The 144179-nt window shown below is 46.9% G+C and overlaps 2 pseudogenes; both read right to left on the reverse strand.

Moving 5' to 3' along the window:
* Nucleotides 1–10742: 10742 nt before the first annotated feature.
* Nucleotides 10743–83564, reverse strand: LOC140904800 (up-regulator of cell proliferation pseudogene; annotated as a pseudogene).
* Nucleotides 83565–89087: 5523 nt separating this feature from the next.
* LOC140904799 (up-regulator of cell proliferation pseudogene) lies at nucleotides 89088–97472 on the reverse strand (annotated as a pseudogene).
* Between the last annotated feature and the right edge of the window lie 46707 nt (nucleotides 97473–144179).

Below are 144179 nucleotides of genomic sequence, written 5' to 3' on the forward strand. Positions count from 1 at the left end.
AGGCGATTCCACAGGCTACTGCCCACTACCTCCAACTGTAACACAAACTTTAACTGTGACATCAGCAACATTAACATGAGCTTTCTAGAAACGTGAAGATACATGATCTATTCTTTTTGTGTGGGGGAAGTATGAATTCAGAGTTAAGGTTTTGTGTTGCAGTTCAAGCTAAAGGCATTTTTTTGTGTGTACTGTATTTCTTTATAGGGTTGCCTCTCGGTCCAAGTGCTTAGCAGTATTTGGGGCCTCTCCAGGTTGTTTCCATTAAGAGGAGAAATTGATTATAAATGTCCCATATTTCTTGGTACAATCTTGTTTACTTAAGAAGAAGGTGCACACAGTTCTGTTTCCCTGAACACAGTAGAAATGCAAACTTGCTTATAGCCAGTCCTGCGCCCTAACAAAGGGCTTTTTCTTGGCTTCCTCCACAGCCACATTACCAAGGCTTCTCTGGGTTTCTGCTGGCTTCCTTATTCCTTTCGATAGTTATCTGCAACATAAATCCATTCCCCAGCCCCTGCATTTTTGCAATCAGTCCTAGGGTTCTCCTCAGCCTGCTTGTCTCACCTACTACTCAGGCCTTGCCATGCTGGTCCATGCCTTGGGTGGTGGGTTCTGTTGTTTTTGCTCCCACTAAACCATGGGGTATTTAATTGCTCCCATATTTAGCCTAACTGAAAGGGTGCGTTGTCCACACCTGAACTTCAAAGGTGGCTATCAATGGACGGGATATATTTGACCTCCTTGTAGGAGGTGGAAAGAAGAAGAAACTGCAGTCGTAGGTGGGGAGGGAGAAAGAGCACAGATCCTAGCTCAGCTGCAAAGGCCTCCTTTGCCTTTCACAAAGATCATCAGTGCTGGGATCCCCAGTGATTGAACTAAGGATCTCTTGTACCATGGGCCAATCATCAGGGAGAGAACTCCTGACTAAGGATGCATGACATTAATGGGGGGGGGGACATTTACAGAGGTTATAGCTGCCCCCACCATTCCTTCTCTCCCATGTTCCTCCCAGATATTCCTGCTCCCCCAGTCCTTCCATAGCATAGGCCAGAAGGGCCTCTCCTTGCCCCCCAGTAACCTCCCTTTGCAGCTGGGGAAGTGTCCCATCAGCACTGGCCCCTCAGAGCAGGACATCCTTTCCCGCAAGCCGCAGGAGAAGCTCTCGGAGAGCAGAACTGGCACCTGAGCTCTGGAAACCGCTTCAGGGACAAGTTTCCTCTCTCTCAATTTGACAAGGGGCAGGAAGAAGAGGCATAAATCCCTGGAGCTGTGTCGAGAGCTGGAGGAAAGGACTGTGTGTCCATGGCTGAAGGTGGGAGGGGAATGGATGGAGATGTGGTTCTCTGCTCTCTCACACGGAACGTGTCAGCCAGCACAGCTGAGCCATCGTGGGGTTCTGTTAATTTTCTGCTGTTAGATGCCTGCCCTAAATTACTGTCTCCCATCTGAATGAAGGCAAAGCAAGAGGGGCACTGTGCCCTCACCCTTGTCTGGACTTAGGGGATGTCTTCACCACCAAGCGTGGCAACGCTTTAATGTGGCTGTGTAGTCGCAGCACCAGCGCTGGGAAAGAGCTCTCCCAGTACTGTAAAAAAACCCACCCTGACCAGGGGAGTAGCTGCCAGTGCTGGGAGCATTTCCCCACCCCCGTGTCCCACCCAGCTACCAAGTGGCGGGAACTTTTACCAGCAGCGGAGGGTGGGGAACCCTGGTGGGCCAGCTTATATTCCATCTTAGTTCTGTTGAAGACTTGCCACTTTTAGGTCTGTAATCGAGTGACCAGAGAGATTGAAGTGTTCTCCAACCAGTTTTTGAATGTTATAATTCTTAACATCTGATTTGTGTCCATTTATTCTTTTACCTAGAGACTGTCCAGTTTGGCCAATGTACATGGCAGAGGGGCATTGCTGGCACATATCACATTGGTAGATGTGCAGATAAACGAGCCTCTGATAGTGTGGCTGATGTGATTAGGCCCTATGATGGTGTCCCCTGAATAGATATGTGGACACAGTTGGCAACGGGCTTTGTTGCAAGGATAGGTTCCTGGGTTAGTGGTTCTGTGGTGTGGTGTGTGGTTGCTGGTGAGTATTTGCCTCAGGTTGGGGGGCTGTCTGTAGGCAAGGACTGGCCTGTCTCCCAAGATTTGTGAGAGTGATAGGTCGTCCCTCAGGATAGGTTGTAGATCCTTTCTGATGCGTTGGAGAGGTTTTAGTTGGGGGCTGAAGATGATGGCTAGTGGCGTTCTGTTATTTCCTCATTGGGCCTGTCCTGTAGTAGGTGAATTCTGGGTACTCTTCTGTCTCTGTCAATTTGTTTCTTCGCTTCAGCAGGTGGGTATTGTAGTTGTAAGAATGCTTGATAGAGATCTTGTAGGTGTTTGTCCCTGTCTGAGGGGTTGGAGCAAATGCAGTTGTATCGTAGAGCTTGGCTATAGACAATGGATCGTGTGGTATGGTCTGGGTGAAAGCTGGAGGCATGTAGGTAGGAGCGGTCAGTAGGTTTCCGGTATAGGGTGGTGTTTATGTGACCATCGCTTATTAGCACCGTAGTGTCCAGGAAGTGGATCTCTTGTGTGGACTGGTCCAGGCTGAGGTTGATGGTGGGATGGAAATTGTTGAAATCATGGTGGAATTCCTCAAGGGCTACTTTCCCATGGGTCCAGATGATGAAGATGTCATCAATATAGCGCAAGTAGAGTAGGGGCAATAGGGGACGAGAGCTGAGGAAGCATTGTTCTAAGTCAGCCATAAAAATGTTTGCATACTGAGGGGCCATGCGGGTACCCATAGCAGTGCCGCTGATCTGAAGGTATACATTGTCCCCAAATGTGAAATAGTTATGGGTGAGGACAAAGTCACAAAGTTCAGCCACCAGGTTGGCCGTGACATTATTGGGGATAATGTTCCTGACAGCTTGTAGTCCATCTTTGTGTGGAATGTTGGTGTTGAGGGCTTCTACATCCATAGTGGCCAGGATGGTGTTATCAGGAAGATCACCGATGGATTGTAGTTTCCTCAGGAAGTCAGTGGTGTCTCGAAGATAGCTGGGAGTGCTGGTAGCGTAGGGCCTGAGGAGGGAGTCTACATAGCCAGACAATCCTGCTGTCAGGGTGCCAATGACTCAGATGATGGGGCATCCAGGATTTCCAGGTTTATGGATCTTGGGTAGCAAATAGAATAGCCCTGGTCGGAGTTCCAGGGGTGTGTCTATGCGGATTTGTTCTTGTGCTTATTCAGGGAGTTTCTTGAGCAAATGGTGTAGTTTCTTTTGGTAACTCTCAGTGGGATCAGAGGGTAATGGCTCGTAGAAAGTGGTGTTGGAGAGCTGCCGGGCAGCCTCTTGTTCATATGCTGACCTATTCATGATGACAACAGCACCTCCTTTGTCAGCCTTTTTGACTATGCTGTCAGAGTTGTTTCTGAGGCTGTGGATGGCATTGTGTTCTGCACAGCTGAGGTTATGGGGCAAGTGATGCTGCTTTTCAACAATTTCAGCCCATGCACGTCAGCGGAAGCACTCTATGTAGAAGTCCAGTCTCTTGTTTCGACCTTCAGGAGGAGTCCACCTAGAATCCTTCTTTTTGTAGTGTTGGTAGGAAGGTCTCTGTGGATTAGTATGTTGTTCAGAGGTGTGTTGGAAATATTCCTTGAGTCGGAGACGTTGAAAATAGGATTCTAGGTCACCGCAGAACTGTATGATGTTCGTGGGGGTGGAGGGGCAGAAGGAGAGGCCCCGAGATAGGACAGAGTCTTCTGCTGGGCTAAGAGTATAATTGGATAGATTAACAATATTGCTGGGTGGGTTAAGGGAACCATTGCTGTGGCCCCTTGTGGCATGTAGTAGTTTAGATAGTTTAGTGTCCTTTTTCTTTTGTAGAGAAGCAAAGTGTGTGTTGTAAATGGCTTGTCTAGTTTTTGTAAATTCCAGCCACGAGGAAGTTTGTGTGGAGGGTTGTTTTTTTATGCGAGTATCCAGTTCTGAGAGCTCATTCTTAATCTTTCCCTGTTTGCTGTAGAGGATGTTGATCAGGTGCTTCCGCAGTTTCTTTGAGAGCGTGTGGCACAAGCTGTCCGCATAGTCTGTGTGGTATGTAGATTGTAATGGATTTTTTACCTTCAGTCCTTTTGGTATGATGTCCATCTGTCTGCATTTGGAAAGGAAGATGATGCCTGTCTGTATCTGTATGAGTTTTTTCATGAATTTCCGATCTTCCAGTTTTGGACAGTTAAGATAGCGACCCTCATGTCTGTGATTGCGTGACCAGAGAGATGGAAGTGTTCTCCGACTGGTTTATGAATGTTATAATTCTTGACATCTGATTTGTGTCCATTTATTCTTTTACGTAGAGACTGTCCGGTTTGGCCAATGTACATGGCAGAGGGGCATTGCTGGCACATGATGGCATATATCACATTGGTGGATGTGCAGGTGAACGAGCCTCTGATAGTGTGGCTGATGTGATTAGGCCCTTTGATGGTGTTCCCTGAATAGATATGTGGTAGATTGCGTGACCAGAGATCAGATATCACCATCGGCCCTTTACATGCTCCTCCTCCCACTGTCCTGTCCCTGCTTTGCCCCTTCACCCCCACAAGTCCTGCTGCTCCTCCATATCACCACCACCACCCCCCCGCACACACACACACAGCAGGACATATCCCACTCCCAGCGCTGTGCGGAGAACCAGCTCCTGTTTGGAGCCCTGCACTTATTAACAGTCTGGCCGGCAGACTCCTTCCTTCCCCCACTGCCTCTGGCTGGGCCAGCACCCTGGGAAAGCCCAAGACCCTCCGGCCCGGGACACTGGCCAGGAGGAGCCGAGCCCTGCGTGTGTCAAAGCCCTGTGCAATCCATGCATGGGGAAGCCGCTAAGCTCTGGACTGGGGTGGGAAACAATTTCCAGCCTGTTCCCAACCTGACCCTGCAGGCTTCACAGCAGCCCCCGGACAGGGGTTTAGTGCCCTCTTTGCCCTGCGGTCCAGCCCCCAAGGAGCGTGGGGCTGCTCTGTCCCCTAGGCACCCTCCCCTGCTGAGCTACCTCTCTGGCCGGGTTCTCTGAAGCCTCTGCAATCAGGTTACCTGGGCCCTGGTGCACAGTGCATTCTTAAGGCTTAACCCCTTCCTTCCCACGCTGTAGCCGGGGGGGACAGAAGGCATCTAGGTTATGTTGGTGGCCAGCAGAAGCATGGAGTCTTAGCTGCTTTATGATACTGTGTGGGCAGGAAGGGACAAGCTGCTTCCAGCCACGGTGGGGGTGGGGGGAACAAGATGAGAATAGCTCTGCAAAGACGAGGGCCAGGTCATCATTTCCTCTCTACTCCTCCCCTGTGGCTGGAAGCAGCTCCTATCCCTTCCCTCCTGCACAGTGCCAATAGGCTGCTGGTGGCCACATGCCACATTTTGGTATAAGCCCTGGCAGAAATGGGGGGAGGCATGTGACCCTGCGTGCCCCCATCCATGTGTTGCCTTGGTAAGATGTGGCACCAGGTACCAGGAGAGGCAGGTCTGACCCGGGGGCCCAGCAAGGCATGGAGGGCAAAGAGCACCAGGCAGGGAAAGGGTCGAGTCCGTCAGTCACACACACATACACCCGTGTGAGAGAGGTGTATGGGCGTGTGTGTGCGTCACCTCACCCTGCAGGCGTGGGAAGGTGTGTGTGGGGGGGTGTCACACACCCCTAAATGTGAACCCTAAAGCCTTAAAGATAAGAAGATAAATAAAAAGAATCCAACTAGGCAGTATTTCTTTTTAATGGAGGCTCAGTCAACTTGATGCTAATTTGAATGTTTGTACTGCATAGTTCTGACTGATTGCCAGTGAACTCACGAGTAATTTTACGAGGTGTTCATATCCAGCATAGGGAAATATGGTCACCCTAATTATAAAACACACCACCATGTTGGGCTCTCTGCCCTATTTTCTGACAGTCTGCCCTGAGATTGGCACTCACAGTTGTGAGCCACTCCAGACAGCATGAAATTAGGAGAACCTGGTATAGGGGGAAGGGGGCACATAGCACCCCTAGCATGGAGGGAAGTTGGGAATGGGGGGCAGACAGAGCTCCTGGCCTGAGAGTGAAGGGAGGCCCTGGTTTAGAGGGAGGGAGTAATAGGGGGCACACAGAGCTCCTGGTGGGGGGAAGATTAGGGAACTCCGGTATGGAGGGAGTGAAGAAGAATGCGTGGGGGGGTAGGGGAATGGGAGCACATTCAGAACCCCTGCTATTGGGGGAGGAATGGGGGGAGTGAGGAATGGGGTACACAAAGCCCCTGGTATGGGGGGAATGGGAGTCACACAGAGCTGCTGTCATTGGAGGGGGAAACGGGGGGTAGTATGGGAGGAGGAGGGACTTTGGGGGGCACAGAGAGCCCCTGAAATAGAGGGGCATGGGAGCGTGGCATGCAGGAAGCTTGTGCGAGGGATGTGAGGGAATGGAGGGATGTGAGGATCCTCTGGGGTGTGAAATAAGTTCACCCGACAGTAGCAACTTAGTGTGTGACCCCCTTCGACACATACACTAAACCCAGAACATAAAGTTTGCAACATCAGCCTTATCCACAGGCCTGTGTCAGGGTACTGATATGGCAGGATGTAAGAGGCTGCACAGGGTGACTGTTGAAAAAAATGAGAAAACTGAATGAGATGATGGGGCTGGCTGCCTAGACAGGGAAAGGTACTTGGACAGAGCAGTGCTGGGGAAGGTCAGGGGGAGCTAGGGTAGCTCTGGCCTGACCAACTCCCAGGCTGAGGGCCTGATACAGGGCCTGGAGGAGGTATTAGGGCTGCAGAGGGGCAGCCAGGGGAGGAAGAGGCAGCAGATCCACCCCCTTACTGATGATGAGTGGCCAGTTCAGACTGCAGTTTGCCCCTGAGGGAAGGGGGCTAGGTGAAGAACGGCAGTGGGTCACTGAGGCGAGTGGTGGGATTAGGGGTAGCCAGTTCCCTGGAGGGGCAGCACCCAGAGAGTGGGGCACCGCCAGAGGGCGGTACCCCAGGAAAGTGCACCATGGTCTGGGAGGGATGCAGGGCCTAATGTGGTGGAGCTTGGAAAAGGGCAGGTAATTGTGGGCAAGACACCACCTGCAGAGGATGCTCCTGAGTGGCGAGAGCTAATGCCCTAGCCTGGCCAGCCTCGTATCTACCTCACAGTCTGTGTGAGAATCTAAAGAGATCCCCTCCCCCAACGAAGCGTCTGTGTTATGCAGTGGACGCTTATGGTAAGTCAGACATTTCAATAAGTATTCTGGGGAGAGCCGCTGGCCGGTGTCCCTCTGGGTTGACAGAAAATTGGCAGAAGAGAAGAAGTCACATCCCTAAAGAGCGCACATCATCCCCCTCTCCTGTGACCCTTGGCACCATCACAGGCTCTATTTGTATCCAGTCGTGAACCAAGAAGAAACTGAAAGGGTTTGAGCTCAGGTTCAGACTGTCCTTCATCAGAGAGCATGACTCGCAGGGCAAGAGCAGCTGCTTCGGGACACCGATATCTTTCTGCTCTCCTCCAGCTCCCAGGGACGTGCTCCCAGCCAGGAAGCTGGTATGGCAGGGCCAGGTCACTACTGAGCTGTGACTGAGAAAGGCCAAGAAACAAAACAGATCATAGCTAGAGACATAAAGGGTGACAAGAAAACATTCTACAACTACGTTAGAAGCAAGAGGAAGATCAAGGACAGGGTAGGCCCATTACTCAATGAAGAGGAAAAAAACAATAACAGAAAATGTGGAAATGGCAGCGGTGCTTAATGACTTCTTTGTTTCAGTGTTCAAGAAGAGGGTTAGTGGTAATTGGACATCTAGTATACTGAATGCCAGTGAAAGTGAGGTGGGATCCGAGGATAAAATAGGAAAAGAACAAGTAAAAAATTATTTAGACCAATTAGATGTCTTCAGGTCACCAGGGCCTGATGAAATGCATCCTAGAATACTCAAGAAGCTGACTGAGGAGATATCTGAGCCATAAGTGATTATCTTTGAAAAGTCATGGAAAACGGGAGAGATTTCAGAAGACTTGAAAAGGGCATCTATAAAAAGGGAAATAAGGACAACCTGGGGAAATACAGACCAGTCAGCTTAACTTCTGTACCTGGAAAGATAATGGAGCAAATAATTAAGCTCTAAATTTGCAAACATCTGGAAGATAATAAGGTGATAAGTAATAGTCAGCATGGATTTGTCAAGAACAAATCCTGTCAAACCAACCTGATAGCTTTCTTTGACAGGGTAACGAGCCTTGTGGATGGGGAGAAGCTGTAGATGTGGTATATGTTGACGGTAGTAAGGCTTTTGATGCAGTCTCACCTGACCTTCCCATAAACAAACTAGGGAAAGACAACTTAGATGGAGCTACTATAAGATGCGTGCAAAACTGGTGGAAAACCATTTCCAGAGAGTAGCTATCAATGGCTAACTTCCTGTCAGGGTGGTTAAGCACTGAAATAAATTGCCTGTGGGGTTCCGGAATCTCCATCAGTGGAGATTTTTTAGAGTAGGTTAAACAAACACCTGTCTGGGATGATCTAGATAATGCTTAGTCATGCCATGAGTGCAGGGGACTGGATTAGATCAGTGGTTCTCAGCCGGGGGTCAGTGAGCCCTTTCAGGGGGGCCGCAGAGCCCCACGGCTGAAACCTGGAGCCCCAGTGCTGAAGCCTGGGGGCCCCCCTTCCTCCTAAGCCAGGAGCAGTGCAGGTCTGAAGCCAGTGGGCCCCCTGCCCTAGTTAGGAGCAGCGCGGGGCTGAAGCCTGTGGTGCCCTCCCCATGCCCCCCAAGCCGTGAGTGTCGCAGCCAGAAGCTAGGTGAGGCTGAAGCTGGCAGGGTCCCCACATCCCCTCCAAGCCAGGAGCAACGCGGCGCTCGAGCCAGCAAACCTCCCCTCCCCCACAAGCCAGGAGCAGCAGGGAGGCTGAAGCCGGGAGTCCCAGTGCCTTGCCCCTGAAGCTGGGCATTGCACTGGAAGCCCCCCTGCATGCATACAGCCCATAGCTACCCCCTGCCCATACACAGCCCTTAGCTATTCCCTTCCTGCACCGTGAGCTACTCCCCTCATTTCACACAGCCCCTAAATAACCTCCTGCCCGCACCTGAGCGGTTTTCAAACTTTTTGAACTGAGTCCCCCCTTTCAGTTATATTTTTGGTTGCATCCCCCCAGAGCCCAGACTAGCTGGGTGACCTCCTGAGTGAGACAGGGGGTGGAGATGGCACATCCTTCCTGCACCCTGCTGTGTGGAGCTGGAATGAGCCCTGCCAGGCCTTCCTCCCCCCAACCCCCCCAAAAATAGAAGTAAAACTATGCCTATGCCCAAGTGTGTCCCCCTGGCCTGGAGCCCATGTTTCCCCGCTGCTGGGCGCTGTTGTTTTTATAGGATGTTGAATGGGGCCTCAGCAAGAAAAAGGTTGAGAACCCCTGGATTTGATGATCTCTCAAGGTCCCTTCCAGTCCTATGATTCTATGTGGAAAGGAAAAATTTCTGGAGGCCGATCAGAGTGCAGTAATGCAACACCTCGTTCACACTGACGCTGGGGCGTTTCAGCCGAGACGCACCAAGCGTTATGCTTCTGGTGGAGGTGGATTAGCAGGGGCACTCCCGCTACAAAGTCCAGGTGCTCTACGTGCCTTGCCAGTGTGGATGCATCGTGAGTTAGGGTGCCTGGGGCTGTTTTAATGCACTCTAACTCACAAGTGTAGCCAAGTCCTTAGTGATTTTCAGCTATTAGGCTGGGCAGAAATGCTGTCCTGCCACAAGTAATTGTCAGCTCTTTTGAGCACTTAAAATAACAAAAGGCCCTATCTTCTGAACAGTGGGGAGAAACAGGTTAAACCTGACCAGGGACCCTTAGGGAGAGTTCACTCCTCCTGGCAGAGATACCTCTCCTCACCCCTCTTACCTTCACAGGAGTCAGGCATTCGAGCACCTGGCTTAATGAGTCCTTTCAGCTGTGGGTGACCCCTCATTTGAGACAGGTTAAGCACAGTTCTGCTCCCCTTTACTCATACAATAAATACAACAACACTGACAACAGCATTTCACTACCCCTTCATTCAGTACTAAAGTGATTTGTAACCCAACACAAGTCAATATTGATCACTTTGAGCAACACCTCTATATCTGATGGATATCTAGGCAGAGTAGGTGAGTTCATGTAAATACAATTTCCTCCTAAAGTCTCTCCCGCTAACAGCTAGCTGTCATGGGAGAACTCATTCGGACCCTGTTTACATAGTTACGTTAGGAAGAAGCTTCTCCTCTAAAAACGTTTCTATACAATTTCCATTAGATGGTTTCTTGCACCTCCCACTGAGACATTTTGTAATGGCCACTGTCAGAGACAGGATGGATCACTGGTTTGATCCAGTACAGCAGGGAGATGAGATACCGAGCTAGATGGCCTTTAGGTCTGATCCAATACAGCAAGGATGTGGGATACTAGGCTATATGGGTGATTGGTCTGATCCAGTACTGCAGAGAGGTGGGGATACCAGGCTAGATGGGCTGTTATTCTGGTTCAGCAAGGACACAGGGATACACGGACTATCAGTTTGCTTTGGTATGGCTGTTCCTGTGCAGCAGCCTTGCACTAACTGGAAGATGTGACCTGCAATTGATTTTTTGTTTTTAGTTTTCAATTTAAAAAATGGTACAGGCTGTCAGATTTGTTCATATTCCGTTTTTTTTTTTAATTAAGGGTTTTGTTTTGTTGAAGTGTATCCTATTTAAAGAGACTCTTGGCATGTCTATTATTTCATGTAAAATGCTTCCTTTAGGCTCTTCAGCGCCTGCTCTTTCATTATATTTTTCCAGTCTCCTGGAAGTTCTGCTGCTTTAGCACCATACGCTCTAGCTAACTGGTCATTGAATGATTTGAAAACAAATTTCCGGAAATCAGAAGCATCAATGCTGGGATCAGGCTGAATGCGCCAGTCTGGGTAGTAATGGCGGTAATCTTTGTAGGGATGAAATTTCCCATCTGCGGCTGCAGTTCGGAATTCACGATTGGAAACCACATCAGAGGAGCATATGGAATGCTCAAGCTTTTGTGAATCACAATCCCTGAAGTTCCCTAACCCTTTGGGTCGATGGACAGATACAAAATGCTCTTTATGGTCAGTGCCTCCTGCTTCACAGGGGGCTTCACAGAACGGACACTGCTTCCCACAGCCAAACACTCGCTTGAAGATCTCATCCTGGGGTTTCACTGGCAGGCTGGAGAGTTTGGTCTCAAGTTCCAAATGATTAAACTGGGTTAAGATTTGTTGTTCCAGCTCCAGAAGGAAGATTTCAATGTTACCAGAAAGCTGCTCAATTTTTGCTGTGGTTTTAAACTGTACTCCAACTAAGCTATTGCTGGAAATGGCCAGGTCCTGCTGCAGCTCTTTGCAAAAGCTGTCTAAAAAGGCAGAAACTGTGTTATTGTTTTTATTTATGGAGTTTTTCAGAACTCCCTTGATTTTATTTATTATTCCGGATAGAATCCCTTTCTCCAAATCTCTCAAACTTGCCTTCCCTCCATAGTGGTCTATCAGACATCTCTGTATCCAGGATTTGACAAACTCTTCATAGTTACTTATGTATTTCACATAGTTGCCAAAGTTCATCTCTTCCAGCAGCTTCTTTAGCAAAAAGAACTGAAAGAAGCTTCGGCTGGCGTATTCAAGGGCCTGTTCACTGCTGAGAATATTGTCAACTATTTCTAGTCCGAGCCTTTTGTTGACATAACCCACCAGGGCAGGTTTGAGACACTGATCACAGAAATTCCTCACCCTTGTTTGGCTCTCTTTCTTTTCCAAATAGAGATCAGTAAATATGGAGAAATAATGAGGTTTCAGCTTCTCCAGACGTTGCTGAGGATCGTTTTCTTTGATAAAATCTTCATGCATCTTCTGAAATGCCCAAGCTGCTTCCCCCAAACGTGACGCTTCAGGTCAACTTCAAACAAAGGAGAAGTGTGAAGTTTCTCAATCTCCTCCTCTTTTAACCTCTCATTAACCATATGCAGCAGTTCTCCACAATAGGTTTCATCATAGTCTGTTTTGGATTTAACTTTTTCTTCAATGTATTTCTTGCATTCAGTCATTAAAGATAGAGCAAGCTCTTCAGTTTTACAGTAACATTCCTGTGAGAAGTATTCTACAACTGCTCTGGTCCATTTTAGGTTTAAGTATTCCTTCTTCATTGTGAAAGACTTCATTCTATAATCCAGCAGGCTTTTTGCATGTTGCAGTATCTGTCTGACAGCACCCGCTCTGTGCTTCAGATCCTTTCTCAGCTGGAGATCCATATCTTGAACAACTTGACATTTCTGTAAAGTACAGAGCGTTAACTCTGACAAGGTTTCTCGTCACATCGTTTCAAATTCTTTCTTCAGTTTCTCATGGTCGAGTTTATCTTCTCTGTTTCGGCATTCAGCCAAGAGTCTGGCAACTTCCCCTTCAATTTTCTGCTTGTACCCAGACTGGATATTGTCTATCTTGCGCTGTCCTCTTCGTATTCGAATTGCTTCCTCACAGTTACTGGTTGAATAATTTTCAAGTTCTCTTTTGAGGCTATTCGTGCTCCTTTTGAAATCTTCTCTGTACTTTTCTATCAGGTTCAAATTTGGAGCTTCACCTTTCAAATACTGTTCTAAGTTATTCAAGAGCTTCTGTTCTCCCTGCTGTAGTTTCCCTTGTGCTTCCATTTTTAAGCTGTGAAAGAGATCACCCTCTAGTGTCTCTGGCAGCTGATTCTAGATAAAAGTTTCTTTTTCAGATATCCAGAGATACATCTCCTTGCGGAAACCCCATTGCCATTCAGAATACTTCACAGACAGCAGGTTATAGGCTTCAGCTACAAGGCTGTTTCTAAAGCTAAAGATGAAGTTCTCATGTTTCACTGACTTCCACAAGCTCTTCAACCATACAATAAAATCAGGAATATCCTTTCCAGCTCTTTTCCATGAACGGTTCTCTATGAATTCAAACAGGTATTTCTTTAGCTTTCACACCCTCTCACTGTATCCAGTGTTTACGGGAGCCATGGGAGGGACTTCATGCCACAAGCCAGGTATGTACCAATTGTGTTTTTCTGGGTCATACTCCATAATATCAGAAAATGTCATTTCCCTGCTTTGCTTTTCCATCCTTGCTGCAGCTTTGGTCATTTCATTCAGCTGCTCCAGGAGGTGTTTCCTGTCCCTCATATTTTGAACATGAGCAGACACATCACTGACGTTCTGGTGCACAAACTGGCAGTTTGGCTGTTTTCCTATTTCCTCCATTCTGAGAAATGCCTGGACCACAATTTGCAGAACATCCTTCATTTCTGTGGCATTCTCCATGGCCATGTTAACGATGGTGACGTCACTCAGTCCAATCACCAGGGTGGCCAGCTCATTGTCATGTTGATAACTGTCTTCCAGTGCTGTTAGTTCAGGGGCCTTCAGACCTTCAGTGTCTATCACCAGGATGAAATCACAGCCAAGCGGCTCCTGAACAGCTTCTGTAACTTTAATGAGCGTCATGAAGGCTCCTCGCGCACTTCGACCGCTACTCACTGCAAACTGCAGGCCGAACATGGTGTTGAGAGGATGGATTTCCCAGTGCTCTGCACTCTCAGCACTGTTATAACCACCATTCTGGATCTATCCCCTAGCCTGATATGGAGATGAGTTAGAACCTCTACTACCAAGTTCATGGGGATATTGGAGGCATCTCCATCGGTCAGCTAAACAGGAAACCCTTCCAGCATCAGGTCAGCTGCTATGCATGGGAGACGGGTGAAATGTCTTTGGCTTTCTTCCATTTTCCCTTCTTTAACCATTGAGCATTCAGCTTCATAGAACTGCCCCAACTCACGCATGAAATACTCCACCCCCAAGGAACTATCAGATATTAATTCATCTAATTCCTCCAGCTGTTTTTGGTCCACTCCTGGAGTTTCACATTTCTCTTTATAGTCCGCCCGCATTTTAGAAAGATTCGCCTCGCAATATTATCCAGGATAAATTTCATCCATTTCAGAAAGTAATGTTTCTCCACTGGCTTCAGCTGTACTATTCCCTTGATGAACTTAGTCAAACCATTAGTACGGTCACACTGATTCTGCTGTCTGCGTATCTCTAACCATTTCTGTTTCAGCGCAGATTTATAGTCTTCAATGGCCATGACCCCTTGCCTTTTCATTCGGCACATCTCTTCTTCCACTTTAGCCAAGTTTTTCCATAGGTCTCCTTGCAGGCTCAACATTTCCCTTTTGTATTTTGCCCCATCTCTTATTTCTGCAGTGATTTCTTCAGTATATTTGCTCACACATTGACATGCCTGACAGTCCTCATTCACCAGGATTCCTAGGTCAGGTGCCGTCACAGCCATGGCTTCCAAACTCACTGTCTTCAGAGATGAATTCACTATGGTTCCTATGGTGGACTGCACCTTTTTCACAAATCCTGCATTATTCATGGTACGATCTTTCACCAGTAGCTGTGATTTGCTCAGCTTCAACACTGAGGACAGCTTATTAAGGAATCCCAGAGTTTCTTTGGGTTTCTTATTCTTGTAGTTGAGGATGAAGTAATATTTAGAGCTGGATTCTTTCCAAGATGATATCAGTGCCTATTCTCTCTCACCGATGCTCTCGGTAACTATGAACACTGCGGAGGAGACCTCTGTTCAAAAGCTAAACTGTAGCCAGTGGGACTCAATGTCTCCACGCAGATTTGTAACTGCAATGGGTTCTGGGAAAAGATCAGAATTTTCCATCCCCCCAGGGAAATACCAGGCAATCTCAACCAGCCCATCTGCGATTTTCCGAAGGAAGTTCCCAGACTCCATGTCCCGCACTGATAAAGAAATCGTGGTGCTGCTGGGAGGGGCTGAGAACCTCATTGAGGAGGTGGGACTTGGAGAAGCTGCAGCTCCCCATCCACACAAAAGAAATGGTTGGCATTGACGTGAGCATCAAGCTCTCCTCTCTGAACCCTCTGTTCTCTGCCAGGGAGTGCGGCCTCCACTTCCGCACAATGTCCCTCATGGCCCACAGTATTAGGGTGCACTTGGGGGTGTCAAGGGTGAGTAGCAGCAGAGGAAAGGCAAACTGGCACATGGACATTTTGGACAGGATCTCCTGCTTTAGGAAGCTGTCTGAGCAAAGCAGAACAGCACAGAGAACATCAAGAGGTTGCAGAGAAATTTTCATCTCAGTGTCACTAAAACAGAAAGTGCCATCAATATGCAGCTTCTCCTCATAATCACCCATTTCTTCTGCAGGAGCCTTGTGCCCAATGCTTGTATTTCTGGCCGTCCCATTCAGAGCCATGACCTTCCTCAGGAAATGCCAAGGTAAATCATCTAATGCCTCTGGAATCTTGTTCTTGATGCTTTCTGGGCAAATCTCCAGGACATCCCTCAGCCTGATCTTGATGCTTCTGTGCTTCTCCAGGTTTAATCTGGACAGAACATCTTGAAATGCTTTACTTCTTTCTGCAGAAGGAAGTTAAAACAAACCAAAATTTCAGAGTAGAAAATGGTGACTTTATATACAGTTTACTCATTCCATAGACAGCCTGATGTTTGTAATTTAAAGAAAAGCAGTACCCAGTAAGTAACAGATGACTTATACATCCTGGGTTCAATTCTTCTCTTACTTATATTGATATAACAAAAATGAAGCCAATGGGATTACTTCTATACAAATAAAACATAGTTCTGGCCCACTTTGAACTCCGCTAATGTGAGGTTGGTTTGCATTTTTTGATCCCAATCCTTATCCTCAGTGCAGTGCAGAGTCCACTTTAAAATGGCTTAAGTGGCCAACTGAGAATTTCCTAGAAAATCTTCCAGTATAAACAGCTCTATGACATCGCAGCTCACAGCTACTGGAGGAGGGGGCATAGACTCAGGACCCTGTCTCTGTGGTGATCCCAGAAGCTGGAATGATCCCTTGGCTGCTCTAAGCTGCTGCTCAGGATCAGACTGGTGCCTGGCAGTCTGAGGATCAGGTGGCTGTGATGGTAGCCTTCACCCCTCACCCTGAGCTGTGCTGGGCATCAATGGCTCATCCGGAGGATCTGACCCTTTATTTCCCTTTCAGCAGTCAGTGCAGATTACACCTTCTGGGTTACGCCTTCATTTTTGATTTTCTTCATATCTTCCTCCATCTCTTTGCTGGGACATGTCTTTTACAGGTGTAGCTAACAGCACTGTGGCTTTGCTTACCTCCCAGCGACCAAATCAGTCCCTTCACTCACGCTACTTCCTCTCTCCTTTTGGGGAGCTGTGAGGACTGTCATTACTTACAAAGCAAATTTACCCACATTGCAACCTGGGGAGCTAATGCTAAGACACCTCCAGGCCAGTCCTGGTACGGTAATGTCTCCGGTGCAGTGTTAGGGTATTTGGACCTGATAAACGATTAACCCATTTATTATGTGTTATAGAGACATTATTAAGGTCACAAGAGCAAACTATTCCACTGCACAGGAAAGATAGGAAGAATGGCAAGAGACCACCCTGGCTTAACCAGGAGATCTTCCATGATCTAAAAATAAAAAAAAGAGTCCTACAAAAAGTGGAAACTAGGTCAGATGACAAAGGACGAATACAAACAAACAACACAAGTATGTAGGGGCAAAATTAGAAAGGCCAAGGCACAAAAGGAAATCAAACAAGCTAGGGACATAAAGGGTAACAAGAAAACATTCTACAAATACATTAGAAGCAAGAGGAAGACCAAGGACAGAGTAGGCCCATTACTCAAAGAAGACAAAAAACCAATAACAGAAAATGTGGAAATGGCAGACGTGCTTAATGACTTCTTTGTTTCGGTTTTCACCAAGAAGGTTGGTGGCGATTGGACACCTAACATAGTGAACACCAGTGAAAATGGGGTAGGTTCAAAACAGGAAAGAGCAAGGTGAAAATTACTTAGACAAGTGAGATGTCTTCAAGTCACTAGAGCCCAATGAAGTGCATCCTAGAATACACAAGGAGCTGACTGAGGAGATATCTGAGCCATTAGCTATTATCTTTGAAAAGTCATGGAAGACGGGTGATATTCCAGAAGACTGGAAAAGGGCACATATAGTGCCTATCTATAAAAAGGGAAATAAGGACAACCCAGGGAATTACAGACCAGTCAGCTTAACTTCTGGACCCGGAAAGATAATGGAGCAAATAATGAAGGAATCAATTTGCAAACATCTAGAAGATAATAAGGCAATATGTAATAGTCAGCATGGATTTGTCAAGAACAAATCATATCAAACTGACTCGATAGTTTTCTTTGACAGGGTGACGGCCGTGTGGATGGGGGGAAGCGGTAGATGTGGTATATCGAGACTTTAGTAAGGCATCTGATATAGTCTCAAATGACCTTCTCATTAAAAAACTAGGGAAATACAACCTAGATGGAGCTATTATAAGGTTGGTGCATAACTGGTTGGATAACCATTCCCAGAGTAGTTATCAATGGCTCACAGTCATGCTGGAAGGGCACAACGAGTCGGCTTCTGCAAGGATCAGTTCTGGGTCTAGTTCTGTTCAATATAGTCATCAATGATTTAGATAATGGCATAGAGAGTACACTTATAAAATTTGCAGACGATACCAAGGTGGGAGGAGTTGCAAGTGCTTTGGAGGATAGGATTATAATTGAAAAAGAGCTGGACAAACTGGAGAAATGGTCTGAGGTAACTAGGACGAAATTCAATAAGAACAAATGCAAAGTATTCCACTTAGGAAGGAACAATCAGTTGTACATGTACAAAATGGAAAATGACTGCCTGGGAAGGATTACTGCAAAAAAGGGATCAAGAGGTCAGAGTGGACCACAAGCTAAATATGAGTTAACAGTGTAAGACTGTTGCAAAAAAAACCAAACATCATTCTGGGATGTATTAGCAGGAGTGTTGTAAGCAAGACATGCAAAGTAATTCTTCTGCTCCAGTCCACGTTGATTATGCCTCAGCTGGAGTATTGTGTCCAGTTCTGGGTGCCACATTTCAGTAAAGATGTGGACAAACTGGAAAAAGTCCAGAGAAGAGCAACAAAAATGATTCAAGATCTAGAAAGCATGACCTATGAGGGAAGATTGAAAAAATTGGGTTTGTTTAGTCTGGAAAAGAGAAGACTGAGAAGGGACATGATAACAGTTTTCAAGTACCTAAAAGGTTGTTTTAAGGAGGAGGAAGAAAAATTATTTTCCTATCCTCTGATGATTGGACAAGAAGCAATTGGCTTAAATTGCAGCAAGGGAAGTTTTGAGAGGAAATTTTTCCTAATGTCCGAACTGTCAGGGTGGTTAAGCACTGGAATAAATTGGCTAGGGAGGTTGTGGAATCTCCGTCATTGGAGATTTTTAAGAGCAGGTTAGACAAACACCTGTCAGGGGTGGTCTATATGGTGCTTGGTCCTGCCTTGAGGGCAGGGGACTGGACTTGATGACCTCTCAATGTCACTTCCAGGCCTATGATTGTATAATGAAGCACCAGCTCTGCTTTAGTTTAGGTTGAGAAGCCCTTTCTACTTAAATGTTATTTCTTCTTAGTGCTGTAAGATCTGTATGCTTACTTGGACTGTCTTGAAATTTGTTGTCTCATGGGGGAACAGGATAGGGTTAGTGACCCAAATTTTGGGGTCATTTGAGCAAGGAGTTCCCTAGGCACAGCTCGTCAAAAACACAGCATTTTGCAAAATCAGCAGTCTTATAATGGAGGGGATTGTGCACCACACAGCTCAAGATCCCCTACTTGATCTCAGTCACTCAGCATTTATTTCAGCCAGTGTGTGGCACTGACTGCCCGTTTGAGGAAGCAAAACTGAAAACATCTATTAAAGGAAACCTTTGTCTTTCTAGAACACTGCATGCAAACACTCATGAGCCAAAGAGATTGAAACGTGCATGGGCTGTGAGCCTAGGCAAGAGTCTTTCCAGACAGTCCACTCTCACAGTAGCTGGATGGCTCAAGTACATTTGAGCCCTACTCTACTCCACAGTATTAACAACCTTCCTCAGAATACCATCCTTGCCACCATGGATGTCACTTTCCTATACACCAATATCCCTCACAATGACAGGATAGCTGCCTGCCCCAAATATTTAAAAGACAATGGACAACCATCAATTATCCATCCCAAACACATAGCCAAACTCATCCAGTTCATCCTCGCCTGTCATAGATTTACCTTCAGCAATAAACATTTTGTCCAAAGCATGAGAACAGCCAGGGGTACTAGGATGGCTCCCCAATATGCTAACCTCTTCATGGGTCATCCTGAAGAAGAATTTCTGGAGAAGTGCATCATGAAACCAGTGATATACCTGAGAAATTTTCATCCTATGGGAAGACAGCTTAAACTCCCTCAGACTTCCACCACAACTTCAACAACCACCACCCATCCATTAAACTCTCTCTGGAGCTTTCCCACACTAGCATCAACTTCTGGACACCACAATCAGCTTCAGCAATGGAACCCTACAGACAACCATATGCAAGAAACCCATGGATCACCACACCTACCTTCATAGATCTAGTAACCACCCCAACCATACCAAGAAATATGTTATTGACAGCCAGGCACTCAGATACCACAGAATGTGCTCTGAGGAGAAAGTAAGTGATATATACCTTAATGAAGGGATAGCCTATTTTTGTCAAGGTCCAAATTTCTTGGTCAAGGTACAGTCAAGGTCCAGAATCCAAGAAAAAAATGTTTAAAACCCCATAATGATAATAAAGAAATAAAAACATTGTGGGGTCCATTCAAAAGCATCTCGCATTCCGGATTTGGCCCACGGTCCACCTATTGACTATTCCTGGCTTAACACACTTGTTGTCGATATTGTGAAGGCCAAAACTATAACCGTGGTCAAAAAAGACCTAGGTAAATTGATGGAAGATAGGTCCATCAATGACTATTAGCCAGGATGGGCAGGGATGGTGTCCCTAGCCTCTCTTTGCCAGAAGTTGGGAATGGGTGACAGGGGATGGATCACTTGATGATTACCTTTTTTATTCATTCCTTCTGAAGCACCTGGCATTGGCCTCTGTCAGAAGACAGAACACTGAGCTAGATGGACTTTGGTCTGACCCAGTATGGCTGTTCTTATGTTCACTTAAAACCACCTTCACCAAACAAGGACACTTCATCAGAGAAGTAGATTGCATCATGCAACAGGCCACCCAAATACCCCAGGAGAATCTGCTTCAATACAGAAATAAACCCCCTTCTGACTGCATACCCCTATTTGTCACCTACCACCCCACACTGGAACCCATACAGTAAAGCTAGTGTAACCACCAATGGGTGTAAACAACTACACCCCATACTTGATGGGTACCCCATCATGAAAGAAATATTTCAAGAACCATCTCTTCTGGTCTTCGAACAATCTCTTGAAACTCATTGTTGCCCTGGTTTGAGGGATGTGTATACCCCATTATGTGATCAAACTAATTGCAACCATATTATGTGCATTCTGCCAATAGAAATTAATGAAATAGAACACCACATAGTTAAGGGTTAATTTGGAGACAGGCTTTTAGAAGCGAGGTCATATCTAGCTGATAGTTTTTTGCTAATCAGAATGGGAGGAGGGGACAGACAAGTAAACAACTGAGACTGAAAACCTTGGTGGTTGGAAAACTTTGAATCTAGGCACCTCTGATATGAAAAGTTGACTGAAAGTTAGAAAAGAGATGATCCAGTTGGGGTCATTATGACCTATGTGTTTTGTAGAAGTTAGTTATAAAAGATTAGCTAATAGAGTATATTGTGGAGCAGTCCTCTGAAGCCATCTTGAGACACTTTTTTCTGACACCCTTTCTCCCTGGTGGGTGAGCAGCTGGCCACTGCAAACCTGCTGTTAATTACACAATACCATTCCAGATCTTAGGAAAAAGATCTGGGATGTTCTAAACCTATTGCTTATGTCTCTGTATGCTTAAATCTAATAAACTGCAGTGTTAGATAAGAGCATACTTACTTGCATTTAATCCTTGATCAGACAGAAGTGCTGTGTTCCTATTGATTGATTCCTGACACTGCATGGAGTGAAATAGTTAAGTTGCCCCTGCTGTGGGTTCTCAAAACCCCAGGTAACCCTCGTCATCAAGAGCAAGCTCCCCACAGACCAGGACACACCCACTCAAAGCAGCACCAGACTCTGCCAGAACTATAGATGCAAAACTTGCAGACATATCTCCATTACTATAATGATCAACATTCCACACAAAACACCTTTCAAGATCCCAGGATCTTATACATGCCTATCACATGTAGCACACTTCATCCAGTGCACTAAATGCCTGAATAATGATTATATGGATGAAACAGATAAGCATTATAAACTCAAATGAATATACACAGGAAAATGATAAAAGACAAAAACACCCTATCACCTGTGGGTGAACACTTTTCATAAAGTAATCACTCTATATCTGACCTATCAGACCCAATCCTCAAAGGCAACTTGCACAGCATTTTCAAAAGAAGAACCAGGGAGCTTACATTCATTAGTCTGCTGGACACCAAATCATGGATTATGGACATCATGGATTGAACAGAGACACTAGATTTATGGTTTATTAAAACAATCTGTAATCCACTAACCCCTTCTTTTTTTCCTATGTTTGCAGAGGTGCTAATGGCCCATTCTACTTTGAATGGTCCCTTACAATATTTGCTAACTACTTATGCTAAATAATCTGTTCCATCTTGCATTTTGCTCTGACATTGGGAGTAATGTTCCCAGACCTGAAGAAGAGCTCTTTGTGGCTCAAAAGCTTGTCACTCTCACCAACAGAAGTTGGTCTAAGAAAAGATATTACCTCACCCACATTGGCTTTCCAATATCCTGGGATCTACCCAGCTACATCTACACTGCAGACAACCCTATGCTTGTCAGAAATCTGAGAATCATCTCTAGGAATATTGACAGGTTTCAGAGTAGCAGCCGTGTTAGTCTGTATTCGCAAAAAGAAAAGGAGTCCTTCTGGCACCTTAGAGACTAACCAATTTATTTGAGAATAAGCTTTCGTGAGCTACAGCTCACTTCATTGGATGCATTCAGTGGAAAATACAGTGAGGAGATTTATGTACACACAGAACATGAAAAAAATGGGTGTTATCATACACACTCACTTAAGATGAGCTATTACCAGCAGGAGAGTGGGGGCGGAGGGTGTGGGGAAGAAAACCATTCTTGATAACTTCTGGAAATGGCCCGCCTTGCTTATCACTACAAAAGGTTTTCTCCCGTGCCCCCCCCGGTGGTAATTATTATTTTCTGCGAGTATCTGCTGCTGTTCTTGTGACACAGTGCCCTCTGGTGGGCAAAAGGTGGAATGCAGCAACATTTTGGCAGAAGCTTTTTTTTTCTACACAAAAAAATTAAAGATATGCATGGCTCATTAATTATGCATGCCTACAGTAGTACAGAATTCCTCCAGGAGTAACGTTTGGTGAAAACCTGATTTCACAACAGCTGTTCCTTTGTAGAAGATTTTCTTCTTTGATGAAACACAAATGCCTCGTGATTAAAAAAATCCCATTCCCCATGCACCAAGTGAACACTCCAAGGGTTGAAATGCAGGACTATTCAAGTTCAAAATCTTGGTCTTTATCTTCAAGGTGCTCAATGGCCTTGGCCTAGTGTATCTAAAAAATCAACTAACGCTACAGGACAAAGACTGTGGTCAACATTTACTCTTGTCTGCCACAATGAAATGGAATTCTTTACAAGGTAAAGCTCGTCTAGGTAGGAGACAGAGTTTCCTTGAAAAGGTGACCAATAATTTAAATCTGATTGAATATCAGATGAGGAGTGAGCAGAGGGATTCAAAGAGGAAAGTGATGGGTTCAAATCAACAGGTAGAGAACATGCTTTTAGCAGCTCAACCTCAATACATTATTTCTTTAAAAAAATGCTTATGGATACACTGGACACAGAAATATTTTGGATTGCTTTTTCCCAAAATTGGCATTTCTGAATTGTTTGGGATATATACTCAATGTGTGTCCACCTCAGATACCCATCCTACCTGACCTTCAATGAAATTGAGGAGTTCAACATTAAAAATTAAACGTTGTTTTAAAACTAAGTATTTTAAATACTTGTGGCACCTTAGAGACTAACAAATTTATTTATATGCTCAAATACATTTGTTCGTCTCTAAGGTGACACAAGTCCTCCTTTTCTTTTTGCGAATACAGACTAACACGGCTGCTACTCTGAAACCTATTTTACATACATTATTCTTCCTCTATAATGTGGTCATGGCCTTTCCAGTGTGCAGTAAATCAGTTACTGAAATTGCGAACTGATGGTAGTTGGCTTATTTAGGCACATTATGGTACCTTTCCTCAGTCCTCAAGTCCATGCAGTTCCATCCCCCCTCTTGAGTCACATGAGCTTGGGGAGGAGAGAAACTATGGAGACAACCCAGAAACTCAGCTGAGGGGGACTGGGGCATGCAGCTCTAACGAGGACCTGCAGATTCTGATGGTGTCATCAATCACACGTTCATAGAATCATAGAATCATAGAATATCAGGGTTGGAAGGGACCTCAGGAGGTCATCTAGTCCAACCCCCTGCTCAAAGCAGGACCAATCCCCAATTAAATCATCCCAGCCAGGGCTTTGTCAAGCCTGACCGTGAAAACTTCTAAGGAAGGAGATTCTACCACCTCCAAAGGGAACGCATTCCAGTGTTTCACCACCCTCCGAGTGAAAAAGTTTTTCCTAATATCCAACCTAAACCTCCCCCACTGCAACTTGAGACCATTACTCCTTCTCCTGTCCTCTTCTACCACTGAGAATAGTCTAGAACCATCCTCTCTGGAACCACCTCTCAGGTAGTTGAAAGCACCTATCAAATCCCCCCTCATTCTTCTCTTCTGCAGACTAAACAATCCCAGTTCCCTCAGCCTCTCCTCATAGGTCATGTGTTCCAGACTCCTAATCATTTTTGTTGCCCTTCGCTGGACTCTCTCCAATTTATCCACATCCTTCTTGTAGTGTGGGGCCCAAAACTGGACACAGTACTTCAGATGAGGCCTCACCAATGTCAAATAGAGGGGGACGATCACGTCCCTCGATCTGCTCGCTATGCCCCTACTTATACATCCCAAAATGCCACTGGCCTTCTTGGCAACAAGGGCACACTGCTGACTCATATCCAGCTTCTCGTCCACTGTCACCCCTAGGTCCTTTTCCGCAGAACTGCTGCCTAGCCATTCGGTCCCTAGTCTGTAGCTGTGCATTGGGTTTTTCCGTCCTAAGTGCAGGACCCTGCACTTATCCTTATTAAACCTCATCAGATTTCTTTTGGCCCAATCCTCCAATTTGTCTAGGTCCCTCTGTATCCTATCCCTGCCCTCCAGCGTATCAACCACTCCACCCAGTTTAGTATCATCCGCAAATTTGATGAGACTGCAATCCACACCATCCTCCAGATCATTTATGAAGATATTGAACAAAACCGGCCCCAGGACTGACCCCTGGGGCATTCCACTTGACACCGGCTGCCAACTAGACATGGAGCCATTGATCACTACCCGTTGAGCCCGACAATCTAGCCAACTTTCTACCCACCTTATAGTGCATTCATCCAGCCCATACTTCTTTAACTTGCTGACAAGAATACTGTGGGAGACCATGTCAAAACCTTTGCTAAAGTCAAGAAACAACACATCCACTGCTTTCCCTTCATCCACAGAACCAGTAATCTCATCATAGAAGGCGATTAGATTAGTCAGGCATGACCTTCCCTTGGTGAATCCATGCTGACTGTTCCTGATCACTTTCCTCTCATGCAAGTGCTTCAAGATTGAATCTTTGAGGACCTGCTCCATGATTTTTCCGGGGACTGAGGTGAAAACCCGTTGTGGGTTTTTTATATATTTTCACTCTAGACATTAGTAGTATACAGCTCAATAGGATTCATCAATATATATATTTTTACAGGTTTCCACACCCTCTTTTGTCCTCCAGTTTCATATGTTGACACATACACATTTGGCACTGTTGACCATTTTTGAAGGAAAAAAAAGTATTTTTTCCTTTTCACAAGGCATATTTATTAGAGATGACTTGAAGAAGTCTTCTTCTGAAAGCAGTGAAATTGAGAAAGCCTTTACAAAATACATACACCACAGGAAGCTGAGTATTTTGTACATTGTGCAAAATGTGTTTTGCCAGGGGAAAAAAGACAAATGATTATTTTAAAAACAAAGTATATGGTTCTCTTTAAAACCATGGAGATAAACTGCAAGTTACAACCCAGGCATGGCAAACGTACCCTGGGAAAACACAATTCTTTTGGGAGGCTTTTGAGGATGCTATCAAAAAGCCCAGAAGTTTCTGCTGGTGGATTTAAATGTTTTAGCACCCGAAGCCTACAGGTTAAGAACAAGCATTTCTCCCCCAGACTGGCCCTATGTATACACCTTGAAAAAAACAGAAAAGTAGTAATTTTTTTAACAATCCTTAGCCATTTTAAAAAAAAAGAGCATCCCCCTGATAAGCATGTCTAGCCATGTACACAGAAACCTAGCTCTTTTGAAACTCCTCATCAAAGCCAGACCGCATCAAAGGAAGGTTATTCTGTGCTCAGCCTCTGACAACCTGGTAGTGGCCAGCTCTGAAATAGCACTCAACTCTGTAAAAGGAAAAGTCCCCCAGAAACCCTAACAAGTAAGCATGCTAAAAAGAAAATGGGGGATTAGTAAAACACTGAGCGATTACAAAAACCTGTTCCTCAAAAGAATAAAAGATGATTGTAAAACAGATCAGGGGTTTTATCAAACATTTGTTGAGTTTTGCTGTCAGGCATTTTAAATAAAATGGTTGAAAAATTGTACCTCGTTCCTAGCCATCAGCTAGAACAAACACGCCTCTAGTGATGAAACATGCCTCTAGTGATGAAGAAAATATCAGAACCACACCTCCTCACCAATTGGATTCAGAGATGAAAGACGTTCTTGAAAGATCCAGTTTATCAGACTCTGAAAAGGCTAAACTTTACGAGAGGGTCCTACAAAGGTATCTGGTATTGGCCAAGAAGGGTGAAGAGAAAAGACTAAAAGAAGTCTCTTTCTCCCAGAGTAAGAGGAGCAGGGGGCTGGGCCCATGGCAAAAAGGCGGAGGGTCATGGCCCCTTGGCCTCCCCATCTTCCAGCATCCCTGTCACCATGTGGTCATTTTCTGGCAGGGGCATGCCTATGGACAGAACTCTAAGGCTTTCAAGCCATGTGTAGGGCAGCTTGTGTTTGGAACAAAGGAAGCACAGGCTGCATGACAAAAGACTATAAAAGGCAGCTGCATCTTCTCCATTTTGTCTTCAGTCCTGCTTCTTATCTCTGGATGAACTTTGCTACAAAATGAAGCTCTGAACAAAGGACTGAATGACCCATCCTAGCTGGGGTTGTGTTCCAGAGGGACATTCAAGCCAGCAAACTCACAAGTACTGATAGGAGCCTGATATATGGACTTTCAAATCTTTGTATATATGTAACTGCTTTACCATTTAACATCTATCTTCTTGTTCTTTCTTTTTTCTTTATAATAAACCTGGCTGGCAGAGTGGTATTTTGGGTAGTATCCAAACCTATACTGGCCTGGTGACATGGCTGACCCTTTGGGGTCAGAAGAACATTTTGTATATGTGAGCAGAGTTTTTAGATAACTTCTCACTGTACTGGACGTAGGTGTTGATTGGGAGCCAGAGACTGGAATGCAATTAAGGGGCTGTGTGATTTCATTTTTGCTTCTTGATAACCAGTGTGGGGGATTGGAAGCACAGTTTGTGACTGGTTGGGGAGTTTAACTTCAGTGTTACCCACCAGTCTGGGGAGTATCTGCTCTCCCCTTTGCAGCCTGCCCTGACATTGGCATTTCCAGTGAGGGCTTCCCCTCGCACTGCTGGTCACACCCCGTTTGGACTGTATCAGTTAGTCACCATGCCTTTTGGTTTCTGTGCGGCCGCAGCCACATTTCAGTGACTTACGGACAGGCTGCTGCAATCTCACCACCTATATGCAGCAGCCTACATAGACAATATAGTTGTAGACAGCCTCATGTGGGAAGAACATCTCCAACACCTCACAACCATCTTGCAAGCTATAGGGGAAGCCGGGCACACCATCAACCTAGTCAAGTGCCATCTTGGGCAGCGAGAGGTAACATAGTTGGGGTACAGTGTGGGCCAAGGTACCCTACACCCCCAGTTGGATAAAGTACAAGCCTTAGGGGACTGCCCGGCCCCTATGACAAAAAGGCCGGTAAGCCAAGTCTTGGGCCTAGCAGGATACTATTGCTACTTTCTGCCAAACCTTGCAACGCTCATGTCACCCTTACCCGACCTAAAAAAGAGCTTCCAGCTTCACAAGATACAGTAGTCAGCAGAGTGTGAGAGAGCTTTCCTGGAACTGAAGGATCGACTAACTAGGGATCCCATCCTATTCCACCCAGACTTTTACAGAGCCTTCATATTACAGACTGACGTGTCAGAAATGGGATTGGGAGCAGTGTTTTCTCAAGAAGCTGAGGGAGAGGAGCGTCCAGTTCTTTATTTGAGCAGGAAGTTGTTTCTCTGAGAGCAGAAGTATTCAACGATAGAAAAGGAGGTGTTGGTGGTGAAGTAGGCAATCAATGCACTTAGGTATCATCTACTGGGGAACCCCTTCCATTTGGTCACTGACCACATGCAACTTCGATTGCTTAACATTATGAAGGACATCAATGCCTGGGTCATGAGGTGGTAACTTTCACTGCAGCCCTACGATTTTCAAGTTGGCCACCGACCCGGTAAGGCCCATGCAAATGGCAGACTTCTTTTCCCGAGTGGGCAGTAAAAACCCAGAAGAGAGACCACAACCAGATTCCCTCTTAAAGAGAGGTGTGCATGACGGGGCGCAGTGGTTGCCCTTGTAAGAACCATGACAAGTGCTATGTAAGTGAACTTAGACAGTATGCCATGTTACCAACTCTTATTGTGAATTTAGAGTTACATGGTGTCTTTGTAAAGTCCAATAGGATCTCCTTATTCCTGGCTTTAAAATCCTGAAATTTCCCATAGTAGAAATAATCGCTGTCTCCCATTATTTGAAATGAGATTGATGCCAAACTGCCCTGGGATGAGACGACTATCATTCACTACAGGCTTTGCATGTGAAAGTAAGGCTGCCCCAAATAGAGATGGCTGCCATCTCCCACAGTTTTCCATTATACTGAAGCCAGGGTGCCCTCAGAGACAATGGCCACTTTCTGGACTCTGTGGTTAATGGCTGGACAAGTAACTCTGAGGAACTGGGAGGAACGTGGGAAGCAGGAGACATCCTCATGAGGAGAAGAGGCTATTCAGAGAGGTGGGGGGGAGGACTGAGGAGATCTCAGGGAAATAGGGGGTGAAAGAGGGAAAATGTGAGGGGTAAGATATTATAAGGGCAGGGGAGAGGGTGGGAAAATGTGGGGGCAAGCGAATGCAAGGTGGCACTGGGGACAGAAGCCTCTGGGGGGCAATGGGAGGAGTGTGGAGTGGAGGAGGGGACTTAGTGGGGCAGGGAGGGGAAGGGGATAGGATAGGGGTAAAGGAGAGAGATGAAGAGGCACAAAATGGCAGCTCCACCCTTGCAGGGGTTAGGAGTAGATAAGGGGAGTCATCTTCAAGCAGATGGGGGGGAAGTCTGCAGTTTGCATATTTGTTTAGTGTTGAATTTGACCCTAAGGCACTCCACAGACTAAAGCAGGAGGCAGCTTTCCCCTAAAGGCTCACAAACCAGACAAGAAATTTACAAACCGTGAAGTATAGTATAATTATCGTTTTACTCTTGTGATATTTAGGCCAATCTCATGTGTATTTGGTTTTTGAAGGTCCTAATGGATCATTTTTGTAAACTTAAGTGAAGCATGTTGGGTGAAATTCTGGCTCCACTGAAGTCAGTGACAAATTCCTGTTGGAGGAGAGAGGTTCTTCAACAGCCACCCAATAGGAGAAGTGGGGGGAAACAACCTAACTAGTTTGAAGATGGAGCTTGAAAAGTTTATGAATGAAATGATGGCATGGGGTTGCCTATGACAGCAGGGACTGAATTCGATGACCGAGGAGATTCCTTCAAGTCCTATGTTCTATTGACTTCAAAGGCACCAGAATTTCACCCACTGAATTTAGGTACAGTGCAAAAATTATGAGAGGAAATACCGTTAAGTCCTTCTGTCTCCTCCAGCTCCAGGACCGGCTCAATGTACCCTTCTTGCTCCAGCTTTAAGACATCTTTCTGCCTTGACTTTGGAGCTCTCTGTGTCGCTGAATCTTGCTCCTGATTTAAACCATCTGATTGTGAAATTAAAGAAAATAAATTATCGGTACTTCATCAATAATTGACTTTCTCACTAGACACAAACACATGTATTTTCTTCCCCGTTTGTGTGAATACAAACAAACTGAAAATGTGGAAGGATCACTGCTAATTTCCTTGTAATAATCTGAGAAGTGCAATGTATAAGATGGAGTCCTCAGCTATTTGTAGGGAATTTTACTATGAAATCCTGGGCCATATCTGAAATAGATGAAGATGCAAAAATGCAACCTTTACTTCTGCAAAAATATATTAAGTGTTGGGTTTGTTTGTGGGGGTTTTATTATTGTTTTGGTTTCACTCAAATAATTTTAAAAGCAGCTGAAGGTTGCAGGTGAAAATTTCTTAGGAGGCTTTTCTATTCCTCACTGAGGCCCAATACCCAGGTTAATTTAGAAAAAAGAGGTGTTAAATAATAACAGTTATAACCAAAAGAAAAAAAATGTTTTTGTCATACGGTAGAATGAAATGTCTTCTAAATTCAGAGGTGCTTTCCTATTTATAGGACTACTGAATGTCACACAGGTTACACATTGCTATTTTACTGGGACGTTCTGCAAGCTTCATACACTTTTGATTTTGTGCAACTGTACAAGTACATAGTGAAATCAGGATAGACCGTTTTGTTTGTTTTTTGCTTGAGTTTATTTTATTTCTTTTTTCCCTGGGGAAAAAAAAAGCACTGGGTGATATTTTCATTCCTGCTCTGGACCCTTTATGCTGGGTAAAAGGACCAGAGGAATGGTTCCAGCGGAGGGAGAATCCCCTCTATACAGGAAGTGATGCTTTGCCACTGTTAAAAAAAAATTACAACTGTTTCTTTGAGAAGGTCTAACAGCTCCATACTTTAGAACAGGGATTTGACATTTGGAGCAAGGGGGCCTTTTGCTGTCTCTCAGAAAATTCTTCCAGAACTACCCAATTTATACGCCTCTGAAAATAACTCTTGGCACATGCTCAGTAGAGGCTTGTTAGAAGCTGGCAGCCAAAATCTAAGATTCCATCCTCACTGAGCATGATCCATCCCCACACAGCTCCAAGTTAACCTTAGTGAATGCCCTCCATCCCTGAAATTCTCTGTGCCAACCTCACTGAGCATGATCTGCCTGCAAAGAACTCACAGAGTATGCTCTCGCCCAGGGCTTGAGGCTGACAAAAAACTTTCCCTGCAATTGCTCCTTGCAGTTGCTGGTGGCCACCGTGGCATCGGGCATTGAACTGCTAGCAGGGTGAGTGTCTGCTGTGGTCTCAAAGCTCCCCCTGCTGGCACCCTGGCAGTGAGGATGAAAGCCTGATTCCACTGTAGATGGGGTGAGAAGCAGAACAGGGACTGGGGCAGCTGGAGGATATTAATGGAATGTGGCAGAACGCAGTGTAATGGGAATCAGAGGCAGAATGGTGTAGGCGCCCCAGGTATCCGTCCCTTTTCTACCACCCCACCCAAAAAAACCTCATCCTCTTATACCCACAAGCTGCCTGTGATGGCCCCGATTTCCATGAGTTGCTTCAGGCTCCCAGCATTGCCGATAGTGCACCCGTCACAGTTCCTGGGAGTGAGGAGTAGAGCTCCAAACCAAGTGGGAAGAGTCCCGCTTACCTATAGATCCTTTGCTTTTTCTACAGAATGGGGAACATGGAAAGCATCCTTTTTTCTTCTTCCTTTTCCATTTTTCTTTGGGCTCTAGTGTCTCCTTAGCTAATAAAGAAGAACAGATTAAAAGAGTATTCAGTGGTTACCCTTGTAATAGGCATGATAAGTGAGATGTAAGTGAACTTGGCCAGTATACCATGTTGCCAACTCACATTGTGAATTTAGAGTTACATGGTCTCTTTTAAAAGTCCAATAGGATCTCCTTATTCCTGGCTTAAAAATCCTGAAATTTCCCATATTAGAAATGATTGCTGTCTCCCATTACTTTAAATGAGATTGACACCAAAATGTCCTCAGATGAGACGATTATCATTTACCACAGGCTTTGTGCTGGGTAAAATGTCCAGAGGTGTGTTTCCAGCTGGGATAGAATCCCCTCTACACAAGAACTGATGATAGCCGCAGGACCAAGGGTGCGGTCTGAATCCCTAGGGTAGGAGGCATACCCGGGGTGGAGCTGCAGGCAATCAAAACGTATCAGGGATGGACCCACAAAACGTAGCTCTGCAGAGATAGTGGGAAGTCCTGCTGCTCACAGGCAGTCAGGGACAGGCTGCTTTACTTAGAAAGCCCCTGCCTTGGAAGATGTTTTGGCCCCAGAGTAGCCCACAATCAGGAGTTTGTAAAGGTGGTTTAAAGCCATCTTGTCCTCCTCTTCATGGACTGCAAATAAAGGGCAGCACGGAATCTAAACCCATATGATCAATGTTACTATTTAATATTATTAATCATGTTTATTACATCAGTAAGAAGGGCCTAAGGCAGGGGTAATCAATAGGCAGACCGCAGGCCAAATCCAGACTGCCAGATGCTTTTGAATGGAACCCCAAATCTTTTTATTTTCTTCTTATAATTTTTTTTATTATTATTTCCTCTGGAGTCTGGACCGTGACAAAAAAAAATAATTGACTATCCCTGGCCTAACGTCTAACCGGAAGAAGCCCCATTGTGCTAGCAGACAGTCCCTGCCCTGAAGAGCTTGTAATTTAACTAGTCCGGACATGCCAGCAGAGTGAACAATGTAATGGCAGCAAACATGTTAGTTCCAAGATACATTTTTGAGGGGGTATTTAGGAGGGGACCAATTCAATGTAAAGAAAAGGGCACAGGGTATGGGAGAGGCAGGTAGGAGGCAGGCGTGATACTGTGGTGAACAGACTGGGAGGGAGGGTTGGAACAAACAGCCAATTAAGGGACTGCTGCACTAAGGTGAGGGGATAAAATTGGACCCCATCAAGGCTACCCCTCCCTCCAGTACCTGGACACAGAATGTGCCCTGGAAGTTAAGGTTAATATGAGAAGTTAAGGTTAATATGAGAATCTTAACTTGAGCATTTCTTGACTTTATTAAAAATTGTAACCTTAATATTACATTAATGTAATCTGTGTGTACACATAGTGATGATAATTGTGAGACAAGTTATAGAGGGAGCTAGTAACAAACCCTATATTTAGATTGCCTCACTATAAAAGATTCTCATGATTCCCTCTCCCCGACACACACAATATCTAAGACCTCCATTGTTGGAAGCAGAACAGAAAGATAGTCCCTGCCCCAAACAGCTGACAATCTAAATATAAGACAAGATAGTGCAGTAAGTACTTTAGCTTTCAGCCAAAAACTTTTTCTTTCTAATATGGACACATTTCTTTCTCAAACCTATATACAATTACTGATAGCTCAGAATTATACTGGATGAAGATCATGACAGGCAATGATAGACTTACCCCATTCGTACCTTTTACAAAAGACCAGGTCTAAACTTTTGACTGAAATGTTCCAACTGGAAAGTTTGGTTTGGATAAAATCAAACTTTTTTTTTTTTTTGAAACTCAAAAGCCACTCCTGGAAAACACTATTGAGTAAGGCAACAATTACAAGGGTACTATGAAAGGAGGTTTATTAATTGATGATAGTCCTTTAACTATATCTTAAAAATACCTTTTAATATTTTATTTATATGCTAGTTTATATCATATTTGGGGAGGTGTCAAGGTTCCTTCCCCACTCTGAACTCTAGGGTACAGATGTGGGGACCTGCATGAAAACCTCCTAAGCTTACTTTTACCAGCTTAGGTTAAAACTTCCCCAAGGTACAAAATTATTTTACCCTTGGATTTCCACTGCCACCACCAAACTTTATCTGGGTTTCTGAAAAAATGGAGTTTGGACACGTCTTTCGCCCCGAAATCCTCCCAACCCTTGCACACCACTTCCTGGGGAAGGTTTGGTAAAAATCCTCACCAATGTGCATAGGTGACCACAGACCCAAAGCCTTGGATCTTAGAACAATGAAAAAACATTCAGTTTCCTTACAAGAAGACTTTTCATAGAAGTAAAGGAATCACCTCTGTAAACTCAGGATGGTAGAAATCTTGCAGGGTAATTAGATTCAAAACATAGAGAATCCCTCTAGGCAAAACCTTAAGATACAAAAAAGACACACAGACAGGAATAGTCATTCTATTCAGCACAGCTCTTTTCTCAGCCATTTCAAGAAATCATAATTAACACATACCTAGCTAGATTACTTACTAAAAGTTCTAAGACTCCTTTCCTGTTCTGTCCCCGGCAAAAGCAGCATACAGACAGACACAGACCCTTTGTTTTTCTCCCTCCTCCCAGCTTTTGAAAGTATCTTGTCTCTTCATTGGTCATTTTGGTCAGGTGCCAGCGAGGTTACCTTTAGCTTCTTCACCCTTTACAGGTGAGAGGATTATTCCTCTGGCCAGGAGAGATTTTAAAGAGGTTTACCCTTCCCTTTATATTTGTGACAACTATTAATCGAAAGAAAGAAAGAAATTAGTAGTCCTTACATATCCTGCTTTCTTTGTATGTGTCCGTCTTCCTTAGATCATAAGGTCTTTGTATTGTTAAGGAAAAGTTAGCACATGTGACTCCATTTTGGTTTGGGGCCCACCATTGTCTAAAAGCAAGCACATCATGCACCAGGAGGAGTGTTCCTTAGACACTGCATCCCTGTGAAAATCCTCCTCCTTGTCTCCAGCCTGTCTTGACTCCCAGTATCTGGTTTTTGTCAGTCTCTAACTCCCTATCTCCTGGCCTGTGATGTGAGGCCTCCCATCCTGATAAAAAAAGTTCCTGATGCATGGCTTTTGGACCATGCTGTGTAATTAACATACTGGTTTAGCAGGAGGAATGCACCAAGCAGGGATAGGTGGTAGATAAGAAAAGGGTTTGTTTATTGGCTAAGGTTTCTGATGCACGAGGGCAATATGCTTTGCTAAAAAGTATATAACCTTTGTATAATCTGTATTTGGGGTCCCCTCCTGGCTAGCAGGGGGGCACCACGCTCGAGCGTAATAAACTTGGTGTTTCGTGGGAACTCTGCAGTTGTGGACTTTGTTTATGTGCCTCAGCCTAGATTCGAACTGTGCGTGACCTATCAGGTATAATTCGTAACAGCATTTGTGTGCGTGTCCTACAAGGTGTAATTCGCAGCATTTGTGTGCGTGTCCTACCAGGTGTAATTCGCAGCATTTGTGTGCATGTCCTACCAGGTATAATTCGCAGCAGTTGTGTGCGTGTCCTATCAGGTATAATTCGTAACAGTTTTAAGGAGTGTCCTTACTCTTTCTGTTTTGTAAAGCACACACGATTGGTACTGAACAGATAAATAATGGATACATCACCAAAAAACAAACAAAAAACAAAACAAAACCCACCTTTGTCATAAAGGTTTGTCTCCTCAGTAAAGTAAGCCATAAAAATTAGGACCAAGGCTACGAAGTCAAGTACTCTCAAGTTAGGAAATACCAGAATGAGTATTGCCCATGAAACATTAACTCTGCAATAAATGAGGCAGGGATCCTGCAGACAACAGACTCCTTCAATACAGAGCCACAGAGCAAAGAATTCTGTGCACTGAATAAGGCAGGGGTCGCGAGGGAAAAAAATAACATGGGATCATGTAATTAACGTCTGCATCATCGGGCAAAGGCACAAGAGGACTGAATTAAGGGTGCCACGGCAACACTTATTTGGACATTTGCTAACCTGAGAATGCTAAACTTCTTAACCTTTTAATCCTTTTTAAAACCTTGACTTTGTATTTCCTAATTATTTGATGGTTTAATTTATTGATGAAAGCTAAGCTAAGAAGCATTAAATGAAGGGTTTTTGGTTTCTTAATTTCCTTCGTTTTTGAATAGAAAGAACATCTATTATATATGTGCTGTTTAAACAATGAAGCTCTTACTCATCTGTTGTTTTCAGTATATATTTTATTGCCATTCTTATCTTTGTGAAGGTCCCTTTTCACCACTCAGTGCTGTGTTGATCAGAGTATAGAAAGTAATTAAATTAAACTGTATTAACATAAAATTCATTTTATGCAACTTCAGTATCAGTGAAAGTTCTAAGCTCTAATCCTCAATTTATAAGAAGCAGATAAACAATATCCAAGTAAAAGAGCAGGAATTTTGCATCTTATTTTCACTGAGCCTTTACTAAGGAAAGTAGCAAACAATTGCTCTTTGAAAAGAAACACTGTACTGTACCACAGTACAAACCCAAATGAGCCCAGCAGGAGACTGTCCTGCTTATCCAAATCTGGTCCTGTTTCATTATAAACTTCCTATCTGTGATGATGTTCTGGTAAGAAGGGGGCAATCAGTTGTCAAAGGTAGCTGTTGCCATGGCAGCCAGGGGCTAGTCATTCTCCCCAGGTGTGACAAGGAGCTGGAGGCAGGGAGCGCTGAGTGGTGGATTATCTCTGATGTCACAATGCTACTGCTCAGGCAGCACCAGTGGGCAGCAAATGTGCACTGTGGGGGGGGGGGGGGGGGGAATAGGCTTTCCCAGTGCTCTCGTTTCCCCAGATTTCCTAAAGAAACCTACAACATAACACCGAATGCACATTAGTGATTGTTCCACACACATGCTAATTAGTAGCTGAAATTTGATTCAAATTCCCGATGGCATGTTTAGAAACCAGTGTTCCAAAACAAGGAGAGACCTTGTAAAACAGAAAATTTGGATGCTCTGGTGTATTTGTGGTTGTGTTAAAATTGAATACTGCGATTTTAAATTTTGGGCACGGTTCCTGGACCTACTTGCATGCTAAGCAGCTCAGTGGGGGTGTAGCAGCAGTCAGTCAGCAGGTACCCAGTGAATTGTGCCTCTCTCCGTTATAGGCAGAAGCTTACATTCTCTCCTTCTGATTTTGGGGTTCTTATGTGTTTTTGTTCTGGTCTTAAGAAACAAATTAGCGAGACATTGCAAACTTCCAGCAAGAATCATTTATGTTTTTCTCTAACTTCTCTGCTTGTGTGCCAGAAAACCTAAAAGAAACCTAAAACCTAATCTCATAAAAACTGAAATAAAATTCTGCAGCCAAAAGTCCTAACTTCCCCCATACTAATTTCCCCCTACTCTTACTGACATCTTCTGGTCAACTGTTTGAAATGGGCCACCCTCATTGCCACGACAAAAGTGATTTTTCCTCCTCTGGTATCCTACTCTTAATTGAATTGTCTCGTTGGAACATGTCCATCTCCATGATATTTCGTTTGCTGGGAGTCCCAATGAAAATGGGATAGTGGGGGAGTTCAGAGGTTGTTGTAGGGGTGTTACAGCATTGCCACGCTCACTTCTGTGCTGCCTTCAGACCTGGGCTCTGAGGGCAGCAGCCAAGAAACTTTCTGAAGTGAGAGGAGGTTCTAAGATGTGCGGAGGGGTCCCTGCTGCTGAGAGCACCTCAGCTGGGGGCTCCTACCTACTAGTCCCCTGGCAAATTAACGCAAGGACCAATTTGGGGGCATCCAGAAAAATGGACCCCTGAGCCCCAGAAGGAACTGCAAGGGAAGCCCTGAGCCCCAGCTGCGGATGCCGGGAAGACACCCAGAGTGCCGAGAGCAGTGGGGAGGGGCATGAAAGTCCTGAGCTCAGCACCCCAGCCTTGGCTGCAGCCACGGGGGTCAGAAGCCCCTAGCCCAGACACCCAGAGATGTGGCTGGAGCAGAAGTTGCCAAGGCCAAACCCCTGAGCCCAACGCTGGGCTGATGCAGTGCACTCACTTCTGCATGCCTCTGGTGCATCTGATATCCCCAGCCCAGCAGACAAACAGCTAGGAGGCCCCTACTGGGTTCTCCTGGCTGGAGGGATCCCAGCAGGACAGGGAGATCGGATTTCATGGGGCAGGGCTAATTCGATCTTGCCAAGAAAGGCACAACAAGAACCAACAGCTGTCAGTTGAAGCCAGAGAAATTCAGATGAGAAGTAAGGCACACATTTTTGACAGTGAGGGAGACTAACCACTGGAACAAACAGAAAAGGAGGACTTGTGGCACCTTAGAGACTAACACATTTATTTGAGCATAAGCATTCGTGAACTACAGCTCACTTCATCAGATGCATGCAGTGGAAAATACAGTGGGGAGATTTCATATACACAGAGAACATGAAACAATGGGTGTTAGCATACACACTGTAATGAGAGTGATCAGGTAAGGTGAGCTATTACCAGCAGGAGAGAGGGAAAAAAACAAAAAATAAAAAATCTTTTGTTGTGATAATCAAGGTGGGCCATTTCCAGCAGTTGACAAGACCGTCTGAGGAACAGCGGGTGCTGGCGGGGGGATAAACATGGGGAAATAGTTTTATTTTCTGTAATGACCCATCCACTCCCAGGCTATATTCAAGCCTAAATTAATTGTATCCAGTTTGCAAATTAATTCCAATTCAGCAGTCTCTCACTGGAGTCTGTTTTTGAAGTTTTTTTTTGTTGAAGACTTGCCACTTTTAGGTCTGTAATCGAGTGACCAAAGAGATTGAAGTGTTCTCCAACCCAGTTTTTGAATGTTATAATTCTTGACATCTGATTTGTGTCCATTTATTCTTTTACATAGAGACTGTCCAGTTTGGCCAATGTACATGGCAGAGGGGCATTGCTGGCACATGATGGCATATATCACGTTGGTAGATGTGCAGCTGAACGAGCCTCTGATAGTGTGGCTGATGTGATTAGGCCCTATGATGGTGTCCCCTGGATAGATATGTGGACACAGTTGGCAACGGGCTTTGTTGCAAGGATAGGTTCCTGGGTTAGTGGTTCTGTGGTGTGGTGTGTAGTTGCTGGTGAGTATTTGCTTCAGGTTGTGGGCCTGTCTGTAAGCAAGGACTGGCCTGTCTCCCAAGATCTGTGAGAGTGATGGGTCATTCTTAAAGATAGGTTGTAGATCCTTGATGATGCGTTGGAGAGGTTTTAGTTGGGGGCTGAAGGTGATGGCTAGTGGCGTTCTGTTATTTTCTTTGTTGGGCCTGTCCTGTAGTAGGTAACTTCTGGGTACTCTTCTGGCTCTGTCAATCTGTTTCTTCCCTTCAGCAGGTTGGTATTGTAGTTGTAAGAATACTTGATAGAGATCTTGAAGGTGTTTGTCTCTGTGTGAGGGGTTGGAGGAAATGCAGTTGTATCGTAGAGCTTGGCTGTAGACAATGGATTGTGTGGTGTGGTCTGGATGAAAGCTGGAGGCATGTAGGTAAACATGGCGGGCAGTAGGTTTCCGGTATAGGGTGGTGTTTATGTGACCATCCCTTCTTAGCACCATAGTGTCCAGGAAGTAGATCCATTGTGCGGACTGGTCCAGACTGAGGTTGATGGTGGGATGGAAATTGTTGAAATCATGGTGGAATTCCTCAAGGGCTTCTTTTCCATGGGTCCAGATGTTGAAGATGTCATCAATGTAGCGCAAGTAGAGTAGGGGCATTAGGGGACGAGAGCTGAGGAAGCATTGTTCTAAGTCAGCCATAAAAATGTCGGCATACTGTCAGGCCATGCGGATACCCATGGCAGTGCCGCTGATTTGAAGGTATACATTGTCCCAAATGTGAAATAGTTATAGGTGAGGACAAAGTCACAAAGTTCAGCCACCAGGTTTGCCATGACATTATCGGTGATACTGTTCCTGATGGCTTGTAGTCCATCTTTGTGTGGAATGTTGGTGTAGAGGGCTTCTACATCCATGGTGGCCAGGATGGCCTTTTCTGGAAGATCACCGATGGATTGTAGTTTCCCCAGGATGTTGGTGGTGTCTCGAAGATAGCTGGGAGTGCTGGTAGCGTAGGACCTGGGGAAGAGGTGGATTCTCTGTTTCCTGGTATCCTCCCATCACAACTGGTTATCATTCTGGAAGGTGCCATGGCACCTTTTTGTGAATTACAAGCAATTGGGCTTAATATGGTGGTAAGTGTGTGAAATGTCATAGCCAGTGAAATAGAGGCCGGATTAGGAGATCAAATAGTTTCACAATCTATGTCTGTGTGGAAAACCCAGTGTGGGGTGAGGAATAGACTCTGCTGTTTTACTGGGTGGCCTGCTCGCTCCCCAGAATCAATAATGAGCAAGCGGGGAGATCCAGGGTGCAGCTCAAACATCCAGCTGGGCTGGCCAGGGGCAGACATCAGGCCTGCAAGGGAAAGGTGAGTGTGGCAGTGACTTCACAAAGGCCTTTGTCAGGAACTCAGCCTATTGGGCAAAGATGATGAGGCGGGTGTGACCCCACAGAGCTCCCTTGACAACAGCCCGGCAGGACAGGGGTGTGGGGCAGGGGGAACCTCGGAGACCCCTGTAGCCTTGCTGCAGCAAGCCTCCATCTCGCGGTCTCTCAGTGGGGACCAAGAGACGGTTGGTGTGGAGGAGATTCTCGGGATTATTTTTATGACTGTATTGATTGTGTGGAAAGAAATCGTCATCTGTGTAGAAGGTAAGAAAAAATATAGGCTCTAAGTAGAAGATGGGGGACCCTATCCTAGCAGATTCAAAGGCATCCCCACCCTCCCAGTGAAAAAGTTTTTCCTAATATCCAAGCCTTCCACACTGCAACTTGAGATCATTGCTCCTTGTTCTGTCATCCACCAGCTCTGTGAATTTCATGAGAATCAATCTTTCATTAGGAAAATAATTCAAAAATACAAAGACAAAAAATGTGAATTGAAATCTATCCATCCTGATCTTCAGTGTCTGGGGGGTGTGGGCCTCGGAGGCCAGACTGAGACCCTCATTGGCTAGGGACACCCAGGAAGCCAGTAAAAAAATTCCAGTCCTCTTTGCAACCAAGCCTCCATAATCCAAGGAACACCTGAGGGCTGCGGGAGATAGAGGAGTGCTGAGAATGTCTAACTCATGATTGAAAATACAGAGATGTGTTATTGGCTTTGGATGGGGGACAAGTATCAAATCTGTTGGGGTTCTTGCCCCAAACAACAATCACCCATTGTCCTTTAGAGCACAAGGGCTCTAACACGCCTGACGTGCTCAAATCTCTTGCCTGCTAGGACTTAGAGAATTTTCTCCATCTCCATGATAGAGAGGGAAAGAGAAAAGAAGTGACCTCTCTTTGGTCACAAACCACGGTCATGCTGGAGCTAGAAAGAGAAGCATAAGAAAAACGTTGCATGAAAATGTTTTGCATTTAAAACTGATTTCTTAAACAAAGGAAATTTGAAGTGTGGTTAGTGAACTAAAATGATACGTTCTGGTTTTCACGTGTTTCTAGATTTATGAACTAGTATATCCATTCCCTCACACCTAGTTTTTATCCATAGATTGAGGGAGGAAAAGAAGTTGCCTGTTTTGTGAACTCTCAATGGCTTTCTTGAATTTCAACGAACGAGTCATTGAACTGAACTCTTTGAATAAACTGAAAAGAAGACAATAGTTTCTGCACCTTCCAAGGAAGCTATTGCTGTCCAAAGCTGGCTTAGCATTTCAGCTAACTTTGCTTCCAGGGCTTTAGCTATCATGTCAGTGGTGTGACTCTCTCAAAAACTTGGCAGTGAACATGTTCGATTTCATGTTATTTTTTCCTCTTCTCTTTAAATTATTGAAGAGATTTTCATAAATTTTGCCCTTAATTTAAAATAGATGATTTTTTTGGTCAAGCTGGGCCTTACAAATCTCTAAGGATGAAGATTCCACCACCTCCATAGGTCACACTCAGGGCCAGGGAGACTGGGAATAGAAGAAAATCACCAGTGAAAGCCAGGAGTCCAGATTCCCACCCCCCTGCCTCAGTCACAACAACAAGTCACACTCAGAGCCAGGGAGACTGGGAATCGAGTCCCGCTGGCACTTCCCAGCTCTGGAAGGGACTGTTCCTCTCGTGGTTAGTGCGGGAGCCTGGACAAAGGCTCCATCCCCGGCTCTATCCCTGACTCCCTCAACGACCCTGAGGCAGTGGCTTCTCCTGCCCAGGCCTCTGTTTCCCTCACTGGGGCTGGGGACACTCCCCTACAGCCCTTGGGTCATCACGCTTCAGGAATGTGCGTGAGGTACGAGGAGACCTGGAGATGGGAGGTGTGCTGCTGGCCATAGGTCAGTGTTGTGAACCCCCGGTTGCTAGGCTGAGTTTATCCATCCCCTGGCAGTAAAACATCATCTTGTTTTCACAGCCACTTTCGATCTGCAGGCTTCTACTCCCTGCTCTGCTGGCAGGGCATTGGGCAGCACCCTTACCAGCCCACCTGGGTGCAGGAGATCAAGGAGGAGGGCAAGAGACTAGGCCTCGGTGAGTATCTGCCACCCAGCGCTTTCCCATCTAGAGCAAGTGAGTGGAGTTCTCCAGAGCCATCCCCAGTGTGGTGGGAATGGGCCAGCAAGAGGGCTCCCAGCCCTTCCCTTGCAGGAGATTGTTCCCCACGTCGAGAGTCTTTGGGGAGGGCAGAACCTGCCAGGTGCTGAACACCCACAACCGCAATCAGTGGGAACTGAGGGCGACTCCTCCCTCCCAGCATTGGCACCTTGTGAACTTTCGCTGAGGACTGTCCGGGTGCTGCTCTTTCCCTGGCCTGGGAGGGAGCGGGACCTTCTGGGGTGGAGGGAGCTGCTTGTCCAAACTAACAGAGAGCCCCACTGCTCTGAAAGGACGAGACTCCCCTGGTGTCACAGGGCCCCAGGGCTGAGGGGGAACGTTGGGAGCAGCCTGTGCTGTGAGCTGCTGCCAGTGGGTGTGGACGGCAGCCCCCATGCTCTGGGGTGGGGTGTGTGGTGAGGAGAAATTGCCTCAGCGGAGGGGAGGTGGATGGAGGAACAGGCAGGCACATTAATGAGAGGCTGCCTTGAACCCAGACTCATGGCTGCTCCCCACTCATTCCCAGGATGCAGCGGCTGAGGCGGATGCTGAGGAGGAAGGCCGGGCTGGTGGCTCCGGAGCCGGTAGGGAGCAGCAGCCGGCTTTCCCAGGAGGAGAGCGGCCCCTGTGTCCCCGCGGGCGGGGAAGAGGCCAGTGGCCAGGCGAGGAGGAGGAGCTCCCTGGCTTTCTGGAGGAGGAGGAAGACATTGGCTCCCTTAGCATGCCCTGAGGCCCCTTCTGGTCCCAAATGGAGGTGGCCCAGGGTGATGCTATGTAGGAGGGACCCAAGAGAGGGTGGGAGCCTGGGAAGGTGGCTCTGCAGCTTCCTTCACAGGAAGCGGAGGAGCCAGGAGCCGCACCCCAGTGCCCAACCGGAGCCATCCACCAGCCTGGCCACCGAGGAGTCCCCAGCCAGCCCAGAGCAGGAGCTGGGCGACTCTGGCACGGGGACCAGCAGCTCCTCCTTCTCCCGAGGGGCCAGCAGCCCCTCCGTGGGTTCTGAGAGCCCTGAGGCTGAAGGCTCCCTCTGTGCAGGTGAGGGGAGACCCACGGGACAGGGGGGAGGACAGGGGCAGCGGGGGACTAGTAACACCCTGTCAAGGTTTCTTCCCTACTCTGAACTTTACGGTACAGAGGTAGGGACCTGCATGAAAGACCCCTAAGCTTATTTTTACCAGCTTAGGTTAAAAAAACTTTCCCAAGGTATAAACTTTGCCTTGTCCTTGAACAGTCTGCTGCCACCACGAAGCATTTTAAACAAAGAACAGGGAAAGAGACCACTTGGAGACGTTTTCCCCCAAAATATTTCCCCCAGCCCTACACCCCCTTTCCTGGGGAAGGCTTCATAATAATTTTTACCAATTGGTAAAGGTGAACACAGACCCAAAGTCTTGGATTTTAAGAACAATGAAAAATTAATTAGGTGTTTAAAAGACGAATTTTAATTAAAGAAAAGAGAAAAGAGTCACCTATATAAAGTTAGGATGGTAAATACCTTATAGGGTAATTAGATTTAAAACAGAGAATTTCTTGAGGCAAAACCTTAAGTTACAAAAAGACACAAAAACAGGAATATACATTTCCTTCAAAGTTAGTAACAGCCCGTTTGTTGAGCCATTTATGAAACAGATTTGTTATTTGGTTTACATAAGCCACATTAGTTCAGGCCTTTTTTAAGGGTTTGAAATTTAACTTTGTAAGTTTTAGGTGTAACTTGAAATTGGCAATTTGGCTGTATTGCGCAACAAATGGCCTGTAATATCTGGCCAAGCCTAAGAAGGATTGGACCAGTTTTTTGTTTTTTTTTTTACTTTGGGACAGGCCATTTTTGGATAGCATTCACTTTGGCCTGTAGGGGGTTGATAGTTTCTTGACCCACCTGATGTTCAAGGTAAGCTACTCTGTTTAGGCCTATTTGACACTTTTTAGTCTTAACAGTTAGTTTTGCCTCCCTTATGCTCTTGAAGACTTTTTGTAGGTGTTCCAGGTGTTTTGCCCAGGATTCCAAAAATATGGCCACATCATCAAGGTCTGTGACTGCACATTTTTCCAATTCCGCTAGGAGACCATCTACAACTTTTTGGAAGGTGGCGGGTGCATTCTGCAGCCTGAAAGAGAGCACATTAAATGCATACAGCCCGACATGTGTGATGAAGGCGGACATTTTCTTGGCGGATTTATTTAGCGGTACCTGCCAGTACCCCTGGGTTAAGTCCAAGATAGGGATGAACTGGGCCCGTCCCAGTTTCTTCACTAGTTTATTTGTTTGTGGCATTGGATAGTTGTTTGGGAGCGTTACAGCATTCAGCTTATGGTAGTCCATGCAAAAACGTATTTCCCCATTTGGGTTGGGAACTAGAACCACTGGAGATGCCCATGCACTGCCAGAGGGGCAGATTACACCCATTTGTAGCATATCCTGGATCTTCCATTCTATAGCAGTTTTAGCTTGAGGAGACACCCGGTAAGGGCGGGCTCTAATTGGGTGAGCATTACCTGTGTCAATGGAGTTGTATGCCCGTTCAGTCAGTCCTGGGTGGCTGAGAACGTCGGCGTGTAGCTAGTGCACAGCTCCTTGATTTGCTGTCGCTGCATATGCCCAAGGGTCATGGAGAGGTTTACCTTTTCCACACCACCAGCACTTTTTCCTTTGTAGTAGACACCTTTAGGCCACTCAGCGTTATCTCCTCCCTGGGCTGTAAACTGACAAATCTTTAATTCTTTGGAATAAAAGGGCTTTAGAGAATTAATATGGTACACCTTAGGCTTTCAGTTGGAGGTGGGGAATGCTATGAGAAAATTAACAGCTCCCAGGAGCTCTTGGACCATTAATGGCCCTTCCCACAATGCTTTTATTCTGTGGGCCTAGAGTGCCTTCAAGACCATGACCTGGTCCCCTACACTGAAGGAATGCTTTCTGGCATGTTTATCATACCAGGCTTTTGGCTCTTTTTGAGCATCCTGTAGGTTTTCTTTGGCAAGGGCTAAAGAGGTTTGGCAGGTGTTTTGCAGGTTAGTTACAAAGTTCAGAATGTTAGTTCCTGGAGAAGGTGTAAACCCCTCCCATTGCTGCTTTACCAACTGTAATGGCCCCTTAACCTCGTGGCCATATACAAGTTCAAATGGTGAAAACCCTAAACTGGGATGTGGTACAGCTTTGTAGTCAAAAAGCAACTGCTGCAACACTAGGTCCCAATTATTGGAGTGCTTATTTACAAATTTACATATTATGGCCCCCAAAGTTTCATTAAAATTCTCCACCAGGCCATTTGTTTGATGGTGGTAAGGAGTGGCAACCAAGTGGTTCACCCCATGAGCTTCCCAAAGGCATTCCATAGTTCCTGCCAGGAAATTAGTTCCTGCATCTGTAAGGATGTCGGAGGGCCAACTTACACTGGCAAAAATGTCTGCTAGTTCCTGGCACACACTTTTAGCCCTGGTGTTGCTTACAGCTACTGCTTCTGGCCATCGGGTGGCAAAATCCATGAAAGTCAGTATGTACTGCTTTCCTCTGGCTGTCTTTTTTGGAAAAGGAGCCAGAATATTTACAGCTACTTGCTGAAATGGAACCTCAATGATGGGGAGTGGCTGGAGAGGGGCTTTGACCTGGTCTTGGGGTTTTCCCACTCTGTGGCACACCTCACAAGACCGGACATAGGTAGAAACATTCTTGCCCATTCCCTCCCAGTGGAACGACTTTCCCAAATGGTTTTTGGTTCTGTTCACCCCAGCATGGCCACTAGGATGATCATGGGCTAAGCTTAATAGCATTACCCGATACTTAGTTGGAACTACCAACTGTCTCTGAGGATGCCAGTTTTCCTCGTATCCACCAGAAAGAGTTTGCTTGTATAAAAGTCCTTTTTTTACAACAAACCTGGATTGATTCGAAGAGCTGAGAGGCGGTGGGTTGTTCCGTGCCGCCGTCCAAGCTCTCTGGAGGCTTTGATCTGCTTTCTGTTCGGTCTGGAACTGTTCCCTTGATGCTGGAGACATCAATTCCTGATTGGATTGTGGACCTGGGCTTGGTCCCTCTGGAAGCGATGCAGGTGATGGGGCTGTTTTAGTTGACTGTGAACCGCTCTTGGCTGGTGCACTATGTTGGGGTTTAGGCTCTGGCTGAGCCTCTTGTGTAGGGTTATCTGCTGCTGCCAGTGCAGGTTGGGTGGGGCCCTCTGGTGTTGGGGTTGCAAGTACTGGATTCAGTGCTGGCAATGGGTCTGGTGCTGTTTTTTTTGCTGGTTCCAGTTCTGGGACTGGCTCTGTCTGGGTCTCTGTGACTGGATTCACTCCTGCTGTTGCAGACGTTTGTATGGGGTCGGGTTCCAATATCTTTGAGTGCGTCCTGGTAGAAGTCTCCGAAATAGAGCTAGGTGTGACAGCTTGCTTAGCCTGTCTGCGGGTGACCATTCCCAACTTCTTGGCTAGCTTCACATGATTGGCCAAGTCTTCCCTCAACAGCATGGGGATGGGATAATTATCATAGACTGCAAAAGTCCACGTTCCTGACAAGCCCTTGTAGCGAACAGACAACTTGTCTGTAGGCAAGTCAAAACAGTTGGCCTTGAAGGGTTGAATTGTCACTTGGACCTCTGGGTCAATTAAATTGGGGTCCACTAAGGAAGCCTGGATAGCCAATACTCCGGTGTCCCTCCATTTTGTGACCTTCTTCCTGCCCACACTCACAGTTTCCCTCCACTCTGAGGGTGTCTGGGAGGCATCTGGGCCTGAGGACCTCTGGTGTGATTTTGGTGCAATGAACTATAATTTCCAGGGGTTCTTGGGGCAGTTGGGCTTGACATGTCCCGGCTTGTTACATTTAAAACTTTGCCCAGCTGACTGGTCACTGGGGCGAGGTGGGTTGCTGGAGAACGGTGTGGTGGGACAACAAGGTGTCTGGAGTGTTCCTTGGGGTGTAGTTGGGGCCTTGGGCTGCCCCGGGTGGTAGGATGTGGTCTGAGGGTGTCCCTTCTGGTATCCGCTCCAACTGTGACCAGGGTTGTTCCTCTCTCCTCCCTCCACCCGTTTTGTTCCGGTTTGCCCCGCCTCTCTGGCACTCTGGGACTGCTTGTATAGATCAGCATAAAAAGCAAGACTTCCTGCTGAGTCCATTTTTTTATCCCATAAACACTGCTATCTATCATCCTTGGACATATTCAGGAATTGCTCCTGTATTATCAAATCCCGTATTCCTCCAAAGCTAGTTACATCCTGTCCATTGAGCCATTTCTCAAACAGATCTGTTCTCTGGTTTACATAAGCCACATTACTTAGTCCAGGTCCTCTCTTAAGGGCTTTCACTTTTACTCTGTAAGTTTCAGGTGTAACTTGAAATTGTTTTAAAACCAAACCCTTGGATTTATTATAGTTCGAAGCCTCCTCAATCACCATCTTATTGAATATGTCCAGAGCTCTTCCAGGCAATCTTGCAGCCGATCTGGTCATCTTGTGAGCTTCAGGGATTTGATGGAGTGTGCAAAGTCTCTCAAAGGTGAGAAAATATTCAGCAATATCACTGGATTCATTATACTGTGGACATAGTGTAATGGATTGTTGGGGAAGGATTTGTGGATTGTTGGGGAAGGATTGTTAGGGTTATTTAGTATATTCTGCCGAGCCTTTGCCTTCTCCATCTCCACTGTATGCTTCCTCTCTTTTTCCTTCTTCTCCTCTGCATGCTTCTTTTCTTGTTCCCTCTCCTCCATTTCTTTTTCCTTTGCCTCCATTTCTTTTTCCTTTGCCTCCATTTCTTTTTTTGCCTTCATTTTCTCTGCCTCAGTTCGACCCATCTTTTATGTTCCTTTTGTTTTTCCTCAGCCTCAAATCTGGCTAATTGCAGCTTCTGTTGAACATGGCATTCTGTCCTCCTAACCTCTCTGTTTTTAACTCACTTTACACCCAAGAGTTAGAAATAAAGCAAAAAACCCAAAAACCCTGACTTGTAAAATTTTGCTGTGCTGTAACCCGATACCTTTTTTCTTTGATAGCTGTTCTCAGCCGACAGAAAACTCCTTTTGTTATGCCTGCTGCTCTGTCCCCCTGACAGAGAGACAAAATCTACAGCTGCAATCACCTTTTACAAAACCTTTTAAAATCCTGCTGTGCTTCTGGTCCAAAATGATCCCACCACTGCCACCATGTCAAGGTTCCTTCCCCACTCTGAACTTTAGGGTACAGATGTGGGGACCTGCATGAAAGACCCCCTAAGCTTGTTTTTACCAGTTTAGGTTAGAAACTTCCCCAAGGTACAAACTTTGCCTTGTCCTTGAACAGTATGCTGCCACCACCAAGCATTTTAAACAAAGAACAGGGAAAGAGACCACTTGGAGACATCTTCCCTCAAAATATCCCCCAAGGCTCTACACCCCCTTTCCTGCAAAGGCTTAATAATAATCCTCACCAATTGGTACAGGTGAACCGAGACCCAAGCCCTTGGTTCTTAAGAACAATGAAAAATTAGTTAGTTTTTTAAAAGAAGAATTTTAATAAAAGTAAAGGTAAAAGAATTATCTCTGTAAAATCAGGATGGTAAATACCTTACAGGATCATCAGATTTATAACACAGAGAATCCCTCTAGGCAAAACCTTAAGATACAAAAAGACACAAAAACAGGAATAGACATTCCCTCCAACACAGCTTATTTTACCAGCCATTAAACAAAAGAAAATCTAACACATTTGCTTGTTAGATTACTTACTAACTTAACAGGAGTTGGAAGGCTTGCATTTCTGATTTGTCCCCAGCAAAAGCATTACACAGACAGACAAAACCCTTGATTAGTCCCCCGCCCCCCTCCAGATTTGAAAGTATTTTGTTCCCTCATTGGTCATTTTGGGTCAGGTGCTAGCGAGGTTATCTTAGCTTCTTAACCCTTTAGAGGTGAAAGGGTTTTGCCTCTGGCCAGGAGGGATTTTATAGCACTGTATACACAAAGGTGGTTACCCTTCCCTTGATATTTATGACACACCCTGTGGCCATTGGCTCACCAAGGCGCCAGGACGGAGCCACGGGAGCCCCACTGACACCTGTGGGAGTGGCCCAGCCACACTCCATGGCAGGAGATGCTGGGCAGAGTTGGGGGAACTCCAGCCTCCCCTGATAATGTTGGGTGGGGGCTGATGGCTACGGGGCCCTGAGGCTGATGGGGCTGAGGTCATCTCTGGGAAGGGCAGGGTGGGGACCTTGATGCCATGGGGTTCCTTGTTGAGGATGGGGGACATTGAGCCATTTCTCTACCCTGCATTCTCACAGCAGTAGCATAAATGATGCTTTTCTCCTTCTCTCCCTGGTGCAGAGACCCTCAGTGCCCAGCTGGAGGAGGAGGAGGAGGAGGAGGATGTGTCCCCTGAACAAGACACCATCAGGGTCATCCAGCAGCACCTCCAGGGCAGAGTTGAGGTACAAAAATCTTCCAGCTGCACTGCCCCCAAGTCTGTCCTGCCCCTTGTTCCATCCCCACCCACATTCGGGGTCTTGTCCCAGAGAATCCATCACCCGCAATGGGGGGCACTTCTCCCCTGTTACCTGGCACCCCAAAGTGGGGGTGTTCATCTCATGCAGGCCAAGGTGTCCGCTCCCCGCAGACACTGCCCCAGTTACAACCCTAGTCTGTGCAGGGTGACACTGGTTTTGGGAAGAGGGGCGGCTTTCCCTGTCCAACTCCAGGGAGGTCCTGAGACCTGGAGCTTTTGTAGGTGGGGTGGGGAGGTCCCTACCTGACCGTCTCTCTCTCTCTCTCTCTCTCTCCCACAACCCCACTCTTAGTGGGTGGAGGACAGGGCCAAACAGCTCCGCTTCCTCCACGCTGTCCCACGTCTGTGCTTGTCGGCACAGCAGCAGGGGTGGGACACTCTGGAGCCGCACTTCTCCAAAGCGGCCCTTGTGGAGAGCATTGCGGTGAGTGGGACCCCGTGCCCGGCTCCTGGGGTGAGGGAGCCCAACATGGCAGGAAGAGTTAGTGGGGCTGGAGGGGGAAGCAGAGGACAGGGCTTCCTGGGGATGAGGACTGGGGAGCAGGGAAAGAGGAAATTCTGACACTGATGGGGAACTGGCAGTGGGGAAACTGTAAGGCCGGAGGGGCAGCTGAGGCTGAGGGGAGGGAAGAATTGGGTGGGAGAGGAGGAAGGAAAGAGTAAGTTTGATGGATGGGAGGAATGGGGAGGCCAGCTGGTTGGGGGTGGGGGTGACACTGACTGTTTCTGCAGAGCACTTTGGCCTCCTCCCTGGGAAGCGCCTGTGGGTCTACAGGGCCTGAATCTCACATGCAATTTTATCTCCTTGGGGTCTCTCAGGAGCTGATTGAAGATCTGCCCATGGTGTCTGAGCCGAGTTCCATCGTCTCCAGCTCCATGGCCGCGGTTTGCAGCCTCAGGTACCAGGACCCTCCCATCCAGCTGCTCTAACCCTGGTGCAGATCCTCTCAGGCCTAGATTAACCCCAGCCGTGTCTGTTTGCATCCCCCAGCAGAGGAGGTGGGGACATCCCCTCTTTCCTGGCTGGGGGTGATTTCACTCCCGTAACGTGACAGTGGCCACAGGGAGGGATCATTGCAGGGGAGGAGGGTCATGTGCATGACACTGCCAGCGCCACTCCGGTGCTGCCAAGCATAACACGGGCTCCTCTTTCCCTCCAGCAAACTGAAGCCACCACTTGCCCTGGAGCTGGAGTCACGCCTCCTGCGGGCTCTACAATACACCATTTTCACTATGGGCACGGGGCAGGACACCACCCACTTCCGGGTAGGTCATGATCCTACTTCTCTGTCCCAGGAGCAGGAGCGGCCTCTGGTCCCTGCCCCCTCGGTTTGATGGAGCTGCTGAGAATAGGGGAGGGGTGAGCAGAGCGGGGGGCAAGCCCGGGCAGGGCGTGTGGGGTCGGGGGGATGACACAAACTGCAAGGGAGGGCCCCTTCCCGCCAGTGAGGATTGCGTTACCCCTCTGTGGCTGATCCCAGCCTTCCCTCTTCTCCTCATTGTGTGCTCTGCTGCCTGGACTTTCCCAGGGATCCTACCTCCCACCCATTGCGGTTTGGCTTTTCCATATTCTGCTGGGTACCAGGCCCTGCGCAGAGAACTGCTAAGGGCAAGGATTGAAGAGCCAGCAGGCATCCAGCCATGAACTCTTTTTAAGTGTCCCTGCAGTGATGTGAATGGCAGAGGCCAGGATGTACCTTTTGGGTCTGGCCAGAGCTCCCCAGAGAACCCTCCTGGTCCCCTGAGAGGGGTAGCCCCATGTCCCATGACTGACGGGTGCTCCCTCTTCTTGCAGGCTGTCAAGGTTCCTTCCCCACTCTGAACTCTAGGGTACAGTTGTGGGGACCTGCATGAAAACCTCCTAAGCTTACTTTTACCAGCTTAGGTTAAAACTTCCCCAAGGTACAAACTATTTTACCCTTTGCCCTTGGATTTCCACTACCAAACTTTATCTGGGTTTACTGGGAAAACAAAGTTTGGACACGCCTTTCCACCCAAAATCCTCCCAACCCTTGCACACCACTTCCTGGGGAAGGTTTAGTAAAAATCCTCACCAATGTGCATAGGTGACCACAGACCCAAGCCCTTGGATCTTAGAAGAATGAAAAAGTATTCAGTTTCCTTACAAGAAGACTTTTAATAGAAGTAAAAAGAAAAGAATTACCTCTGTAAAATCAGGATGGTAAATACCTTACAGGGTAATTAGATTCAAAACATAGAGAATCCCTCTAGGTAAAACCTTAAGTTACAAAAAAGACACAGAGACAGGAATATTCATTCTATTCAGCAAAGCTCTTTTCTCAGCCATTTCAAGAAATCATAATCTAACACCCACCTAGCTAGATTACTTACTAAGTTCTAAGACTCCATTCCTGTTCTGTCTCCGGCAAAAGCATCACACAGACAGACACAGACCCTTTGTTTTTCTCCCTCTTCCCAGCTTTTGAAAGTATCTTGTCTCCTCATTGGTCATTTTGGTCAGGTGCCAGAGAGGTTACCTTTAGCTTCTGAACCCTTTACAGGTGAGAGGATTTTTCCTCTGGCCAGGAGGGATTTTAAAGGGGTTTACCCTTGCCTTTATATTTATGACACAGGCTCTGCACAACACCTACTTAGAGAGCCTGGACACCATGCTCGGGGGCCTGCTGGCAGAGACCCCCACCACGGACAAGCTGCAGCACCTCTTGGAGGTGAGCAGAATGGGAGGGTCTGGGGGGGAATTTACCATGAACCCCGTGGGAGGGCTGCAACGGAGAGACTAGAAGAACCATGTTTCCATTGTGTCCTCCCAGCTTGGACCCAGATGGCCACGCTTTCCCAGAGCCATCAGTGCAGTTGAATGCTGGGACCCTTCCGCCATCCGGGGTAGTGGTGGCGGGGAAGGGGCGGGGGCAGAGGGAAGGAGCTGGGACTGTCAGCCAGAGCTCTGCATGGTTCCATTGAGCACTAAAAGTGAGCACCAGACCTGGCTGGGGACTGACAGATTGAAACCCCTGTGCGACCTGGGACACAGGCCTCTGAGAAAAGTTACTGGCTCCTTTCTAGGGAGACCCTGAGATACAGGAGAAGACTGAGGGAATCAGCTCTTCTGTCCTAGGGACACGGCAGTTCCTGGAGTGATTGTCCCCACGGCCCCTCCATCCATCCTACCAAGGCCTCTGGAGCTGGGGTCTGGGGGCACAGGGCATGTGCCTCGATCCTGATGGGCTGTTGATGGATCAGGGGTTCAGAGCAAATAGACCAGCCCCAAGGCTGAGCTTTGTCCCAGGCTGGAGAGACAGTGACAGCTTGTGCCCAGCAAGATGTGGGCAGTGTCATGAACCCCCACATGAGGAGTCAGATATTGCACCCTGAGCACAAGTTCTCTGCCCCATGTGGAGTGGGAGAGGCTCGTTTGTAGAGCATGTAAGCCTGCCGGCTGACCCTCCCCTGCCTTCTTGTCCCGCAGCACCTCCATTTCTGGCTCGACTCCAGAAACACCCAGGAGAGAGCTAGGGCCATACGGAGCAGCGCTGCCCTGCTCCGATTTGCCACCTCCCTCTCCGGATTTGACGTAAGTGACCTTTGACCCCAGCATCCTGCAGAGCCAGGGCTTGAGTCAAATTCCTCATCCCCTGGTTAAGTGGTCCCCCCTGGCTCCGTAAGGGACTGCGCCATTCCATAGGCCACTGGCTGGCAGGGTCGTGCCTGGCCTCAGTGCCCTTGTTAATCTGGAGAAGCCTGGCAGCTAGTGCTCACAGAGGGCCCAGGCCGTGGGTCCCTTTGCTCCAAGCTCCCTTTGGGGCAGAGAGAAAGAGGGCTCTAGTTCCTCTCCCCCAGTGCCTCCTACAGATGCATGGGAGCAGAGCTCTGGCCCCGGGGAGCTGGGGAGCTGAAGGTAGAATGTTGATGGATTCCCCCCTTCTCCTCCTCCACCAGACCTCCTCCGATTTCCCCAAGGCGGGCAACTTTGTGCTGCGTCTGGGTCTCTACCTCTCTGACCCAGCCGATGACATCAGCCGGCAAGCCAGGGCTGGGATCTATTGGCTGCAGAGGCTCCTGCTGCAGAGGAGGGGTAAGAAACTCAGCTGGGCAATGGGACCCCATAGAAATGAGTCCCTTGGAGACTAGCTCCAGCTGGCCATTGGGACACCAATAGAACTAAGGCCTCTGCTCTTAGACTAACTGCAGCAGGGCAGAGGGACCCCAATGGAAAGAAGGCCCCTGTTTTGGGCCCCCCACTTACTGGCCAAGGGACCCTACACAAAGAAGCTCCCTCCTCTGAGACTGACCCCAGCTTAGATGATGACTCACACTCATCTCCCTAATTCAGGGAGTGAGGAAGGGGACGAAGATGCCAGGGAAATTAGCTGCTTTACCTCATAGCCTGGCTCTGTCCCCCAGTCCAGAGAAATCAGCCCCCCCAGGGGGCTGCCAGCTGGTGAGGGGACAGGAACGGACCTATTGAGACACATGGAGGGAAAGAGCCCATCATGAAGGCAGGGGCAGGGACCACAGGGGATGGACACAAAGCTTGTAGAATGTCACCAGTTGGGTAGCTAGGGCCAGATCCTGAAGTCAGTGGCTGTGGGGCGTTTTCAGCATTAGCAGCCACCATTAACAGGCACCCATGCCCAGAGCACAATGACCGTAAGGGTCACCTGATTACTGTGATGAATGAGACAAATCCCCCTTCAGGTACTAAAGCACCTGGTGGGGACCCTGCCAGTCCATTGGGCCGTGGATGCCATGAGAACCCCAGCCAGTGTTCACCCAGCAAAGGGAAGAGAAGGAAACAGGCATTAAAGCCAGATGCCAAACCTCCCCAATGGGTGTGTCTTTCTCCCCCAGGGCTGAACATCAGAGAGGAGAGCGATCTGTGGTGTCGGGACGGGCTCCAAGACACCGAGCGCCTGGCGTACAGAAACATGGCCAGGGTGGGGGAGGTAAGGACTCTCGGCCAGGGTATTGCAGTAGCTCAGGTGTGGAGCTGTCTCCCCCTGCAGTGAGTGTGTTCTGTAGGGGGAGGGATAGCTCAGTGGTTTGAGCATTGGCCTGCTAAACCTAGGGTTATGAGTTCAATCCTTGAGGAGGCCATTTAGGGACCTGGGACAAAAATCTGTTGGATGATTTAGTTGTGGATTGGTCCTGCTTTGAGCAGGGGGTTGGACTAGATGAACTCCTGAGGTCCCATCCAAACCTGATATTCTATGATACTTATTTCCAGCAGACAGTGTTTGGCTGCAAGAGGCCGAGGAGCCTGGGCTGGACCCTTGCTAACGGTCCAGGCTTGTGTGTGTTGCATGCATCCATGGTTACATGGCATAAAAGGGATCCTCTGGTGGGTTGAGTTAATGAAGGATTGTATATCCAGGAATCTGGCTCTGCTCACTGCCTCCCTGGCTGACACCCTGGTGTCTGAGAGGTGAGCCCCTGGGTCAGTGAGTTGGGAAGCTCACACCAGCAATTGCTGGACCAGATCCTTGTTGGATTCCCTGCACCTCTGGAAGCACAGGCAGGGTGTGGGGTTTGCCGAGCACCAGGGCGAGTCAGGAAGCAGAACCTGCCCCTGCCCTGGGCGTTGTGTGAGGGACACTGAGCTCCTTTCCTGGGCTGAGTCACTGCAGCATATGTGACACTCGTGGGATTGTCGGTGGAATGGGGAGCAGGAACGGAAGCAGATCGAAAAGGCCCCTAACCTCTAGCGGGTGAGCTGCAGGAAATAGCGCTGCTGGGAGCAGTAGCGGGTCCTTTGTTGTCTTTGTGAGCTGGGTTCCAGACTGCGCAGACACGTTCCCAGCATGTCATGGCACCTGTGGTGACTCCCGCTCCAGAAAGAGCTATTCCTCAGTGCCTGCAACCTCTTACTTAAGGGGGTTCCTTGGTCCATGGGACCCCAAAAGTTGGCTGCACAAGGAGGACTCTTGTCCACCTTGTGAGATAGTAGAGGGATTTGGAGCCTGGTTCTGGACAATTGACAAGGGCTCTGGTGCTGTTGGTTTTAGGTCTTTGGAGAGATCTTCACGGAAGGCCAGAAAAGATCTTTCCTCCAGGCAGCGCTTCTGGCCATACATGACCCCCAGCTCCGTGTCAGCCAGGCTGGGCTTGTGCTGACATATTCTATCCTGGGGGAAGCCGGCCAGCTGATCGGGAATGAGGTAACCAAAGAAGGATCAATTGGGGAGGGACACCCAGGGCCTTTCACCTCCAGGCCATTGACAGTCACTCCCATCCCATCCCCTTGCACTGACCTGGGAGCAAGGAGAGGATGAACCCGGGCAGGTGCCATTGGTAGGTGTCAGCTTCTCCCCTGAACAGCTCAAAGCAGAGCAGACCCAGCTCGGCTATTTACAAACATGTGTCACATCAACATGACACGCTGCTATTGCTCATGCTAGGGGCTGCCAACTCCCCCTGTGAGAGTTTCATACCCCTCCCGGCCTCAGGCTGGTTCCTAGGGCCCTAGTATCATGTTATCCCAGCCACCACCTGCTCTGGGAGAACTGGAGGAGTCAGTCAGCAGAGGCTGCTGAAGTGCCCCATTCCCCAGAGCTACTGTCCATGGCATCATCTTAATAACGGGGGGCGGAGGGGGTCCCTTGGGAAAGGTGTCCACAACCTCTCACCCCACAGCACTACTGTCCAGAGCCTTCCAGCCCCTCAGCTGGAGGGGGAGAGGGTGGATAAGGGGATTCTGGGGAGTGGAGCTTAATCCCTGGCTGGGTTGGGAGGTAGAATAGCTCTCACAGGGGGACTGAGAGGAAGGGGACAGGAGTTCATTCCACAGTGGTGGGAGTGGGGTTGGAGGTCATTTGAGAGGAGACAAGATTTCGTCTCGGAGGGTTGGGTGCGGGAATCTGTCCCTTGGATGTGGGGAGGGTTGGGGTGGAAATTTTGCTGGCTCCCAGTGCCGTTCATGCCCTTCGTTGCCATGGGTGTCGGAGGCTCTGACCGATCCTTGTTCCCTTGCAGCAGGAGGACGTGACAGCAGCGATCATGGCGCACCTGTTCTACATCCGGTGCTTGCGCCAGGTGCCCAAAGCGCTGCAGGGGCTGTGCTCCGTGGGACAGCCTTGAAGGGCCCCCCCTTCCCATGCCCAGAAGCTCCCACTCCCTGCTGCAGGTACTGCTCTTTCCTGCTGGGCCTGGGGGAGAAGGGCTAGTGGGAGGGGCCATAAACACCACAGCACTGAGAGAAACCCAGACCGAGCACCTCGCTCTCACCACCCTGCCCCACCCTGACTCCTGGAGCTGGGGCCAGGCCAGATACGGTCCCTGCCCCCATGCCCAGAGGCCAGTTTCAGAAGCATCAGGCTTTCAGGGCCATGGGACTGGCCCAGAAATGGGAGCATCCGCAGAGCCAGGGTTTATACTCAGTAATCATTGCATTCTGGGAGGGGTGGCCCGATGTGGAGCCCTCCCCTGTCGTCACTGCTCAGACCTCCCCATTGCCCATGTTACTCCGTCGCAGTGAATGTCTGACCATCCCCCACCTGGAGCCCAAGCCACACACATGGTATCTGAACCCTTCCCAGACAGGAATGAAACTCCCCCCTAACACCTTGGGGCAAAGAAGGATCCTCCCCATCTGGCAGGTGGGGACTGAGACACAGAAGAAGGGCTGCAATCCTGGTCACACACTCCTGGGGGTAGATCTGGGAACTGGAGTGGATCCCAGGCTAGTCCCTTTCCCCGAGAGGCAACTTCACTTTCTGCCCTTTATTCTCCCCTCCTGCTGCGGAGGCGGGTCTCTGAGTGTGAAATGAACCAGGAGAGGGATGGGGTCCTGGCACAATGCTTGGGTGGGAGCTCCCCTTGGCTTGGACCCCAGGGTCAGAGACATCTTTGTCATCTTGCTCTCCTTCTTTTATTCCTAGGAAGGGAGTCCCCCGATTAGGGGTCTCTAGGGATCCAGCTGGGCAGTGCCTAGGAGAACCTATAAGTCATCCTGGTTCCCGCCTGCATGCACCACCCTGTCCTGCACTGCCCTCCGGTTCTTCATTGTTGACTCTGCTTTGACCCTTGGCTCCGGTCTCTGATTATGACTTTGGCGTGACCCTTCTTGGCTCCAGATGTTGCCTGCCCACCTTGATTCCATATCTCCTTGCCCTTCTTTAGCCCCACTCCAGGCCCTCCACTGACCCGCTCCAGCATTGCCTTCTCCTCCTGATCTTCCCCAACCACTCGGACGTTGACTACCCGGTTTTGACCCTCGGCCTGTATCTGGACTCTGGCTTGACATTGACTTGGCTGATCTTTGCTCTCTGACTACCGGGCTATGACCTTTGGCATGGATTTAGACTCTGGCCCTGGTTCTGCTTCTGCTTTGGCGATGGACTCTGATCTCGGTTTTGATCCTGCTGTGTCCCTGGACCTTGATTCTAGTACCACTCTTAGCCTCGGCACAATCCTGCACCTTGCTGCGACCTGTGCTCCCACCCCTGGGCATCATGATCAGATGCAATACATGACATTAGGTGGTGCAACTTTTTGGAGAAAAGCAGGATCTCCGCAAGTCAGTGGCCTGTATGCAACAGGGACACACCACACCAGGTGTGAACCAGGGCCTCACTACATGAGCCTGGCCCGATGATGTCCCTGCTGGAGCTGCACAATGGAAATGATTGAAAATGTCGGGGTTCCTTGAACCAGCCTCTGCCTCTGGACCTACTCCACCTTCTTGACTCGGACACCCGGCATTCCTGATCAATACCCGGATTACATGGATACCTTTGAAAGAAATGGGGACTCGTTGCCTCTGCACCAGGACTATGACTGCCCCCTTGACCTGCAACCTTGGTTGAAAGTTGCCTTCATCAGTATTTACACATTGGTGGAACCAGAATTAGTGGCTCTCCCTGCGTACAGGCTTGAAAACCGGTCCTAAGAGTTTATGAGCAAATTAGCGTTTCCCACGGGTGCCCAGGCCCTTTTGGGGAAGAAGAAATGTGGGACTCTACTATGTCTCTCTTTAGACAATCAGCCCCTGAAAAAAAGGATCATTTGGAACCATAACCCCCAGTTAGGAATCCCACAATTGTTTGCTCGCAGGAAATCTGCAAAGTTGTTCATCAAACTTCATCTGTGAGGATTTCCAATCTAACACTCATTTGGGCAGGGGACAAATGGAAGGCAGATTTCAAAGCACACTATGGACATTTTAACTGTCAGACATGCCATTTGAGCTAACTAACGGTCCCCTGCCCTTGCAACACTTCATCAGTGATGTATTTGGGGCCATTTTGGATCTGCACAGTGTCATCTATTCAGGTGACAGACTTCTTTTTTTTGGAGAACCGAGAGCAGCATGCGCACCAGACCTGAACCTGGAGAGGTTTCGGCAGCATGGTCTCAGCACAGAATTCGAAAAGCGTACCTCCGGCTAACTCTCCACAGAGTTTTTGGGCTACATCCTCTCCCCGGAAAATGTTACGATTGATCCAAATAAGGTGGAAGCCATTCATAGATGGGATGAAGTTTGAAGTCCTCAAGAAGACCAGTGCTTCCTAGACTTCACCCGCTTTACTGCTGCTTCGGCCCAGGGTTCTCAGAGCCAATAACCCCCACGAGAGCTCTCCTCCACATAATGGCCATGTTTGTTTGGTCACCCAAGTTCCAAAAAGCCCACAAACAGTTCACAACTGCCTTCACTACTGCACCTATTTGGAGACTCAGTGCTCATCCTGGAAGTAGATTCATCTACTATGACCACCAGGGCCTGCTTCATTAGCTGGTGCCAGATGTGGGCTGAAATTCAGACTTAGCTTGACTGATGTGACTTCTGCGCTTTCAGCAAGGCACCACGCACCAAACTCCTTGGCATTTCAGGCCTCTGGAGACCCTGCCCTGGCCATGGGCAGCCATTGCCAGGAATTTTACCGAATCAAATGGCCACATGATGGGACTGACTCTCATAGATCACCTGACCACGATGGCATGCTTCATCCTCTTCTGAACATGTACCGTCGATTGATAGGACAGATCAGTTCCAAATTTGCAAAGGCCAATGAAACCTTTATTTTGCTAAATGTAGATTTCCCACTGATTTCATGTCATGCTACAAATGACCTCTCCAAAATTCCCAGCTATCGACCTGGGTGAACGAATCCATCACCTGCAAGAAGAATGAAGGGAGCCCCTTCAGGACACTTGGAAGGAGTTCAGATACTGTATGGACTGCTGATGACAAGAGGGAAGCCATTTGCTGAAGGGAGGTACAAAGTCCCTGGCACTGACCAAATCCCTAAGCTCTGTCCATGGCAGCAGTTCCTGGCCCATCCCCTTTGCTGACCTTCTGATAACATCTTCCTCCCCTGGGTCTAGGGAGCAAACTCTGGGTCCCTTCCCTCACTCTGGCACAATCTGTGCCCAGAGTGTCTGAGTCCCTCACCGAAAATGGGTCTCTCCTCCCTTCTCCTCCCTGTGGGGTGGGGGAGACTTGTACCCCCATTTTACAGACAGGGAATGAAGGTGAGGAAGTGACGTCTCCAAGGTCACACCGAGCAATGTCGGGGAGAGCTGGGAACTGACTGGGTTCTACAGGAGTGCCCTCCCCAGAGGGGCAGCTTCACTTTCTGCCCTTCCTCCTCTCCTTCCCTCTTGACCCGTCTTTGAAGGGGGCTCTGAAAGGGAAATGAGCAAGGGTTTCCTCCCCGCTCTGTCTTCCAGGTTCTGGGATCTGTCCATGTCGCCAACAGCAATGCAGCCTGCAGCTGGCCCGGCTTGGGGAGCCATGGTCTCATCCTGTGAAATCGAGAAGTACTGGCTCTCAGGGATGCTTAGATGGAAAACCACACACCCCACCCGGAGGTAGGAGCCACCCATTCCCAGGTTGTCCTGAGGAGCCGCAATTCCTCCAGGAGCTGGGGAAGGGCACAGTGATCAGTTTATCAAAAGGTAGGGAAGGATCGTGTAAGAAGAAGGTCTAAGAGAGAAGGAGCATGAGCTACTCTCTGTATTTGGGCGTGGCAGGGATCAAGAGAAGGGACAGGGGCTGTTAGAGGGCAATGGTGAGGTACAAGGGGTGTCAGAGGTGGGGGCAAGGCCTGAAAAGTTCAGATACATTAGAACAATTGTGCCAGAGACTCACCGGTTGAGGTGCTGAAAGCTCTGAACTAGGGTTGGCCAAAATCATCCTCCTCAGATGGGAACATCCCAAAAGTCTGTAGAAGCTCAGCCTCTGAGGTGAACGTTGTGGCCCCAACCTCTCTGCTCTGTACCTCACAGGATTCCCACTGGCTGTTCCAATCCAGGATGAAAACTATGCCACCGAAGTCTCACAGCACCTGGGCAGTGAAGTGGCCACTTAAACCCACTGTGATGCACAGACCTTGCCCTGGCTGTCTGCACAGGGCTGAATTTCACCCATTCAGAGTGTAAGGAAATAATTGGCTGAAGGCCTTTTTCTGCTCGGATGTGGTTCTAGGGGGAAAGAACCACGGAGATTTTTAACCTGTATTGCTCCCGGGACTGGTGCTGCAGTGATGCAGAGAAGTGCTGATGCACTGGATTTTTTTGGATTCCCCCCCCTCCCGCTATTAATCCACTCTCTTCCTCTCTTTTAACTGGTATTCTAAGGGCACCCCATGCTTCATGTGGGTATTCTTGGGTGGGCAGATTGCATCAGACCTGCACCACAATAAATACTAGTGAATGACATATGCAGACACTAAAGTTCTGCAGCCTAATTCTCAGAAACTTTCCTCTTCAATGTAGAATCAGGATTTTGTTTTTAATTTATTTTTTGAAGGTGCTAAGCAGATGCTACCCTGTAATAAGAGGAAACAGAAGCAAAAACTGAAAGAATGTTACTTAAACCAATGAACAGATGCAGAGAGTGGAAACACAGCAAAGCAAGCGAATGTATCCTGTGAGTAAATAACCTGGAAGCAAATGGGGGAGAAAACCTCATCTGGGTAATTGTGGTTCTTGGGATAAAGATCAGGTTCCTGGTGTGTAGCCTGGCTGAGATTCTGCCTTTTCCCTGGATCCCAGACCTGGGCTTCACACGTCATTCTCCTTATTTTATTCCTAGGGAAAAAGGATCCCCAAAGGAGGTGTGAGGATCTTCGACTAATGTCTGCAAGAAGCTTCAGCCACCTTCACTGGTAGAAGTCACTTTCTTTCCTACAACGCCACTAGTGCCCTTTCTGCTCTCCAGGCCTGCTCCCTGCAGCAGGACAGAGACACCCCTTAACTCCCCGAGTCCTGATTTCCTGCCATTCAAGGGGCTGGGGGCTTGCATTGCCCCCACCCCCACCATCAGATACTTTTCCGATGGGAATCTCCCTAGAGCAGGGGAGAAATCTGTTCTTCCTTTAGAACCAGTCTGCTCAGTAAATCAACCCACACTGACCTCATCTTGGCTGCTTTGTTTATCCATGATTAGTGGTGTTGCCGGCACCCAGCGCCGAGAGGCTGAACAACAGCTTGAGTTGGTTCGTTACCCGGTGTGCTGCACCCAATAATCACAACGGGGTGGAGAAACAGAAAAGTTTATTTGCAGCTGCAAAAAGGTACAGGGAGAATAAAATCTCAAATCCTGCACACAGAGCAGGAAGTTACACAGGCTTTTATGCATTCTTTTTTCCAGCATACTTATCCAATAGCAAGCTGCCCCAAGTATCCATATAGCCAGCCAATCCAGTTCCCAGCTAGTTCCCTGATTTTCTGTATCATTTGTTAAACTATACATAAAGCTGCTTTATTTAGCATTGTTCTTCCATCTTTCCCCTGTTTGGCCTTGCTTAGTTGCAGGCAGTCTGACTCTGCAACATATTGTTGCAGATTCTTAGCATAACTGCTGTGTGTGCCTCCAGGCTGGGGCCGGGGGGGGCAAGGACACGTGGGCCTAGTACGCAGAGCTGCTGCGAGTGCCTCCAGGCAGGATGGGGGGCCAAGAACACCTGGGCCTAGTGCGAGGGGGCTTTATCGACACTCGTGGTCTTCCATCCCCTCGAGTTACCTAGTGGCCATGCCCCAGTGTCCCCAACAGTGGTATCTTTGGAAATTCCTTCGCGTTTGGGGGAGTGTGGTGGAGCGGGGGATACGGGAGCTCCAGCAGATTCCCCTGAAGAACACCACCCTGTCTTTCTCTGGTCAGGGTCAGACTAGCCGTCCATTGCAGAGGTGAAGACCAGATGGGAGCTGCTGGATTGACCTTGATATGCCATGTCCTTGTGTGGATGAAGGACCTACATCTCAGGGATGGCCAGCAGCAGATGTACCATGTATCCAGGAATGGTCTGAACAACCTACACTGACAGGTAAGTAAAGTCGTGGCCACATGCAGTGGTGAGCTGGAGCCGGTTCGCGCGAACCGGTTGTTACATTTTGAAGCCATTTTAGAACCAGTTGTTAACCCGCTTCCCTGCAGGGGGCGCTGAGGCTTTGATGGGCTCCGGCCGGGAAGTGATGTAATTCCTCCTCTGGCCGCCGGGGGCGCTGCGCTGTGGAAGCCACGTGGGCTGCCGCCTGGCCCTGGGCATGAGCCCTGGGGCTGCTGCTGCTCCCCTGGCCCTGGGGCTCCCACTACTGCCTGCTGGGTCCCCGGCTGCTCTGCTGGGCCTGGGCTGCATCCTGCTGCTCTCCCCGTGAGCACCCACCACCCTGCCCGCAGCCAGCCCCCGTCTCCAGCCACCCCCCACCCCCTGCCCGCAGCCAGCCCCTGCCGCACCCCCTGCCCGCAGCCAGCCCCTGCCCACAGCCAGCCCCTGTCTCCAGCCACTGCCTCTCCCCCTGCCTGCAGCCAGCCCCTGGTGCTGCTGCTGCTCCCCTGGCCCTGGGGCTCCCACTACTGCCTGCTGGGTCCCTGGCTGCTCTGCTGGGCCTGGGCTACGTCCTGCTGCTCTTCCCGTGAGCACCCACCACCCTGCCCACAGCCAGCCCCTGTCTCCAGCCACCCTCTTCCGCTCCCCCTGCCTGCAGCCACCCCCTGCCGCACCCCCTGCCCGCAGCCAGCCCCTGTCTCCAGCCACCCCCTGCTGCTCCCACCCCCACATCCACTGGTGCCCTGCTGTTCCCAGGGCAGTAACCCTGCACACCTGCTTCAATGATGGGGAGAGGGAGCAGCTGGGACCTACACATGTGCACACCCTAGGGTGACCAGACAGCAAGTGTGAAAAATCAGGATACGGGGTGGGGGGTAATAGGAGCCGGGGGGTAATAGGAGCCTATATAAGAAAAAGACCCCAAAATCAGGACTGTCCCTATAAAATCAGGACATCTGGTCACCCTAGCACACCCCCAGGGTGTGGCGGGGACCTACACATGTGAGCTCCTTTTTAGTATAGGCCCATCTTTTTAAAAAAGAACTTTAGGCAGGATTAATATACATCCATATTTTCCCAGGCAGGTCAGGCTTTTTGGTTCTTAAATCGCCGTCCAGGAGGAATTTTTAAATTTTAAAAATTCCTCCCGGGAAAATACAGACTTATGCTAACTCTGTTTGTACAAAAAATACATACTGGGGCACATCCCTTAAATCAGAACTTTTTATAGGGAACCGGTTGTTAAGATTTTGGCAGCTCATCACTGGCCACATGTAGACACCACAGGAATTGGGGGGATTGAACCAGGGTCCTTCAGCACAAGCTCCGCTCACTCATTGTCAACCAATCCAGCTCCACCCACTAGACCTCACCCCCTTTCACAGTCACAGAATCCAGGAGCCCTAAGTCTCAGATCCATGCCTCACATCACAAGGCCAAATATCCTCCCTTTATGGGTGCTGTAGAAGGGACCATCTGCACAGACCCCTCTACATTCCCCCCATCAGAGACTGCAGCCACGGGTGACCAGTGAATGAGCAGAGATCTCCCCTGTGGGAATCAGAGGGGCTGCACATTTGGGGTTTCACAGGGAAGGCGTCTGGCAGCCATTAACAGACTGACCCTGTGAAGAGATTTTCCATCTCTAACAAAGGGTTTCTGTTCCCCCAGACCTCAGCCGCTCAGCAGAATGCAGGAGAGCCGAGTGCTGATGGGCTAGAGGGGTCACAGGAGTCACCGTGCAGCAGCTGTGGTGTCTACAGTCAGCATGGGCCAAACCCTGTGCTCCAGGCTGTTTCTCTGGATTGCGAAGGGGAGTTTGGCTTGGGGAATCGGTTGCTGGTGCCTGTGTCCACAACTGGGATGTTTTCAGGAGACTACTCAATGGTCCATGAAGCGCCATCCAAGCAAGTGGAGAGTGGACATTAAAGAGCGAGGCTGGGACCTCCACGGAGCTGCTGCAGTCCAGCATCCACAGCCAGAAGAGAGACAATGGGAAAGGTACGGAGATGGCTGGCCACAGCAGCAGCCGCCATCTCATAAACCTCTGCTCTTGCTCTACACAACAGAGGCAGGACAAAGAGCCACACAGTGAGAGCTTGGGTTGCAATGAGCAATACACGGTTTTTCAGTACATTATGCTGCCCTGACAGTCTACTGCCTGTAATGTGCACATCCAGCCTCCCAGGCTGACCTCAGTGGGAGTTAGGTGCCCTGTGCCCACAGGACACGGCTGGCCTTACTAGGAGGTGAACTGAGGTGGTCGACTCAGGTGCCAGACTGTGGGGGGCACCAGTAGGACCCAGAGTGTAGAAAACTGTGTCTGCTGCTGGTGCATGTGGATTCTCTCTGCTCGAGATGCACAGAGAGGGTGGAGTGCTGTGCTGGAGGAAGGAGGGCACAAGAGACATAACAGGCAGGCAGGAGAAAAGGTGAGAGAGAATCACAGAAAGCAGCAGGAGCTGCAGGGAGAGAGAGGAGGAGGAGCCTCTTATGTACCTCTCTAGCATCCCCAGGAGCCTGGACTGATTAACCCCAGCTTCTCAGGGAGCTTCCTGTTTCCTGCTGCTTCCCTGAACCCACGTGAGGAGAACAGGAAGTCAGCTGAGGTAGTAGGAGCCAGTTAGGCCCTTAAGACGCTGATTTCTTCCCTCACTCAGGCCCTGCTACCAGCCTGCTTATTTGTCCCCTTCAACTGAGCGTTGAGAGCCACTATAGCTGGCACAGAACAGCAGTCATGAGTGAAAGAAGAAAACGTCCCTCTGAGGCAGCATTCAGAAAAAGAGAAATGCTTCTTTTGCTTTCTTTATCTAAGCAGGAAGGAGCTCTCCTGTGATACGTAGACACAAATGTTCACGGTGAGCCTTCCGGCCCCAGTAAGGGTGTGAGTGGTGAGGAGATACCTCATCTTCCAGTTAGTCAGAGTGCAGGTGACCTGGCAGCTACTGCAGCATCCATATCTGCATCTCCAATGGATGTAACCATGCACGATCCTGAAGAAAAGTGTAGCTCAGAGAAGAGTGTGGTGGAGGCGCAAGAAACTGCTGCTGCTGAGTTGAATTCCTTGAGTCTAGATGATCCAGGACTGTGGACCCACTTGAGCAGTAGCCTGAGGGACTTCCTTGTACTGCACGGGCCACAGCAAGTGAAAAACTTCATGTTCCCCAAAGACAATGAAAATAGTAGTTCCCATCCAACACATTACTGGCATGAAATCCCCAATGGTGAGAAAGTGGAGAGGCCACGGCTTATGTATTCAAAAATCGAAAATACTGAATTCTAATGTTCCAGCCTCTTTGGGCTCTACAGAAACAAAGGACTGGAAAAATCTGGCTAGAAATCTGGCATGCCATGAGAAGGCAGCAAATCACCAGAGAGCATTTTATAGGTGAAAAATCTTGAGATGAGACTAAGGTTAAAGGCCTCCATAGATGATCAGCATCAAGAGAAGATTGCATCAGAGTCTCTTTCCTGGCAAAATGTTCGGAAAAGGCTCCTTGCCATTGTGAGAATGCTTGCTACCCAAAAACCTAGCACTGCGTGGCATGTCAGATCAGCTGTATGTGCCAAACAATGGAAACTTCCTTAAAATTGTGGAGCTGATGGCTGAGTTTGGTGCTGTACTCCAGGAGCTTCTAAGAAGTGTCATCACCCAAGAAATGTACACACACTACTACCTTGGAAAACCATTTAAAATGAGATCATTCAGTTACTGGCAACAAAAGTCAAATGGATGATTGTGGGAGATCTTAAGTCAGCAAGATATTACCCTGTTATTCTGGACTGCACACCTGACATCAGCCATACGGAACACACGCCTTTCATGGCGAGTGTTGTGTGCAGGCCACAGAATCTCACCCACCCACTCCTACAATAAACCTCTCACCTGCGTCTGAGCTATTGAAGTCCTCAAATCATGGTTTAAAGACTTCAAGGTGCAGAGAATCTTCCAGCAAGTGACCCGTGCCCTATGCTGCAGAGGAAGGCAAAAGAACCCCAGGGCTTCTGCCAGTCTGCCCTGGGGGAAAATTCCTTCCTGACCCCAAATATGGCAATCAGCTGAACCCTGAGCATGTGGGCAAGATTCACCAGCCAGATACTACAGAGAATTCTTTTCTGGGTAACTCACATCCCATTCCATCCAACATCCCGTCCCAGGCCACTAGGCCCCATCTACCACAAATAGTCAAAGATCAATTAATTGCCAAAATCATGTTAACCCATCATACTATCTCCTCCACAAATTTATCAAGCTTAATCTTGAAACCAGCTAGGTCTTTTGCCCCCACTGCTTCCCTTGGAAGGCTGTTCCAGAACTTCACTCCTCTGATGGTACTCTCCTCTAATTTCAAGTCTAAACTTCCTGTGGAAGTAACAAAAAGGGATTTAAGTTCAGCCATCTTAGTTCTGTTGAAAAGAAAGCAAAAGTCAGGCTAACTCTAATGCAAAACTTGTAAAGGCAAAACTGGTAAGCGTATAAAAATTGCAAAGCAAAGTTGGTTTTAACCTTGCCTTACAATAACAATAAAATGTAATTGTTTAACATTTTTTGCTACAAATAAAATATAAACAAGTATAAACAAAACAAAGCTTTATTATTACATAAATAATAAAACGCTATAAATACTTGCTTTACATTTTTTATACTTTAAAAATTTGCGTAAGGACACTCTGTCCAAACGGACGTCTTCCTTCTTGCAATTGCCTAAAAATAAAACTGTCTCTAACTTGTTGCATCCAAACTAAAAGTAAGAACTTGTTTTCTTCCACAATTTGGTGCCGTGACTCAGATAACGATTCCCGGCTAAAACAGCAGCAACTACTACAAACCTTTCCCCTTCAAAGTCCAAAGCACCAAACAAAAGGTAAAAAAAACCTATAAAAATCGATACTGGGGTATCAAAAAAAATATCCTAACCATGGGACTGTCTGTCCCTTTGGGCTCACGCCATGCAAACTTATTTATTATGCAACAAGGCCAAATGCACAGTGGTGCTGAAAAACTTTTTTCCGCACCCCCAATATGAGGTTGAGGTCAAACCTAATCAAAGCTAAAAAATTTTGCTGCCTCAATAAGGGTGTATTACGTCCAAACATAAAACATTAAGGTTATAGATTAAAAAAATGCATCTAAATATAAAAGTAAATAAAATAAAAGTAAATAATAAATGTGTAAAAAGTAAGTGCCGTTATCGAGGTCTGGGACTTAAGCTAACTTCAGGCACACCAGGGCCCTCACTCTCTAAGTAAAAAAGTTCTAAACATAAGGGGGGAGGGGTCAGCCAAACCACATGACCCAGCAAACAGTGCAAAAAAGTAAAAGCCCTTCCTACTTATAAACTGCTACCCCGCAAACCCTTTCCCTAAAGTATATAAAAATCTTTTTAGCTTTTAAGCAGCTAACACAGCAAACAAAATAAATAAATAAAATCATACACGTCAAAAAAAAAGCTACAAAAACCTCCATAAGTCTCAAGTGCAAAAGCCAAAAAACTCCCTCCCCAAATTAAAAACTCAAGTACAAAATGTAAAAACTAAATGTAATGCAACCAAATGCCTCCCTACCCAAACTATATTGTTAACCCTCTCAGCTCTTTCATATCCCCAATTAGTTAAAGCTAAATGAAAAAAACAATAAGGGGGGGGGAGGGTTAATTTAAAAGTCAGTTTGGCCTAAAAATAAAAAAAGCTGCCCTGCATTCAAAAATCAAAAAACAGAGACCAAGCCAAGTAGAAAAAAAACTGCTTTCACACCCAGCTGGCTGAAAAAAAAATATAAACACACATAAAACAAAAAGCAAATAAGTTGCAAAACTAAAATTACATTTGCAAAGATTGGCTGCCTGGTAAAACCCAACAGTCTGCCTTTGCAACCCTAAAGCCAGAATGGTTTGAAAACGCTAAAAAGGCCACAAACAGCCGGCGTAAACTAAAATACCAAGCAAAGATCCCTAAAAGGAATGCCCCCAAAAACCCAGGGCATAAAAATCGCTCCGAAAAGGAAAAGCAAGTTACAAAATTTTGCAGCGTACCTCTAAACAATCTATACACAAAACAACCTACCATCCACCTCTCTCTCTCAATCTCTCTCTCCTACCCCCAGGGCTGGCTAGCCCGGGCAGCGTGTGTACATGTATAAAAGTGGGTCAAGGTTTAAGTATTAACATTTTTTCTTCCTTTAAGTGACGTAAAAGCAGTTCCTACACTCACCACTGTGTTAGTTTATTAATAAAGATTTAAAATTCAGTCACATGGTGTGTGCTCTTCATCTCCGCCCCTGCGATCCTGTGGTCTTAGCCTAATTAACTAAGGCACAGACAAATTGGTAACAAAAAATCTGAGACAGTTGAAGAAAAAATTGCAAAGGGAAAAAGCCCTGAACAGTGCACACCATCTATCTGTTTTATCCTTGTTATTTTACGCTTGCTTTGTTTGGCACTGTTGGTATTATAGGTTAAAAATTGCATAATTAAAAATAAGCCCCACTCTCCATTGTAGTATGCCTAAAAACCAAAAAAACGGTTTAGCATTCCGCTCTCCACCCCGGGCTGCAAACAAAGGGTGCAGGTGGGTCTACCCCAAGTCATAGCAAAACTAAGCAATAAAAAAAAATTAAAAAAATATGTGTACCCAACAGCTCAAAAAAATGAAGCAACTAAAAGCATAAATCACTATCCAAGCAGCAACTCAAACCTCCGCCCAAAACAAGTTGCAAGCCTTAAAACAAAACTTCCAGGCAAAAAAAGCGGAACGCACATGCCTGAAGCCCTGGCTAAGCAAGTACCAGCCCTTCAGGAACATGTGAAAATGTAACCATGTGTGCTCAGCATATGCCGCAATGGCCGTGTGTCTGCCGTAAAAAAACATGAAACAGTGAGAATGCCAATTGGCCATGCATTCTGCCCAGGTGGCCAGCCTCACACACCACCACCCGGGTAGCCCTTGGAAATAAAAATGTTTCCAAAAAAATAACCCAAAGGGGTGGGGGCTAGTTCAAAAGCCCACCCTCCTTGCTAAAGTGGTAATAAAACAAGGCTTGTACCCATAAAAAGGAACGGTTCTGCAAAAAAAGCAAAATCGGGCCCAAGCAAGCAACACAAATTTTTTTTTTAAAAGTTAAAAACTTTAAAAGCATAGCTAATAACAAGCATCAAAAATTTAAATCCCTAAAACAATTAATTAACTTAGATTTTACTATTTTAAGTGTCATTTTAAAAAATAAGTAATTTTAAAAAACTAAAGTTAACTCTATAATTGCTAAAAAAATTAAGTAGTTAAATTTTACAAAATGCTGGGAAGAAAAAAGAAATTCTTGGTTTCTTTGCAGCCAGTTGAAAGAAAAAAAAAGGGCCCTTTTCAAAAAAAGGTCTGCAAATAAATCCAGGCAAAAAAAAAATGATTTAATTAAAATCATTTGGCCATAAACATTTTAGTCAAATGAGCTAAAAATACATAAGGGGTTTTATTAAAACCTAACTGCCCCAAGAAAAAAACGGGGGCTTAAAATGGGTTCAAGCAGCCGTAAAATCTGCAGAACAATGCCAGGCATTAATAAAATGTGTTAGGTCTCTGTATTCACAGGTAAGACAAGTCCTGCTCCAAGAAACTTCACCCAGCCTGCCATTGGTTAAAAAACAGGTAACTGGGTCTACGTACAGGTCCATCAACACAAAACTGCTCTGGCCCCACGCTAAAAAGGCCCTTAGCAAGTCCTGCTAACTACCAACACGGCTGTAAAGTGCCAAGAGCTCACTGCCTGAACCCATGCTTCTTTCTGCAAAAAAGTCCCTCGGCCTCAAAATAACTCCACTTCAACTACTAATCAGCCTGTCCCTCCTTCTGGTATTGCTTTTCCTCCTTCTGGACAGCAAAACTAACAAACAAACAAACAAACTGAAGTGCTAGTAACCGCTCACTTGTCCAGTAATGAAATTACCACACAGCCAGCATTTGCCAAAAAAACCCAGACCACTGCAGGGTAACGTGCTGGTCATTCTCCCCTGCATGGTACTAAACCACAACTGCTTCAAACAAAAAAAACCCGCTCTCTCTGCTAAAACTGCCAACGTCCAAAAATTCCTAACTACAAAAAATATTAAAAACTAACCCTGGTAAAAAACCAAAAAATTATACACCGGCCAAAAAAGCCTTGTAAAACCCATGCTTAACAAAGTGGTATTAATTAAATGTGGGGCTTTATTCAACAGGCTGCGCCCTATGTTTTTAAATAAGTATCTTCAGCATGTATTGTCCTTTCTGATTGGCTGTTAAATAACAAATACCAGAAACGCCTTGTTGACACTGCCCCCGCCATTTTGTCCACTATACTATCCCCCGTAACACATCCAAGTACAGACAATACCATAGAGTCTAATAACACCCAATAGCCAAGGCCTTCCCACTTTAGTAATTTATTTAAATATTGTTTAAAAATATTTTTAACGTTCAAAATATCCCATATAAGCAAACAATTAAGTAATACAAACTGGTCAGTAAAAGTAAAGGTATATCACATGACTACAAATAAGCCTAAAAAATTTAAAATGTAAATTAGTGGGTTTTATAATGGGGTTAATATAATGGCCATTCCAGGGGTCTGTAGTATATATATAAAAAATGGGTCCTTATTGATTTTGGTGACCCAATTAGAAAATAATTAAATTCATATTTAAAAAAGGTGTGTTCTGCCACCAAAAAATTACCTGTACTTAAATAGTCCCAGTAATTAATAACCTAATCTGTACCGTATTGCAATATACCCCTTCCTATGCTATTCATGTCAATGCTTCTTAAAGGTACATAAAAAAATTTAAACAAATGTGGTACCGTATTTATTGAAAAAAAAGTTTTAAAATACTAATTTACAGTAATTTATGTTCCATTAAAAATTGTACAATTTGTTTGGCCCTATCTCATTTCAGGTCAATTTTATATATCCAAACTGCTCCAGGGGGGCTGCTGTTCTGTTGGCACAACAAAGGCCCTGGGTCTCCTCTAGAAAAAAGAAATCTGGTAAAACACCTGTAAAATGGTGTCAGGAGTGCAGCAGCAATTTAAAACATTTCAAGGCCAACAGCATAATAAAAAATTAAAACAGCTAAAAAAGGCCACTGGTCTTATTACTAAAGGACAGTCAACCCAGGTACAGGCTAAAGTTGGTAAATTACATGTTATCTCCACCCTTAGTTCAAGGACCCAAAAGCGGTTAACAAAAATGGTATTAAATATCACTAAGGCAAAAAAAAAAATGCAGTAAAATCTGGCATGTTCAAACATGCAGAATTTCCCAGATAACCAGCTAACGGCCATTCAAAGTGACCTTAAGCATCAGGCTTGGTCCATTGCCCTTACTAGTGCTTCAAAAGTGCCATCTCATCTGTGGCCGTAAAAACAAACTTAAATGTTTTCAGGGTAAAGTTTCAGGCACTCTCAGTGCTCCTTCCAAGCCTATGGGCCGGTTAAAGGGGTGTGGGCTCCCACATACCAAATCCTGCCAGGTCCATAAAAAAAATGCAGGTAAAGTTAAATAATTCACCGTAATATTTAAAAAATTAAACCACCTTGTATGCCTAGCCAATTTGTTGTCAGTGCTCCTAAAATAACACCTAATGTTTAAATAAAAATAAAAAATTAATAAACACTTTGGCCTTTAAAGCCCCCACAGCTTCAGTGCGTACAAAAGCTAAAGCCAAAAAAAGTCATCACTGTTTATAACAATGGTTGTTAAAAAGGTAGCAAACAGAAAACGACCCGAACAAAACACCGAATTTCCCAGTTAGTAACAGCTGTGTAAATGTTGAGGCCACCACTTTGTAAAATATACATTTTAATCTCATCACTGCTGCCAACAATTCCATTATTGTCCTGCAAATAAAGTCCTACAATTAAATCTTAGGTTTCAAATACCTTTGAATTAAACTACCTTCATACCAAACCAATTCCAAAACCTACACTCACTCCTACCAAAGGTTCAAAAAAATTCTAAATTACAAGGTCAAATTTATGCACTTCAAGTTATATTGTATTTATGTACTTCATTGATGTACATATATATTTATGTACTTCAAAGTATATTATATTATACTTCGAATTATATATTCAATTAAAAAACATGCATTCCACAGTTTATAAAGTGTCTATCATAATGTAGTGTGTTATGTAACTAAGGCTATAAATCAACCCCAGCAGATTGTTACAATAAAAACAGTAATGTTTATACTGTTTTCATGTAGTTTAAAAATATGTTGTTGTAAAAAATGTAATAACAAAAATACCTTTCATGTTCAAACAGTATGCTTTGTTGTTATATCCAGTCACAGTTGATAAGGCTAACCATTTAATCTAAAATCAAAAATACAAAATCTAATAAAAATAAAAAATATAAAATGGTAGTTGTGCTAAAAAATGCACAAAAGGCGGGGGGAGAGTATAAAAACAAAATTAAAAAACATTAAATGTCGGCCTCTCAGTTGATTTAAAAACAAAGCAACAGTCAGGCTAATGCAGAACCATAATAACGCAAAATATGTAAAGGCAGACCTGCTTAAGCGTATAAAAAACTGCAAACAAAGCTGTTTAACCTTGCCTTAAAATAAAAATAAAATGTAATTGTTAGCAAAAAATTTTTAAAACAAATAAAATATCAAAAAAGTATAAACAAAGACACCATCTTATATAATCAAAGGGTATAAATACCGCTTTATATTGTTTATACTTTAAAAAACTACTAAGGCAAAGGTATTCTTCATCCATTGCATTTCTTCCCTTGCAATTGCTTAAAAATAAACTCTTTTTGGCTTGTTGCATTCAAACTAATATATATATATATATATATATATATATATATATATATATATATATATATATATATATATTTTCTTCCACAGTACTAAACCACAATTGCTCCAAAACAAACAAACAAACAAAACAAACAAACAAAGCCGCTCACTCTGCTAAAACCGCCAAAGTCCAAAAATTCCTAACTACAAAGAACATTAAAAACTGGCCCTGGTAAACAAGGCGAAGCGTTATACACTGGCAAAAAAAAAAAAACCCTTGTAAAATCCATGCTTAATAGTGTGGTATTAATTGGGTTTGGGGGTTTATTCCAAGGCTGCGCCCTGTGTTTTTCAATAAGTACCTTCAGCATGTATTGCCCTCCCTAATTCGCTTTCAAATAACAAATACCAAAGGTGCCTTGTTGCCACTGCCCCTGCCATTCCCTCCGTGATACTTCTACCCCCGTAACACATCCAAATACAAACAACATCAGATATTCTAATAAAACCCAATGGCCAAGGCCTTCACATTTTAATAATGTAATTAAATATTGTTTAAAAAATTAGGTTAAAGGTTCAAAATATCCTATCTAAGAAAACAATTAAATAAAAAACAAACTAGTCCATAAAAAGAAAAGTATACAATATCACTACAAATAAGCCTCAAAAATCTAAAATTAAAATTCGTGGATTTTATAGCAGGGTTAATATAAAAGCCATCTTAGGGGTCTATAATATGTCATAAAAAAGGTCCTTATTGTTTTTGGTTGCCCAATTAGTAAAGAACCAAATTCATATTTAAAAAAGGGTGTGTTCTGCCACCAAAAATTTACCTGTACTAAAATAGTCCCAGTAATTAATAACCTAATCTGTACCATGTTGCAAAATACCCCTCCTATGCTATTCATGTCAATGCTTCTTAAAAGTATTTTAAATTATATAAACAACAAATGTGGTATGGTACTTTACTAAAATAAATGTGTTAAAGTAATAGTAATTAATGCTATATTAAAAACTATAAAATTTACCCTTGCCCTATTTAGCTTTCAGGTCACATATATCTATCCCAACTGCTCCAAAAAAGCTGCCATTTGGTGAGCAGAGCAAAGCGCCCGTGTCTCCTCTAAAAAAAATATTGGGTCAAACACCTGTCAAGTGGGGCCAATAGTGCAGCAGCAATTGAAAACATTTATAGAAGCCAACAACATAATAAAAAATCAGGGCAGCTAAAAAAGGCCACTAGTCTTATGACTGAAGCACAGTTAACCAAAGTGCAAGCTGAAATGGGTAAATTACATGTTATCTCCGCCCTTAGGTTAATAACCCAAAAGCTGTTAATAAAAATGGTATTAAATATCACTAAGGCAAAAAAAATTGCAATAAAATCTGGCATGTTCAAAATTTCCTAAATAACCAGCTAACGGCCATTCACAGTGACTTTAAGCACCAGGCCTGGCCCACTGCCCTTACTCGTGCTTCAAAAGTGCCATCTGATCTGTGGCCGTAAAAACAAACTTAAACGTTTTAAGGGTAAAGTTGCAGGCACTCGCAGTGCTCCTGCCAAGCCTACGGGCCGGTGAAAGGGGTGTGGGCTCCCACATACCAAATCCTGCCGGGTCTGTAAAAACAATGCATAGAACATGAAACAATTCACGGTAATATTAAAAAAAATAATTCCCCTGGTATGCCGAGCCAATTTGTTGTCAGTGCTCCTAAAATAACACCCAATGTTTACATAAAAATAAAAAGCCAATAAACATTTTTGGCCTTTAAAGCCCCCACAGCCTCAGTGCGTACAAAAGCTAAAGCCAAAAAAAAAAAATTGTCACTGTTTCTAACAGCGTTTGTTAAAAAAGTAGAAAACAAAAACCGACCCTAACAAAACACCTGCTCTTCCAAGCTAGTTACAGCTGTGTAAACGTTAAGGTCACCATTTGCAAAACAAACATTTTAATTTCACCATTGCTGCAAAAAATCCTTATCTATTGGTCTGCAAATAAAATCCTATCATTAAATCTTAGGCTTCAAATACCCTTTCATTAAACCACCTTAATACCTGACCAATTCCAAAACCTACACTCACTCCTACCAAAGGTTCAAAAAATCTCTAAATTACAAGGCCAAATCTATGTGCTTCAAAATATATATCAAATTAAAAAACATGCCTTTCATACCATCTATAAAGCATTTATCTTATGGACTAATTATAATATATTGTGCTATGCAACTAAGGCTACAAAATAACTCCAGCATATTATTACACTAAACACATTAATGTTTGTATTGTTTTTGTTTAATTAAAAATATGTTATTGTTGTTATAAAAAACAGAATAACAAAAATACTTTTCATGTTCATACTAATTATGCATTATTGTTACATCCAACCAAAAGTTATGGAGCCGATCCTTTTAATCTAATATCAAAAATACAAGGTCTAACAAAATAAAAGTTTTAAAATGATGGTTGGGCTAAAAGCACTGAAGAGGGGAGTGTGAAAGTAAAAAAGGGCATTTAAGTGCAGCCATCTTAGTTCTGTTAAAAAAAAAAAAAAAAAAGCAAAAGTCAGGGTAACTCTAACCCCTAAGAATTCAAAACTTCTAAAGTCAAAACTGGTGTAAGCGTACAAAAATTGCAAAGCAAAAACCTTGCCTTAAAAGAACAATAAAATGTAATTGTAGCAAAAACATGTTAAAAACAAATACAATATAAAAAATGTATAGACAAAGCAGAGCTTTATGTAATAAAAAGGTATAAATACTTGCTTTACATTGTTTATACTTTAAAAATTTGCATAAAAACAGACACCCTGTCCAAACGGCTGTCTTCCTTCTTGCAATTGCCTAAAAATAAAACTGTCTCTAACTTGTTGCATGCAAACTAAAAGTAAGAACTTGTCTTCTTCCACAGTATCCATTTGTTCTTGTGTCCACATTGGTACTGAGCTTAAAGAATTCCTCTCCCTCCATGGTATTTATCCCTCCGATGTATTTACAGAGAGCAATCACATGTTCCCTCAGCCTTCTTTTGGTTATGCTAAAGCAGCCAAGCTCCTTGAGTCTCCTTTCATAAGACAGGTTTTCCATTTCTCGGATCATCCTAGTAGCTCTTCTCTGTACCTGTTCCTGTATCCTTCTTAAACATGGGAGACCAGAACTGCATACAGTCTTCCAGATGAGGTCTCACCAGTGCCTTGTAGAACGGTACTAACACCTCCTTATCTCTACTGGAAATACCTCACCTGATGCATGCCAAAACCGCATTAGCTTTCTTCACGGCCATATCACATTGGTGGCCCATAGTCATCCTGCGGTCAACCAATCCTCCAAGGGCCTTCTCCTCCTCTGTTACTTCCAATTGATGCATCTCCAGCTTATAACTAAAATTCTTGTTATTAATCCCTAAATGCATGACCTTACACTTCTCACTATTAATTTTCATCCTATGACTATTACTCCAGTTTACAAGGTCATTCAGGTCTTCCTGTATGATATCCCGGTCCTTCTCTGAATTGGCAATACCTTCCAGCTTTGTGTCACACACAAACATTATTAGTGTACACTCACTTTTTGTGCCAAGGTCAGTCATAAAAAGATTAAATAAGATTGGTCCCAAAACCGATCCCTGAGGAACTCCACTGGTAACCTCCCTCCAGCCTGACAGTTCACCTTTCAGTAGGACCCTCTGTAATAATTAGTATTCTTGAACTAATAATTCCCCATGTAGCACCATAACAAACGCCTTACTGAAATCTAGCTAAATTAGATCCACTGTGTTTCCTTTGTCTAAAAAATCTGTTACTGTCTCAAGGAAGGAGATCAGGTTGGTCTGGCACGATCTACCTTTTGTAAAACCATGTTGTATTTTGTCCCATTTACCATTGACCTCAATGTCCTTAACTACTTTCTCCTTCAATTTTTTTTCTATACTACAGATGTCAAACTAACAGGCCTGTAGTTACCCGGATCACTTGTTTTCCTTTCTTAAAAATAGGAACTATGTTAGCAATTCTCCAGTCATGTGGTACAACCCCTGCGTTTACAAATTCATTAAAAATTCTTGCTAATGGACTTGCAATTTCATGTGCCAATTCCTTTAATATTCTTGGATGAAGATTATCTGGGCCCCCCATTTAGTCCCATTCAGCTGTTCAAGTTTGGGTTCTACCTCGGATATGGTTATCTCTACCTCCATAGCCTCATTCCCATTTGTCATGCTACCATTACCCTAAGATCCTCATTAGCCTCATTAAAGACAAAGGCAAAGTACTTGTTTAGATATTGGGCCATGCCTAGATATCCTATGATTCTATGATTATCCTTAACTTCCACTCAGTCCTCAGTGTTTAACTGTCCCACTTCTTCTTTCTTTGTTTTCTTCTTATTTATATGGCTATAGAACCTTTTACTATTTGTTTTAATTCCCTTTGCAAGGTCCAACTCTATATGGCTTTTAGCCTTTCTCACTTTATCCCGACATGTTCTAACCTCAATAAGGTAGCTTTCCTTGCTGATCCCTCCCATCTTCCATGCCCTGTATACTTTCTGCTTTGTCTTAATCACCTCTCTGAGATGCTTGCTCATCCAGCTTGGTCTACAAGTGCTGCCTATGAATTTTTTACCCTTTCTTGGGATGCAGGCTTCTGACAGCTTCTGCAACTTTGACTTGCAGGAATCCCAGGCCTCCTCTGCCTTTAGATCCATAAGTTCTTCAGTCCAATCCACTTCCCTAACTAATGTCCTTCATTTTTTTAAAGTTAGCCCTTTTGAAATCAAAAACCCTACTCACAGATCTATTTTTTGTTATCCTTCCCTTCAGGTTAAGGTGAATTGGCTCATGATCACTGGAACCAAGGGTGTCCCCTACAACCATTTCTTCTAGGAGGTTCTCACAACTTACCAAAACCAAATCTAAAATGACATCCCCAGTTGTTGGTTCAGCAACTACTTGATGAAGGAATTCATCAGCTATCGCATCTATTAAAATCTGAGCCCTATTATTATTACTAGCACTTGTCCTCCAGTCTATATCTGGGAAGTTAAAGTCTCCCATGAGCGCACAGTTCCCATGAGTATTTACTTCATTAAAAACATTAAAGAGGTCTCTATCCATAGTGTGGAAGAAAACATGAGTTTTTCATTGTGTCCTCCACCGCTTGGGTCACCACCACTGCTGCCTCTGTGTCTGTCTTTCCCTTCTCACCTCAGTCCTTCTCCTCCAGCAGAACTCCCCCTCAACCTCCCCTGTCTCCAGCTCTGGTGGCTGGCTCCTCTGCCGCTGCAGCCACCTACACTCCTTCCGGCCAGATGAGGGATTTCAAAACGTTCTGAAGAGTGCGCAGAAATGGGTAGAGCAGCTTCACACTGAAGCTATTTCCCCACCCATTCAAGAATACAAGAGTCACCAAAGAAGACGACATTTTGTATATGAGGCACGGGAGAATCTCATAAGAGACCCCAAACAACAATTCAAAGCTGAATTCTTTAACCGGGTGCTAGACTGTGCGATACAATCCGTTGCAGAACGTTTCATGCAGCTCAAGGATCACAGCAGCATATTTGGGATGTTGTAGGATGTTCCCTCCTCACTGTACTGTACTCCTCACTGTACCTGAAGAAGACCTAAACCAGCAATGCAGGGCACTAGAGACCGTGTTGACACATGACGACATGTGCGATATTGATGCAAGTGATATAGGTGATGAACTGAAAGCCCTTTTCAGATACATTCAACAGGATCAACTCCAAAGGCTGTTCTGGAATATACGTGCACAAATAAGATGACCACCATCTTTCCAAATTATTTTGTGGCTCTGTGCATACTTCTAACACTTCCTGTAACAGCTGCCAGTGGAGAACACAGCTTCTCCAAGCTGAAATTAGTAAAATCACATCTACGCTCCACAATGACCCAGGAGAGGCTAGTCGGCCTTGCAACCATCTCAATAGAGTATGAGTTGGCCCAGACTGTGGACCTTCAGGAAGCAGAAGCAGTTCAAATCTCTGCAACTAAGAAGGCACGGAAGCACCACTTTGATTATTCAAACATCAAAATGCCAGTGTTAACTTTCAAATGCCTGAACAGCAAATGTAACTTTTCTTGTCTGCATAGTAAAGTGTACTGACAATTTTTGAACAAGACATTTAAAGTTGTTAGTTCTCCTTTATTGGGGTAGGTAGCAGAGCAGTACCACGGGCGGAGTAGAACAGAAAGAAGGCAGAATTGAGACCTTTCAAAGTTTTGTCCCAAGCAAGGGGGCATGGGGGTGTCATTTGAGCTCCCCGCCTGATAGGGTGACCAGACAGCAAATGTGAAAAATCAGGAGAGGGGGTAGGGGGGTAATAGGAACCCATATAAGAAAAAGACCCAAAAGTCGGCACTGGCCCTATAAAGTTGGGACATCTGGTCACCCTAATGCCTGAGGTGCCAAAATGTTGTGGGCCGGCCCTGCCGGCAGGTGCAGTGTATTGAATAAAACAAACACATACAAAACAGGATGTGATTGAAGAGAATTAGTCATTAAATAACTTATTTCTCTTCTGTTTATCTTGATGGAGGTATTAAATCAGGAATCACAGACTCTGCGAGCCCCAAAGCTGTGGGAGAAAGGTGGCATAAATCCCGAGTTGGAATTAGACTTTCAACAAACCAGAGAGCCGGAGGAGACAGACCTTCCCCAAGACAATGTCCTCTTATCGCCCTTTGTTCTGTAGTGGCAGTGAACATGGTTAGAAGAGATTGGCACTGCCAGGTGTGAATGGGGCTTGTGAGAGTGAACTATTTTCATTGTATTCTGCAGATAATATCGCTCAGATTCAAAAGGAGATGCCGAGTTAACTCGAGCTACACCTTATGCATTGCCCTAACTCGACTCCTGTCCACACAGAAAAACCCTTAAGATGTGCTGCTAATAACTCAAGTGAGCTGGCCCCTCGGGGCACAGGCTAAAGCCTAAGTTAGCACAACTCACCAGCTAACATGATCTTTCTGTAGTATGGATGCATGCTAGCTGCACTTGAGTGCTTCTAATTCTCCATTGCCTTCCCACTCTTCCCCCTGTGTCCCAAGAAAGGACAGACAAGTTCTCCCACCATCCACTGGGAAAGAATCCATACAGTGGCTCAGCTCACTGCTGGGCAAAGAGCCTTGGGATGAGCTCCTAAAAGTCTCAGTGCCCCACCTGAGTGAGTGCAGTGCCAGTCTGGAAACAGCAGGACCTTTGTTTATTCACAGTGCGGCTCTTCTCATGTGAGAGAGGCTGACTCAAGCCCAGTAACTGAGTGTAGAAAACTCAGGTTAACTCTGCAGTGAAGACAAAGCCTCAGATCTTTCAGCTGACAGGGATCTATTCTACCACAGTGGTTCTCAACTGGGGGGTCTGTGGCCCTGTTGGAGGGGGGGGGGGTGTCACAACAATAAAGAGAGACTGGGAGTGGCTACGTCATTATGGAAGGTAGCCTATTTCCCCTTGTTTTTTCCTGCCCACCCCCCCGACGTTCTGGTTTAACTTGGATTTAAACTTGGAGAGCGGTCAGTTTGGATGAGCTATTGCCAGCAGGAGAGTGAGTTTGTGTGTGTGGTTTTTGGAGGGGGGTGAGGGGATGAGAGAACCTGGATTTGTGCAGAAAATGGCCCACCTTGATTATCATGCACATTGTGAAGAGAGTTGTCACTTTGGATGGGCTATTACCAGCAGGAGAGTGAGTTTGTGTGGGGGGGTGGAGGGTGAGAAAACCTGGATTTGTGCTGGAAATGGCCCAACTTGATGATCACTTTAGATAAGCTATTTCCAGCAGGACAGTGGGGTGGGAGGAGGTATTGTTTCATGATCTCTGTGTGTATATAAAGTCTGCTGCAGTTTCCACGGTATGCATCCGATGAAGTGAGCTGTAGCTCAGGAAAGCTGATGCTCAAATAAATTGGTTAGTCTCTAAGGTGCCATAAGTCCTCCTTTTCTTTCTCCCTACACATTTACTGTAATAACTCTAACTTCCCTTTTAACTAGAAATCCCCCTGCATTCAGCTTCCCTCAGTGCTGTTACAGCCTCTCCCACCCCAGCAGTTACCGAGCTGTGGCCCGTTGTGCCTGGGCACCCCAGCAGGAGCCACCGAGGTTCAGGGCTCCCTGGAGCCTTTTTACTGCCCCAGCGCCCCCATCCCCTGTGCTGAGCTGCTCGGAGAGTGCAAACCTTTCTTCTAGACTGGATGGATGTTCTTCAAACTGTTATTAACATGAAAGATCAGTGAACTGAGGGTGTGTCTGTGTCTCTCCAGCCTCTCGCTCTCCAAAACAGAGGACTGTATGTTTCTGAGCGTGTCTTCTCTCAGTTCGGAGACGTTCCTTCACATTCCCAGGCCAGGCCGTGTCGGTAGCAGTCAGAGAGACGGGGGTCAATGGCAGCAGGAGGGGACGGCTCTCTTTCACTGAATGAGAATGTGGGAGGCTTGCAACCCATGAAACAAAGAGCTAAAAATAATGAGGTGTTTTATGAAAGGGGCCCCCGCTGTTACCCCAGCATTATGACTGAGACTGGGGTATGAATGAAGCCCAGTTTGTCCTCCCTTACAGGGGGGATCCCAAGCGTGTGACAAATGCTCCAGACCTCTCCCCTGGAGCCCCACAGAGGGGGAGCTGCAGTGACTGGGGCCTCTTGTACCCAGCTCTTGCCCCACCCTGCGCAGCACCAGAGCCTCCCGCTTCCCCTGCCGGCTCTGGGGCTGGGCCCAGACCCCTCCCTGACCCTGCAGCCCGGGCTCCCAGCACAGCCACAGCCCTGCCCAGGGGTCTGCAAGCCCTGAGGAGCCCTTTATAGCCCCCCCGGCACCCAGGCCAGCCCCTGATTGGCTGCTCCATTATCCTCTGTGCAAATTAGCTCCCACCCCCGAGGCTAATGAGGGCCCAGGTGGCTGTAAGGGGGGAGGGGAGCTTGGCATGTCCTGGGGTGACAGTTAAACCGACACAGCAGAGTCACCCTGTGGAGCTGGGGGTCACTAGGGAAGGGAGGGGGCAGTTCAGGGGGGCTGAGGTGCAGGAGGGGCTGCAGGGGTCAGGAGGTGGGTTCAGGGGAGCAGAGGGGGTTGGGGGTTCATACAGGGCTCATTAGGGGGACTGAGGAGGGGGCCAGAATGGGGGAGGGGCAGAGTCCAGGCACGGGGTAGATTTGGGGGGCAGAGTTGAGGGGATTGTTGAGGAGGGGGAAGTTCAGGGGCAGTTTACAGGGGTCAGTGTTGGGGAGGGGGAGAAGTTCAGGCTGATCCCCTCCCTCCCCAAGGCAGGGCTGTGGGGCACAAACTGGCTTTATTAGCAGGCAAGGACTTTCTCCTCCTCCCAGCCCCATGCGGTTTGGGGCTGGGGGCACAGAGGTTGGAGCAGGGGAGGGGTGTTATCAAGCCAAAGGGCGGGGGATTGTTTGCTTCAGGGCAGGGAGCAGAATGGGGCGGGTGCCGTCCAAAGGGCAAGCGAAGGAGATGGAAGCAGGAGGCGGCAGGTGGCAGTTCAGGGGGCATGAGGGGCAGGAGGGGGAAAAGGCTTTTTGGGGGTGATTGAAGGGCAGGAGGTGCAGGGCGAGGCAGGGTGTCAGGAGGCGGATTCAGGGGAGCAGAGAGGATTTGGGGGGGTTAGTAGAAGACCCATGGGGAGATTTGTGGGGGGAGGGTGTGGGAAAGGTCAGATTACAGGAACTGTTGCTGCTTCCCCCTGCCCCCCCTCCCCCCAAATCAGCCCAGCTGGGCCCCTCTGCCCTGGGGTGGGGAACTCGCACGATGGGGCTGCTTGCACTGCAGCCCCAGCCCCTGCTAGGGTGCCCAGATAGCAAGTTTGAAAAATCGGGACAGAGTGTGTGTGGGGGGTAATAGGCACCTATAGAAGAAAAAGCCCTGAATATTGGGACATCTGGTCACCCTAGCCCCTGCAGCGTCCCTGCCCCAGGAGACCTGTTGCCCCATCACCCCCAGGCCGAGCTGTGGGAAGGGAGACCTGAGCCGCCCCAAGGAGGGAGGCCGGAGAGCCTCAGTGCAGCAGCAGAAGGGGAGAAGAGCCCAGTGCTGGGAGCAGCGGAGAGACAGAGCCCATATGTGAGGTGTAAGAATTGGATGGGGAGAGGTGGGAATTAATGATCACCTGGAGAGTGGGAGGCCCTGAGTGGCAACACTAGGATTGGTCGTGTTCTGTGTGTTTATTATTGACCTGGAATAATGGACTAAAAACTTGAGATAGGAAAACTTGCCCGGGCCACCGAATTCTTTTGTTTGGGTGGATTGTGAGGAATTTCAAAAAGAGCTTGATAATGTCAGGCAACATTCAATGTGTCTGTGCAAGGTGCTGCCTTTCAAGAAGGCTGACTTAAGAAAATTCAGGGAGTTGGTAGGTAAGATCCCTGGGTAGCAAGTCTAAAGGGAAAAACAGTTCAAGAGTTGGCAGTTTTTCAGAGACATTATTATGTGCCTGTAGCAAGGCGAAGGCTCACCGGCATAGCGCCTCCTGCTGGTCATCTTGGAAGTTAGCTCTTCAGCACTGGGAGCCCCCTCTGCAGGCTGGTGTCTTGCCTGCCTTAGGGCCCCCATATCCCTCCTGGACCGCAGTGCCCTTTTACCTTGGGGTGCTGCCCCCTAGCTGTACCCCCACACTCTGGGTCTCCCCTCCCAGGGGAACCCCCAACCCTCTAAACCCACCTTGCCTCAGTGGCTACTGCCAGTCATCATCTAGCCCCTGCTCACTGGGGCAGACTGCAGTCTGTAATAGCTACTCATCATTGGCGAGGGGGTAGGACCTGCTGCCTTTGCCTATCCCCAGGCTGCCCCTCTGCCTCCCCAGTACCTTTCTTAGGCCTTCAACAAGGCCTCAGCCTGGGGATTTAACCAGGCTGCTGCTCCCCAGCTCCCTTTGCCCTTCCCCAGCACTGCTCCACTTCAGGTACATTGCTCCCAGGCAGCTAGCCCTTCTCCCTCCAGGGCTAGAGTGACACTCCTCTCACTTCTGGCCCCAAGCCCTCTTATAAGGGCCAGCTGGACCCTGATTGAGCTGGCCACAGCTGTGGCTGCTTCCCGAATCAGCCTAGCCCAGCTACAGCCCTCTCCAGGGATGCTTTTAACCCCTCTTTTACTGGAGTGGGGCAGTTGCCCCACAACAAGGCCTAAAAGAAAACTATTCCACTGCATAGGAAAGATAGGAAGTATAGCCAGAGACCATGCTGGCTTAACCAGGAGATCCTCAATGATCTAAAAATCAAAAAATTGTTGTACGTAAAGTGGAAACTAGGTCAAATTACGACAAAGGATGAACATAAATAACACAAGTCTGTAGGGACAAAACGAGAAAGGCCAAGGAAAAAAACAGATCATAGCTAGAGACATAAAGGGTGACAAGAAAACATTCTACAAATACGTTAGAAGAAAAAGGAAGATCAAGGACAGGGTAGGCCCATTACTCAATGAAGAGGGAAAAAACAATAACCGAAAATGTGGAAATGGCAGAGGTGCTTAATGACTTCTTTGTTTCAGTGTTCAAGAAGAGGGTTAGTGGTAATTGGACATCTAGCATACTGAATGCCAGTGAAAATGAGGTGAGATCCGAGGATAAAATAGAAAAAGAACAAGTAAAAAATTATTTAGACCAATTAGATGTCTTCAGGTCACCAGGGCCTGATGAAATGCATCCTAGAATACTCAAGAAGCTGACTGAGGAGATATCTGAGCCATTAGTGATTATCTTTGAAAAGTCATGGAAAACGGAAGAGATTCCAGAAGACTGGAAAAGGGCATCTAAAAAAAGGGAAATAAGGACAACCTGGGGAAATACAGACCAGTCAGCTTAACTTCTGTACCTGGAAAGATAATGGAGCAAATAATTAAGCTCTAAATTTGCAAACATCTGGAAGATAATAAAGTGATAAGTAATAGTCAGCATTGATTTGTCAAGAACAAATCGTGTCAAACCAACCTGATAGCTTTCTTTGACAGGGTAACGAGCCTTGTGGATGGGGAGAAGCTGTAGATGTGGTATATGTTGACGGTAGTAAGGCTTTTGATGCAGTCTCACCTGACCTTCCCATAAACAAACTAGGGAAAGACAACTTAGATGGAGCTACTATAAGATGCGTGCAAAACTGGTGGAAAACCATTTCCAGAGAGTAGCTATCAATGGCTAACTTCCTGTCAGGGTGGTTAAGCACTGAAATAAATTGCCTGAGGGGTTCTGGAATCTCCATCAGTGGAGATTTTTAAGAGTAGGTTAGACAAACACCTGTCCGGGATGATCTAGATAATGCTTAGTCATGCCATGAGTGCAGGGGACTGGATTAGATCAGTGGTTCTCAGCGGGGGAGTCAGTGAGCCCTTTCCGGGGGGCCGTGGAGCCCCACGGCTGAAACCTGGAGCCCCAGTGCTGAAGCCTGGGGGCCCCCCCTTCCTCCTAAGCCAGGAGCAGTGCGGGTCTGAAGCCAGTGGGCCCCCTGCCCTAGTTAGGAGCAGCGCGGGGCTGAAGCCTGCGGTGCCCTCCCCATCCCCCCCAAGCCGGGAGTGGCACAGCCAGAAGCTAGGTGGGGCTGAAGCTGGCAGGGTCCCCACATCCCCTCCAAGCCAGGAGCAATGCGGTGCTCGAGCCGTCAAACCTCCCCTCCCCCACAAGCCAGGAGCAGCAGGCAGGCTGAAGCCGGGAGTCCCAGTGCCTTGCCCCTGAAGCTGGGCATTGCACTGGAAGCCCCCCTGCCTGCATACAGCCCATAGATACCCCCTGCCTGCACCCTGAGCTACCCCCTGCCCATACACAGTCCTTAGCTATCCCCTCCCTGTACCCTGAGCTACTCCCCTCATTTCACAGAGCCCCTAACTAACCTCCTGCCCGCACCTGAGCGGTTTTCAAACTTTTTGAACTGAGTCCCCCCTTTCAGTTATATTTTTGGTTGCATCCTCCCAGAGCCCAGAAAGCTGGGTGCCCTCCTGAGTGAGTCAGGGGGTGGAGATGGCACATCCTTCCTGGACCCTGCTGTGTGGAGCTGGGATGAGCCATGCCAGGCCTTCCTTACCCCCCCACCACCAAAAAAAAAATAGAAGTAAAACTATGCCTATGCCCAAGTGTGTCCCCCTGGCCTGGAACCCACACTTCCCCCCTGCCGGCCCCTGTTGTTTTTATAGGATGTTTTTATAGGGGCCTCAGCAGGAAAAAGGTTGAGAACCCCTGGATTTGATGATCTCTCAAGGTCCCTTCCAGTCCTATGATTCTATGTGGAAAGGAACAATTGAAACCGGGTGACATGGGCAAATCCACTGAGCAGCTGGGCTGACAGATAGAGTACGGCAACTGCATGGCATGTGGCAATGAAGAGAAGAGATTCCCCCGTGGGACAGTAGAGGGAGCCACTGCCCAATCCAGCTACACTCACAGCCCCACTGTCGAGAAGGGACACAGAGAGGGAGTGTCATGAGTTGGGGTCACTGCAGAGAGTTTGGGCCATCAATGTTGTTACTGGGGATTTCTAACCCTACATATTTCAGTCTGTGTGTGTGTGTGTGTGTATAGTTATCTAATTTCCCTTGTAACTGTGGAAAATCCAGTCTTTGGGTTGTGGTTTAACTGCTTCACCTGGGGGTTGCTCCATTGACTCCACAGGTGGCCCTGCCTATCCCACCACAGCGGTTACTAACTTGTGCCACATTGGGTCTCCACCTGAGTGAGAGCTCAGGGCTCCATGAAATTTTCTCACTGTTTAAGTGAGAAAACAAAGCCCATTTTTCATGAGGTCAGTCATTCTTATCAGCATCAGGCCTCTCAGAAGGGCTCATTTAAATGTTAAGGGGTCCTGTATCGCTTGGGATCTTGGGTTTGTACTTTGGAAGCATCACATCTCCTGAAATGTTTGCTGACCTCACCCACTATCCTTCCTCTCAGGGCTAAATAAAACAAAAAGTTTCAAGGCAACATTTCAAAATAAATAAGCCACCACAAAAAAGTCCGTTCCCAAGTTTATTTTGTTTAACTGTAAATGGTTTTCTGTTGCTTCTTATGCGTGATTACATTAAAACAAGAATACTAATTTCTTATTGCACAATAGGGAGAGTAAATGATAGTCATGCTCTAAATATAGCAGTTTAATTGTCTTCAACGGATTCTTATTTGGGGGGAGAGACTCAGTTTAAAAACTCAACATACATGCCAATCATTTATCTGTGTTTACAGCCTATTCTAAAGTAATTACTTCCTACTATGTAATACTCAGGTCCTGAATCTGCCCTTGTGTTGAATAAAGAAAGTTTCACTGATGTAACTTAGGCTATGTCTACACTGTCAGATGTACAGCGCCAGGAGCTGCAGTGCCCCTCAGAGAGCGCTGCAGGGAAAGCGCTGCTGTGTGTTCACAATGCCAGCACAACGGCAACTCTTGCAATGGCCACAGAGAGCAGTGTATTGTGGTAGCTATCCCAGCATGCAAGTGGCTGCAACATGCTTTTCAAATGGGGTGGGGTTGGGTGGAGTGTGACAGGGAGTGTGTTGTGTGTATGTGGGCGGAGAGAGAGTGGGTTTTGGGGGGGCTGAGAGCATGTCAGCATGCTGTCTTGTAAGTTCAGACAGCAGCAGACTCCCCTCCTCCTGCCTCTCAAGCAGCATTCCACAGTAATGGTTTGCTTTGTCCCAGAGCAGATAAGCATGCCAGCTGTCAGAAACGGAGCTTGGAAAGGACATATCCGCATTCCTACAGCCGATTCCAAACAATGACAAGAGTGGCCACTTGACTTAAGTGGATTAGGGGACGTTTCCGGAGGCCGATCAGAGCGCAGTAATGCAACACCTCGTTCACACTGACGCTGGGGCATTTCAGCCGAGACGCACCAAGCGTTATGCTTCTGGTGGAGGTGGATTAGCAGGGGCACTCCCGCTGCTGAGTCCGGGCGCTCTATGTGCCTTGCCAGTGTGGATGGGTCGTGAGTTAGGGTGCCCGGGGCTGCTTTTAATGCACTCTAACTCACAAGTGTAGCCAAGTCCTTAGTGATTTTCAGCTATTAGGCTGGGCAGAAATGCTGTCCTGCCACAAGTAATTGTCAGCTCTTTTGAGCACTTAAAATAACAAAAGGCCCTATCTTCTGAACAGTGGGGAAGAACAGGTTAAACCAGACCAGGGACCCTTAGGGAGAGTTCATTCCTCCTGGCAGAGATACCTCTCCTCACCCCTCTTACTTTCACAGGAGTCAGGCATTCCAGCACCTGGCTTAATGAGTCCTTTCAGCTGAGGGTGACCCCTCATTTGAGACAGGTTAAGCACAATTCTGCTCCCCTTTACTTATACAATAAATGCAACAACACTGACAACAACATTTCACTACCCCTTCATTCCGTACTAAAGTGATCTGTAACCCAACACAAGTCAATATTGATCACTTTGAGCAACACCTCTATATCTGATGGATATCTAGGCAGAGTAGGTGAGTTCATGTAAATACAATTTGCTCCTAAAGTCTCTCCCGCTCCCAGCTAGCTGTCATGGGAGAACTCATTCGGACCCTGTTTACATAGTTATGTTAGGAAGAAGCTTCTCCTCTAAACATGTTTCTATACAATTTCCATTAGATGGTTTCTTGCACCTCCCACTGAGACATCTTGTAATAGCCACTGTCAGAGACAGGATGGATCACTGGTTTGATCCAGTACAGCAGGGAGATGAGATACAGAGCTAGATGGCCTTTAGGTCTGATCCAATACAGCAAGGATGTGGGATACTAGGCTATATGGGTGATTGGTCTGATCCAGTACTGCAGAGAGGTGGGGTTACCAGGCTAGATGGGCTGTTATTCTGGTTCAGCAAGGACACAGGGATACACGGACTATCAGTTTGCTTTGGTATGGCTGTTCCTGTGCAGCAGCCTTGCACTAACTGGAAGATGTGACCTGCAATTGATTTTTTTTTAGTTTTCAATTTTAAAAAACGGTACAGGCTGTCAGATTTGTTCATATTCCGTTTTTTAAAATTAAGGGTTTTGTTTTGTTGAAGTGTATCCTATTTAAAGACACTCTTGGCATGTCTATTATTTCATGTAAAACGCTTCCTTTAGGCTCTTCAGTGCCTGCTCTTTAGTTATATTTTTCCAGTCTCCTGGAAGTTCTGCTGCTTTAGCACCATACGCTCTAGCTAACTGGTCATTGAATGATTTGAAAACAAATTTCCAGAAATCGGAAGCATCAATACTGGGATCAGGCTGAATGTGCCAGTCTGGGTAGTAATGGCGGTTATCTTTGTAGGAATGAAATTTCCCATCTGCGGCTGCAGTTCGGAATTCACGATTGGAGACCACATCAGAGGAGCATATGGAATGCTCAAGCTTTTGTGAATCACAATCCCTGAAGTTCCCTAACACTTTGGGTCGATGGACTGATACAAAATGCTCTTTATGGTCAGTGCCTCCTGCTTCACAGGGGGCTTCACAGAACGGACACTGCTTCCCACAGCCAAACACTCGCTTGAAGATCTCATCCTGAGGTTTCACTGACAGGCTGGAGAGTTTGGTCTCAAGTTCCAAATGATTAAACTGGGTTAAGATTTGTTGTTCCAGCTCCAGAAGGAAGATTTCAATATTACCAGAAAGCTGCTCAATTTTTGCTGTGTTTTTAAACTGGACTCCAACTAAGATATTGCTGGAAATGACCAGGTCCTGCTGCAGCTCTTTGCAAAAGCTGTCTAAAAAGGCAGAAACTGTGTTATTGTTTTTATTTATGGAGTTTTTCAGAACTCCCTTGATTTTATTTATTATTCTGGATAGAATCCCTTTCTCCAAATCTCTCAAACTTGCCTTCCCTCCATAGTGGTCTATCAGACATCTCTGTATCCAGGATTTGACAAACTCTTCATAGTTACTTATCTATTTCACATAGTTGTCAAAGTTCATCTCTTCCAGCAGCTTCTTTAGCAAAAAGAACTGAAAGAAGCTTTGGCTGGCGTATTCAAGGGCCTGTTCACTGCTGAGAATATTGTCAACTATTTCTAGTCCGAGCCTTTTGTTGACATAACCCACCAGGGCAGGTTTGAGAAACTGATCACAGAAATTCCTCGCCCTCGTTTGGCTTTCCTTCTTTTCCAAATAGAGATCAGTAAATATGGAGAAATAATGAGGTTTCAGCTTCTCCAGACGTTGCTGAGGATCGTTTTCTTTGATAAAATCTTCATGCATCTTCTGAAATGCCCAAGCCGCTTCCACCAAAACGTGACGCTTCAGGTCAACTTCAAACAAAGGAGAAGTGTGAAGTTGCTCAATATCCTCCTCTTTTAACCTCTCATTAACGATATGCAGCAGTTCTCTGCAATAGGTTTCATCATAGTCTGTTTTGGATTTAACTTTTTCTTCAATGTATTTCTTGCATTCAGTCATTAAAGATAGAGCAAGCTCTTCAGTTTTACAGTAACATTCCTGTGAGAAGTTTTCTACAACTGCTCTGGTCCATTTTAGGTTTAAGTATTCCTTCTTCATTGGGAAAGACTTCATTCTATAATCCAGCAGGCTTTTTCCTTGTTGCAGTATCTGTCTGACAGCACCCCCTCTGTGTTTCAGATCCTTTCTCAGCTGGAGATCCATATCTTGAACAACTTGACGTTTCTGTAAAGTACAGAGCGTTAACTCTGACAAGGTTTCTCGCCACATCGTTTCAAATTCTTTTTTCAGTTTCTCATGGTCTAATTTATCTTCTCTGTTTCGGTATTCAGACAAGAGTTTGTCAACTTCCCCTTCAATTTTCTGCTTGTACTCAGACTGGATATTGTCTATCTTGTGCTGTCCTCTTCGTATTCGAATTGCTTCCTTACAGTTACTGGTTGAAGAATTTTCAAGTTCTCTTTTGAGGCTATTTGCGCTCCTTTTGAAATCTTCTCTGTACTTTTCTATCAGGTTCAAATTTGGAGCTTCACTTTTAAAATACTGTTCTAAGTTATTCAAGAGCTTCTGTTCTCCCTGCTGTAGCTTCCCTTGTGGTTCCATTTTTAAACTGTGAAAGAGATGACCCTCTACTGTATCTGGCAGCTGATTCTGGATAAAAGTTTCTTTTACAGATATCCAGAGATACATCTCCTTGCGGAAACCCCATTCCCATTCAGAATACTTCACAGACAGCTGGTGATAGCTTTAGAAACAGCCGTGTAGCTGAAGCCTAAAGATGAAGTTCTTATGTTTCACTGACTTCCACAGGCTCTTCAACCATACAATAAAATCAGGAATATCCTTTCCAGCTCTTTTCCGTGAACAGTTCTCTATGAATTCAAACAGGTATTTCTTTAGCTCACACACACTCTCACTGTATCCAGTGTTTACGGGAGCCATGGGAGGTACTCCATGCCACAAGCCAGGCATGTACCAATTGTGTTTTTCTGGGTCATACTCCATAATATCAGAAAATGCCATTTCCCTGCTTTGCTTTTCCATCCTTGCTGCAGCTTTGGTCATTTCATTCAGCTGCTCCAGGAGGTGTTTCCTGTCCCTCATGTTTTGATCATGAGCAGACACATCACTGACATTCTGGTGCACAAACTGGCAGTTTGGCTGTTGTCCTATTTCCTCCATTCTGAGAAATGCATGGACCACAATTTGCAGAACATCCTTCATTTCTGTGGCATTCTCCATGGCCATGTTAACGATGGTGATGTCACTCAGTCTAATCACCAGGGTGGCCAGCTCATTGTCATGTTGATAACTGTCTTCCAGTGCTGTTTGTTCAGGGGCCTTCAGACCTTCAGTGTCTATCACCAGGATGAAATCACAGCCAAGCAGCTCCTGAACAGCTTCTGTAACTTTAATGAGTGTCATGAACGCTCCTCGCGTACATCGATCGCTACTCACTGCAAACTGCAGGCCGAACAAGGTGTTGAGAAGAGTGGATTTCCCAGTGCTCTGCACTCCCAGCACTGTTATAACCACCATTCTGGATCTACCCCCTAGTCTGATATGGAGATGAGTTAGAACATCTACTACCCATTTCATGGGGATGTTGGAGGCATCTCCATCGATCAGCTCCACAGGAAACCCTTCCAGCATCAGGTCAGCTGCTATGCATGGGAGATGGGAGAATTGTCTTTGGCCTTCTTCCATTTTCCCTTCTTTAACCATTGAGCATTCAGCGTCATAGAACTGCCCCCAACTCATGCATGAAATGCTCCACCCCCAAGGAACTATCAGATATTAATTTATCTAATTCCTCCAGCTGTTTTCGGTCCACTCCTGGAGTTTCACATTTCTCTTTATAGTCTCCCCGCATTTCAGAAAGATTCCCCCTAGCAATATTATCCAGGCTAAATTTCATCCATTTCAGAAAGTAAGGTTTCTCCACTGGATTTAACGGTACTATTCCATTGATAAACTTAGTCAAACCATTAGTACGGTCACACTGATTCCGCTGTCTACGTATCTCTAACCATTTCTGTTTCAGCGCAGATTTATAGTCTTCAGTGGCCATGTCCCCTTGCCTTTTCATTTGGCACATCTCTTTTTCCAATTTAGCCAAGTTTTTCCATGGGTCTCCTTGCAGGCTCAGCATTTCCCTTTTGAATTTTGCCCCATCTCTTATTTCTGCAGTGATTTCTTCAGTATATTTCCTCGCACACTGACATGCCTGACACTCCTCATCCACCTGGATTCCTAGGTCACGTGCCGTCACAGCCATGGCTTCCAAACTCACTGTCTTCGGAGATGAATTCACTATGGTTCCTATGGTGGACTTCACCTTTTTCACAAATCCTGCATTATTCATGGTACTATCTTTCACCAGTACCTGTGATTTGCTCAGTTTCAACACTGAGAACAGCTTATTAAGAAATCCCAGAGTTTCTTTGGGTTTCTTATTCTTGCAGTTGAGGATGAAGTAATATTTAGAGCTGGATTTTTTCAGAGATGATAACAGCTCGTATTCTCTCTCACCGATGCTCTCGGTAACTATGAACACTGCGGAGGAGACCTCTGTTAAAAAGCTAAACTGTAGCCAGTGGGACTCAATGTCTCCATGCAGATTTGTAACTGCAATGGGTTCAGGGAAAAAGATCAGAATTTTCCGTCCCCCCTGGAGTTCCGTTCCCAGACTCCATGTCCCGATGGATAAAGAAATCGTGGTGCTGCTGGGAGGGGCTGAGAACCTCATTGAGGAGTTGGGACTTGGAGAAGCTGCAGCTCCCCATCCGCAGAAAAGAAATCGTTGGCATTTCTGTGAGCACCAGGCTCTCCTCTCTGAACCCTCTGCTCTCTGCCAGGGAGTGTGGCCTCCACTTCCTCACAATGTCCCTCATGGCCCACAGTAGTAGGGTGCCCTTGGGGGTGTTGAGGGCGGGTAGCAGCAGAGGGAGGGCAACTGGCACATGGACATTTTGGACAGGATCTCCTGCTGTAGGAAAATGAGCAAAGCAGAACAGCACAAAGAACATCAAGAGATTGCAGAGAAACTTTCATCTCAGTGTCACTAAAACAGAAAGTGCCATCAGTATGCAGTTTCTCCTCATAATCATCCATTTCTTCTGCAGGAGCCTTGTGCTCAATGCTTGTATTTCTGGCTGTACCATTCAGAGACATGACCTTCCTCAGGAAATGCCAAGGTAAATCACCTAATGCCTCTGGAATCCTGTTCTTGATGCTTTCTGGGTAGATCTCCAAAACATCCCTCAGCCTGATCTTGATGCTTCTGTGCTTCTCCAGGTTTAATCTGGACAGAACATCTTGAAATGCTTTACTTCTTTCTGCAGAAGGAAGTTAAAACAAACCAAAATTTCAGAGTAGAAAATGGTGACTTTATATACAGTTTACTCATTCCATAGACAGCCTGATGTTTGTAATTTAAAGAAAAGCAGTACCCAGTAAGTAACAGATGACTTATACATCCTGGGTTCAATTCTTCTCTTACTTATATTGGTATAACAAAAATGAAGCCAATGGGATTACTTCCATGCAAATAAAACATAGTTCTGGCCCACTTTGAACTCCACTAGGTTGGTTTGCATGTTTTGATCCCAATCCTTATCCTCAGCGCAGTGCAGAGTCCACTTTAAAATGGCTTAAGTGGCCAACTGAGAATTTCCTAGAAAATCTTCCAGTATAACCAGCTCTATGACATCCCAGCTCACAGCTACTGGAGGAGGGGGCATAGACTCAGGACCCTGTCTCTGTGGTGATCCCAGAAGCTGGAATGATCCCTTGGCTGCTCTAAGCTGCTGCTCAGGATCAGACTGGTGCCTGGCAGTCTGAGGATCAGGCGGCTGTGATGGTAGCCTACACCCGTCACCCTGAGCTGTGCTGGGCATCAATGGCTCATCCGGAGGATCTGACCCTTTATTTCCCTTTCAGCAGTCAGTGCAGATTACGCCTTCTGGGAAGACTTATTTTTGATTTTCTTCATATCTTCCTCCATCTCTTTGCTGGGACATGTCTTTTACAGGTGTAGCTAACAGCACTGTGGCTTTGCTTACGTCCCAGCGACCAAATCAGTCCCTTCACTCACGCTACTTCCTCTGTCCTTTTGGGGAGCTGTGAGGACTGTCATTACTTACAAAGCAAATTTACCCACATTGCAACATAGGGAGCTAATGCTAAGACACCTCCAGGCCAGTCCTGGTATGGTAATGTCTCCAGTGCAGTGTTAGGGTATTTGGACCTGATAAACAATTAACCCATTTATTATGTGTTATAGAGACATTATTAAGGTCACAAGAGCAAACTATTCCACTGCACAGGAAAGATAGGAAGAGTGGCAAGAGACCACCCTGGCTTAACCAGGAGATCTTCCATGATCTAAAAATAAAAAAAAAGAGTCCTACAAAAAGTGGAAAGTAGGTCAGATTACAAAGGATGAATACAAACAAACAACACAAGAATGAAGGGGCAAAATTAGAAAGGACAAGGCACAAAAGGAAATCAAACAAGCTAGGGACATAAAGGGTAACAAGAAAACATTCTACAAATACATTAGAAGCAAGAGGAAGACCAAGGACAGAGTAGGCCCATTACTCAAAGAAGACAAAAAAGCAATAACAGAAAATGTGGAAATGGCAGACGTGCTTAATGACTTCTTTGTTTCGGTTTTCACCAAGAAGGTTGGTGGCGATTGGACGCCTAACATAGTGAACACCAGTGAAAATGGGGTAGGTTCAAAACAGGAAAGAGTAAGTTGAAAATTACTTAGACAAGTGAGATGTCTTCAAGTCACTTGAGCCCAATGAAGTGCATCCTAGAATACACAAGGAGCTGACTGAGGAGATATCTGAGCCATTAGCTATTATCTTTGAAAAGTCATGGAAGACGGGTGATATTCCAGAAGACTGGAAAAGGGCACATATAGTGCCTAACTATAAAAAGGGAAATAAGGACAACCCAGGGAATTACAGACCAGTCAGCTTAACTTCTGGACCCGGAAAGATAATGGAGCAAATAATGAAGGAATCAATTTGCAAACATCTAGAAGATAATAAGGCGATATGTAATAGTCAGCATGGATTTGTCAAGAACAAATCATATCAAACCGACCCGATAGTTTTCTTTGACAGGGTGACGGCCGTGTGGATGGGGGGAAGCAGTAGATGTGGTATATCGAGACTTTAGTAAGGCATCTGATATAGTCTCAAATGACCTTCTCATTAAAAAACTAGGAAAATACAACCAAGATGGAGCTATTATAAGGTAGGTGCATAACTGGTTGGATAACCATTCCCAGAGTAGTTCTCAATGGCTCACAGTCATGCTGGAAGGGCACAACGAGTGGGCTTCTGCAAGGATCAGTTCTGGGTCTAGTTCTGTTCAATATAGTCATCAATGATTTAGATAATGGCATAGAGAGTACACTTATACAATTTGCAGACGATACCAAGGTGGGAGGAGTTGCAAGTGCTTTGGAGGATAGGATTATAATTGAAAAAGAGCTGGACAAACTGGAGAAATGGTCTGAGGTAACTAGGACGAAATTCAATGAGAACAAATGCAAAATATTCCACTTAGGAAGGAACAATCAGTTGGACATGTACAAAATGGAAAATGACTGCCTGGGAAGGATTACTGCAAAAAAGGGATCTAGAGGTCAGAGTGGACCACAAGCTAAATATGAGTTAACAGTGTAAGACTGTTGCAAAAAAACCAAACATCATTCTGGGATGTATTAGCAGCAGTGTTGTAAGCAAGACATGCAAAGTAATTCTTCTGCTCCAGTCCACGTTGATTATGCCTCAGCTGGAGTATTGTGTCCAGTTCTGGGTGCCACATTTCAGTAAAGATGTGGACAAACTGGAAAAAGTCCAGAGAAGAGCAACAAAAATGATTCAAGATCTAGAAAGCATGACCTATGAGGGAAGATTGAAAAACTTGGGTTTGTTTAGTCTGGAAAAGAGAAGACTGAGAAGGGACATGATAACCGTTTTCAAGTACCTAAAAGGTTGTTATAAGAAGGAGGAAGAAACATTATTTTCCTATCCTCTGATGATTGGACAAGAAGCAATTGGCTTAAATTGCAGCAAGGGAAGTTTTGATAGGAATTTTTTCCTAATGCCCGAACTGTCAGGGTGGTTAAGCACTGGAATAAATTGCCTAGGGAGGTTGTGGAATCTCCATCATTGGAGATTTTTAAGAGCAGGTTAGACAAACACCTGTCAGGGGTGGTCTAGATGGTGCTTGGTCCTGCCATGAGGGCAGGGGACTGGACTTGATGACCTCTCAAGGTCCCTTCCAGTCCTATGATTCTATAATGAAGCACCAGCTCTGCTTTAGTTTAGGTTGAGAAGCCCTTTCTACTTAAATGTTATTTCTTCTTAGTGCTGTAAGATCTCTATGCTTACTTGGACTATCTTGAAATTTGTTGTCTCATGGGGGAACAAGATAGGGTTAGTGACCCAAATTTCAGGGTCATTTGAGCAAGGAGTTCCCCAGACACAGCTCGTCAAAAACACAGCATTTTGCAAAATCAGCAGTCTTACAATGGAGGGGATTGTGCACCACAGAGCTCAACATCCCCTACTTGATCTCAGTCACTCAGCATTTATTTCAGCCAGTGTGTGGCACTGACTGCCCGTTTGAGGAAGCAATACTGAAAACATCTATTAAAGGAAACCTTTGGCTTTCTAGAACACTGCGTGCAAACACTCATGAGCCAAAGAGATTGAAACGTGCATGTGCTGTGAGCCTAGGCAAGAGTCTTTCCAGACAGTCCACTCTCACAGTAGCTGGATGGCTCAAGTACATTTGAGCCCTACTCTACTCCACAGTATTAACAACCTTCCTCAGAATACCATCCTTGCCGCCATGGATGTCACTTTCCTATACACCAATATCCCTCACAATGACAGGATAGCTGCCTGCCCCAAATATTTAAAAGACAGTGGACAACCATCAATTATCCATCCCAAACACATAGCCAAACTCATCCAGTTCATCCTCGCCTGTCATAGAATTACCTTCAGCAATAAACATTTTGTCCAAAGCATGAGAACAGCCAGGGGTACTAGGATGGCTCCCCAATATGCTAACCTCTTCATGGGTCATCCTGAAGAAGAATTTCTGGAGAAGTGCATCATGAAACCAGTGATATACCTGAGAAATTTTCATCCTATGGGAAGACAGCTTAAACTCCCTCAGACTTCCACCACAACTTCAACAACCACCACCCATCCATTAAACTCTCTCTGGAGCTTTCCCACACTAGCATCAACTTCTGGACACCACAATCAGCTTCATCAATGGAACCCTACAGACAACCATATAGAAGAAACCCATGGATCACCACACCTACCTTCATAGATCTAGTAACCACCCCAACCATACCAAGAAATATGTTATTGACAGCCAGGCACTCAGATACCACAGAATGTGCTCTGAGGAGAAAGTAAGTGATATATACCTTAATGAAGGGATAGCCTATTTTTGTCAAGGTCCAAATTTCTTGGTCAAGGTATAGTCAAGGTCCAGACTCCAAGAAAAAAAATGTTTAAAAACCTATAATGATAATAAACAAATAAAAACATTGTGGGGTCCATTCAAAAGCATCTCGCATTCCAGATTTGGCCCATGGTCCGCCTATTGACTATCCCTAGCTTAACACACTTGTTGTCGATATTGTGAAGGCCAAAACTATAACAGTGGTCAAAAAAGACCTAGGTAAATTGATGGAAGATAGGTCCATCAATGGCTATTAGCCAGGATGGGCAGGGATGGTGTCCCTAGCCTCTCTTTGCCAGAAGTTGGGAATGGGTGACAGGGGATGGATCACTTGATGATTACCTTTTTTATTCATTCCTTCTGAAGCACCTGGCATTGGCCTCTGTCAGAAGACAGAATACTGAGCTAGATGGACTTTGGCCTGACCCAGTATTGTCACTTAAAACCACCTTCACCAAACAAGGACACTTCATCAGAGAAGTAGATTGCATCATGCAACAGGCCACACAAATACCCCAGGAGAACCTGCTTCAATACAGAAATAAACCCCCTTCTGACTGCATACCCCTATTTGTCACCTACCACCCCACACTGGAACCCATACAGTAAAGCTAGTGTAACCACCAATGGGTGTAAACAACTACACCCCATACGCGATGGGTACCCCATCATGAAAGAAATATTTCAAGAATCATCTCTTCTGGTCTTCGAACAATCTCTTGAAACTCATTGTTGCCCTGGTTTGAGGGATATGTATACCCCATTATGTGATCAAACTAATTGCAACCATATTATGTGCATTCTGCCAATAGGAATTAATGAAATAGAACACCACATAGTTAAGGGTTAATTTGGAGACAGGCTTTTAGAAGCGAGGTCATATCTAGTTGATAGTTTTTTTGCTAATCAGAATGGGAGGAGGGGACAGACAAGTAAACAACTGAGACTGAAAACCTTGGTGGTTGGAAAACTTTGAATCTAGGCACCTCTGATATGAAAAGTTGACTGAAAGTTAGAAAAGAGATGATCCAGTTGGGGTCATTATGACCTATGTGTTTTGTAGAAGTTAGTTATAAACGATTAGCTAATAGAGTATATTGTGGAGCAGTCCTCTGAAGCCATCTTGAGACACTTTTTTCTGACACCCTTTCTCCCTGGTGGGTGAGCAACTGGCCACTGCAAACCTGCTGTTAATTACTCAATACCATTCCAGATCTTAGGGAAAAGATCTGGGATGTTCTAAACCTATTGCTTATGTCTCTGTATGCTTAAATCTAATAAACTGCAGTGTTAGATAAGAACATACTTACTTGCATTTAATCCTTGATCAGACAGAAGTGCTGTGTTCCTATTGATTGATTCCTGACACTGATTGATTCCTGACATTCCACACAAAACACCTTTCAAGATCCCAGGATCTTATACATGCCTATCACATGTAGCACACTTCATCCAGTGCACTAAATGCCTGAATAATGATTATATGGATGAAACAGATAAGCATTATAAACTCAAATGAATATACACAGGAAAATGATAAAAGACAAAAACACCCTATCACCTGTGGGTGAACACTTTTCATAAAGTAATCCTCTATATCTGACCTATCAGACCCAATCCTCAAAGGCAACTTGCACAGCATTTTCAAAAGAAGAACCAGGGAGCTTACATTCATTACTCTGCTGGACACCAAATCATGGATTATGGACATCATGGATTGAACAGAGACACTAGATTTATGGTTTATTAAAACAATCTGTAATCCACTAACCCCTTCTTTTTTTCCTATGTTTGCAGCGGTGCTAATGGCCCATTATACTTTGAATGGTCCCTTACAATATGTGCTAACTAATTATGCTAAATAATCTGTTCCATCTTGCATTTTGCTCTGACATTGGGAGTAATGTTCCCAAACCTGAAGAAGAGCTCTTTGTGGCTCAAAAGCTTGTCACTCTCACCAACAGAAGTTGGTCTAAGAAAAGATATTACCTCACCCACATTGGCTTTCCAATATCCTGGGATCTACCCAGCTACAACTACGCTGCAGACAACCCTACGCTTGTCAGAAATCTGAGAATCATCTCTAGGAATATTGACAGGTTTCAGAGTAGCAGCCGTGTTAGTCTGTATTCGCAAAAAGAAAAGGAGTCCTTCTGGCACCTTAGAGACTAACCAATTTATTTGAGCGTAAGCTTTCGTGAGCTACAGCTCACTTCATTGGATGCATTCAGTGGAAAATACAGTGAGGAGATTTATGTACACACAGAACATGAAAAAAATGGGTGTTATCATACACACTCACTTAAGATGAGCTATTAGCAGCAGGAGAGTGGGGGCGGAGGGTGGGGAGAAGAAAACCTTTCTTGATAACTTCTGGAAATGGCCCACCTTGCTTATCACTAGAAAAGGTTTTCTCCTGTGCCCCCCGCCCCCGCCAGTGGTAATTATTATTTTCTGCGGGTATCTGCTGCTGTTCTTGTGACACAGTGCCCTCTGGTGGGCAAAAGGTGGAATGCAGCAACATTGTGGCAGAAGCTTTTTTTTTCTACACAAAAAATTAAAGATATGCATGGCTCATTAATTATGCATGCCTACAGTAGTACAGAATTCCTCCAGGAGTAACGTTTGGCGAAAACCTGATTTCACAACAGCTGTTCCTTTGTAGAAGATTTTCTTCTTTGATGAAACACAAATGCCTCATGATTAAAAAAATCCCATTCCCCATGCACCAAGTGAACACTCCAAGGGTTGAAATGCAGTAGCATTCAAGTTCAAAATCTTGGTCTTTATCTTCAAGGTGCTCAATGGCCTTGGCCTAGTGTATCTAGAAAATCCACTAATGCTACAGGACAAAGACTGTGGTCAACATTTACTCTTGTCTGCCACAATGAAATGGAATTCTTTACAAGGTAAAGCTCGTCTAGGTAGGAGACAGAGTTTCCTTGAAAAGGTGACCAATAATTTAAATCTGATTGAATATCAGATGAGGAGTGAGCAGAGGGATTCAAAGAGGAAAGTGATGGGTTCAAATCAACAGATGGAGAACATGCTTTTAGCAGCTCAACCTCAATACATTATTTCTGGCCTTTCCAGTGTGCAGTAAATCAGTTACTGAAATTGCGAACTGATGGTAGTTGGCTTATTTAGGCACATTATGGTACCTTTCCTCAGTCCTCAAGTCCATGCAGTTCCATCCCCCCTCTTGAGTCACATGAGCTTGGGGAGGAGAGAAACTATGGAGACAACCCAGAAACTCAGCTGAGGGGGACTGGGCCATGCAGCTCTAATGAGGACCTGCAGATTCTGATGGTGTCATCAATCACACGTTCATAGAATCATAGAATCATAGAATATCAGGGTTGGAAGGGACCTCAGGAGGTCATCTAGTCCAACCCCCTGCTCAAAGCAGGACCAATCCCCAATTAAATCATCCCAGCCAGGGCTTTGTCAAGCCTGACCGTGAAAACTTCTAAGGAAGGAGATTCTACCACCTCCAAAGGGAACGCATTCCAGTGTTTCACCACCCTCCGAGTGAAAAAGTTTTTCCTAATATCCAACCTAAACCTCCCCCACTGCAACTTGAGACCATTACTCCTTGTCCTGTCCTCTTCTACCACTGAGAATAGTCTAGAACCATCCTCTCTGGAACCACCTCTCAGGTAGTTGAAAGCAGCTATCAAATCCCCCCTCATTCTTCTCTTCTGCAGGCTAAACAATCCCAGTTCCCTCAGCCTCTCCTCATAAGTCATGTGTTCCAGACCCCTAATCATTTTTGTTGCCCTTCGCTGGACTCTCTCCAATTTATCCACATCCTTCTTGTAGTGTGGGGCCCAAAACTGGACACAGTACTCCAGATGAGGCCTCACCAATGTCGAATAGAGGGGGACGATCACGTCCCTTGATCTGCTCGCTATGCCCCTACTTATACATCCCAAAATGCCATTGGCCTTCTTGGCAACAAGGGCAAACTGCTGACTCATATCCAGCTTCTCGTCCACTGTCATCCTTAGGTCCTTTTCCGCAGAACTGCTGCCTAGCCATTCGGTCCCTAGTCTGTAGCTGTGCATTGGGTTCTTCCGTCCTAAGTGCAGGACCCTGCACTTATCCTTATTGAACCTCATCAGATTTCTTTTGGCCCAATCCTCCAATTTGTCTAGGTCCCTCTGTATCCTATCCCTGCCCTCCAGCATATCTACCACTCCTCCCAGTTTAGTATCATCCGCAAATTTGCTGAGAGTGCAATCCACACCATCCTCCAGATCATTTATGAAGATATTGAAAAAAACCGGCCCCAGGACTGACCCCTGGGGCACTCCACTTGACACCGGCTGCCAACTAGACATGGAGCCATTGATCACTACCCGTTGAGCCCGACAATCTAGCCAACTTTCTACCCACCTTATAGTGCATTCATCCAGCCCATACTTCTTTAACTTGCTGACAAGAGTACTGTGGGAGACCGTGTAAAAAGCTTTGCTAAAGTCAAGAAACAACACATCCACTGCTTTCCCTTCATCCACAGAACCAGTAATCTCATCATAGAAGGTGATTAGATTAGTCAGGCATGACCTTCCCTTGGTGAATCCATGCTGACTGTTCCTGATCACTTTCCTCTCATGTAAGTGCTTCAGGATTGAATCTTTGAGGACCTGCTCCATGATTTTTCCGGGGACTGAGGTGAAAACCCGTTGTGGGTTTTTTATATATTTTCACTCTAGACATTAGTAGTATACAGCTCAATAGGATTCATCAATACATATATTTTTACAGGTTTCCACACCCTCTTTTGTCCTCCAGTTTCATATGTTGACACATACACATTTGGCACTGTTGACCATTTTTGAAGGAAAAAAAAGTATTTTTTCCTTTTCACAAGGCATATTTATTAGAGATGACCTGAAGAAGTCTTCTTCTGAAAGCAGTGAAATTGAGAAAGTCTTTACAAAGTACATACACCACAGGAAGCTGAGTATTTTGTACATTGTGCAAAATGTGTTTTGCCAGGGGAAAAAAGACAAATGATTATTTTAAATACAAAGTATATGGTTCTCTTTCAAAGCATGGAGATAAACTGCAAGTTACCACCCAGGCATGGCAAACGTACCCTGGGAAAACACAATTCTTTTGGGAGGCTTTTGAGGATGCTATCAAAAAGCCCACAAGTTTCTGCTGGTGGATTTAAATGTTTTAGCACCCGAAGCCTACAGGTTAAGAACAAGCATTTCTCCCCCAGACTGGCCCTATGTATACACCTTGAAAAAAACAGAAAAGTAGTAATTTTTTTAACAATCCTTAGCCATTTTTAAAAAAAAGCATCCCCCTGATAAGCATGTCTAGCCATGTACACAGAAACCTAGCTCTTTTGAAACTCCTCATCAAAGCCAGACCGCATCAAAGGAAGGTTATTCTGTGCTCAGCCTCTGACAACCTGGTAGTGGCCAGCTCAGAAATAGCACTCAACTCTGTAAAAGGAAAAGTCCCCCAGAAACCCTAACAAGTAAGCATGCTAAAAAGAAAATGGGGGATTAGTAAAACACTGAGCAATTACAAAAACCTGTTCCTCAAAAGAATAAAAGATGATTGTAAAACAGATCAGGGGTTTTATCAAACCTTTCTTGAGCTTTGCTGTCAGGCATTTTAAATAACATGGTTGAAAAATTGTACCTCGTTCCTAGCCATCAGCTAGAACAAACACGCCTCCAGTGATGAAACATGCCTCTAGTGATGAAGAAAATATCAGAACCACACCTCCTCACCAATTGGATTCAGAGATGAAAGACATTCTTCAAAGATCCAGTTTATCAGACTCTGAAAAGGCTAAACTTTACGAGAGGGTCCTACAATGGTATCTGGTATTGGCCAAGAAGGGTGAAGAAAAAAGACTAAAAGAAGTCTCTTTCTCCCAGAGTAAGAGGAGCAGGGGGCTGGGCCCATGGCAAAAAGGCGGAGGGTCATGGCCCCTTGGCCTCCCCATCTTCCAGTATCCCTGTCACCATGTGGTCATTTTCTGGCAGGGGCATGCCTATGGACAGAACTCTAAGGCTTTCAAGCCATGTGTAGGGCAGCTTGTGTTTGGAACAAAGGAAGCACAGGCTGCATGACAAAAGACTATAAAAGGCAGCTGCATCTTCTCCATTTTGTCTTCAGTCCTGCTTCTTATCTCTGGATGAACTTTGCTACAAAATGAAGCTCTGAACAAAGGACTGAATGACCCATCCTAGCTGGCGTTGTGTTCCAGAGGGACATTCAAGCCAGCAAATTCACAAGTACTGATAGGAGCCTGATATATGGACTTTCAAATCTTTGTATATATGTAACTGCTTTACCATTTAACATCTATCTTCTTGTTCATTCTTTTTTCTTTATAATAAACCTGGCTGGCAGAGTGGTATTTTGGGTAGTATCCAAACCTATACTGGCCTGGTGACATGGCTGACCCTTTGGGGTCAGAAGAACATTTTGTATATGTGAGCAGAGTTTTTAGATAACTTCTCACTGTACTGGACGTAGGTGTTGATTGGGAGCGAGAGACTGGAAAGCAATTAAGGGGCTGTGTGATTTCATTTTTGCTTCTTGGCAACCAGTGTGGGGGATTAGAAGCACAGTTTGTGACTGGTTGGGGAATTTAACTTCAGTGTTACCCACCAGTCTGGGGAGCATCTGCTCTCCCCTTTGCAGCCTGCCCTGACATTGGCATTTCCAGTGAGGGGTTCCCCTCGCACTGCTGGTCACACCCCGTTTGGACTGTACCAGTTAGTCACCATGCCTTTTGGTTTCTGTGGGGCCGCAGCCACATTTCAGTGACTTACGGACAGGCTGCTGCAATCTCACCACCTATATGCAGCAGCCTACGTACACAATATAGTTGTAGACAGCCTCATGTGGGAAGAACATCTCCAACACCTCACAACCATCTTGCAAGCTATAGGGGAAACCGGGCACAACACCAACCTAGTCAAGTGCCATCTTGGGCAGCGAGAGGTAACATAGTTGGGGTACAGTGTGGGCCAAGGTACCCTACACCCCTAGTTGGATAAAGTACAAGCCATAGGGGACTGCCCGGCCCTTATGACAAAAAGGCCGATAAGCCAAGTCTTGGGCCTAGAAGGATACTATTGCTACTTTGCGCCAAACCTTGCAACGCTCATGTCACCCTTACCCGACCTAAAAAAGAGCTTCCAGCTTCACAAGATACAGTAGTCAGCAGAGTGTGAGAGAGCCTTCCTGGAACTGAAGGATCGACTAACTAGGGAGCCCATCCTATTCCACCCAGACTTTGACAGAGCCTTCATATTACAGACTGACGTGTCAGAAATGGGATTGGGAGCAGTGTTTTCCCAAGAAGCTGAGGGAGAGGAGCGTCCAGTCCTTTATTTGAGCAGGAAGTTGTTTCCCTGAGAGCAGAAGTATTCAACGATAGAAAAGGAGGTGTTGGTGGTGAAGTAGGCGATCAATGCACTTAGGTATCATCTACTGGGGAACCCCTTCCAGTTGGTCACTGACCACATGCAACTTCGATTGCTTAACATTATGAAGGACATCAATGCCTGGGTCATGAGATGGTAACTTTCACTGCAGCCCTACGATTTTCAAGTTGGCCACTGACCCGGAAGGCCCATGCAAATGGCAGACTTATTTTCCCGAGTGGGCAGTAAAAACCCAGAAAAGAGACCACAACCAGATTCCCTCTTAAAGAGAAGTGTGCATGATGGGGCTCAGTGGTTGCCCTTGTAAGAACCATGATAAGTGCAATGTAAGTGAACTTAGCCAGTATGCCATGGTACCAACTCTTATTGTGAATTTAGAGTTACATGGTGTCTTTGTAAAGTCCAATAGGATCTCCTTATTCCTGGCTTTAAAATCCTGAAATTTCCCATAGTAGAAATAATCGCTGTCTCCCATTACTTGAAATGAGATTGATGCCAAACTGCCCTGGGATGAGACGACTATCATTCACTACAGGCTTTGCATGTGGAAGTAAGGCTGCCCCAAATAGAGATGGCTGCCATCTCCCACAGTTTTCCATTACACTGAAGCCAGGGTGCCCTCAGAGACAATGGCCACTTTCTGGACTCTGTGGTTAATGGCTGGACAAGTAACTCTGAGGAACTGGGAGGAACGTGGGAAGCAGGAGACATCCTCATGAGGAGAAGAGGCTATTCAGAGAGGTGCGGGGGAGGACTGAGGAGATCTCAGGGAAATAGGGGGTGAAAGAGGGAAAATGTGAGGGGTAAGATACTGTAAGGGCAGGGGAGAGGGTGGGAAAATGTGGGGGCAAGTGAATGCAAGGTGGCACTGGGGACAGAAGCCTCTGGGGGGCAATGGGAGGATTGTGGAGTGGAGGAGGGGACTTAGTGGGGCAGGGAGGGGAAGGGGATAGGATAGGGGTAAGGGAGAGAGATGAAGAGGCACAAAATGGCAGCTCCACCCTTGCAGGGGTTAGGAGTAGATAAGGGGAGTCATCTTCAAGCAGATAGGGGGGAAGTCTGCAGTTTGCATATTTGTTTAGTGTTGAATTTGACCCTAAGGCACTCCACAGACTAAATCAGGAGGCAGCTTTCCCCTAAAGGCTCACAAACCAGACAAGAAATTTACAAACCGTGAAGTATAGTGTAATTATAGTTTTACTCTTGTGATATTTAGGCCAATCTCATATGTATTTGGTTTTTGAAGGTCCTAATGGATCATTTTTGTAAACTTAAGTAAAGCATGTTGGGTGAAATTCTGGCTCCACTGAAGTCAGTGACAAATTCCTGTTGGAGGAGAGTGGTTCTTCAACAGCCACCCAATAGGAGAAGTGGGGGGAAACAACCTAACTAGTTTGAAGATGGAGCTTGAAAAGTTTATGAATGAAATGATGGCATGGGGTTGCCTATGACAGCAGGGACTGAATTCGATGACCGAGGAGATTCCTTCAAGTCCTATGTTCTATTGACTTCAAAGGCACCAGAATTTCACCCACTGAATTTAGGTACAGTGCAAAAATTATGAGAGGAAATACCGTTAAGTCCTTCTGTCTCCTCCAGCTCCAGGACCGGCTCAATGTACCCTTCTTGCTCCAGCTTTAAGACATCTTTCTGCCTTGACTTTGGAGCTCTCTGTGTCGCTGAATCTTGCTCCTGATTTAAACCATCAGATAGTGAAATGAAAGAAAATAAATTATTGGTACTTCATCAATAATTGACTTTCTCACTAGACACAAACACATGTATTTTCTTCCCCATTTGTGTGAATACAAACAAACTGAAAATGTGGAAGGATCACTGCTAATTTCCTTGTAATAATCTGAGAAGTGCAATGTATAAGATGGAGTCCTCAGCTATTTGTAGGGAATTTTACTATGAAATCCTGGGCCATATCTGAAATAGATGAAGATGCAAAAATGCAACCTTTACTTCTGCAAAAATACGTTAAGTGTTGGGTTTGTTTGTTGGGTTTTTATTATTGTTTTGATTTCACTCAAATAATTTTAAAAGCAGCTGAAGATTGCAGGTGAAAATTTCTTAGGAGGCTTTTCTATTCCTCACTGAGGCCCAATACCCAGGTTAATTTAGAAAAAAGAGGTGTTAAATAATAACAGTTATAACCAAAAGAAAAAAAATGTTTTTGTCGTATGTGTAGAATGAAATGTCTTCTAAATTCAGAGGTGCTTTCGTATTTATAGGACTACTGAATGTCACACAGGTTACACATTGCTATTTTACTGGGACGTTCTGCAAGCTTCATACACTTTTGACTTTGTGCAACTGTACAAGTACATAGTGAAATCAGGATAGACCGTTTTGTTTGTTTTTTGCTTGAGTTTATTTTATTTCTTTTTTCCCTGGGGAAAAAAAAAAGCACTGGGTGATATTTTCATTCCTGCTCTGGACGCTTTATGCTGGGTAAAAGGGCCAGAGGAATGGTTCCAGCGGGGGGAGAATCCCCTCTATACAGGAAGTGATGCTTTGCCACTGTTAAAAAAAATTACAACTGTTTCTTTGAGAAGGTCTAACAGCTCCATACTTTAGAACAGGGACTTGACATTTGGAGCAAGGGGGCCTTTCGCTGTCTCTCAGAAAATTCTTCCAGAACTACCCAATTTATACGCCTCTGAAAATAACTGTTGGCACATGCTCAGTAGAGGCTTTTTAGAAGCTGGCAGCCAAAATCTAAGATTCCATCCTCACTGAGCATGATCCATCCCCACACAGCTCCAAGTTAACCTTAGTGAATGTGCTCCATCCCTGAAATTCTCTGTGCCAACCGCACTGAGCATGATCTGCCTGCAAAGAACTCACAGAGTATGCTCTCGCCCAGGGCTTGAGGCTGACAAAAACTTTCCCTGCAATTGCTCCTTGCAGTTGCTGGTGGCCACCGTGGCATCGGGCATTGAACTGCTAGCAGGGTGAGTGTCTGCTGTGGTCTCAAAGCTCCCCCTGCTGGCACCCTGGCAGTGAGGATGAAAGCCTGATTCCACTGTAGATGGGGTGAGATGCAGAACAGGGACCGGGGGGCAGCTGGAGGATATTAATGGAATGTGGCAGAACGCAGTGTAATGGGAATCAGAGGCAGAATGGTGTAGGCGCTCCAGATATCCGTCCCCCTTCTACCACCCCATCCAAAAAAACCTCATCCTCTTATACCCACAAGCTGCCTGTGATGGCCCCGATTTCCATGAGTTGCTTCAGGCTCCCAGCATTGCCGATAGTGCACCCGTCACAGTTCCTGGGAGTGAGGAGTAGAGCCCCAAACCAAATGGGAAGAGTCCCGCTTACCTATAGATCCTTTGCTTTTTCTACAGAATGGGGAACATGGAAAGCATCCTTTTTTCTTCTTCCTTTTCCATTTTTCTTTGGGCTCTAGTGTCTCCTTAGCTAATAAAGAAGAACAGATTAAAAGAGTATTCAGTGGTTACCCTTGTAATAGGCATGATAAGTGAGATGTAAGTGAACTTGGCCAGTATACCATGTTGCCAACTCACATTGTGAATTTAGAGTTACATGGTGTCTTTTAAAAGTCCAATAGGATCTCCTTATTCCTGGCTTAAAAATCCTGAAATTTCCCATATTAGAAATGATTGCTGTCTCCCATTACTTTAAATGAGATTGACACCAAAATGTCCTCAGACGAGATGATTATCATTTACCACAGGCTTTGTGTTGGGTAAAATGTCCAGAGGAGTGTTTCCAGCTGGGATAGAATCCCCTCTACACAAGAACTGATGACAGCCGCAGGACCAAGGGTGCGGTCTGAATCCCTAGGGTAGGAGGCATACCCGGGCTGGAGCTGCAGGCAATCAAAACATATCAGGGATGGACCCACAAAACGTAGCTCTGCAGAGATTGTGGGAAGTCCTGCTGCTCACAGGCAGTCAGGGACAGGCTGCTATTACTTAGAAAGCCCCTGCTTTGGAAGATGTTTTCGCCCCAGAGTAGCCCACAATCAGGAGTTTGTAAAGGTGGTTTAAAGCCATCTTGTCCTCCTCTTCATGGACTGCAAATAAAGGGCAGCACGGAATCTAAACCCATATGATCAATGTTACTATTTAATATTATTAATCATGTTTATTACATCAGTAAGAAGGGCCTAAGGCAGGGGTAATCAATAGGCAGACCGCAGGCCAAATCCAGACTGCCAGATGCTTTTGAATGGAACCCCAAATCTTTTTATTTTCTTCTTCTTATAATTTTTTTATTATTATTTCCTCTGGAGTCTGGACCTTGACTATACCTTGACCAACAAATTTGGACCGTGACAAAAAAATAATTGACTATCCCTGGCCTAACGTCTAACCGGAAGAAGCCCCATTGTGCTAGCAGACAGTCCCTGCCCTGAAGAGCTTGTAATTTAACTAGCCCGGACATGCCAGCAGAGTGAACAGTGTAATGGCAGCAGACATCTTAGTTCCAAGATATATTTTTTGAGGGGGTATTTAGGAGGGGATCAATTCAATGTAAAGAAAAGGGCACAGGGTATGGGAGAGGCAGGTAGGAGGCAGGCGTGATACTGTGGTGAAGAGACTGGGAGGGAGGGTTGGAACAAACAGCCAATTAAGGGACTGCTGCACTAAGGTGAGGGGATAAAATTGGACCCCGTCAAGACTAACCCTCCCTCCAGTACCGGGACACAGAATGTGCCGTGGAAGTTAAGGTTAATATGAGAAGTTAAGGTTAATATGAGAATCTTAACTTGAGCATTTCTCGACTTTATTAAAAATTGTAACCTTAATATTACATTAATGTAATCTGTGTGTACACATAGTGATGATAATTGTGAGACAAGTTATAGAGGGAGCTAGTAACTGTTGCGGTTCAGTGATGAGACAGAACACAGCTTTATGCAAGCAAACAGGCTGGTCAGCGAAGATGGGCTGTTCTGCCCCCCCTGCCTTCCACCTTCTCCTTTTATTATATTTCTCCCCCTAAGCATTACACACTGCTACACAAAGGAATGTATGACGTTGATTCATATGCTTAATTACCATCCTCTATCTACTACAGTCCTGGTTCTCAGGCCTTGAGCCCAGGCTAAAGAAACCTCTCACAGTTGCTGTCCAAACAATCAAGTTCTCAGGGTTCATATCTAGCCCTTGTCCTTGGATAGAGCAATGTGTGCATTGCTCCTAGGAGACAGTCAGGGTGTGCCCCGCCTGCTTCCAGGTGGAATAGCTAGACATTAACCCTTCATCTCCCCTTTTTTGTTTATTGATAATTGGCCATCTCATGGTAGCCGCCAATTTGTTTTATCATGCTATTTAACTCCCAGACAGACAAGGACATAACCTGGGGAGCTTTCCAGGGCAAAAATTTTACAAAGTCTTAACAAGGAAGGAATACATTGTACACAGCAACAACAAAAAATAAGCCCAATAATTACAAACACAAAATAACCAAAAGCTTAACATCTGCAATATAATCATCTAAAAGGGATACACTTCTTTTACTACAATTGTAACCAGCAAAAGGCAATATAAGTATCATTCTACTAAGACAGCAAAGGGTGCCATCACTTAAATTTGCAGGAATATAATTAAAGGTGCATGAACCACAAGTAAAAACCCATCCTGATGGTAGGATGATATGGCCATAATTATATGAAACATTAACAGCATGGGAACAATTTAAAAGGGATTAAGAAATTTTTTGACAGCCCAATGGCACCTTTGTACTAGTGCAGTTAACTACACGCGCACAGGTGACATTGTGAGCCCCGGCCGGGTACGGTGTGTGGAGGGATATAGCCGTGCGAGGCAGAGTATAGTTGGCCGGGCCCCAATTAGCCATGCTAAAATACTGGGAGAAAAGATTAGCATAAGCAAAGAGCAGTATCTTATTCTCCTTCGGGCTTGTAACGGGGGAGGCGCTTCCGAGCCAACCCCTACAGAAAATAGCAGGCACAAAAGGCACACAATCATCACAGAATTAGCAGTGATTTGGGCGAGAATCGCCACAAACAAAGTCTTAGGAGTTTCTGGCTGCTGATCTGCTGCCAGTTTTCGTTGAGCCGTTGCGACCAATGCTTTTACTGCTCCCCATGTCACGGGCTGGCTTGGGACGCTACGCCTCCTCCGTTTCCGTCCCGCCATTGTCGACTCGGGGGGCAACGCGGTCTCCTCCAAGGTCAGCTGAAACTCTGGTATGGGATTCGACAGCCCCTGGTGCCATGCCATGTTGTTTAAGTGCTGGTCGCATGCACCGGGCTGGAACCCACAACGGTCCTGCAGGGAGAGACACAGCAGCATATCCCCGACCCCAAGTGATTAGAGGTGCTGGGCCCAGCCACTGTGGATCGGGCAGCTGACGGTAAAAGACACGCGGTCTTTCCAGTACCTCAGATTTGTGAAAATGCCGATCCGCAGGGGTCTGCTGATCTGCATTCAGTGTTAAATTATTTAAAGTAAACAAGAGAATATACATCTGTTGTTGAATGTCTCCTAAGGTTCGGAGATGCAGCTCCCCTTGTTTTAATTGTTTATCTAGCAAGGTTTTGAGTGTGCGATTGGCACGTTCAACAATGGCTTGGCCCGTGGAATTATAAGGGATTCCGTGTTTAAGACGGACGTCCCAGCGGGCACAAAAGGTGGAGAGGGCTGCAGAGCAGTAGGCTGGGGCATTATCTGTTTTAATTTGGCAAGGGCGACCCATAACAGAAAAGCAGGCCAGCAAATGGTGAATAACTTTGTTAGTGGCTTCCCCACGTTGTGGGGTTGCCCAAAGGAAGCCTGAATAAGTATCAACGGAAACATGTAAAAATGAATAGGGGCGGAATTGTGGTACATGAGTAACATCCATTTGCCACAGCTGATTTGCTGCGGTACCTCGGGGGTTAACGGCATAAGAAAAAGTAGGAGCAGCAGCAGCACAGTGGGGGCAGGAACGAACAATAGAACGTGCATGATCAGCAGGAATGTGGAACTGCCGGGCCAAAACAGAGGCAGACTGATGAAAAAAGGCATGGCTTTCAATGGGGTCAGAAAAAAGGGAATTCACCTGACCACGCAACGCGCGATCGGCGCGTGCATTGCCCTCAGTGAGTGGCCCAGGCAGAGGGGTATGACTGCGAATATGAGCAACAAAGTAAGGGAAATGACGAGTGGCAAGAAGACGCTGTAAAGACAAAAACAGGCGAAGGAGATCTGCATCAACCTGAGGGGTAATGAGGGCAAGGGGTAAATGATCAATTACCTGATAAACATAATGGGTATCCACAATTAAATTAAAGGGACAATCAGTAAAAAGTTGAAAGGCCAAAATAACAGCAGCCAATTCTGAACGCTGTGAGACGGCGAGTGAGACAACGTAGATCCAAAGCCTCCTCCACCCCGAGTTCGATCCTCGGCAGCTGGCACCTGATAGGGGACTAAAATCAATTGTGCAATTGACCGTCCACGCGGGAGCGACTGTGGAAGATGAGTCCACACCTGAACCTTAATAATGCCAGTGTAATCAGCATCAATGACCCCTGGAATGACAAAAAAGCCCTGTTTCCCAGCATGTGAGCGAGGGAGAACAAGACCTACAAAGCCGGCAGGGAGAGGTCCCATCACCTGTGTAGGTATGGCACAGACCTCCTCTGGCAGCTGAAAGTCAGTGTCCTCCTGCATGATCAAATCAAGCCCTGCACTTCCAGCAGTCGCTGCCCTCATAGAGTCTACGGATTCCAAGGCAGAGGAGCGATTGCCTGAGTAGGAAACACCCCCGTTTGGCCCTGGGTTCGGGGGGGACCCGTCGCGCGGTTTCCCGACCCGCTACGACACTGATTAGCCCAGTGATAACCTTTCCCACACTTGGGGCACTTCTTTGAGGGTCGGGCTGGTGCCTTAGATGAGCGGCACTCCCGCTGAAAATGACCCTCCTTTCCACAGCGGTAACAACGCTTCCCCTCCTTCCCGGTTTTTCTGAGGGCGGCAGCCAGAACTCCAGCCTTGTGGGCTTGTGTGCCAATGTTCTGGCACGCCCGCAGCATGTCTGAGAGCTCTAAAATACCAGAGACTTGTGCTGCCTGGAGAGCACGGCGGCAATCCTCATTTGCATTTTCAACTGCCAATTTTAACAGGAGCTCGTGAGCTGCCTCAGTGTTATCCACCTGTCGGAGGATAGCCTCCTGCAATCTGTTGGTAAAATCCAAAAAGGACTCTAAGGCACCCTGACAGATACTGACAAAGCTTTTGGTAGGCTTGCCTGAATCCGGGACCTTCTTGAAAGCATGCTGGGCACAGGTGGAGATAATGGGGAAGACAGCCTGAGGGAGTTGAGACTGCATCCCAATAGTAGCAAACTGGCCCTCCCCTGCCAAATGCTCATAAATGATACCTTGCTCTCTATATACCTGGGCTTGGCGTTCTGCCATCTGCCGATACTCACTAAGCCAAATAACATACTGACTGGGTGACAACATCATGCGCAGCAGCGTTTTCCAATCCTCAGGGATTAGGGAGTACCCAGCACCCATCCCTTCAATGAGACCACGCACAAAGGTGCTAGTCAGGCCAAATTCACGAATTGCTTTCTTTACCTCTCTAACCACCGAGTATGGCAGAGTGGTCCATGTGCCCACGGGGTTGCCCTGGTCATCATTCTGCCAGGTCACCGGGCAAACGGAGACCAGATCAGCCAGCTCCTCTGCTGTAAGATCTGATCGAGCTTTCGCTGCGTGAACCATTTGTTGCACCAGCGAAAGCTTCTGAGCAGATGCAGATGACTCTCCGGGGGGCCCCATGGGGGGAGGGTGATCACACACCGGCTCCGGTGGGGAAGGCCAGGGAGGCGGTGGTAATAGAGGCACTGGGGGCGAAGCAGGGGGAGGGATGGCTGCAGGAGCGGACGGGGGTGGCAGGATCGGCAGCTCCTCTGTTGGGGCTGGAGAGGGCCTTTCCGAGGCGACATGCTGTGTCGCATCGCCAGGAGGGGGGATGGCTGCAGGGGCGGACGGGGGCGGCGAGAGCACCAGCCTCGCGAGGGACGGTCTGTCCGAGGCGACACGCTGTACCACGTCGCGGCAGAGGTGCCAGGCATGTAAAGCCTGCACGGGTGCCCGAGGCTCTTTGTGCAATGTCTGGCCCAATCGCTCCCAGTCCGCTAGCTTAAGGCTTCCAGCTTCAGGATACCACGGGCACTTGGCACGCACCTCCTGTAGCAGGAGAGTGAGTTCTCGAGCCGGGCAGTCATGATGAGCCTTACGCAGCAAATACTGCAGCTCATTGCGGTGTTGCACTTGCAAAGCAGAGAGGGAGCTTCCCATACTTACCACAATGAAAAATACTCACCGGGATCCACGAAGTGGATGAGTGACGCGTCTGAAACCCTTGCCGGGCGAGGTGAGTGCTGAGGGCCCCACGTTTGGGCGCCAGTTGTTGCGGTTCAGTGATGAGACAGAACACAGCTTTATGCAAGCAAACAGGCTGGTCAGCGAAGATGGGCTGTTCTGCCCCCCCTGCCTTCCACCTTCTCCTTTTATTATATTTCTCCCCCTAAGCATTACACACTGCTACACAAAGGAATGTATGACGTTGATTCATATGCTTAGTTACCATCCTCTATCTACTACAATCCTGGTTCTCAGGCCTTGAGCCCAGGCTAAAGAAACCTCTCACAGTTGCTGTCCAAACAATCAAGTTCTCAGGGTTCATATCTAGCCCTTGTCCTTGGATAGAGCAATGTGTGCATTGCTCCTAGGAGACAGTCAGGGTGTGCCCCGCCTGCTTCCAGGTGGAATAGCTAGACATTAACCCTTCAAGTAACAAACCCTATATTTAGATTGCCTCACTATAAAAGATTCTCATGATTCCCTCTCCCCGCCACACACAATATCTAAGACCTCCATTGTTGGAAGCAGAACAGAAAGATAGTCCCTGCCCCAAACAGCTGACAATCTAAATATAAGACAAGATAGTGCAGTAAGTACTTTAGCTTTCAGCCAAAAACTTTTTCTTTCTAATATGGACACATTTCTTTCTCAAACATATATACAATTACTGATAGCTCAGAATTATACTGGATGAAGATCATGACAGGCAATGATAGACTTACCCCATTCGTACCTTTTACAAAAGACCAGGTCTAAACTTTTGACTGAAATGTTCCAACTGGAAAGTTTGGTTTGGATATAATCAAACTTTTTTTTTTTTTGAAACTCAAAAGCCACTCCTGGAAAACACTAGTGAGTAAGGCAACAATTACAAGGGTACTATGAAAGGAGGTTTATTAATTGAGGATAGTCCTTTAACTATATCTTAAAAATACCTTTTAATATTTTATTTATATGCTAGTTTATATCATATTTGGGGAGGTGTCAAGGTTCCTTCCCCACTTTGAACTCTAGGGTACAGATGTGGGGACCTGCATGAAAACCTCCTAAGCTTACTTTTACCAGCTTAGGTTAAAACTTCCCCAAGGTACAAAATTATTTTACCCTTGGATTTCCACTGCCACCACCAAACTTTATCTGGGTTTCTGAAAAAATGGAGTTTGGACACGTCTTTCCCCCTAAAATCCTCCCAACCCTTGCACCCCACTTCCTGGGGAAGGTTTGGTAAAAATCCTCACCAATGTGCATAGGTGACCACAGACCCAAAGCCTTGGATCTTAGAACAATGAAAAAGCATTCAGTTTCCTTACAAGAAGACTTTTAATAGAAGTAAAGGAATCACCTCTGTAAACTCAGGATGGCAGAAACCTTGCAGGGTAATTAGATTCAAAACATAGAGAATCCCTCCAGGCAAAACCTTAAGTTACAAAAAAGACACACAGACAGGAATAGTCATTCTATTCAGCACAGCTCTTTTCTCAGCCATATCAAGAAATCATAATCTAACACATACCTAGCTAGATTACTTACTAAAAGTTCTAAGACTCCATTCCTATTCTGTCCCCGGCAAAAGCAGCATACAGACAGACACAGACCCTTTGTTTTTCTCCCTCCTCCCAGCTTTTGAAAGTATCTTGTCTCCTCATTGGTCATTTTGGTCAGGTGCCAGCGAGGTTACCTTTAGCTTCTTCACCCTTTACAGGTGAGAGGATTATTACTCTGGCCAGGAGAGATTTTAAAGGGGTTTACCCTTCCCTTTATATTTGTGACAACTATTCATCGAAAGAAAGAAAGAAAGAAAGAAATTAGTAGTCCTTACATATCCTGCTTTCTTTGTATGTGTCCGTCTTCCTTAGATCATAAGGTCTTTGTATTGTTAAGGAAAAGTTAGCACATGTGACTCCATTTTGGTTTGGGGCCCACCATTGTCTAAAAGCAAGCACATCATGCACCAGGAGGAGTGTTCCTTAGACACTGCATCCCTGTGAAAATCCTCCTCCTTGTCTCCAGCCTGCCTTGACTCCCAGTATCTGGTTTTTGTCGGTCTCTAACTCCGTATCTCCTGGCCTGTGATGTGAGGCCTCCCATCCTGATAAAAAAATTCCTGATGCATGGCTTTCGGACCATGCTGTGTAATTAACATACTGGTTTAGCACGAGGAATGCACCAAGCAGGGATAGGTGGTAGATAAGAAAAGGGTTTGTTTATTGGCTAAGGTTTCTGATGCACGAGGGCAATATGCTTTGCTAAAAAGTATATAACCTTTGTATAATCTGTATTCGGGGTCCCCTCCTGGCTAGCAGGGGGTCACCACGCTCGAGCGTAATAAACTTGGTGTTTTGTGGGAACTCTGCAGTTGTGGACTTTGTTTATGTGCCTCAGCCTAGATTCGAACAGTGAGTGACCTATCAGGTATAATTCGTAACAGCATTTGTGTGCGTGTCCTACCAGGTATAATTCGCAGCAGTTGTGTGCGTGTCCTATCAGGTATAATTCGTAACAGTTTTAGGGAGTGACCTTACTCTTTCTGTTTTGTAAAGCACACACGATTGGTACTGAACAGATAAATAATAGATACATCACCAAAAAACAAACAAAAAACAAAACAAAACCCACCTTTGTCATAAAGGTTGGTCTCCTCAGTAAAGTAAGCCATAAAAATTAGGACAAAGGCTACGAAGTCAAGTACTCTCAAGTTAGGAAATACCAGAATGAGTATTGACCATGAAACATTAACTCTGGAATAAATGAGGCAGGGATCCTGCAGACAACAGACTCCTTCAATACACAGCCACAGAGCAAAGAATTCTGTGCACTGAATAAGGCAGGGGTCGAGAGGGAAAAAAATAACATGGGATCATGTAATTAACGTCTGCATCATTGGGCAAAGGCACAAGAGGACTGAATTAAGGGTGCCACGGCAACACTTATTTGGACATTTGCTAACCTGAGAATGCTAAACTTCTTAACCTTTTAATCCTTTTTAAAACCTTGACTTTGTATTTCCTAATTAGTTGATGGTTTAATTTATTGATGAAAGCTAACCTAAGAAGCGTTAAATGAAGGGTTTTTGGTTTCTTAATTTCCTTCGTTTTTGAATAGAAAGAGCATCTATTATATATGTGCTGTTTAAACAATGAAGCTCTTACTCATCTATTGTTTTCAGTATATATTTTATTGCCATTCTTATCTTTGTGAAGGTCCCTTTTCACCACTCAGTGCTGTGTTGATCAGAGTATAGAAAGTAATTAAATTAAACTGTATTAAAATAAAACTCATTTTATGCAACTTCAGTATCAGTGAAAGTTCTAAGCTCTAATCCTCAATTTATAAGAAGCAGATAAACAATATCCAAGTAAAAGAGCAGGAATTTTGCCTCTTATTTTCACTGAGCCTTTACTAAGGAAAGTAGCAAACAATTGCTCTTTGAAAAGAAACACTGTACAGTACCACAGTACAAACCCAAATGAGCCCAGCAGGAGACTGTCCTGCTTATCCAAATCTGGTCCTGTTTCATTACAAACTTCCTTTCTGTGATGATGTTCTGGTAAGAAGGGGGCAATCAGTTGTCAAAGGTAGCTGTTGCCATGGCAGCCAGGGGCTAGTCATTCTCCCCAGGTGTGACAAGGAGCTGGAGGCAGGGAGCGCTGAGTGGTGGATTATCTCTGATGTCACAATGCTACTGCTCAGGCAGCACCAGTGGGCAGCAAATGTGCACTGTGTGTGTGTCGGGGGGGGGGGGGAACAGGCTTTCCCAGTGCTCCCGTTTCCCCAGATTTCCTAAAGAAACCAACAACATAACACCGAATGCACATTAGTGATTGTTCCACACACATGCTCATTAGTAGCTGAAATTTGATTCAAAGTCCCGATGGCATGTTTAGAAACCAGTGTTCCAAAACAAGGGGAGACCTTGTAAAACAGAAAATTTGGAGGCTCTGGTGTATTTGTGGTTGTGTTACAATTGAATACTGCGACTTTAAATTTTGGGCACGGTTCCTGGACCTACTTGCATGCTAAGCAGCTCAGTGGGGGTGTAGCAGCAGTCAGTCAGCAGGTACCCAGTGAATTGTGCCTCTCTGTTATAGGCAGAAGCTTACATTCTCTCCTTCTGATTTTGGGGTTCTTATGTGTTTTTGTTCTGGTCTTAAGAAACAAATTAGCGAGACATTGCAAACTTCCAGCAAGAATCATTTATGTTTTTCTCTAACTTCTCTGCTTGTGTGCCAGAAAACCTAAAAGACACAATCTCATAAAAAAATGAACTAAAATTCTGCAGCCAAAAGTCCTAACTTCCCCCATACTAATTTCCCCCTACTCTTACTGACACCTTCTGGTCAACTGTTTGAAATGGGCCACCCCCATTGCCACGACAAAAGTGAATTTTCCTCCTCTGGTATCCTACTCTTAACTGAATTGTCTCGTTGGAACATGTCCATCTCAATGATATTTCGTTTGCTGGGAGTCCTAATGAAAATGGGATCGTGGGGGAGTTCAGAGGTTGTTGTAGGGGGGTTACAGCATTGCCACACTCACTTCTGTGCTGCCTTCAGACCTGGGCTCTGAGGGCAGCAGCCAAGAATCTTTCTGAAGTGAGAGGAGGTTCTAAGATGTGCGGATGGGTCCCTGCTGCTGAGAGCACCTCGGCTGGGGGCTCCTACCTACTAGTTCCCTGGCAAATTAATGCAAGGACCAATTTGGGGGCATCCAGAAAAATGGACCCCTGAGCCCCAGAAGGAACTGCAAGGGATGCCCTGAGCCCCAGCTGCAGATGCCGGGCAGACACCCAGAGTGCTGAGAGCAGTGGGGAGGGGCATGAAAGTCCTGAGCTCAGCACCCCAGCCTTGGCTGCAGCCACGGGGGTCAGAAGCCCCTAGCCCAGACACCCAGAGACGTGGCTGGAGCAGAAGTTGCCAAGGCCAAACCCCTGAGCCCAACGCCGGGCTGATGCAGTGCACTCACTTCTGCATGCCTCTGGTGCACCTGACATCCCCAGCCCAGCAGAAAAACAGCTAGGAGGCCCCTACTGGGTTCTCCTGGCTGGAGGGATCCCAGCAGGACAGGGAGATCGGATTTCATGGGGCAGGGCTAATTTGATCTTGCCAAGAAAGGCAAAACAAGAACCAACAGCTGTCAGTTGAAGCCAGAGAAATTCAGATGAGAAGTAAGGCACATATTTTTGACAGTGAGGAAGACTAACCACTGGAACAAACAGAAAAGGAGGACTTGTGGCACCTTAGAGACTAACACATTTATTTGAGCATAAGCATTCGTGAACTACAGCTCACTTCATCAGATGCATGCAGTGGAAAATACAGTGGGGAGATTTCATATACACAGAGAACATGAAACAATGGGTGTTAGCATACACACTGTAATGAGAGTGATCAGGTAAGGTGAGCTATTACCAGCAGGAGAGAGGGAAAAAAACAAAAAATAAAAAACCTTTTGTAGTGATAATCAAGGTGGGCCATTTCCAGCGGTTGACAAGACCATCTGAGGAACAGCGGGTGGTGGCGGGGGGATAAACATGGGGAAATAGTTTTACTTTGTGTAATGACCCATCCACTCCCAGGCTATATTCAAGCCTAAATTAATTGTATCCAGTTTGCAAATTAATTCCAATTCAGCAGTCTCTCACTGGAGTCTGTTTTTGAAGTTTTTTTGTTGAAGACTTGCCACTTTTAGGTCTGTAATCGAGTGACCAAAGAGACTGAAGTGTTCTTCAACCAGTTTTTGAATGTTATAATTCTTGACATCTGATTTGTGTCCATTTATTCTTTTACATAGAGACTGTCCAGTTTGGCCAATGTACATGTCAGAGGGGCATTGCTGGCACATGATGGCATATATCACGTTGGTAGATGTGCAGGTGAACGAGCCTCTGATAGTGTGGCTGATGTGATTAGGCCCTATGATCGTGTCCCCTAGATAGATATGTGGACACAGTTGGCAACGGGCTTTGTTGCAAGGATAGGTTCCTGGGTTAGTGGTTCTGTGGTGTGGTGTGTAGTTGCTGGTGAATATTTGCTTCAGGTTGGGGGCCTGTCTGTAAGCAAGGACTGGCCTGTCTCCCAAGATCTGTGAGAGTGATGGGTCATTCTTAAAGATAGGTTGTAGATCCTTGATGATGCGTTGGAGAGGTTTTAGTTGGGGGCTGAAGGTGATGGCTAGTGGCGTTCTGTTATTTTCTTTGTTGGGCCTGTCCTGTAGTAGGTAACTTCTGGGTACTCTTCTGGCTCTGTCAATCTGTTTCTTCACTTCAGCAGGTGGGTACTGTAGTTGTAAGAATGCTTGATAGAGATCTTGTAGGTGTTTGCCTCTGTGTGAGGGGTTGGAGCAAATGCAGTTGTATCGTAGAGCTTGGCTGTAGACAATGGATTGTGTGGTGTGGTCTGGATGAAAGCTGGAGGCATGTAGGTAAGCATGGCAGTCAGTAGGTTTCCGGTATAGGGTGGTGTTTATGTGACCATCCCTTCTTAGCACCGTAGTGTCCAGGAAGTAGATCTATTGTGCAGACTGGTCCAGGCTGAGGTTGATGGTGGGATGGAAATTGCTGAAATCATGGTGGAATTCCTAAAGGGCTTCTTTTCCATGGGTCCAGATGATGAAGATGTCATTAGTGTAGCGCAAGTAGAGTAGGGGCATTAGGGGACGAGAGCTGAGGAAGCATTGTTCTAAGTCAGCCATAAAAATGTTGGCATACTGTCGGGCCATGCGGATACCCATGGCAGTGCCGCTGATTTGAAGGTATACATTGTCCCAAATGTGAAACAGTTATAGGTGAGGACAAAGTCACAAAGTTCAGCCACCAGGTTTGCCATGACATTATCGGTGATACTGTTCCTGATGGCTTGTAGTCCATCTTTGTGTGGAATGTTGGTGTAGAGGGCTTCTACATCCATGGTGGCCAGGATGGCCTTTTCTGGAAGATCACCGATGGATTGTAGTTTCCCCAGGATGTCCGTGGTGTCTCGAAGATAGCTGGGAGTGCTGGTAGCGTAGGGCCTGGGGAAGAGGTGGATTCTCTGTTTCCTGGTATCCTCCCATCACAACTGGTTATCATTCTGGAAGGTGCCATGGCACCTTTTTGTGAATGACAAGCAATTGGGCTTAATATGGTGGTAAGCGTGTGAAATGTCATAGCCAGTGAAATAGAGGCCGGATTAGGAGATCAAATAGTTTCACAATCTATGTCTGTGTGGAAAACCCAGTGTGGGGTGAGGAATAGACTCTGCTGTTTTACTGGGTGGCCTGCTCGCTCCCCAGAATCAATAATGAGCAAGTGGGGAGATCCAGGGTGCAGCTCAAACATCCAGCTGGGCTGGCCAGGGGCAGACATCAGGCCTGCAAGGGAAAGGTGAGTGTGGCAGTGACTTCACAAAGGCCTTTGGCAGGAACTCAGCCTATTGGGCAAAGATGATGAGGCGGGTGTGACCCCACAGAGCTCCCTTGACAACAACCCGGCAGGACAGGGGTGCGGGGCAGGGGGAACCTCGGAGACCCCTGTAGCCTTGCTGCAGCAAGCCTCCATCTCGCGGTCTCTCAGTGGGGACCAAGAGACGGTTGGTGTGGAGGAGATTCTCGGGATTATTTTTATGACTGTATTGATTGTGTGGAAAGAAATCGTCATCTGTGTAGAAGGTAAGAAAAAATATAGGCTCTAAGTAGAAGATGGGGGACCCTATCCTAGCAGATTCAAAGGCATCCCCACCCTCCCAGTGAAAAAGTTTTTCCTAATATCCAAGCCTTCCACACTGCAACTTGAGATCATTGCTCCTTGTTCTGTCGTCTGCCAGCTCTATGAATGTCATGAGAATCAATCTTTCATTAGGAAAATAATTCAAAAATACAAAGACAAAACACATGAAGTGAAATCAATCCATCCTGATCTTCAGTGTCTGGGGGGTGTGGGCCTCGGAGGCCAGACTGAGACCCTCATTGGCTAGGGACACCCAGGAAGCCAGTAAAAAAATTCTAGTCCTCTTTGCAACCAAGCCTCCATAATCCAAGGAACACCTGAGGGCTGCGGGAGATAAAGGAGTGCTGAGAATGTCTAACTCACGATTGAAAATACAGAGATGTGTTATTGGCTTTGGATGGGGGACAAGTATCAAATCCGTTGGGGTTCTTGCCCCAAACAACAATCACCCATTGTCCTTTAGAGCACAAGGGCTCTCACACGCCTGACGTGCTCAAATCTCTTGCCTGCTAGGACTTAGAGAATTTTCTCCATCTCCATGATAGAGAGGGAAAGAGAAAAGAAGTGACCTCTCTTTGGTCACAAACCACGGTCATGCTGGAGCTAGAAAAAGAAGCATAAGAAAAACGTTGTATGAAAATGTTTTGCATTTAAAACTGATTTCTTCAACAAAGGAAATTTGAAGTGTGGTTAGTGAACTAAAATGATACGTTCTGGTTTTCACGTGTTTCTAGATTTATGAACTAGTATATCCATCCCCTCACACCTAGTTTTTATCCATAGATTGAGGGAGGAGGAGAAGTTTGCCTGTTTTGTGAACTCTCAATGGCTTTCTTGAATTTCAATGAACGAGTCATTGAACTGAACTCTTTGAATAAACTTAAAAGAAGACAATAGTTTCTGCACCTTCCAAGGAAGCTATTGCTGTCCAAAGCTGGCTTAGCATTTCAGCTAACTTTGCTTCTAGGGCTTTAGCTAGCACGTCAGTGGTGTGACTCTCTCAAAAACTTGGCAGTGAACATGTTCAATTTCATGTTATTTTTTCCTCTTCTATTTAAATTATTGAAGAGATTTTCATAAATTTTGCCCTTAATTTAAAATAGATGATTTTTTTGTCAAGCTGGGCCTTACAAATCTCTAAGGATGAAGATTCCACCACCTCCATAGGTCACACTCAGGGCCAGGGAGGCTGGGAATAGAAGAAAATCACCAGTGAAAGCCAGGAGTCCAGATTCCCACCCCCCTGCCTCAGTCACAACAACAAGTCACACTCAGAGCCAGGGAGACTGGGAATCGAGTCCCGCTGGCACTTCCCCGCTCTGGAAGGGACTGTTCCTCTAGTGTTTAGTGCGGGAGCCTGGACAAAGGCTCCATCCCCGGCTCTATTCCTGACTCCCTCAACGACCCTGAGGCAGTGGCTTCTCCTGCCCAGGCCTCTGTTTCCCTCACTGGGGCTGGGGACACTCCCCTACAGCCCTTGGGTCATCACGCTTCAGGAATGTGCTTGAGATACGAGGAGACCTGGAGATGGGAGGTGTGCTGCTGGCCATAGGTCAGTGTTGTAAACCCCTGGTTGCTAGGCTGAGTTTATCCATCCCCTGACAATAAAACGTCATCTTGTTTTCACAGCCACTTTCGACCTGCAGGCTTCTACTCCCTGCTCTGCTGGCAGGGCATTGGGCAGCACCCTTTCCAGCCCACCTGGGTGCAGGAGATCAAGGAGGAGGGCAAGAGACTAGGCCTCGGTGAGTATCTGCCATCCAGTGCTTTCCCATCTAGAGCAAGTGAGTGGAGTTCTCCAGAGCCATCCCCAGTGTGGTGGGAATGGGCCAGCAAGAGGGCTCCCAGCCCTTCCCTTGCAGGAGATTGTTCCCCACGTCGAGAGTCTTTGGGGAGGGCAGAACCTGCCAGGTGCTGAACACCCACAACCGCAATCAGTGAAATCAGTGGGAACTGAGGGCGACTCCTCCCTCCCAGCACTGGCACCTTGTGAACTTTCGCTGGGGACTGTCCGGGTGCTGCTCTTTCCCTGGCCTGGGAGGGAGCGGGACCTTCTGGGGTGGAGGGAGCTGCTTGTCCAAACTAACAGAGAGCCCCACTGCTCTGAAAGGACGAGACTCCCCTGGTGTCACAGGGCCCCAGGGGTGAGGGGGAACGTTGGGAGCAGCCTGTGCTGTGAGCTGCTGCCAGTGGGTGTGGACGGCAGCCCCCATGCTCTGGGGTGGGGTGTGTGGTGAGGAGAAATTGCCTCAGCGGAGGGGAGGTGGATGGAGGAACAGGCAGGCACATTAATGAGAGGCTGCCTTGAACCCAGACTCATGGCTGCTCCCCACTCATTCCCAGGATGCAGCGGCTGAGGCGGATGCTGAGGAGGAAGGCTGGGCTGGTGGCTCCGGAGCCGGTAGGGAGCAGCGGCCGGCTTTCCCAGGAGGAGAGCGGCCCCTCTGTCCCCGCGGGCGGGGAAGAGGCCAGTGGCCAGGAGAGGAGGAGGAGCTCCCTGGCTTTCTGGAGGAGGAGGAAGACACCAGCTCCCTTAGCATGCCCTGAGGCCCCTTCTGCTCCCAAATGGAGGTGGCCCAGGGTGATGCTATGTAGGAGGGACCCAAGAGAGGGTGGGAGCCTGGGAAGGTGGCTCTGCAGCTTCCTTCACAGGAAGCGGAGGAGCCAGGAGCCGCACCCCAGTGCCCAAGCAGAGCCATCCACCAGCCTGGCCACCGAGGAGCCCCCAGCCAGCCCAGAGCAGGAGCTGGGCGACTCTGGCACGGGGACCAGCAGCTCCTCCTTCTCCCGAGGGGCCAACAGCCCCTCCGTGGGGTCTGAGAGCCCTGAGGCTGAAGGCTCCCTCTGTGCAGGTGAGGGGACACCCACGGGATAGGCGGGAGGACAGGGGCAGCGGGGTACTAGTAACACCCTGTCAAGGTTTCTTCCCTACTCTGAACTTTACGGTACAGAGGTAGGGACCTGCATGAAAGACCCCTAAGCTTATTTTTACCAGCTTAGGTTAAAAAAACTTTCCCAAGGTATAAACTTTGCCTTGTCCTTGAACAGTCTGCTGCCACCACGAAGCATTTTAAACAAAGAACAGGGAAAGAGACCACTTGGAGACGTTTTCCCCCAAAATATTTCCCCCAGCCCTACACCCCCTTTCCTGGGGAAGGCTTCATAATAATTTTTACCAATTGGTAAAGGTGAACACAGACCCAAAGTCTTGGATTTTAAGAACAATGAAAAATTAATTAGGTGTTTAAAAGACGAATTTTAATTAAAGAAAAGAGAAAAGAATTACCTATATAAAGTTAGGATGGTAAATACCTTACAGGGTAATTAGATTTAAAACAGAGAATTTCTTGAGGCAAAACCTTAAGTTACAAAAAGACACAAAAACAGGAGTATACATTTCCTTCAAAGTTAGTAACAGCCCGTTTGTTGAGCCATTTATGAAACAGATTTGTTATTTGGTTTACATAAGCCACATTAGTTCAGGCCTTTTTTAAGGGTTTGAAATTTTACTTTGTAAGTTTTAGGTGTAACTTGAAATTGGCGATTTGGCTGTATTGCGCAAAAATGGCCTGTAATATCTGGCCAAGCCTAAGAAGGATTGGACCAGTTTTTTTTTTTTTTTTTTACTTTGGGACAGGCCACTTTTGGATAGCATTCACTTTGGCCTGTAGGGGGTTGATAGTTTCTTGACCCTCCTGATGTTCAAGGTAAGCTACTCTGTTTAGGACTATTTGACACTTTTTAGTCTTAACAGTTAGTTTTGCCTCCCTTATGCGCTTGAAGACTTTTTGTAGATGTTCCAGGTGTTTTGCCCAGGATTCCAAAATATGGCCACATCATCAAGGTCTGTGACTGCACATTTTTCCAATTCCGCTAGGAGACCATCTACAAGTTTTTGGAAGGTGGCGGGTGCATTCTGCAGCCTGAAAGAGAGCACATTAAATTCATACAGCCCGACATGTGTGATGAAGGCTGACCTTTTCTTGGCGGATTTATTTAGCGGTACCTGCCAGTACCCCTGGGTTAAGTCCAAGATAGGGATGAACTGGGCCCGTCCCAGTTTCTTCACTAGTTTATTTGTTTGTGGCATTGGATAGTTGTTTGGGAGCGTTACAGCATTCAGCTTATGGTAGTCCATGCAAAAACGTATTTCCCCATTTGGGTTGGGAACTAGAACCACTGGAGATGCCCATGCACTGCCAGAGGGGCAGATTACACCCATTTGTAGCATATCCTGGATCTTCCATTCTATAGCAGTTTTAGCTTGAGGAGACACCCGGTAAGGTCGGGCTCTAATTGGGTGAGCATTACCTGTGTCAATGGAGTGGTATGCCCGTTCAGTCAGTCCTGGGTGGCTGAGAACGTCGGCGTGTAGCTAGTGCTCAGCTGCTTGATTTGCTGTCGCTGCATATGCCCAAGGGTCATGGAGAGGTTTACCTTTTCCACACCACCATCACTTTTTCCTTTGTAGTAGACACCTTTAAGCAACTCAGCGTTATCTCCCCCCTGGGCTGTAAACTGACAAATCTTTAATTCTTTGGAATAAAAGGGCTTTAGAGAATTAATATGGTACACCTTAGGCTTTCGGTTGGAGGTGGGGAATGCTATGAGATAATTAACAGCTCCCAGGAGCTCCTGGACCATTAATGGCCCTTCCCACAACGCTTTTATTCTGTGGGCCTAGAGTGCCTTCAAGACCATGACCTGGTCCCCTACATTGAAGGAACGCTTTCTGGCATGTTTATCATACCAGACTTTTTGCTCTTTTTGAGCATCCTGTAGGTTTTCTTTAGCAAGGGCTAAAGAGGTTCCGCAGGTGTTTTGTAGGTTGGTTACAAAGTTCAGAATGTTAGTTCCTGGAGAAGGTGTAAACCCCTCCCATTGCTGCTTTACCAACTGTAATGGCCCCTTAACCTCGTGGCCATATACAAGTTCAAATGGTGAAAACCCTAAACTGGGATGTGGTACAGCTTTGTAGTCAAAAAGCAACTGCTGCAACACTAGGTCCCAATTATTGGAGTGCTTATTTACAAATGTACGTATTATGGCTTCCAAAGTTTCATTAAACTTCTCCACCATGGCATTTGTTTGATGGTGGTAAGGAGTGGCAACCAAGTGGTTCACCCCATGAGCTTCCCAAAGGCATTCCATAGTTCCTGCCAGGAAATTAGTTCCTGCATCTGTAAAGATGTTGGAGGGCCAACTTACACTGGCAAAAATGTCTGCTGGTGCCTGGCACACACTTTTAGCCCTGGTGTTGCTTAGAGCTACTGTTTCTGGCCATCGGGTGGCAAAATCCATGAAAGTCAGTATGTACTGCTTTCCTCTGGCTGTCTTTTTTGGAAAAGGAGCCAGAATATTTACAGCTACTTGCTGAAATGGAACCTCAATGATGGGGAGTGGCTGGAGAGGGGCTTTGACCTGGTCTTGGGGTTTTCCCACTCTGTGGCACACCTCACAAGACCGGACATAGGTAGAAACATTCTTGCCCATTCCCTCCCAGTGGAACGACTTTCCCAAATGGTTTTTGGTTCTGTTCACCCCAGCATGGCCACTAGGATGATCATGGCCTAAGCTTAATAGCATTACCCGGTACTCAGTTGGAACTACCAACTGTCTCTGAGGATGCCAGTTTTCTTCGTATCCACCAGAAAGAGTTTGCTTGTATAAAAGTCCCTTTTTTACAACAAACCTGGATTGATTCGAAGGCTGAGAGGCGGTGGGTTGTTCCGTGCCGCCGTCCAAGCTCTCTGGAGGCTTTGATCTGCTTTCTGTTCGGTCTGGAACTGTTCCCTTGATGCTGGAGACATCAGTTCCTGATTGGATTGTGGACCTGGGCTTGGTCCCTCTGGAAGCGATGCAGGTGATGGGGCTGTTTTAGTTGACTGTGAACCGCTCTTGGCTGGTGCACTATGTTGGGGTTTAGGCTCTGGCTGAGCCTCTTGTGTAGGGTTATCTGCTGCTGCCAGTGCAGGTTGGGTGGGGCCCTCTGGTGCTGGGGTTGCAAGTACTGGATTCAGTGCTGGCAATGGTTCTGATGCTGGTTTTTTTGCCGGTTCCAGTTCTGGGACTGGCTCTACTACTGCTGTTGCAGACGTTGGTATGGGGTCTGGTTCCAACATCTTTGAGTGCGTCCTGGTAGAAGTCTCCAGAACAGAGCTAGGTGTGATAGCTTGCTTAGCCTGTCTGTGGGTGACCATTCCCACCTTCTTGGCTAGCTTCACATGATTGGCCAAGTCTTCCCTCAACAGCATGGGGATGGGATAATTATCATAGACTGCAAAAGTCCACGTTCCTGACAAGCCCTTGTAGGGAACAGACAACTTGTCTGTAGGCAAGTCAAAAGAGTTGGACTTGAAGGCTTGAATCATTGCTTGGACCTCTGGGTCGATTAAATTGGGGTCCACTAAGGAAGCCTGGATAGCCAACACTCCGGTGTCCCTCCATTTTGTGACCTTCTTCCTGCCCACACTCACAGTTTCCCTCTGCTCTGAGGGTGTCTGGGAGGCATCTGGGCCTGAGGACCTCTGGTGTGATTTCGGTGCAATGAACTGTAATTTCCAGGGGTTCTTGGGGCAGTTGGCCTTTACATGTCCCGGCTTGTTACATTTAAAACTTTGCCCAGCTAACTGGTTACCGGGGCGAGGTGGGTTGCTGGAGAACGGTGTAGTGGGACAACAAGGTGTCTGGAGTGTTCCTTGGAGAATAGTTGGGGCCTTGGGCTGCCCCGGGTAGTAGGGTGTGGTCTGAGGGTGTCCCTTCTGGTATCCGCTCCAACTGTGATCAGGGTTGTTCCTCTCTCCTCCCTCCACCCGTTTTGTTCTGGTTTGCCCCGCCTCTCTGGCAGTCTTGGACTGCTTGTATTGATCAGCATAAAAAGCAAGACTTCCTGCTGAGTCCATTTTTTTATCCCATAAACACTGCTTTCTATCATCCTTGGACATATTCAGGAATTGCTCCTGTATTATCAAATCCCGTATTCCTCCAAAGCTAGTTACATCCTGTCCATTGAGCCATTTCTCAAACAGATCTGTTCTCTGGTTTACATAAGCCACATTACTTAGTCCAGGTCCTCTCTTAAGGGCTTTCACTTTTACTCTGTAAGTTGCAGGTGTAACTTGAAATTGTTTTAAATCCAAACCCTTGGATTTATTATAGTTCGAAGCCTCCTCAATCACCATCTTATTGAATATGTCCAGAGCTCTTCCAGGCAATTTTGCGGCCGACCTGGTCATCTTGTGAGCTTCAGGGATTTGATGGAGTGTGCACAGTCTCTCAAAGGTGAGAAAATAATCAGCAATATCACTGGATTCATTATACTGTGGACATAGTGTAATGGATTGTTGGGGAAGGATTGTTAGGGTTATTTGGTATATTCTGCCGAGCCTTTGCCTTCTCCATCTCCAGTGTATGCTTCCTCTCTTTTTCCTTCTCCTCCTCTGCATGCTTCCTTTCTTTTTTCCTTTGCCTCCATTTCTTTTTCCTTTGCCTTCATTTTCTCTGTCTGAGTTCGACCCATCTTTTATGTTCCTTTTATTTTTCCTCAGCCTCAAATCTGGCTAATTGCAGCTTCTGTTGAACATGGCATTCTGTCCTCCTAACCTCTCTGTTTTTAACTCACTTTACACCCAGGAGTTAGAAATAAAGCAAAAAAACCCAAAAACCCTGACTTGTAAAATTTTGCTGTGCTGTAACCTGATACCTTTCTTCTTTGATAGCTGTTCTCAGCCTACAGAACACTCCTACAGAAAAATTAATTAGGTTTTTAAAAGAATTTTAATTAAAGTAAAGGTAAAAGAATTACCTCTGTAAAATCAGGATGGTAAATACCTTACAGGGTAATCAGATTTAAAACATAGAGAATCCTTCTAGGCAAAACCTTAAGTTACAAAAAGACACAAAAACAGGAATATACATTCCCTCCAACACAGCTTATTTTACCAGCCATTAAACAAAAGAAAATCTAACACATTTGCTAGTTAGATTACTTACTAACTTAGCAGGAGTTGGAAGGCTTGCATTTCTGATTTGTCCCCAGCAAAAGCATTACACAGACAGACAGACCCCTTTATTTATTTAGCCCTCCGCCCCCCTCCAGATTTGAAAGTATTTTGTTCCCTCATTGGTCATTTTGGGTTAGGTGCCAGCGAGGTTATCTTAGCTTCTTAACTCTTTAGAGGTGAAAGGGTTTTGCCTCTGGCCAGGAGGGATTTTATAGCACTGTATACACAAAGGTGGTTACCCTTCCCTTGATCTTTATGTCACACCCTGTGCCCATTGGCTCACCAAGGCGCCAGGACTGAGCCACGGGAGCCCCACTGACACCAGTGGGAGTGGCCCAGCCACACTCCATGGCAGGAGATGCTGGGCAGAGTTGGGGGAGCTCCAGCCTCCCCTGATAATATTGGGTGGGGGCTGATGGCCACGGGGCCCTGAGGCTGATGGGGCTGAGGTCATCTCTGGGAAGGGCAGGGTGGGGACCTCGATGCCATGGGGTTCCTTGTTGAGGATGGGGGACATTGAGCCATTTCTCTACCCTGCATTCTCACAGCAGTAGCATAAATGATGCTTTTCTCCTTCTCTCCCTGGTGCAGAGACCCTCAGTGCCCAGCTGGAGGATGAGGAGGAGGAGGAGGATGTGTCCCCTGAACAAGACACCATCAGGGTCATCCAGCAGCACCTCCAGGGCAGAGTTGAGGTACAAAAATCTTCCAGCTGCACTGCCCCCAAGTCTGTCCTGCCCCTTGTTCCACCCCCACCCACATTCGGGGTCTTGTCCCAGAGAATCCATCACCCGCAATGGGGGGCACTTCTCCCCTGTTACCTGGCACCCCAAAGTGGGGGTGTTCATCTCATGCAGGCCAAGGTGTCCGCTCCCCGCCGACACTGCCAAGTTACAATCCCAGTCTGTGCAGGGTGACACTGGTTTTGGGAAGAGGGGCGGCTTTCCCTGTCCAACTCCAGGGAGGTCCTGAGACCTGGAGCTTTTGTAGGTGGGGTGGGGAGGTCCCTACCTGACCATCTCTCTCTCTCTCTCTCCCCCAACCCCACTCTTAGTGGGTGGAGGACAGGGCCAAACAGCTCCGCTTCCTCCACGCTGTCCCACGTCTGTGCTTCTCGGCACAGCAGCAGGGGTGGGACACTCTGGAGCCGCACTTCTCCAAAGCGGCCCTTGTGGAGAGCATTGCGGTGAGTGGGACCCCGTGCCCGGCTCCTGGGGTGAGGGAGCCCAACATGGCAGGAAGAGTTAGTGGGGCTGGAGGGGGAAGCAGAGGACAGGGCTTCCTGGGGCTGAGGAGCAGGGAAAGAGGAAATTCTGATATTGATGGGGAACTGGCAGTGGGGAAATTGTAAGGCCGGAGGGGCAGCTGAGGCTGAGGGGAGGGAAGAATTGGTGGGAGAGGGGGAAGGAAAGAGTAAGTTTGATGGATGGGAGGAATGGGGAGGCCAGCTGGTTGGGGGTGGGGGTGACACTGACTGTTTCTGCAGAGCACTTTGGCCTCCTCCCTGGGAAGCACCTGTGGGTCTACAGGGCCTGAATCTCACATGCAATTTTATCTCCTTGGGGTCTCTCAGGAGCTGATTGAAGATCTGCCCATGGTGTCTGAGCCGAGCTCCATCATCTCCAGCTCCATGGCCGCGGTTTGCAGCCTCAGGTACCAGGACCCTCCCATCCAGCTGCCCTAACCCTGGTGCAGATCCTCTTGGGCCTAGATTAAGCCCAGCCGTGGCTGTTTGCATCCCCCAGCCGAGGAGCTGGGAACATCCCCTCTTTCCTGGCTGGGGGTGATTTCACTCCTGTAACGTTACAGTGGCCATAGGGAGGGATCATTGCAGGGGAGGAGGGTCATGTGCATGACACTGCCAGCGCCACTCCGGTGCTGCCAAGCATAACACAGGCTCCTCTTTCCCTCCAGCAAACTGAAGCCACCACTTGCCCTGGAGCTGGAGTCACGCCTCCTGCGGGCTCTACAATACACCATTTTCACCATGGGCACGGGGCAGGACACCACCCACTTCCGGGTAGGTCATGATCCTACTTCTCTGTCCCAGGAGCAGGAGCGGCCTCTGGTCCCTGCTCCCTCGGTTTGATAGAGCTGCTGAGAATAGGGGAGGGGTGAGCAGAGCGGGGGGCAAGCCCGGGCAGGGTGTGTGGGGTGGGGGGGGATGACACAAACTGCAAGGGAGGGCCCCTTCCCTCCAGTGAGGATTGCGTTACCCCTCTGTGGCTGATCCCAGCCTTCCCTCTTCTCCTCATTCTGTGCTCTGCTGCCTGGACTTTCCCAGGGATCCTACCTCCCACCCATTGCTGTTTGGTTTTTCCATATTCTGCTGGGTACCAGGCCCTGCGCAGAGAACTGCTAAGGGCAAGGATTGAAGAGCCAGCAGGCATCCAGCCATGAACTCCTGCTAAGTGTCCCTGCAGTGATGTGAATGGCAGAGGCCAGGATGTACCTTTTGGGTCTGTCCAGGGCTCCCCAGAGAACCCTCCTGGTCCCCTGAGAGGGGTAGCCCCATGTCCCATGACTGACGGGTGCTCCCTCTTCTTGCAGGCTGTCAAGGTTCCTTCCCCACTCTGAACTCTAGGGTACAGTTGTGGGGACCTGCATGAAAACCTCCTAAGCTTACTTTTACCAGCTTAGGTTAAAACTTCCCCAAGGTACAAAGTATTTTACCCTTTGCCCTTGGATTTCCACTACCACCACCAAACTTTATCTGGGTTTACTGGGAAAACGTAGTTTGGACACACCTTTCCCCCCAAAATCCTCCCAACCCTTGCACCCCACTTCCTGGGGAAGGTTTGGTAAAAATCCTCACCAATGTGCATAGGTGACCACAGACCCAAGCCCTTGGATCTTAGAAGAATGAAAAAGCATTCAGTTTCCTTACAAGAAGACTTTTAATAGAAGTAAAAAGAAAAGAATTACCTCTGTAAAATCAGGATGGTAAATACCTTACAGGGTAATTAGATTCAAAACATAGAGAATCCCTCCAGGTAAAACCTTAAGTTACAAAAAAGACACACAGACAGGAATATTCATTCTATTCAGCACAGCTCTTTTTCTCAGCCATTTCAAGAAATCATAATCGAACACATACCTAGCTAGATTACTTACTAAGTTCTAAGACTCCATTCCTGTTCTGTCTCCGGCAAAAGCATCACACAGACAGACACAGACCCTTTGTTTTTCTCCCTCCTCCCAGCTTTTGAAAGTATCTTGTCTCCTCATTGGTCATTTTGGTCAGGTGCCAGAGAGGTTACCTTTAGCTTCTTAACCCTTTACAGGTGAAAGGATTTTTCCTCTGGCCAGGAGGGATTTTAAAGGGGTTTACCCTTGCCTTTATGTTTATGACACAGGCTCTGCACAACACCTACTTAGAGAGCCTGGACACCATGCTCGGGGGCCTGCTGGCAGAGACCCCCACCACGGACAAGCTGCAGCACCTCTTGGAGGTGAGCAGAATGGGAGGGTCTGGGGGGGAATTTCCCATGAACCCCGTGGGAGGGCTGCAAAGGAGAGACTAGAAGAACCATGTTTCCATTGTGTCCTCCCAGCTTGGACCCAGATGGCCACGCTTTCCCAGAGCCATCAGTGCAGTTGAATGTTGGGACCCTTCCGCCATCTGGGGTAGCGGTGGCGGGGAAGGGGCGGGGGCAGAGGGAAGGAGCTGGGACTGTCAGCCAGAGCTCTGCATGGTTCCATTGAGCATTAACAGTGAGCACCAGGCCTGGCTGGGGACTGAGAGACTGAAACCCCTGTGCGATCTGGGACACAGGCCTCTGAGAAAAGTTACTGGCTCCTTTCTAGGGAGACCCTGAGATACAGGAGAAGACTGAGGGAATCAGCTCTTCTGTCCTAGGGACACGGCAGTTCCTGGAGTGATTGTCCCCACGGCCCGTCCATCCATCCTACCAAGGCCTGTGGAGCTGGGGTGTGGGGGCCTAGGGCATGTGCCTCGATCCTGATGGGCTGTTCATGGATCAGGGGTTCAGAGCAAATAGACCAGCCCCAAGGCTGAGCTTTGTCCCAGGCTGGAGAGACAGTGACAACTTGTGCCCAGCAAGATGTGGGCAGTGTCATGAACCCCCACATGAGGAGTCAGATATTCCACCCTGAGCACAAGTTCTCTGCCCCATGTGGAGTGGGAGAGGCTCGTTTGTAGAGCATGTAAGCCTGCCGGCTGACTGTCCCCTGCCTTCTTCTCCCGCAGCACCTCCATTTCTGGCTCGACTCCAGAAACACCCAGGAGAGAGCTAGGGCCATACGGAGCAGCGCTGCCCTGCTCCGATTTGCCACCTCCCTCTCCGGATTTGACGTAAGTGACCTTTGACCCCAGCATCCTGCAGCGCCAGGACTTGAGTCAAATTCCTCATCCCCTGGTTAAGTGGTCCCCCCTGGCTCCGTAAGGGACTGCGACATTCCATAGGCCACTGGCTGGCAGGGTCGTGCCTGGCCTCAGTGCCCTTGTTACTCTGGAGAAGCCTGTCAGCTGGTGCTCATAGAGGACCCAGGCCATGGGTCCCTTTGCTCCAAGCTCCCTTGGGGGCAGAGAGAAAGAGGGCTCTAGTTCCTCTCCCCCAGTGCCTCCTACAGATGGATGGGAGCAGAGCTCAAGCCCAGGGGAGCTGGGGAGCTGAAGGCAGAATGTTGATGGATTCCCCCCTTCTCCTCCTCCACCAGACCTCCTCCGATTTCCCCAAGGCGGGCAACTTTGTGCTGCGGCTGGGTCTCTACATCTCTGACCCAGCCGATGACATCAGCCGGCAAGCCAGGGCTGGGATCTATTGGCTGCAGAGGCTCCTGCTGCAGAGGAGGGGTAAGAAACCCAGCCGGGCAATGGGTCCCCATAGAAATGAGTCCCTTGGAGACTAGCTCCAGCTGGCCATTGGGACACCAATAGAACTAAGGCCTCTGCTCTTAGACCAACTGCAGCAGGGCAGAGGGACCCCAATGGAAAGAAGGCCCCTGTTTTGGGCCCCCCACTTACTGGCCAAGAGACCCTACAGAAAGAAGCTCCCTCCTCTGAGACTGACCCCAGCTTAGATGATGACTCACACTCATTTCCCTAATTCAGGGAGAGAGGAAGGGGACGAAGATGCCAGGGAAATTGGCTGCTTTACCTCATAGCCTGGCTCTGTCCCCCAGTCCAGAGAAATCAGCCCCCCCAGGGGGCTGCCAGCTGGTGAGGGGACAGGAACGGACCTATTGAGACACATGGAGGGAAAGAGCCCATCATGAAGGCAGGGGCAGGGACCACAGGGGATGGACACAAAGCTTGTAGGATGTCACCAGTTTGGTAGCTAGGGCCAGATCCTGAAGTCAGTGGCTGTGGGGCGTTTTCAGCATTAGCAGCCACCATTAACAGGCACCCATGCCCAGAGGACAAGGACCGTAAGGGTCACCTGATTACTGTGACAAATGAGACAAATCCCCCTTCAGGTACTAAAGCACCTGGTGGGGACCCTGCGAGTCCATTGGGGCGTGGATGCCATGAGAACCCCAGCCAGTGTTCACCCAGCAAAGGGAAGAGAAGGAAACAGGCACGAAAGCCAGATGCCAAACCTCCCCAATGGGTGTGTCTTTCTCCCCCAGGGCTGAACATCAGAGAGGAGAGCGATCTGTGGTGTCGGGACGGGCTCCAAGACACCGAGCGCCTGGCATACAGGAACATGGCCAGGGTGGGGGAGGTAAGGACTCTCCGCCAGGGCATTGCAGTAGCTCAGGTGTGGAGCTGTCTCCCCCTGCAGTGAGTGTGTTCTGTAAAGGGAGGGATAGCTCAGTGGTTTGAGCATTGGCCTGCTAAACCTAGGGTTATGAGTTCAATCCTTGAGGGGGCCATTTAAGGACCTGGGACAAAAATCTGTTGGATGATTTAGTTGTGGATTGGTCCTCCTTTGAGCAGGGGGTTGGACTAGATGAACTCCTGAGGTCCCATCCAAACCTGATATTCTATGATACTTATTTCCAGCAGATAGTGTTCGGCTGCAAGAGGCCGAGGAGCCTGGGCTGCAGCCTTGCTAGCGGTCCAGGCTTGTGTGTGTTGCATGGATCCATGGTTATGTGGCATAAAAGGGATTCTCTGGGGGGTTGAGTTAATGAAGGATTGTATCTCCAGGCATCTGGCCCTGCTTACTGTCTCCTTGGCTGACACCCTGGTGTCTGAGAGATGAGCCCCTGGGTCAGTGAGTTGGGAAGCTCACACCAGCAATTGCTGGACCAGATCCTTGTTGGATTCCCTGCACCTCTGGAAGCACAGGCAGGGTGTGGGGTTTGCCGAGCACCAGGGCGAGTCAGGAAGCAGAACCTGCCCCTGCCCTGGGTGTTGTGTGAGGGACACTGAGCTCCTTTCCTGGGCTGAGTCACTGCAGCATATGTGACGCTCGTGGGATTGTCAGTGGGGTGGGGAGCAGGAACGGAAGCAGATCGAAAGGCCCCTAACCTCTACTGGGTGAGCCATGGGAGATAGAGCTGCTGGGAGCAGTAGCGGGTCCTTTGTTGTCTTTGTGAGCTGCGTTCCAGAGCGCGCAGACACGTTCGCAGCATGTCATGGCACCTGTGGTGAATCCTTCTCCAGAAAGAGCTATTCTTCAGTGCCTGCAACCTCTTACTGAAGGGGGTTCCTTGATCCATGGGACCCCAAAAGTTGGCTGCACAAGGAGGACTCTTGTCCACCTTGTGAGATAGTAGAGGGATTTGGAGCCTGGTTCTGGACAATTGACAAGGGCTCTGGTGCTGTTGGTTCTAGGTCTTTGGAGAGATCTTCACAGAAGGCCAGAAAAGATCTTTCCTCCAGGCAGCGCTTCTGGCCATACATGACCCCCAGCTCCGTGTCAGCCAGGCTGGGCTTGTGCTGACATATTCTATCCTGGGGGAAGCCGGCCAGCTGATCGGGAATGAGGTAACCAAAGAAGGATCAATTGGGGAGGGATACCCAGGGCCTTTCACCTCCAGGCTATTGACAGTCACTCCCATCCCATACCCGTGCACTGACCTGGGAGCAAGGAGAGGATGAACCCGGGCAGGTGCCATTGGTAGGTGTCAGCTTCTCCCCTGAGCAGCTCAAAGCAGAGCAGACCCAGCTCGGCTATTTCCGAACATGTGTCACATCAACATGACACGCTGCTATTGCTCATGCTTGGGGCTGCCAACTCCCCCTGTGAGAGTTTCATACCCCTCCCGGCCTCAGGCTGGTTCCTAGGGCCCTAGTATCATGTTATCCCAGCCACCACCTGCTCTGGGAGAACTGGAGGAGTCAGTCAGCAGAGGCTGCTGAAGTGCCCCATTCCCCAGAGCTACTGTCCATGGCATCATCTTAATAACGGGGGGCGGAGGGGGTCCCTTGGGAAAGGTGTCCACATCCTCTCACCCCACAGCACTACTGTCCAGAGCCTTCCAGCCCGTCAGCTGGAGGGGGAGAGGGTGGATAAGGGGATTCTGGGGAGTGGAGCTTAATCCCTGGCTGGGTTGGGAGGTAGAATAGCTCTCACAGGGGGACTGAGAGGAAGGGGACAGGAGTTCATTCCACAGTGGTGGGAGTGGGGTTGGAGGTCACTCGAGAGGAGACAAGATTTTGTCTCGGAGGGTTGGGTGCGGGAATCTGTCCCTTGGATGTGGGGAGGGTTGGGGTGGAAATTTTGCTGGCTCCCAGTGCCGTTCATGCCCTTCATTGCCATGAGTGTCGGAGGCTCTGACCAATCCTTGTTCCCTTGCAGCAGGAGGACGTGACAGCGGCGATCATGGCGCACCTGTTCTACATCCGGTGCTTACGCCAGGTGCCCAAAGTGCTGCAGGGGCTGTGCTCCGTGGGACAGCCTTGAAGGGCCCCCCCTTCCCATGCCCAGAAGCTCCCACTCCCTGCTGCAGGTACTGCTCTTTCCTGCTGGGCCTGGGGGAGAAGGGCTAGGGGGAGGGTCCATAAACCCCACAGCACTGAGAGAAACCCAGGCCGAGCACCTCGCTCTCACCACCCTGCCGCACCCTGACCCCTGGAGCTGGGGCCAGGCCAGATACGGTCCCTGCCCCCATGCCCAGAGGCCAGTTTCAGAAGCATCAGGCTTTCAGGGCCATGGGACTGGCCCAGAAATGGGAGCATCCGCAGAGCCAGGGTTTATCCTCAGTAACCATTGCATTCTGGGAGGGGTGGCCTGATGTGGAGCCCTCCCCTGTCGTCACTGCTCAGACCTCCCCATTGGCCATGTTGCCCCGTCGTAGTGAATGTCTGACCATCCCCCACCTGGAGCCCAAGCCACACACATGGTATCTGAACCCTTCCCAGACAGGAATGAAACTCCCCCCTAACACCTTGGGGCAAGGAAGGATCCTCCCCATCTGGCAGGTGGGGACTGAGACACAGAAGAAGGGCTGCAATCCTGGTCACACACTCCTTGGGGTAGATCTGGGAACTGGAGTGGATCCCAGGGTAGTCCCTTTCCCCGAGAGGCAACTTCACTTTCTGCCCTTTATTCTCCCCTCCTGCTGCGGGTGGGTCTCTGAGTGTGAAATGAACCAGGAGGGGGATGGGGTCCTGGCACAATGCTTGGGTGGGAGCTCCCCTTGGCTTGGACCCCAGGGTCAGAGACATCTTTGTCATCTTGCTCTCCTTCTTTTATTCCTAGGAAGGGAGTCCCCCGATTAGGGGTCTCTAGGGATCCAGCTGGGCAGTGCCTAGGAGAACCTGTAAGTCATCCTGGTTCCCGCCTGCATGCACCACCCTGTCCTGCCCTGCCCTCCGGTTCTTCATTGTTGACTCTGGTTTGACCCTTGGCTCCGGTCTCTGATTATGATTTTGGCGTGACCCTTCTTGACTCCAGATGTTGCCTGCCCACCTTGATTCCATATCTCCTTGCCCTTCTTTAGCCCCGCTCCAGGCCCTCCACTGACCCGCTCCAGCATTGCCTTCTCCTCCTGATCTTCCCCAACCACTCGGATATTGACTACCCGGCTTTGACCCTCGGCCTGTATCTGGACTCTGGCTTGACACTGACTTGGCTGATCTTTGCTCTCTGACTACCGGGCTGTGACCTTTGGCATGGATTTAGACTCTGGCCCTGGTTCTGCTTCTGCTTTGTCGATGGACTCTGATCTCGATTTTGACCCTGCTGTGTCCCTGGACCTTGATTCTAGTACCACTCTTAGCCTCGGCACAATCCTGCACCTTGCTGCGACCTGTGCTCCCACCCCGGGCATCATGATCAGATGCAATACATGACATTAGGTGGTGCAACTTTTTGGAGAAAAGCAGGATCTCTGCAAGTCAGTGGCCTGTATGCAACAGGGACACACCACACCAGGTGTGAACCAGGGCCTCACTACATGAGCCTGGCCCGATGATGTCCCTGCTGGAGCTGCACAATGGAAATGACTGAATATGTCGGGGTTCCTTGAACCAGCCTCTGCCTCTCGACCTACTTCACCTTCTTGACTCGGACACCCGGCATTCCTGATCAATACCCGGATTACATGGATACCTTTGAAAGAAATGGGGACTTGTTGCCTCTGCACCAGGACTATGACTGCCCCCTTGACCTGCAACCTTGGTTGAAAGTTGCCTTCATCAGTATTTACACATTGGTGGAACCAGAATTAGTGGCTCTCCCTGCGTACAGACTTGAAAACCGGTCCTAAGAGTTTATGAGCAAATTAGCGTTTCCCACGGGTGCCCAGGCCCTTTTGGGGAAGAAGAAATGTGGGACTCTACTATGTCTCTCTTTAGACAATCAGCCCCTGAAAAAAAGGATCATTTGGAACTATAACCCCCAGTTAGGAATCCCACAATTGTTTGCTCGCAGGAAATCTGCAAAGTTGTTCATCAAACTTCATCTGTGAGGATTTCCAATCTAACACTCATTTGGGCAGGGGACAAATGGAAGGCAGATTTCAATGCACACTATGGACATTTTAACTGTCAGACATGCCATTTGAGCTAACTAACGGTCCCCTGCCCTTGCAACACTTCATCAGTGATGTATTTGGGGCCATTGTGGATCTGCACAGTGTCATCTATTCAGGTGACAGACTTCTTTTTTTTGGAGAACCAAGAGCAGCATGCGCACCAGACCTGAACCTGGAGAGGTTTCGGCAGCATGGTCTCAGCACAGAATTCGAAAAGCGTACCTCCGGCCAACTCTCCACAGAGTTTTTGGGCTACATCCTCTCCCCGGAAAATGTTACGATTGATCCAAATAAGGTGGAAGCCATTCATAGATGGGATGAAGTTTGAAGTCCTCAAGAAGACCAGTGCTTCCTAGACTTCACCCGCTTTACTGCTGCTTCGGCCCAGGGTTCTCAGAGCCAATAACCCCGACGAGAGCTCTCCTCCACATAATGGCCATGTTTGTTTGGTCACCCAAGTTCCAAAAAGCCCACAAACAGCTCACAACTGCCTTCACTACTGCACCTATTTGGAGACTCAGTGCTCATCCTGGAAGTAGATGTATCTACTATGACCACCAGGGCCTGCTTCATTAGCTGGTGCCAGATGTGGGCTGAAATTCAGACTTAGCTTGACTGATGTGACTTCTGCGCTTTCAGCAAGGCACCACGCACCAAACTCCTTGGCATTTCAGGCCTCTGGAGACCCTGCCCTGGCCATGGGCAGCCATTGCCAGGAATTTTACCGAATCAAATGGCCACATGATGGAACTGACTCTCATAGATCACCTGAGCACGATGGCGTGCTTCATCCTTTTCTGAACATGTACCGTCGATTGATAGGACAGATCAGTTCCAAATTTGCAAAGGCCAATGAAACCTTTATTTTGCTAAATGTAGATTTCCCACTGATTTCATGTCATGCTACAAATGACCTCTCCGAAATTCCCATCTATCGACCTGGGTCAATGAATCCATCACCTGCAAGAAGAATGAAGGGAGCCCCTTCAGGACACTTGGAAGGAGTTCAGATACTGTATGGACTGCTGATGACAAGAGGGAAGCCATTTGCTGAAGGGAGGTACAAAGTCCCTGGCACTGACCAAATCCCTAAGCTCTGTCCATGGCAGCAGTTCCTGGCCCATCCCCTTTGATAACATCTTCCTCCCCTGGGTCTAGGGAGCAAACTCTGGGTCCCTTCCCTCACTCTGGCACAATCTGTGCCCAGAGTGTCTGAGTCCCTCACCGAAAATGGGTCTCTCCTCCCTTCTCCTCCCTGTGGGGCGGGGGAGACTTGTACCCCCATTTTACAGACAGGGAATGAAGGTGAGGAAGTGACCTCTCCAAGGTCACACCGAGCAATGTGGGGGAGAGCTGGGAACTGACTGGGTTCTACAGGAGTGCCCTCCCCACAGGGGCAGCTTCACTTTCTGCCCTTCCTCCTCTCCTTCCCTCTTGACCCGTCTTTGAAGGGGGCTCTGAAAGGGAAATGAGCAAGGGTTTCCTCCCCGCTCTGTCTTCCAGGTTCTGGGATCTGTCCATGTCGCCAACAGCAATGCAGCCTGCAGCTGGCCCGGCTTGGGGAGCCATGGCCTCATCCTGTGAAATCGAGAAGTACTGGCTCTCAGGGATGCTTAGATGGAAAACCACACACCCCACCCGGAGGTAGGAACCACCCATTCCCAGGTTGTCCTGAGGAGCCACAATTCCTCCAGGAGCTGGGGAAGGGCACAGTGACCAGTTTATCAAAAGGTAGGGAAGGATCGTGTAAGAAGAAGGTCTAAGAGAGAAGGAGCATGAGCTACTCTCTGTATTTGGGCATGGCAGGGATCAAGAGAAGGGACAGGGGCTGTTAGAGGGCAATGGTGAGGTACAAGGGGTGTCAGAGGTGGGGGCAAGGCCTGAAAAGTTCAGATACATTAGAACAATTGTGCCAGAGACTCACCGGTTGAGGTGCTGAAAGCTCTGAACTAGGGTTGGCCAAAATCATCCTCCTCAGATGGGAACATCCCAAAAGTCTGTAGAAGCTTAGCCTCTGAGGTGAACGTTGTGGCCCCAACCTCTCTGCTCTGTACCTCACAGGATTCCCACTGGCTGTTCCAATCCAGGATGAAAACTATGCCACCGAAGTCTCACAGCACCTGGGCAGTGAAGTGGCCACTTAAACCCACTGTGATGCACAGACCTTGCCCTGGCTGTCTGCACAGGGCTGAATTTCACCCATTCAGAGTGTAAGGAAAGAATTGGCTGAAGGCCTTTTTCTGCTCGGATGTGGTTCTAGGGGGAAAGAACCATGGAGATTTTTAACCTGTATTGCTCCCGGGACTGGTGCTGCAGTGATGCAGAGAAGTGCTGATGCACTGGATTTTTTTGGATTCCCCCCCCCCCTCCCGCTATTAATCCACTCTCTTCCTCTCTTTTAACTGGTATTCTAAGGGCACCCCATGCTTCATGTGGGTATTCTTGGGTGGGCAGATTGCATCAGACCTGCACCACAATAAATACTAGTGAATGACATATGCAGACACTAAAGTTCTGCAGCCTAATTCTCAGAAACTTTTCTGTTCAATGTAGAATCAGGATTTTGTTTTTAATTTATTTTTGAAGGTGCTAAGCAGATGCTATCCTGTAATAAGAGGAAACAGAAGCAAAAACTGAAAGAATGTTACTTAAACCAATGAACAGATGCAGAGAGTGGAAACACAGGAAAGGAAACGAATGAATCCTGTGAGTAAATAACCTGGAAGCAAATGGGGGAGCAAACCTCATCTGGGTAATTGTGGTTCTTGGGATAAAGATCAGGTTCCTGGTGCGTAGCCTGGCTGAGATTCTGCCTTTTCCCTGGATCCCAGACCTGGGCTTCACACGTCATTCTCCTTATTTTATTCTGAGGGAAAAAGGATCCCCAAAGGAGGTGTGAGGATCTTTGACTCTAATGTCTGCAAGAAGCTTCAGCCACCACCCCCACCATCAGATACTTTTCCGATGGGAATCTCCCTAGAGCAGGGGAGAAAGGTACAGGGAGAATAAAATCTCAAATCCTGCACACAGAGCAGGAAGTTACACAGGCTTTTATACATTCTTTTTTCCAGCATACTTATCCAATAGCAAGCTGCCCCAGGTATCCATATAGCCAGCCAATCCAGTTCCCAGCTAGTTCCCTGATTTTCTGTATCATTTGTTAAACTATACATAAAGCTGCTTTATTTAGCATTGTTCTTCCATCTTTCCCCTGTTTGGCTTTGCTTAGTTGCAGGTAGTCTGACTCTGCAACATATTGTTGCAGATTCTTAGCATAACTGCTGTGTGCGCCTCCAGGCAAGGACACGTGGGCCTAGTACGCAGAGCTGCTGCGAGTGCCTCCAGGCGGGGAGGGGGCAAGGACACCTGGGCCTAGTGCGAGGGGGCTTCATCGACAGTCGTGGTCTTCCATCCCCTCGAGTTACCTAGTGGCCATGCCCCAGTGTCCCCAACAGTGGTATCTTTGGAAATTCCTTCACGTGCGGGGGAGAGAGAGAGAGCTGGAGCGGGGGATATGGGAGCTCCAGCAGATTCCCCTGAAGAACACCACCCTGTCTTTCTCTGGTCAGGGTCTGACAAGCCATCCATTGCAGAGGTGAAGACCAGATGGGAGCTGCTGGATTGACCTTGATATGCCATGTCCTTGTGTGGATGAAGGACCTACATCTCAGGGATGGCCAGCAGCAGATGTACCAGGTGTCCAGGAATAGTCTGAACAACCTACACTGAGAGGTAAGTAAAGTCATGGCCACATGCAGTGGTGAGCTGGAGCCGGTTCGCACGAACCGGTTGTTACATTTTTAAGCCATTTTAGAACCAGTTGTTAACCCGCTTCTCTGCAGGGGGCGCTGAGGCTTT

Source organism: Lepidochelys kempii, chromosome 6, assembly GCF_965140285.1.
Source record: "Lepidochelys kempii isolate rLepKem1 chromosome 6, rLepKem1.hap1, whole genome shotgun sequence".
Classification (NCBI taxonomy): domain Eukaryota; kingdom Metazoa; phylum Chordata; order Testudines; family Cheloniidae; genus Lepidochelys; species Lepidochelys kempii.